Below are 144,179 nucleotides of genomic sequence, written 5' to 3'. Positions count from 1 at the left end.
AAAGAGCTGCAAAACCTGGACCCATACAAATCAGCTGGGCTTGACAATCTAGACCCTCTATTTCTGAAACTATCCGCCGCCATTGTCGCAACCCCTATTACCAGCCTGTTCAACCTGTCTTTCATATCGTCTGAGATCCCCAAGGATTGGAAAGCTGCCGCGGTTATCCCCCTCTTCAAAGGGGGAGACACCCTGGACCCAAACTGTTACAGACCTATATCCATCCTGCCCTGCCTATCTAAGGTCTTCGAAAGCCAAGTTAATAAACAGATCACTGACCATCTTGAATCGCATCGTACCTTCTCCGCTGTGCAATCCGGTTTCCGAGCCAGTCACGGGTGCACCTCAGCCACGCTCAAGGTTACTAAACGATATCATAACCGCCATTGATAAAAGACAGTACTGTGCAGCCGTCTTCATCGACCTGGCCAAGGCTTTCGACTCTGTCAATCACCATATTCTTATCGGCAGACTCAGTAGCCTCGGTTTTTCTGATGACTGCCTTGCCTGGTTCACCAACTACTTTGCAGACAGAGTTCAGTGTGTCAAATCGGAGGGCATGTTGTCCGGTCCTCTGGCAGTCTCTATGGGGGTACCACAGGGTTCAATTCTCGGGCCGACTCTTTTCTCTGTATATATCAATGATGTTGCTCTTGCTGTGGGTGATTCCCTGATCCACCTCTACGCAGATGACACCATTCTGTATACTTCTGGCCCTTCCTTGGACACTGTGCTATCTAACCTCCAAACGAGCTTCAATGCAATACAACACTCCTTCTGTGGCCTCCAACTGCTCTTAAACGCTAGTAAAACCAAATGCATGCTTTTCAACCGTTCGCTGCCTGCACCCGCCCGCCCGACTAGCATCACCACCCTGGACGGTTCCGACCTAGAATATGTGGACATCTATAAATACCTAGGTGTCTGGCTAGACTGTAAACTCTCCTTCCAGACTCATATTAAACATCTCCAATCCAAAATCAAATCTAGAATCGGCTTTCTATTTCACAACAAAGCCTCCTTCACTCACGCCGCCATACTCACCCTAGTAAAACTGACTATCCTACCGATCCTCGACTTCGGCGATGTCATCTACAAAATAGCTTCCAATACTCTACTCAGCAAACTAGATGCAGTTTATCATAGTGCATTCCGTTTTGTTACTAAAACACCTTATACCACCCACCACTGCGACCTGTATGCTCTAGTCGGCTGGCCCTCGCTACATATTCGTCGCCAGACCCACTGGCTCCAGGTCATCTATAAGTCCATGCTAGGTAAAGCTCCGCCTTATCTCAGTTCACTGGTCATGATATCAACACCCACCCGTAGCACGCGCTCCAGCAGGTATATCTCACTGATCATCCCAAAAGCCAACACCTCATTTGGCCGCCTTTCCTTCCAGTTCTCTGCTGCCTGTGACTGGAACGAATTGCAAAAATCGCTGAAGTTGGAGACTTTTATTTCCCTCACCAACTTTAAACATCTGCTATCTGAGCAGCTAACCGATCGCTGCAGCTGTACATAGTCCATCTGTAAACAGCCCACCCAATTTATCTACCACATCCCCTTACTGTTTTTATTTATTTACTTTTCTGCTCTTTTGCACACCAGTATCTCTTCTTGCTCATGATCATCTGATGATTTATCACTCCAGTGTTAATCTGCTAAATTGTAATTATTCGCTCCTCTGGCCTATTTATTGCCTACCTCATGCCTTTTGCACACAATGTATATAGACTCATTTTTATTTTATTTTATTGTTTACTCCATGTGTAACTCTGTGTTGTTGTCTGTTCACACTGCTATGCTTTATCTTGGCCAGGTCGCAGTTGTAAATAAGAACTTGTTCTCAACTAGCCTACCTGGTTAAATAAAGGTGAAAAAATAAATAAAAAATAAAACTTACGTTTATTTACTGAGGTAAATCCTTGACAAAAAAATACAATTATTTCACAAGTAAAGTTTGAAATAAACTCAATCCATCGCTGCCTGTGCCACTCCTTCCATCCATCCCTTCCTCCCTCCTTTTACTGAATCCATGGGCTCCTGTCTCCTGTCCTTACCTCTCGCTTAGTCTTCACACTATCTGTACCTGTTCCCTCTCTCTCTCCCTCTCCCTCTATCTCTTTCTCTATCTCTTTCTCCCTCTATCTCTTTCTCTATCTCTTTCTCCCTCCCTCTCTCTCTTTCTTTCTTTCTTTCTTTCTTTCTTTCTTTCTTTCTTTCTTTCTTTCTTTCTTTCTTTCTTTCTTTCTTTCTTTCTTTCTTTCTTTCTTTCTTTCTTTCCTTCCTTCCTTCCTTCCTTCCTTCCTTCCTTCCTTCCTTCCTTCCTTCCTTCCTTCCTTCCTTCCTTCCTCCCTCCCTCCCTCCCTGATCTGATCGTCCTTACCCGCAGAGCTGCGTATGTTGTTCCACCTCATCCCAATGTTCTGACCCAGACTCTGGCACAGAGTGATGGCCATAGGACCCACGTTCCCATACTGGAACACAAACACACACATCCACCCTGTATCAATGGCGTTCTCTTTGACTGAAGTTACACTCCGCACATTCCTCACTGAAGAAACGAAGAAGTCAAAGAAGAGTCATTCTTAAATGTAGTAGCTGTGTCAGTTCCTAAACCACGAGCCTGGACTATGAGCCCATTGTTGTGAGTCACAGTCCTTTGAAGCTGAGTAGGAAGCACACAGTTGTCTCTCTTACCTCGTTGATGCCCCCTCCTCTGGTGAGAGAGCACACCCCTCCGGTGTAGGCCGTCCCACTGCGACTGCTCTGGAACGTACGCCCCCTGGAGGAGATGGAGGAGAAAAGGGGTCAAACCTGGACTAAAGGACCAGGACATATTGTAGTATATATAAACCGGCTGCAACCAGTCAACAATACTGACCTCGTCCAAAATGGCACCCTATTCCTTTTATAGTGCACTCCGTTTCACCAGAGCCCTCTGGTCAAACGCAGTGCACTATTGAGGGACTAGTGTGGCATTTGGGACGCAAACACTGACTGCCCGAGGTTAGATACAGGAGCATATCAACTTCCTCTATTTTTTATTTCAGGGGGACATAGACAGGGGGCGCTCACGAGAAGAGGTGCACGGCGTCACTTTGCTCCTTAATACTGTCCTTCCTGTACTTCATGAAGTTCTGCAGCGTCGTCAACGGGTCGGTCACCACGGGAACCATGTTGGCCGACGACCAGGTCTCCATGGCAACCAGCACGATGCGTGTGTTCAGCTGTTCCCTGTAAATCTGCAGGCCAAACGTACACTGATGGTATACACAAATTTATATCTAGGAGCATGGGCATAATAATAAGTAAGATAAACTCAGCGAAAAAAGAAACGTCCCTTTTTCAGGACCCTGTCTTTCAAAGATAATTCGTAAAAATCCAAATACCTTCACAGATCTTCATTGTAAAGGGTTTAAACACTGTTCCCATGCTAGTTCAATGAACCATAAACAATTAATGAACATGCACCTGTGGAACGGTCGTTAAGACACTAACAGCTTACAAACGGTAGGCAATTAAGGTCACAGTTATGAAAACTTAGGACACTAAAGGGGCCTTTCTACTGACTCTGAAAAACACCAAAAGAAAGATGCACAGGGTCCCTGCTCATCTGCGTGACCGTGCCTTAGGCATGCTGCAAGGAGGCATGAGGACTGCAGATGTGGCCAGGGTAATAAATTGCAATGTCCGTACTGTGAGATGCCTAAGACAGCGCTACAGGGAGACAGGACGGACAGCTGATCGTCCTCGCAGTGGCAGACCACGTGTAACAACACCTGCACAGGATCGGTACATCCGAACAGCACACCTGTGGGACAGGTACAGGATGGCAACAACAACTGCCTGAGTTACACCAGGAACGCACAATCCCTCCATCAGTGCTCAGACTGTCCGCAATAGGCTGAGAGAGGCTGGACTGAGGGCTTGTAGACCTGTTGTAAGGCAGGTCATCACCAGACATCACCGGCAACAATGTCGCCTATGGGCACAAACCCACCGTCGCTGGACAAGACAGGACTGGCAAAAAGTGCTCTTCTCTGACGAGTCGCGGTTTTGTCTCACCAGGGGTGATGGTCGGATTCGCATTTATCGTCGAAGGAATGAGTGTTACACCGAGGCCTGTACTCTGGAGCGGGATCGATTTGGAGGTGGAGGGTCCGTCATGGTCTGAGGCGGTGTGTCACAGCATCATCGGACTGAGCTTGTTGTCATTGCAGGCAATCTCAACGCTGTGCGTTACAGGGAAGACATCCTCCTCCCTCATGTGGTACCCTTCCTGCAGGCTCATCCTGACATGACCCTCCAGCATGACAATGCCATCATCCATACTGCTTGTTCTGTGCGTGATTTCCTGCAAGACAGGTATGTCAGTGTTCTGCCATGGCCAGCGAAGAGCCTGGATCTCAATCCCATTGAGCACGTCTGGGACCTGTTGGATCGGAGGGTGAGGGCTAGGGCCATTCCCCTCAGAAATGTCTGGGAACTTGCAGGTGCCATGGTGGAAGTGTGGGGTAACATCTTACAGCAAGAACTGGCAAATCTGGTGCAGTCCATGAGGAGGAGATGCACTGCAGTATTTAATGCAGCTGGTGGCCACACCAGATACTGACTGTTACTTTTGATTTTGACCCCCCCCCTTTGTTCAGGGACACATTATTCCATTTCTGCTTGTCACATGTCTGTGGAACTTGTTCAGTTTATGTCTCAGTTGTTGAATCTTGAATCTTACACATTACATTTCCTGAAAATAAACGCAGTTGACGGTGAGATGACGTTTCTTTTTTTGCTGAGTTTATGTGAGATTGTTCTTATAGGCTACAACCTAGCCTGTGATTATTGATATGGCTTTAACTTCAACATAACAATAGCATCATAATTGACGATGGGTATCAGTACAAAAGTTAAGTATGAAGTGACAGAGTCTCTTACTGCATCAGCCATATTGACCACTGCTTTGGCAAAGTTCCTGGCCTGGGTAGTGGAGCGTCGCAGCTGCACAAACTGCAGACAGACAGCAAACGTTAGGTACAGTGTGTGCCCGTCACACACACACGCACGGACGCACACACATCAGTTCTTTCCAGAAAAGGCTAACTCACCATTTCGTAGTCGTTGACCACCATCAGCTCGATGTATTTGGTCTCTGACTGCACGGTGGGCCTGCGTGGCAGCTGTCTCTTAGAGCGCCTCAGCACCTCACTGACCCGGGGATCCTTCATCTGCTCATCACCATTACCTCTGGCTCTATCCCCCTCACTGTCGTCTGTGCAGTCTGGACACAATACAACACGGAGGACTGAGAAATGACATCAAAGAGCATGGATCGACCAATATCAGTGTGTCTTCTCATTGGTAAGTATGAACATGAATGATTGTATAAAGGAGAGAGGATGTAGGACGTTGCCAGTACCTAGACAGTCTGAGGATAGTCTGACATCAGGCATCCTACGCACTAGGTGGGCCCCCTCAGTCTGGAAAGGAGTCAATGAGACGCCAGGAGAAAACAATACCATTTTACTACGCTGCTCCACATTCCTCATCTGCATCCATGCTACTATGAATGAATGAATCAATAACATCAACACTACTACACAGGGCTACCTGTAGCCTTATCTCCCAACCACCACACACTCACCTGATTGGTCCCGTCGAAAAGAGGCTCAATCCCATAAGAGAACCTCCCATCAGAAAACATACCACTGAGAGAACGAGAGAGAACGAGAGAGAGAGAGAGAGACAGAGAGAGAGAGAGAGAGAGAGAGAGAGAGAGAGAGAGAGAGAGAGAGAGAGAGAGAGAGAGAGAGAGAGAGAGAGAGAGAGAGAGAGAGAGAGAGAGAGAGAGAGGGAACACATTCATTATATATCTGTAAGACTCCCATTGTATTGCAGTAATATTAGTACATGAAGATCAAAGATACCATATAGCTTATCAAAGCCATAGTGCCAGTAATGTACAGAGTCAGTGTGGTGAGGCAAGGCCATTGACAGACAGTTTATAGCTATGGGGAGAATCTCACCATAGGCCAAGACAGGTGGAGAGAGCTGCCCAGGACTCTGGTAAGCCCCTCAACCTCCCTTGGTAGTAGCAGTGCTCCCCTCCCTGTGGACACAAAGGCCATTGTTAATATACAGTCACATGCTCAAGTAAGTTGACTGTGTAGTGGTACATTGGTTTGCAGGTTTCCACACACTGACTGACGAGGACGGTGATGCTCATTTCACAGTCCCCTAAAAAAACAATATGGAGTCCCCAGGAGTTGTGCTTTAAACAGTTTCTACTTCTATTCTCTCTCTGTCTCTCTCTGTCTCTCTCTGTCTCTCTCTGTCTCTCTCTCTCTCTCTCTCTCTCTCTCTCTCTCTCCCTCTCCCTTATACTGCTAGCTGTATGTACTATACGCGACCTACTTGTCCTCAACCCTACTCTATTCCACTCCACTCTATTCCACTCTACTCTATTCCACTCTACTCTATTCCACTCTACTCTATTCCACTCCACTCTATTCCACTCCACTCTATTCCACTCCACTCTATTCCACTCTACTCTATTCCACTCTACTCTATTCCACTCTACTCTATTCCACTCCACTCTATTCCACTCCACTCTATTCCACTCCACTCTATTCCACTCCACTCTATTCCACTCTACTCTATTCCACTCTACTCTATTCCACTCTACTCTATTCCACTCTACTCTATTCCACTCTACTCTATTCCACTCCACTCTATTCCACTCCACTCTACTCTATTCCACTCCACTCTATTCCACTCTACTCTATTACACTCTACTCTATTACACTCTACTTTAGCTACCGCTCTGACAATGGAGGGGTCTTCTGTGCAGGGAGCTTATAAATAAATCCAACATTATGTTGCCCCACAGTGGGAACAGCTTGGAAGGAACAACATGGAGCCAGAATGCATTGGGCTGGCTAAGAATAAACCTGTATCACAACCGGACGTGATTGGGAGTCCCATAGGGCGGCGCACAATTGGCACAGCGTCGTCCGGGTTTGGCCGGTGTAGGCCGTCATTGTAAATAAGAATTTGTTCTTAACTGACTTGCCTTAGTTAAATAAAGGTGAAATAAAAATAAAATTTGAGCAGTGGATGTCAAAGTGTGGAAGAGGAGGACCACACACATGAGACCTCAACACAGATGAAGAAGAGGGCATCCAGCTACAACACTAATGCTCATTCTGAATAAAACATCTACCTTGCCTGCAACTATCTGAGCCCCATCCTTCATTGGTGTGAAAGAGCTGGCCTAGTGTAACACTTAAAATGTTTAAAACAATTACTTTTAAAACTGCAGAGCAAGTAAAACCATTGGCAGTAAAAACATCCCCTCGGTTGGAGAACTCCCCAAACACTTCTTACACATGGTTAGAAAGACAATGAGAACACAGTAACAATTAACAAGACAATTAGCAGTTGGGGTGTGTGCAACCAGTAATCAGGACACGCTGTGGAATGTTTGAATTGAATGGCAAATAAACAGAAATACAAAGACAAACATATTAGGCTACATGCTCTGACAGTTATACACTCAGTTTATTAGGTACACCCATCTAGTAATAGGTAACACCCTTTGCCCTCCAGAACAGCCTGAATTATTCGGGGCGTGGAAACATTGCTCAATTGGTATCAAGGGACCTAACGTGTGCCAGGAAAACATTCCCCACACCATTACACCACCGCCACCAGCCTGTACCGTTGACACCAGGGGCCCATGGACTCACACTGCTTACACCAAATCCTGACTCTGCCATCAGCATAACGCAACAGGAACTGGGATTCATCGGCCCAGGCAAAGTTTTTCCACTCCGCAATTGTCCATTGTTGGTAACTGGAGCCGCTTCTTGTTTTTAGCTGATAGGAGTGGAACCCGATGTGGTAGTCTGCTGCAATAGCCCATCCGTGAAAAGGACTGACAAGCTGTGCGTTCCAAGATGCCGTTCTGCACACCACTGTTGTACTCTGCTGTTATTTGCCTGTTTGTGACCCATCTGTTAGCTAACCATTCTCCTTCGACATCACATCAACGAGCTGATTTCGCCCACAGCACTGACGCTGACTGGATGGTTTCTGTTTGTCGCACCATTCTCGGTTAACCCTAGACACTGTCGTGCCTTAAAAGCCCAGGAGGCCGGACGTCTCTGAGATACTGGAACTGGCATGCCTGGCACCGGCGATCATACCACTCAAAGTAGCTTAGGTCTCTCATTTTGCCCATTCTAACATTCAATTGAACAGTAACTGAATGCCTTGATGCCTGTCTGCCTGCTTTATATAGCAAGGGCGGCCACGCGACTCACTGTCTGTAGGAGCGAACCATTTTCACGAACGGGGTGGCCACTGAGTATAAGTCTCAAGCCCAGGTGAAGGCCTCTCCTTCAATTAGTCTCTTCAATTAGTCTCCTTCAAAAGATTAGAAACACTTTCCCGTAATGGCTGATCTAAAGTAGTCATTGAGCCACTACTGAGTATGAGATTGGGATAGCAGGAATACAAAAACAACTCTAATAAAAGCAGAGATAGAGACACAACAACCACAGCTGGCATAGAGTCAAGCGCTCGGCCTGGTCTGGCTGGTCTGGGAGTGTGCGTATGTGGCTCCATCCCTGCAGGCGTACTGTACATCCTCCCACCCACACCACTGCTCTCTGAAGGAACCAACTGTCTGCAAACACACACACACACAGAAGGACTCTCTCTGATACCGTCACCCATCCTGCCGCTGTATTCACTGGCCTTTTACTCAAATATTTCCTCTTCCTACTTCTCCACTTTCTCTCTCTCTCTCTCTCTCTCTCTCTCTCTCTCTCTCTCTCTCTCTCTCTCTCTCTCTCTCTCTCTCTCTCTCTCTCTCTCTCTCTCTCTCTCTCTCTCTCTCTCTCTCTCTCTCTCTCTCTCTCTTTTATTCTCCTATCTGCCAAGAACTTAATGACACTGCAGAGCTGACTCGTTGCCATGGGAACAAGCTCCTGATTGGCTAGTGAGGGCAGAGGGAGAGTTGGGAATGAGAGTGGGTGGGGATGAGAGGGAGGCTCTTGCTGAGGCTGGGGGGCGAGGGGCAGTTAGTAACGTGTGTAGTACAATGAACCAAATAGAAAAAACACAACTTTTCCCCAATGGTTTTCTAGAGGCACGGAAATTCCTGTAGTAGTCTACTAGCCACTCAAAATCACACTGTAGCATTCATTCATTTTGGTGAGATGGTGGTGAATACTAATGTCATTTCAATCTGATAAGTGCCGCCAACAGGAAGGACGTATCTGATTTCAGTAAGACACTAAACAGATCTCTGTAGCCTACTGGACAATAGCATACAATGTCAATGTCTACAGTATGTCAACAGTATGTCAGCAGTATGTCAGCAGTATGTCAGCAGTATGTCTACAGTATGTCTACAGTACGTCTACAGTACGTCAGCAGTATGTCAACAGTATGTCAACAGTATGTCTACAGTATGTCTACAGTATGTCAACAGTATGTCAACAGTATGTCTACAGTATGTCAAAAGTATGTCAACCTTATGTCTACAGTACGTCTACAGTATGTCAGCAGTATGGCAGCAGTATGTCTACAGTATGTCAGCAGTATGTCTACAGTACGTCTACAGTACGTCAGCAGTACGTCTACAGTATGTCAGCAGTATGTCTACAGTATGTCAGCAGTATGTCTACAGTATGTCTACAGTACGTCTACAGTACGTCTACAGTACGTCAGCAGTACGTCAGCAGTTTGTCAGCAGTTTGTCAGCAGTATGTCTACAGTATGTCAGCAGTATGTCAGCAGTATGTCTACAGTATGTCTACAGTATGTCAGCAGTATGTCAGCAGTATGTCTACAGTACGTCTGCAGTACGTCAGCAGTACGTCAGCAGTACGTCTACAGTATGTCTACAGTACGTCTACAGTACGTCTACAGTATGTGAACAGTATGTCAGCAGTATGTCAGCAGTATGTCTACAGTATGTCTACAGTATGTCAGCAGTATGTCAGCAGTATGTCTACAGTATGTCTACAGTATGTCAGCAGTATGTCTACAGTATGTCAACAGTATGTCAGCAGTATGTCTACAGTATGTCAGCAGTATGTCTACAGTATGTCAGCAGTATGTCTACAGTAGGTCTACAGTATGTCAGCAGTATGTCTACAGTATGTCAGCAGTATGTCAGCAGTATGTCTACAGTATGTCAGCAGTATGTCTACAGTATGTCTGCAGTATGTCAGCAGTATGTCTACAGTATGTCTACAGTACGTCTACAGTATGTGAACAGTATGTCAGCAGTATGTCAGCAGTATGTCTACTGTATGTCAGCAGTATGTCAGCAGTATGTCAGCAGTATGTCTACAGTATGTCAGCAGTATGTCTACGGTATGTCTACAGTACGTCTACAGTACGTCAGCAGTATGTCAGCAGTTTGTCAGCAGTATGTCTACAGTATGTCAGCAGTATGTCTACAGTATGCAGAAAACACAGTAGCTTTTTCAGAGGCATGGTTAGAACTTCTATTATAACTAGGGCCATGTGTTTTGCGCAATCATGTGACATAGCAAGAATTTATCCTGTATTTTAAGCCTTACAGGGCCCTAATTATAACATACAAACACACACACACACACTCACACTACCATAGACTGCGAGGGTTTGCCGTCTTGGTGAAAGTGCCGCTCCACGTAGTCTGAGGACAGGAGGTTGCTGCGGAGAGAAAACACAGAGACACCTCTTTTATTATGACAGACATCTCTCTCATAAACCATACCCCAAGCCAAGCTCTACACTACGTCTAAGACAACGAGGCGCATCCGTTATGTTTACGATTTATCCTCGTTCTCTGCATATCTATTCTGCTTGGGAATAGATACGCAGTCTGTACGAATATGGTCCGTTCTTAACGTAATTCCATGTCAGCGTTCATGCATGAGGGCGTCGTGTAATGCATGGCTGTAACGTACAGCATATATGGATGTGATTTATGACGTGATCGTAGCTAGGCAGTAGCCGTAACAGAGTAGCGGTGGTCTGGCTGTTGTGTTGACTCCTTTACTGTGTTGTAGGGGAGTTACAGTACATTAATCACATTAATAATAAAGTTATGACAATCCAGGCCACTCTCTCTCTTTCTCTCTCTCTGTCCCTCCATCCCCCTCTTTCTCTCTTTCTGTCTCCCGTCTCTCTCTCTTCTCTCTCTGTCCCCCCCATCCCCCTCTTTCTCTCTTTCTGTCTCCCGTCTCTCTCTCTCTCTCTCTGTCCCCCCCATCCCCCTCTTTCTCTCTTTCTGTCTCCCGTCTCTCTCTTTCTCTCTCTCTGTCCCCCCATCCCCCTCTTTCTCTCTTTCTGTCTCCCGTCTCTCTCTCTTCTCTCTCTAGGGTGGTTAGCTGTATTGATGGAGCTCTCTGGGTCTCTGTGTCCCTAACGCTCCACTAAACATTTGATTATGTGTCATAAATGGAAGGAGAAAAGTGTATTTGCTAACGGTAGCGGTTATGGAAATGCCAATGTTGACGATTGTGGCGATTAAGAAAATACGGACTGATGGAAATGCGGTGTGGCGAATACGTCAATCAAGTAGATTTTTTCAAATTGTGCACAAATCAAATGTACTCACTGGTTTAACTCCAGGTCCAGGGTGAAGGTGTGTCCGAAGGTTTCCACCTGGAAACAACTCTGGGCCAAATGGACTGGCTTAAATAGGGAGAATGAGAGATGAGGATCGAAAGAGAGAGAGAGAGAGAGAGACATTACAGGAAGAACCACTTTAAAGTAAACCACTCTAATAGTGGTTCACCCATTTGGTGAGTCACAATGATAGCTATCATTCTGTAAGAAGTATAACAAACCAAAATATACACTGTACAAATGCATTTCTGCCAGCGCAATACTGCATATGTATCAAAAGCACTTTAGCAGCTAACATAGTCGGATTGATAAAGTGTCCATTGATTTGGCTGGACTGAATCCATTCCAACAGGCAGTACTGAAGCCATCCAGGAAGTGCATTTGTATTCAGCGATAGAGATGGACGGGAAGAGGGTTTACAGGAAAGGAGAAAGCTTTACATTTCCATCTACATTAAGCTGGTGTGAAGCCAATGTGTTCCTACTGTCGGCTGCCAAAAAATGGAGGGGTAAAGGAGAAGGCAATGAGGAGCTTTACTGGCTGCCAGAGATTTATCGCAGTCAAAACACAGTGTCGCCAAAAGCACAAACAGTGTCAGCATTCAATACCAGCCCACTGTAATTCTGTCTGCAGGATACAGGCTGCAGTGAATCATTGGACTTTCACTGAGACAAGACTCCCATTCGGAAATCATTCCCTCCAATGATTCCACACAACTCAACTTCAGCTGGACCAGGGAGAGGGTAGTTCTGCTTGGCTAAAGGAAGGACTAAAATGTGGTGTCATGGATATCAATCCAAGGAGTTCTGTAAAGTTTTCATGTGTGTGAAGTAATCAAGATGGTTTATTTTGGTCAATCAATAGGTCAGTAGATTAGTTTGAATCGATCATTACTTATCAGCCCTGAATCATAACATCCCTCAGGATATTTAGGTGGCAACCAGCAACAGCCCTGTCTGTAACACCAAGGCATCTTGATACTGTTCTATTCCCAAAGTCAGTCCTCCGGGAGCCTTGTGACAGTAGGTTCATTACTTAGTAACAACCAGTGATTGTAAATACATCTGAAATGTGCACATGCTATAGGAAACAGATGTATCTTCACTTCCAGTCCATTGATAAACAAAGCCATTTGAGGAAACAGTAGGTTGTACAACTTGGAATCAAAGTTGACCTATGGAATAGTTGATCAATTCATGAGTCAGAATGACAGCTAGGAATATTCCATCTAAACTTATTTAGAATCCTCTGTAAAAAAATATATAAGTGAAATATAACTACAAAAACAAGACAACTGAGGCAAAAAAAAATGATTACATGTAACCAACAGAACCCTCCTAATTAAGTAAAAATATCACCCTTTACCAATTATACCACTCTCAAAAACATCTCCAAAAACAACACCGGGCTTTTACACGATCTCCATCCAAATACCCATGAGCCTCTTTAAATATTTCAATCACATCACACGGTAGGTTAAACTCAGCAGCGTAATCAGAGCGAGATTTATCTCCAGACGAGGGTAATGATTCTCTCAACCAACTCAACTCAACACTCAACCCACCAGAAGGATATATTACAAAGCAGGATCAAGAGTTAGCCAGCTGGCTTTGATAAACAACCAGAAATAGCTATTGATTTTCTGATTCATTAAGAAAGCTTAACTTAGAAATGTGTTTTTGGTTGTTGAATCAATTCGACCATACTCATTTCAAGCTTATCCTTAAAACAAATTAAGTTATTTCCGAATATTCAGGTGAGTTATCTTGTTAACTCATTGATCTCTGGTGTCCCACTGATAGACGTAGACCTACAGAGAACCACACCCTCAATCCCACTTACAACTTCTTCTTCAGAGAAAGAGAGAGGGTGTATGAAAAATAAAAAAAGAAAGGGGTTGGATTGTGAGGTAGAGATAAAAGGGAAAAGAAGAGGGTGATTTTGTACCAGTGGAGATTTTAGCCCAAGTAGCACTTCTCACACAGGCCTGTTGAATCATTGATGGGGACATAAACTCAGCGAAAAAAGAAATGTCCCTTTTTCAGGACCCTGTCTTTCAAAGATAATTCGTAAAAATCCAAATAACTTCACAGATCTTCCTTGCAAAGGGTTTAAACACTGTTTACCATGCTTGTTCAATGACCCATAAACAATTAATGAACATGCACCTGTGGAGCGGTTGTTAAGACACTAACAGCTTACAGACGGTAGGCAATTAAGGTCACAGTTATGAAAACTTAGGACACTAAAGAGGCATTTCTACTGACTCTGAAAAACACCAAAAGAAAGATGCCCAGGGTCCCTGCTCATCTGCGTGAACTTGCCTTAGGCATGCTGCAAGGAGGCATGAGGACTGCAGATGTGGCCAGGACAATAAATTGCAATGTCTGTACTGTAAGACGCCTAAGACAGCGCTACAGGGAGACAGGATGGACAGCTGATCGTCCTCGCAGTGGCAGACCACGTGTAACAACACCTGCACAGGATCGATACATCCGAACATCACACCTGCGGGACAGGTACAGGATGGCAACAACAACTGCCCGAGTTACACCAGGAACGCACAATCCCTCCATCAGTGCTCAGACTGTCCGCAATAGGCTGAGAGAGGCTGGACTGAGGGCTTGTAGGCCTGTTGTAAGGCAAGTCCTCACCAGACATCACCGGCAACAACGTCGCCTATGGGCACAATCCCACCGTCGCTGGATTCCCTGACGAGTCGCGGTTTTGTCTCACCAGGGGTGATGGTCAGATTCGCGTTTATCGTCGAAGGAATGAGCGTTACAGGCAATCTCAATGCTGTGTGTTACAGGGAAGACATCCTCCTCCCTCATGTGGTACCCTTCCTGCAGGCTCATCCTGACATGACCCTCCAGCATGACAATGCCACCAGCCATACTGCTCGTTCTGTGCATGATTTCTTGCAAGACAGGAATGTCAGTGTTCTGCCATGGCCAGCGAAGAGCCCAGATCTCAATCCCATTGAGCACATCTGGGACCTGTTGGATCGGAGGGTGAGGGCAAGGGCCATTCCCCCCAGAAATGTCCGGGAACTTGCAGGTGTCTTGGTGGAAGAGTGGGGTGACATCTCACAGCAAGAACTGGCAAATCTGGCGCAGTCCATGAGGAGGAGATGGACTGCAGTACTTAATGCAGCTGGTGGCCACACCAGCTTTGCTCAGGGACACATTATTCAATTTCTGTTAGTCACATGTCTGTGGAACTTGTTCAGTTTATGTTGTTGAATCTTGTTATGTTCATACAAATATATACACATGTTAAGTTTGCTGAAAATAAACGCAGTTGACAGTGAGGACGTTTCTTTTTTTGCTGAGTTTACTTCAACACACCATTGAATAATAGAGGAATGGAGGAGAGAGGAGCTCTCCATGAGAGATCTGAATATTTCACCCCACAGAGCCTTTTATCAGGAGGCCAGGCAGATAAAATCACATTCACACAACAGGCTTCTGTTTCAGATCTCTTTCAGATACTCTTCTCTCCGATGGACTGTAATTATGAATCGTTGGCATAGGGTGGCATAGTGGGTGAGTACAGTTGGTCTGTCACGGCCGTCGAATGAAGTAGACCAAAGCGCAGCGTGGTGAGCGTACATATTCCTTTTTATTAGAAATGACGCCAACAAAAACAATAAACAATACAAAACAACCGTGAAGCTTAAGGCTATGTGCCACAAACAAAGTTAACTTCCCACAAAGAAAGGAGGGAAAAGGGATACCTAAGTATGGTTCCCAATCAGAGACAACGATAGACAGCTGTCCCTGATTGAGAACCATACCCGGTCAAAACATAGAAATACAAAATCATAGAAAAACAAAACATAGAATGTCCATCCCAAATCACACCCTGACCAAACCAAAATGAGACACAAAAAGGCTCTCTAAGGTCAGGGCGTGACATGGTCAGAAGGTTTTGGGTTCAAGTCCTAGATATTGTGCCCCCACATAGGGTGTAATGCCCATTGGTTACAGTTAAATATATATATACAAAATAAAAATATAAACGCACTATGGAACAATTTCAAAGATTTTACTGAGTTACAGTTCATATAAGGAAATCAGTCAATTGAAATAAATAAATTAGGCCCTAATCTATGGCTTTCACATGACTGGGAATACAGATATGTATCTGTTGGCCACAGATATATATAAAAAAAGGTAGAGGCGTGGATCAGAAAACCAGCCAGTATCTGGTGTGACCACCATTTGCCTCATGCAGTGGAAAACATCTCCTTCGCATAGAGTTGATCAGGCTATTGATTGTGGCCTGTGGAATGTAGTCCCACTCATCTTCAATGCCTGTGTGAAGTTGCTGGATATTGGCGGGAACTGGAACACGCTGTTGTACACGTTGATCCAGACTCCGGAGCATCCCGAACATGCTCAATGGGTGACATGTCTGGTGAGTATGTTGGCCATGAAAGAACTGGGACATTTTCAGCTTCCAGAAGCAGATGAATGTCACAACAATGGGCATCAGGATCTGGTCGCGGTATCTCTGTGCATTCCAATTGCCATCGGTAAAACGCAATTGTGTTTGTTGCCTGTACGTTACTTATACCTGCCCATACCATCACCTCACCACCACCATGGTGCATTATGTTCATAACGTTGATAACAGCAAACCACTCACTCACACAACGCAAATACTGCGGTTGTGAAGCCAGTTGAACGTACAACCAAATTCTCTAAAAGTGACATTGGAGGCGGCTTATGGTAGAGAAATTAACATTACATTCTCTGTCAACAGCTCTGGTGGACATTCCTGTAGTCAGCATGTGAACTGCACGCTCCCTCTAAACTTGAGACATCTGTGGCATTGTGTTGTTTGACAAAACTGCACATTTTAGAGTGGCCTTTTATTGTCCCCAGCACAAGGTGTAATGATCATGCTGTTTAATCAACTTCCTGATATGCCACACCTGTCAAGTGGATGGATTATCTTGGCAAAGGAGAAATGCTAACTAACAGGGATGTAAACAAATGTGTGCACAAAATTTGAGAGAAATAAACTATTTGTGCGTATGGAACATTTCTGGGTTCTTTTATTTCAGCTCATGGAACATGGGACCAACACACATGTTGCGTCTACATTTTTGTTCAGTGTTTATACAAGCTGAAGACACCTGGAGGTTCAGAGTAAGAACAGCACACCTGCCAGTCACAGCGTGGAAGTTAGGGCCTTATGGGACTGATGATAGACTTGTGCAGTTTGGGATGGATCTTATGATACACTTGAAAACAAGAGACAGGCCAAAACAGGCAAGACAGGGTTCGCACAAGTCATTTGGGTGGGGAGAAACCATTACAGTTTCAACAATGAACTGGGAGTTTAATACAAGAGAGGGAATGGAAGAGAAAGAACGAAAACGAATAAATAACATTCCAAGAAAAACAGGTTGCCACACCCACTTCTCCATTACAGACAGTGGTCTATACTTACCGAGGTACCTCCCGTGGTATTCTTCATGCGGGTATCCAAATAGCCGTGGGACATTTCTTCCTCCGACTCCATCTGCTGCACCAGCCGCTTTGGATAGGCGACTTCGGCCGCAATGTCGCTGCTGTCTCCCCGCTCATCTGGCGAGAACCAGTCCCACAAACTCGCATCCCGCACCAAAGTCGACCTGCCGCCGCCTGTAACGCAGGAGACCTGATAACTGCCAACTTTAAACCACACACGGATTATCACACAGAAAAACGATAATTATTGTTTTAATAATGACATTTGACATAAATAGGCTGATATGGCACCGCGTCAGGCGCTGGTTCTACAGTACGCGCGAGCCCTTGATGTAAAAGGCGACAGCGCTGCGGTGAAAATGTGTTGATGCAGCAAATCTACCGCATCCGTAGAACTGAAGGAGAGGGATCTTATTAAAAACACTACGTTCTTGGCACAGAGGGAACTATCTCCAGCTGCGCGCTACCCCCCACACACACTATTGTAGACTAGTCTACAGAGGAAGAAGTGATTGCAGATGCAAAAATTGGGGATAGCCTACATTGGGCAGGGGTAAACTTGGAAATGAAAAGGGTGCTTCCTCCCTCTCCCGTCATCCCTCTTACCTGACACGGCAAGCCTCTCGCCCACTGCAGCAAAGACCAAGCACCACACCGCCAGCATGATGTTCACATATTCCCCCGAATTAACATCGAGTGCGTTAAAATGTAACAGGCGCAGATAAAAAGAAAACCGACGCTCAAACGATTATGGCGAGAGAGAAAAAACACCGACTGAATCTGGTTGACAACTGACGCTCGTCCTCTCATCTCCCCATTCAACTCGTAGCATACAGTCTCACCGATATCAGGCAATTGAATTAAATAGCTTATCACTAAATGAAAAAACAAATAGGCCTAATAGCCTATTCCAGAGCCGATCAATATTGGAATTGTCAAATTAGCCTATATTATGTAGAATAGGTCAAATGGGGAGATTTGAGTGCACGTACGCATAAATCCTACATGATTGTGCGTGTGTAAGCTGTATGTATGCATGAGTGTATGCGAATCTGCGGTATGTGGAAATGGTAGATAGAAAATGAACAGAATTGCGTTGGGTCTGCGGTGATGAGGACACGTGGGACCATAGTACCCTCCCCTCATTCTATCTCCAAGCGTCCTTCCGTTGCCATGCAGTTCTCTATCTGCACAAGAGCGGATGCGACAACCTGGGTACCAAGGTGCCAATTGAGGTAAACATAGTAGGGTTTTGTGTGTTCATTCATTTTCTATTAGGACTCATGGATTGCTCGAGTCAACACGAGTAATTCATGAAGATCCTGAATAGATAGGTTCATCCATGGATGGATGAGGTGGGAAAAATGTTCTTCAGAGAAAACACAATAGCCTGCAGTGTCCTATAGAAATTGACTTTCATTGTCCAGGGGCCTACATATTGGTCAGTATTGTGGTGCAGCTAAACTCACTAACAGAATGTATTGTAGTGAACAAAATGGAGATCCACGTAGCAATTGAAAAGTGGTATCTAATAGCATGACATGGTGCAACCGTTGTACCCAGAGGTGTGTATGGTAAATATAGATGCCATTCTCCCTCCTTATCTCCAGCTGTCCATTACCATGAGGAGACACAGAAGCTGCAGGCACACATCGGGAAATGGGACAGTGAAGAGCGATGACAAGCTATTGTTGGAAGAAGTGGGCTTGACTAGCAGGCTGTGTTTGTGTGTGTGTGTGTGTGTGTGTGTGTGTGTGTGTGTGTGTGTGTGTGTGTGTGTGTGTGTGTGTGTTGGAGATGATAAGAAGTGTCCTGAGGTGACTCCATGTAAGCTGGATGTCTTAGATGATCATACAGATAGCTGAATGTGCAGACCGAGGGCTATTGTTGTGCACAAAATAATAATCATGCCTCAATGTGCCATTTCATTAAAGGAGAATTTAGCTTTTTACAACCAAATCAACATTTTTGATTTAAATGGAATCTTCTAGAAGGGTCCAGACTAGAGGTCTTCACTGGTCTGACTGAACCCGAATACCCGACTCGGGAACCGAGTGGGTCTGGGTTCAAAATTCTATCTTTTCCCTCGGGTCTGGGTCGGGTCCTGTTGGATTGTCATTGGGTCTTGGGTCTATGTAACTATAGCTGATAGACCCGAGTGGACCCGAATGGACCTGGCCACGGCTCTGTATAGCCTATAGCATATTTATTTTACGCTAATATGGTGGATTTATTGACATATTTATTAACATATAAATACAAATTTATTAACAAGAAGAGCAACTTGGCTGATTTTTGGGTCACTCGGTTCCAATCGGGTCTGGTCTAGACCTGGACCTGTTACGGTACAGGTCGAGTCTAGGTCTGGTTGTCGTCGTGTCTATTCGGGTTCAGGTCTGATTTTCTCCGGTCAACATCACCCTTTTTTTGTTAATGATCGGGTCTGTTTGGGTCCAGATCCAACTTTTTGGACCCAAGAAGGCCACTTTTTTGGTGATTTCACTTGTTTTTGAGACACTTACCCCAACCAGCAATTCACTTCCTCATCCTCATTGTGCAGTACAGGGGCTCTGAAAAACATGAACACATGCTCCAAAAATACCCAAATACGCCATTTTAAAAATGGAAACACTCTCAGTATAGCGATGTTGGTCCCTCAGATTTGTGGGCTAAATATGAGAACTCTATTGTGAATATCTCAGCCACCCAGGCCATGTGCCACCCAGACCATCCTTCTACTTCAGGAGCGCCCGTATAGCTGGAGTGCACTAAGGCCATGACTGAGATACACTTGCCAACTTTGCGTTCTGCCAAATGCTGCATTCATATTCATAACCAAGTGGGAAGTTGGTAATTTCCAGTTGTGAAGTAGTAAATACGAGTTGGATGCATTCATGTGCTTTCGAACTTGTTGAGAAACACTGATTAGATAATGGCAAACAAGCTGTGTCAACAATAAACTAAAATTACAGCTATCATGCTCACAAATTATAGTGTTCAAAAACCATAATTAATAGATTGCTTTTTATAAATCATGTTTTGTTGCATTTAATTCATAGGATAATTGTTACAACCTTAATCATATCATAATCAACTTTTACCAGTTGAATGTAGACACAAATATAAGAATATTTTATATTACACATTTAAGTAAACACTATATTAAAATATGCAAATGAGGTTAAATCTCATTAAATATATGCATATTTGCATATCGTGCAAATCCATTTTTATGGACACTGAGCCTAAATATTTTGATTTCATTTTGTTGAGACACTCCAGGACCGGACTTGTCCAGAGCAGATTGTGTATAAATAATTTTTTCAGATTTCTATCTGTAAAATACTAAAGACATAAAATGTCAAATGCATTTTTCCCAGTCGCATGTGGTAAATACCGTCTATGAATGAAGGTTATGAAGGCAGCATACGAACAGCCCCTAGCCGTGGCATATTTAAGCAAAAATACACAAGGAGGTGTGGTATATGGCCAATATACCATGGCTAAGGGCTGTTCTTATGCAGGTAGCCTAGTAGTTAGAGTGTTGGACTTGTAACCGAAAGGCTGCAAGATCAAATCCCCGAGCTGACAAGGTAAAAATCTGTCGTTCTGCCCCTGAACAAGGCAGTTAACCCACTGTTCCTAGGCTGTCATTGAAAATGAGAATTTGTTCTTAACTGACTTGCCTAGTTAAATAAAGGTTAAAAAAGCATGACACAATGTGGAGTGCCTGGATACAGGTGCCTTATTATTATTTTTTTAACGCCCTTTTTTTAACCCGGAAGCCAGCCGCACCAATGTATCGGAGGAAACACTGTTCAACTGACGACCAAAATCAGCCTGCAGGCGCCTGGCCTGCCACAAGGAGTCGCTAGAGTGCAATGGGACATGTAAAAATGTGTAACCTTTATTTAACTAGGTAAGTCAGTTAAGAACTAATTCTTATTTACAATGACAGCCTACACTGGCCAAACCCAGACAATTCTGCACCACTCTATGTAACTCCCAATCACAGCCAGTTTTGATACAGCCTGGATTTGAACCAGGGTGTTTGTAGTACTGAGATGCAGTGCCTTAGACTGCTGTCCCACTCGTGAGCCTCTCCGGCCAAACCCTCCCCTAACACGGACGACGCTGGCTCCTAAATCATGGGTGATGTGTTCTGTCTGGGAATCCTTGGGATTGTTAATAATAGTTTCGTATGATCAAGGAATTAATAAACTCTTGCAACAAAAAATGCTACATCCATATCTCTCTCAAATCTGATTGTAGTAAGATCTGCTACCCTCTGCTGTAAGAATACAGTAGTTGCATCACAGCGTGTTGAATACACGATGAACAGTAGGGATCTGTTGATTTCTAAAAAAATATATATATATAATACATGTTTGACCTAGGCTGCGTTTCGTATGTTTTTACGTTCTAGAATGTTCAATTGAACGGAAACGGTGCTGTACTGAACCACCAGTTGAAAAGCGGGTATGGGTTGGTTTATGGGTTGGGAACGCTGTCAGCATGGCCACTGGCCTTTAAAGACGTCACCCATTGCTTCAAGCCACTCCTTGCCAGTCCGCCACAATCAGTCAGCCTGGAACACGGCAATTCACTGCAAACGCTGACACCTGAATTGAGCAATTAATTCGGCACAGGTGCAACCTGGGTCAATTAACCTCAGTGCACTCTTAGAGGCTACAAGAGTAGTTGGCGTGGGGTACACTCTCCTCTTGACTGACAGTGTGCAACTGAATAGACGACTGTTTTCAGGAGGCAATGAACACGGTAGCCCACGAACAGGACTCTGGTCCTCGACAACAGGTTTTCAACTGCAACCATGCTGATTGTGGGGCGACGTTCAAACAGGAGTGGCGTTTGAAAGAGCACGAGACCGTGCACACAGGAGCGGTAAATATGATATGGGGACATGGCTGATAATGGAGTGATATTCGAATTTAGCTATGGTTCATGTGGACTTAACCCAATTCCCGGGCTAATTGAGTTCGTATAATTTTTTTTGCAGAAGTGCGTAGACTAATTAATTCTGCCATGTGTCGCGATAGTTCGAATGGGAAAGTAATTTCTGAAGTTTGAGCCTCATGATTGAAGTCAAAGATTACGATTGTGTAAACTATTATTTATAGCCCTCTTGGTTCTCGTTTTTCAGCAACCTTTTCAATGCGAAGTGGCTGATTGTGGCCGTCGTTTCTCACGGAAATCTCACCTGAGCCGCCACGCACTTTGCCACACCGGGGTGAAAAAATTCAGGTATGTTAATTTCAGTTTACGTTTCACTTCGTACCCATGGGTTAGGCTCTAGTTTGAGATTTAACCTATAGTAATTAATTTTTCACCCAACAGATGTACATTTGTGAGTTGCACAAATGCTTTCTTCAACGCGGACAAGTTGAAGAGACACGTCCATTATGCCCACGGAGAAAAGGACAAGTACTTTAAGGTTGTAGTCCACTAGATGGCGCCGAATAACCACGTTGCTATTTGGAGATTGCCCACTGTCAGCATCCTCTAGTCCCTTTTAAACGGACCCCCTTGGCCCTGGCATGTGTATGCAATGAAATGTGTTCTTGCAATTTTAAGAAACATTTCCCTTTATTTACCGTCATCTCAATGTGCTGAATGTTATATTGACTTGCTTAATTTCCCCCATGTGCAGTGCAATTTCCCAAATTGCTTATTGACATTCAAGAAACGGAGGGTGTATAAATTACATTTGAAGGAGCATGGAATATCTTCTAGTTTCAAGTAAGTCACGATCTTTAAGTGATCCTGTAGGCCTTACAGCCTTTGAAAATTGCACAAGGCCTAAGCTGATGAAGCATACTCTATTTAAAACACAAGTGTATGCATGTCTTAGTAGATTAAAGGTTAAATTATTCGGTCCCTGGTTTTCTCCTCAGATGTTCAAAGAGAGGATGTGGAGTCAGGTTTGACACACATGTCGCTCGCAAAGCCCATGAGAAGAAACATGCAGGTTTGTCCCTTTGCCTGTTTGTCTGTCTTCTATTGCTGTACTGTCTTGTGTCAATCAATTCAAAGAGTTCTCACATTTTGTATCACTATCAAACTTTATTGGTCACATGCGCCGAATACAACAGGTGTAGACCTTACAGTGAAATGCTTGCTTACGAGCCCCTAAACAACAATGCGGTTTCAAAAAAATATGTTTAAGAGATAAGTAACAAGTAATTAAAGAGCAGCAGTAAAAAAATGTGCCGGCAGAGTCGCTATGCAGGGACACCGGTTAGTTGAGGTAGTTATTAAAGTGAATATACATAGATGACAAGTGGGGGGGGGGGTGCAATGCAAATGGTCTGGGTAGCCATTTGATTAGCTGTTCAGGAGTCTTATGGCTTGGGGGTAAAAGCTGTTGAGTAGCCTCTTGGACCTAGCCTTGTTGCTCTGGTACTGCTTGCTGTGCTGTAGCAGAGAACAGTCTATGGCTGGGGTCTTTGACAATTTTTAGGGCCTTCCTCTGACACCGCCTGGTATAGAGGTACTGAATGGCAGGAAGCTTGGCCCCAGTGATGTACTGGGCCGTTCACACTTCCCTCTGTGGTGCCGCGCAGTTGCCATTCCAGGCAGGGATGCAACCAGTCAGGATGCTCTCAATGGTGCAGCTGTAGAACCTTTTGAGGACCCATGCCAAGTCTTTTCAGTCTCCTGAGGGGGAATAGGTTTTGTCGTGCCCTCTTCACAACTGTCTTGGTGTGCTTGGACCATGTTAGTTTGTTGGTGATGTGGACACCAAGGAACTTGAAGCGCTCAACTTGCTCCACTACAGCCCTGTCATTGAGAAAGGGGGCGTGCTCGGTCCTCTATTTCCTGTAGTCCACAATCTCCTTTGTCTTGATCACATTGAGGAAGATGATAGTAGCAGTTGTCATTTACTCTTAACCTAACACTGCCCATACATCTCTCCCCCTCTGCAGGGTACCGTTGCCCACAGCCTGAATGCAATCATTTTGAGCAAACCTGGGGTAAAATGCACAAGCACATGGCCAAACACCCAGGTAAGCACCCCACCAAACCCCCTCAACTAGCGCTGTTACTGAAGGACTACGAAAAGCACGAATTACTGTACCAGTCCAGGCCAACCTGCCTTTACTGTTTGGCTGTCATTGTTTTCACACTTGAATATTTTTCTGTTTTCTGCCACTTCTGTAAATGTCCTGCCTTCTACCCTGCTAGTTCTAGTGTGACAGTGTTTGGGAAACGGCTTAAGATGTGTTGGCTGACTAGTAATGCAATAAAGGGGAAGTTTATTTTATTGGTAACCTTCAGTGTCAAACATTCATACCCTTTACTCTGCCACCAGCTGCCTGCTCAAACCATCTGTTTTGACTAATGGACAACTTGTTGGGCAGGAATCCAGTAGTGACATTTGCCGCTCTCCTGTCCCTGCAGCCACATTCACCTGTAAGCTGTGCCAGAAGGTGTTTAAGCATGTGGACTCTCTGCGTCAACACAAGCGGACCCACGCCCTGCAGAAGCCTGTCCTGCTGTGCCCCAGCAGTGGCTGCAAGGCCTACTTCTCCACTACATTCAACCTGCAGCACCACATCCGGAAGGTCCACCTGCAGCTCCTCAAGTACCATTGCTATTTCCCCGACTGCCAAAGGACCTTTGCCATGCGGGTATGTACTGTAGCCCTTGTGGGTCTGTGTTCAGTCGGAGTAAGACTGGTGTTCTAGGGTCAGGTGCTGCTGTTCAATATGCTCTAAGGTGAAACTGATCCTCTATCAACATTCCTACTGAGACTTTCACTCTTCTGGCATAAGGACCCTAGTTATTACAATTCCTGTGCTCCCCTGGCTAAGTGTTCTGTTTAGCTGCCCAGGTAGGTGTTTGCAGTTAAATTATACAAATGTGTGAACTCTCCAGAGGGCATTGATTTAAGTCATTCAAGGCCCTAGGTATAGTAACTGTTTGCTGTTTCCATTGTCCTAGGCATATTATTTGTTTAGACGAGGGATGGGCAACTCCAGCCTCGCGGGGGTGTTGGTGTCCCACTTGCGTGTGTTAACAAACCACTCCAATAATCAACTAATCATTATCTTCAGTTTAGAATGCAATTAATTAATCAGCTGTTTGCTAGGATGGGGGGGGGGGGCACAGCTCCGGTCCCTGCCGGCTGGAGATGCCCATCCCTGATTTTAGACAGTCTAGTTTGCTGTTCTCTATTGAACACACGTCGCTTTCTGCCCTAAACTGCCTGCTCTTTCTGACGTCCATTTGTCGGCTGTCTTACTTAGAAAACGCATCCATAACTGTCTAGTCTTCTACAGTGACGACATGCAGTTGGGTTTCAATCGCTGCATGCAAAGCGGCCTCATTAATTAACTAAGTCGTCACTGAATGTCTTGTCGATTAACTACTAGTGGCTTATTTTCCATCGCCTCCCCGTGGACAGACTTGAATTTGAATCCCAAGATAAACATTTGTCCATGTAGTGGACGGAGATGTTTGCCATTGTGGCATTGGTACAGTATAAATGTTTAGAATAGATTGATGTTCATACTTTGCTGGGGTCATAATGTTTGTACTCCATCGTTGTCGTGACCAACATCTCTGTTCTATCTTCCAGGAGAGCCTTAACAGACACCTGGCTCACCACGACCCAGATGCCAACCCTGAGAAGGTAAGCATGGTTTTAGTCCATCTATCCCCTGTGGGTAAGATGATGTGGGCTTGAGCCATCAGTGGATCTACTGTTTGTGGAGTGTCTGGCCAGGTGACAATTGATCTGTATGTGTGCCCTGAACCATGTCTTTGAACCAGTTGAAAGTGGAGTCCCTTAGATGTCTGGTAGATTGACTGGAATCTATAGCACCTTTGGGCATAGTGGGGCTCGAGGGAGAGTTGGTGTTTACTCACACAATGTCGGTCTTGTCTCAATTTGTCCGGCTCTGAAGCCCCTACAGGAACTGAAGTCCTTATACACAGGTTTCCTGTCTACTGGGCAGTTAAAGTTAATGACCCTTCTGAACAGTTGTAGTGGTGAATTGTTCCACTGAACATTTTATACCTCCGAAATCCACTTTCCTGTCGCATCTTGTTTTTCTCTCTGTAGCAGAAGCGCAAGCGGCCCAAGAAGGACTGGCAGAGGCGTTTGGAAGGCCACCACCAGCTGCCCCTGGTGGAGGACGACCTGCGGCGCCTCTTCGCCTTGCGCATGAGGGTGTCCCGACGGGCCAAGGTGGAGGTTAACCTCTCAGGCCTCTTCAACGAGCGCAAGATCCCTCACTTTGTGGAATCGGAGGTCAACCTGTGTAACCTCTTCAGTATCAAGCTTCACTCCTCCCCTGCAGAGCGAGGCCCTGTGGAGGTCACCCAGTCAGAGGTCACTGTGGTCAAGGGTTAAAGGTCAAATCATAGGTTTAAGTTGAAAGTGCCATACTACCATATTGAAGTCAAGTTGTAAATACTAGTAAAGTACCATTGCTCTTTTAGTTGCGCTAAACTGTTTGATATTTTGAATGATTTAAAACATTTTTTTAATGTTGCATATAAAGCTATTGGTCTCATTGTTTTCCTGTATAAAAGCTCTTGAGTTTTGTTTGCGTCCTATGCCTGACCTGACCTGATATAAATAAATAATTTGAAGTTAAGTCATTGTTTGTCTAAATGTTCAGGGAAGATGGGACTGTGCCACCTAGTTTCTCCAACTAAATCAGTAATGACCTGTCAGGGTGATCAATCACCCTGCACCAGTCCTTCGTGTAAATACGACTTGGCTCTTGTCTCTTGAGCAGAGGGAGGTAATGACTCGGTTGCATTTTAATGAAGCCAAGGAATGCAACCGGAACCAGTGAAGCAAATTTTGGAACGGGAGCAGCCATTTTGTGTAATGTCAGTTAACAGACCTAGTGCCATCACGGTTGTGCGGGTTGACTTGCATCGAAGTGAACTTTTCCTTCCAACACCCATTAAACATGAACAAAAGATCTGACCTATGAGTAATGAGTCCCCCACCATTCTTCAAAGCGCAGGGCTCAGCTCGGGCAAAAGGTCCACGTCACTAGATGACTCTTCAAGCCAAACCCCCGGTACCGGGGGAGAGCTGAGAACTATGGCAGTATAAAATCATCAGCTTTACAATTGATGTGCCTTTTGAAAGACTGCAGAATAATTTAAGTCTGACCAGTGACGGATTGTATCAGACATTTCTTCCATCAGTCTCTGCCCCGATCTGCCACTTAAACTGAATTGCTGTGTAATATGGCTAGCTTTCTAGTGTTCGTTCCATCAGAACCCTGTATCACTTCGGCTGACTGCTAATGGCTAGTCTCTGCTGTATTGCTTCCAACAGAGCGCGCTCCGTGATTAAATCACAGTACATTTCCACCTGCACTTGTCCAATAAAGCTATACTGAACAAAATAAAAATGCAACAATTTCAAAGATCTTACTGGGTTACAGTTCAGATATGGAACTCTGTTAAATTAACTTAATTGGGCTCTAATCTATGGATTTCACAGAACCCCACCGCCACCATAGGCCACTCTGTTCACAACCTTGACATCAGCAAACCGCTCAACACACACGTAGCCATACACCATGCAATCTGCCCGGTACAGTTGAAACCGGGATTCATTCGTGGAGAGCACACTTCTCCAGTGGCCAACGAAAGTGAACATTTGCCTACTGATGTCGGTTACGACTCCGAACTGCAGTCACGTCAACACTGAGGACGATGAGCTTCCCTGAGACGGTTTCTGACAGTTTGTGCAGAAATTCTTCAGTTGAGCAAACCCAGTATCATCCGCTATCTGGATGATCCCGCAGGTGACAGCCGGATGTGGAGGTCCTGGGCTGGCATGGTTACGTGTGAGGCTGGTTGGATGTACTGCCAAATTCTCTGAAATGACATTGGAGGTGGTTTATAGCAGAGAAATGAACGTACAATTATTTGGCAACACCTCTGGTGGATTGCACGCTCTCTCGACCTCAGACATCTGTGGCATTGTTACAAAAGTACTTTTTAGACTGGCCTTTTATTGTCCCCAGCACAAGGTGGACTGTGTAATGATTCTGTTTAATCAGCTTATTGAAATGCCACACCTGTCAGGTGGATGGATTATCTTGGCGAAGTAGAAATGCTCACTAACAGGGATGTGCTTAAATTTGAGGGAAATAGGCTTTTTATGCATTTGGAAAATCTCTGCTATCTTTTATTTCAGCTCATGAAACATCGGACCACTTTACATGTTGCGTTTATATTTTTGTTCAGTGTAATTTTAGTCTTCCAATTTGTGCCTACTGAACAATTGATGGCTCTATTCAAACTGTATCACGGAAGCTTAGTTTTACAGCGTGATTGAAATTTAAAGGCAATGTTCCCACTTTAGGGGAGACTGCATTCACTGTAAACGCTGCATATGTCGGCTCAGTCTGAAATGACCTTATCATTTCTACCGCGGAATCTGTAACTCTTCAGCTTCACCTCAACAGTTTGAATCACTTTTTACCCTATCAACTCACCAGTTGTAGGAAGACTAACTTGTAATCATACACCTACAGTGTACACACAATCGTACACATTAGGTATCGTGTACTCTATACAAAATGAATGGTTTGTACGCAGATCCTCTTTTACACACTGGTGTACCATCATATTAAAAGGTGTCTAGTTGTCCAAGGCCAGTGTTGTGGCGTACCATTCTATTCCAAGGTGTCTAGTTGTCCAAGGCCTGTGTTGTGGCTGTAATATGGCTGGGTCCAGCCAGTTTGACATTTCAAAGCCTTTGCTAAGCCCACTTCCAGCCTGTCATTGGAGCTCTATTGGAGTCATTACTTTTGATGTGTTTTTCTGCTGCTGTCGTGCTGCTCATTCTCCAGGCTGCTCCTGCCGCCTCAGGCCACGGCAACTCTTAATCCTTCACATAAACCTGGCCTATATGTCTGCTGCTCTGCTGGCTAACGGCCCACACCATGGAGAGGGAACACACATTCTCTCTCTCTCTCTCGTGGTAATGTACAAGCGTTAATAATTACTTTGCTTTTGGTGCTTTGTGTGAAATGTGTTTTTACAACAGATTAGACCATAACAGAAAGTATTTGTTGCCCTCGTGTCCAAAGCGTAATTGAAATATAAATGATTCACAAGTGTTCAGGGTGACACAGGGTTAATTATAAATTGTGTGAGTGTTGTTTGAGGGCTTTCGAAACAATGTGTTGCTTTGATGATTTCTGATTTATTTTAATGGCACATCAGGGGGTCTCTAAGAATTTACAGTTGAAATTCAGCAGACTAGCTGTTTGGAAGACGGGCCCTGGCTGACTCCATGGTAATAAAATGTTTAAAATTAAGCATATATGCACAGACCACTTTCCTTTACTCTTTCTTTCCCCAGATTCATAAACATTTAATTTCCCAGAACAGTTATTCTAATAAATATTTTTTTACATAGAATGCTGAATATATTTAAGCAATAAGGCCCAAGGGGGTGTGGTATAATGTAGGGCCAAAATACCACGTCTAAGGGCTGTTCATAGGCGCGACGCAAAACGGAGTGCCTGGACACAGCCCTTAGCTGTGGTATATTGGCCATACATCACAAACACCCGAGGTGCCTCATTGCTATTATAAACTTGTTACCAACGTAATTAGAGCTGTAAAAATAAATGTTTTGTCATACCCGTGGTATACAGTCTGATATACCATGGCTGTCAGCCAATCAGCATTCAGGGCTCAAACCAGCCAGTTTATAAATATATATACATTTGAAGTCGGAAGTTTACATACACTTAGGTTGGAGTCATTAAAACTAGTTTTTCAACCACTCCACAAATTTGTTGTTAACAAATTATAGTTTTGTCAAGTCAGTTAGGACATCTACTTTTTGCATGACACAAGTAATTTATCCAACAATTGTTTACAGACAGATTATTTCACTTATAATTAACTGTATCACAATTCCAGTAGGTCAGAAGTTTACATACACTAAGTTGACTGTGCCATTAAACAGCTTGGAAAATTCCAGAAAATGATGTCATGGCGTTAGAAGCTTCTGATAGGCTAATTGACATAATTTGAGTCAATTGGAGGTGTACCTGTGGATATACTTCAAGGCCTACCTTCAAACTCAGTGCCTCTTTGCTTGACATCATGGGAAAATCCAAATAACTCAGCCAAGACCTCAGAAAAAAAATTGTAGACCTCCACAAGTCTGGTTCATCCTTGGGAGCAATTTCCAAACACCTGAAGGTACCACGTTCATCTGTACAAACAATAGTATGCAAGTATAAACACCATGGGACCACGCAGCCGTCATACCGCTCAGGAAGGAGACGCGTTCTGTCTCCTAGAGATGATCGTACTTTGGTGCGAAAGTGTAAATCATTTCCAGAACAACAGCAAAGGACCTTGTGAAGATGCTGGAGGAAACAGGTACAAAAGTATCTATGTCCACAGCAAAACAAGTCCTATATCGACATAACCTGAAAGGCCGCTCAGCAAGGAAGAAGCCACTGCTCCAAAACCGCCATAAAAAAGCCAGACTACGGTTTGCAACTGCACATGGGGACAAAGATCATACTTTTTGGAGAAATGTCCTCTGGTCTGATGAAACAAAAATAGAACTGTTTGGCCATAATGACCATTGTTATGTTTGGAGGAAAAAGGGGGACGCTTGCAAGCCGAAGAACACCATCCCAACCGTGAATCACGGGGGTGGCAGCATCATGTTGTGGGGGTGCTTTGCTGCAGGAGGGACTGGTGCACTTCACAAAATAGATGGCATCATGAGGGAGGAAAATTATGTGGATATATTGAAGCAACATCTCAAGACATCAGATAGGAAGTTAAAGCTTGGTCGCAAATGGGTCTTCCAAATGGACAATGACCCCAAGCATACTTCCAAAGTTGTGGCAAAATGGCTTAAGGACAACAAAGTCAAGGTATTGTAGTGGCCATCACAAAGCCTTGACCTCAATCCTATAGAAAATTTGTGGGCAGAACTGAAAAAGCATGTGCAAGCAAGGAGGCCTACAAACCTGCCTCAGTTACACCAGCTCTGTCAGGAGGAATGGGCCAAAATTCACCCAACTTATTGTGGGAAGCTTGTGGAAGGCTACCTGAAATATTTGACCCAAGTTAAACAGTTTAAAGGCAATGCTACCAAATACTAATTGAGTGTATGTAAACTTCAGACTTCAACTGTATATAGTACCAGTCAAAAGTTTGGATACACATTTACATTTAAGTCATTTAGCAGACGCTCTTATCCAGAGCGACTTCTTCAAGGGTTTTTCTTTATTTTTACTATAAGTTCTTGACATTTTCCGCATTGACTGACCTTCATGTCTTAAAGTAATGATGGACTGTCATTTCTTTTTGCTTATTTGAGCTGTTCTTGGCAAAATAAGGACTTGGTCTTTTACCAAATAGGGCTATCATCTGTATACCACCCTACCTTGTCAAAACACAACTGATTGGCTCAAACACATTAAGAAGGAAATAAATTCCACAAATGAACTTTTAACAAGGCACAGCTGTTAATTGAAATGCATTCCAGGCATTCCACCTCATGAAGCCGGTTGAGAGAATGCCAAGAGTGTGCAAAGCTGTCATCAAGGCAAAGGGTGGCTACTTTGAAGAATCTCAAATGTAAAATAAATTTTGATTTGTTTAACACTTTTCTTGGTTACTACATGATTCCATACGTCTCACCGTCAACAGTGAAGAGGCAACTCCGGGATGCTGGCCTTCTAGGCAGAGTTTCAAAGAAAAACGCTATATCTCAGACTGGACAATAAAAATAAAAGATTAAGATTGGCCAAAGAACACAGACACTGGACAGAGGAACTCTTCCTAGAAGGCCAGCATCCCGGAGTTGCCTCTTCACTGTTGACGTTGAGACTGGTGTTTTGCGGGAACTATTTAATTAAGCTGCCAGTTGAGGACTTGTGAGGCATCTGTTTCTCAAACTAGACACTCTAATGTACTTGTCCTCTTGCTCAGTTGTGCACCAGGGCCTCCCACTCCTCTTTTTATTCTGGTTAGAGCCAGTTTGCGCTGTTCTGTGAAGGGAGTAGTACACAGCGTTGTACGAGATCTTCAGTTTCTTGGCAATTTCTCGCATGGAATAGCCTTCATTTCTCAGAACAAGAATAGACTGACGAGTTTCAGAAGAAAGTTCTTGTTTCTGGCCATTTTAAGCCTGTAATCGAACCCACAAATGCTGACGCTCCAGATACTCAACTAGTCTAAAGAAGGCCAGTTTTATTGCTTCTTTAATCAGGACAACAGTTTTCAGCTGTGCTAACATAATTGCAAAAGGGTTTTCTAATGATCAATTAGCCTTTTAAAATGATAAACTTGGATTACTTAACACAACGTGGCATTGGAACACAGGAGTGATGGTTGCTGATAATGGGCCTCTGTACGCCTATGTAGATATTCCATAAAAAATCTGCCATTTCCAGCTTCAATAGTCATTTACAACATTAACAATATCTACACTGTATTTCTGATCAATTTGATGTTATTTTAATGGACAATAAAAACAAGGACATTTCTAAGTGACCCCAAACTTTTGAACGGTATTGTACTGAACAAAAATATAAACTCAACATGTAAAGTGTTGGTCCCATGTTTCATGAGCTGAAATACATTTTCCATACTCACGGAAATATTATTTCTCTAAATCTTTTTGCACAAATTTGTTTACAGCCCTGTTAGTGAGCATTTCTCCTTTGCAAAGATAAGCCACCCACTTGATAGGTGTGGCATACCAAGAAGCTGATTAAGCATGATCATTACACAGGTGCACCTTGTGCTGGGGGCAGTAAAAGCCCACTCTAAAATGTGCAGTTTTGTCACACAACACAATGCCACAGATGTATCAAGTTTTGAGGGAGCATGCAATTGGCATGCTGACTGCAGGAATGTCCACTTGAGCTGTAGCCAGATAATTTAATGTTCCTTTCTCTACCATAAACCTCCTCCAACATCATTTTAGAGAATTTGGCTGTGTATCCAACCGACCTCACAACCACAGACCACGTATAATCACGCCAGCCCAGGACCTCCACATCCGGCTCCTTCACCTGTGGGATTGTCTGAGACCAGCCACCCGTACAGCTGATGAAACTGTGGGTTTGCACAACCTTATATTTTTTTCACAAACTGTTAGAAACCATCTCAGGGAAGTTCATCTGCATACTCATCGTCCTCACCAGGGTCTTGACCTGACTACAGTTCAGCATCGTAACCAACTTCAGTGTGCAAATGTTCACCTTTAATGGCCTCTGGCACACTAGAGAAGTGTGCTCTTCACGGATGAATCCCGGTTTCAACAGTACCGGGCAGATGGCGTTGTGTGGGCAAGCGATTTGCTGATGTCAACGTTGTGAACAGAGTGCCCCATGGTGGCGGTGAGGTTCTGGTATGGGCAAGCAAAAGCTAAGGACAGCAAACACAATTTTATCAATGGCAATTAGAATGCACAGAGATATTGTGACAAGATCCTGAGGCCCATTGTCGTGCCATTCATCCACTACCATCACCTCTTGTTTCAGCATGATATTACACGGCCCCATGTCGCAAGGATCTGTACACAAATCCTGGAAGCTGACATTTTCCCAGTTCTTCCATGGTCTGCATACTCACCAGACATGTCACCCATTGAACATGTTTGGGATGCTCTGGATTGTCATGTACGACAGCGTGCTCCAATTCCCGCCAATATCCAGCAATTTTTCACAGCCATTGAAGAGGAGTGGGACAACATTCCACAAGCCACATTCAACAGCTGCAAGAGGCAAATGGTAGTCACACCAGATACTGACTGGTTTTCTGACCCACGTCCCTACCTTTAAAAAAAAAGTATCTGTGACAAACAGATGTATATCTGTATTCCCAGTCATGTGAATCCATAGATCCTTTGGCCACCTTTCCTTCCAGTTCTCTGCTGCCAATGATTGGAACGAACTGCAAAAATCACTGAAGCTTGAGACTCATATCTCCCTCACTAACTTTAAGCACCAGCTGTCAGAGCAGCTCACAGATCACTGCACATGTACATAGCTCCTCTGTAAATAGCCCATCCAACTACCTCATCCCCATATTGTATTTATTTATTTATTTTGCTCCTTTGCACCCCAGTATCTCTAATTACACATTAATCTTCTGCACATCTATCACTCCAGTGTTTAATTGCTATATTGTAATTACTTCGCCACTATGGCCTATTTATTTTCTTACCTCCCTTATCTTACCTCATTTGCACACACTGTATATAGACTTTTTCTACTGTATTATTGACTGTATGTTTGTTTATTCCATCTGTAACTCTGTGTTGTTGTATGTGTCGAACTGCTTTGCTTTATCTTGGCCAGTTCGCAGTTGTAAATGAGAACTTGTTCTCAACTGGTCTACCTGGTTAAATAAAATAAAATAAAAAATAAAATAAAAATAGATTATGGCCTAATAATTTTTTTTTAATTGACTGATTTCCTTATATGAACTGTAACTCAGTAAAATCTTTGAAACTGTTGTTGTTGCGTGTATATTTTTGTTCGGTGTATTTTTGTTCAGTATATTTTAAACAGTAAGCTTTTCTCTGTTGCCCCAGGCTGTGGCACATGCTGTTTCCACTAGCGTCATCGTATTGGCACAGCAGCATCATCTCCCACGAGAATTAGACTAGCCAAGCTTTGTTTCAAGCGCAGGACACGGCTGTCTGGTTTGAGCTGCACGTTTGGTTTTGTAGCGCTGACAAGAGCAACAGCACAGATCAGAATCACACACGCTGTTAGTCGCAGCCAGCCCTTCTCCCATCAGACCAGGCTAAAATGCCACACTAATTATTCCAGCCAGTCATGACCTTTGAAATAACATGCTGGACTTCACTACTTCCCTATTTACCTCACACAGTGCAGTGGAGGCACAGAGCTTTATACTCTGCTCTGGATCCATCTCAGCATCGTAGAATAGAATGGTGGGGTCAAATTCATTTGAGATTTTTGGGATTGTCTCCCTGCCAATTGCAGTTTTGCCAATTATATGGATTGAAATGAATTGCATTGAATAGCTACGTGTTGGAGTGGAGATTAGAGCAATTTGTCCAGGTGGCCTCACACATGGGAATGCGTAAGCAGTGCTGTTTCTGTATGAGATGTAGAGAGAGATACAGACAGACACAGTAGATGGAAGGAGCTGAATCCTGATTTGTGGTCAACTCAATATACTGAATGAATTGCTGCTCGCTTGTCATCATGGTTCCATCCCTCACTCACACTCGCTTCTTTGTAGAGATGTCCAGCAGGCAGGACAGCTGTCGTTGCACTAGATGAGTAGCTGGCTTGGCTTACGGAATGGCTGCGTGAGTGTGCTGAAGTAGTAGTCGGTTTAATATCCTGGTTGGATGTAAGGATCCCTGAGTGAATAGATTGTACGTTGACTAGTTGGTGAATTGATTGATTGGGTTTTCTGGTACCACTAGGACTGACCTGAGAGCTGTAACAGAGGTGAGGAGGAGAGCGTGGGTTAGTGGGTAGCCTATAGTCAAATCCTCAATCCTCTTTGCTCAACTACACCAAACAGGTCATCTACATTATGTAACAAGACTCTACTGAACCAGCTATCCACTGCAGTGGTGGAGCAGCACTATGATATGAAGGTTTAAATAACTTTGTCCCACATCCTTCTGTCTCAGTTGGAGGTTGATTAAGGAGAAAAAGGACAATCAGAGGAGGGTAGTGGCTACGGTAGAGCCGAGCGTAAATTTGGAGAACCCTGTGAAACGGACAGGGACTTAAAGTGAAGTAGGTTAGCCGTCAGTCCTCCTCACCCTGATATAGCCCTACTACCTCCAGAATAGATGACCCACAACTGTGAGAGACCTCTTCTCCCCCTCCCTTTCTCCCTCCATCCCTGGCCTAGTTTGAGAATATAGCAGCTGTAGCTGTCGTGAGTAATAACATGGCTTCGATTACCCCCCCCCCCCCCCCAAAAAAAATGTATCCTACTTAGTTCCCCCTGCATTACGATGTTGTCGTTTTCTGATCCTATATACCATAATGGAAATATCGATTGTCTGGGAATGAAGATGCATTCCTGGAAATGTACAGCATAAATTTATATTATTATTTATATTATTACTTCAAACACGCCACACACGCACGCACGCACGCACGCACGCACGCACGCACACGCACACGCACACGCACACACACACACACACACACACACACACACACACACACACACACACACACACACACACACACACACACACACACACACACACACACTGTTTGTTTGCTGTTGCATTTGTGCTGTTGCCAGTGTCTTCTGTCTGTGTTGTCTTACAATGTTTTTTCATTTTTATTATCCCAGCCCCCATCCCCGCAGGAGGCCTTTTGCCATGCCGTCATTGTAAATAGCAATTTGTTCTTAATTGACTTGCCTGGTTAAAGAGGCAATCAGCAGTAGAAACAATAACAAAGCGGCCTCCCCACCCCTGTTTTTGCTAAAAAAGCTGAGGGAATGTAACCACTCTCAAATTCGTAGACAGAACTATGTATGAAAAGACTGACCATCCATGATATCACAATTATAGCTTTAACCATGTTTTGAGGCTATATAGTGTTTGTTTACAAACATTGGAGTGAAACAAACTTATATTTTGGGTTTTGATGGAGTAACGACATTTGAACTAAGCTCCTGAGGCACTTCTAAGTTCTATTCTTCAAGAATCAATGGGTCCATTGAATTCATATGTCCAACAATGTATGAAGCAACTGCAGATTGCTCCCTGAAATAAAGTGGTGAATTTTCAGGAATTACTTGTAACGATCCATATGTTCAATCCATAAGTTTAAGATGGAGAAGTTCATACTTCTGTCACATGCCATGACGCTCAGTTAGGAATTTAGGAAGCCAAACAGTTCAGAATAGTCCCTCAAATCAACAAGCTATAAAAGACAGTGACGCAAACCAATGGAGAGGCAGAGTAGCAGACGCTTCATGTTGGTATTCAGAGTCAATATAAACCCTACTTCCTTCCTGTATGTGAAATTGGCTTAGATGATTGGATATCTAGGCAGGGGGGCTGGGTTCCTAGGTAACAGGAGCCAGCATCACAGCAGGGGTCAGGAAACTGAAACCCACCAAGAAGGGGGCAGAGGTGCAGGATGAGGTTTTACTGGGGAACAGCCAATCACTTCCCTTGGACGGGTAAATAGTGAATTTGGGAAAAAATCATGTCCCAATGGAATTTTGTCGATGAAGTTGTTTTTGTCTTGTCTGTGCTGACTCACCACTCACTTCCATTTTCCTACATCACTTTTCTGTTTTGGTGCGTTTGTTTTTCTGTGGTTGTCTAGTGGCTCTGGATCCTGGATGGTGCTCACATTGTTCAGCTGTATTCCTGTTATAACAAACAAACAAACTCTCCTTGGCTCTCTGTCTCTGTCTACACTATATTTCTCTCTGTGTCTTACTCTCCCTGTCTACTCATTTACCTCCACCAAGATCATAGCAAGGACAGTAACTTGTCAATCTCTTCTCTTCTTCCCTCTCCTTCTCTCACATCATATCACATCTTACACTTCACTGTCACAGCCTTGTCTCTGCCCCTCTCTCTTTGTTATGTTGTCAATATTTCTCTACTTGCACTTTTGCTTTCTCTGTTTGTGTCTCCTCTTCCATTCCTCCTGTGCCAGAGTTTATCCTCACAGTTCCCCCTCAGTCTGCATCCAGTTTACTCATTCTCCTTCCTGCCCCCAACTTTTCATCCCCCTCTGATTGAAGTACTGTCAAATACTTCATGAATATATGAAAAGGGCACCATACGTCTTAGTTCCTCCCTCTTTCTCTCTCTCTCTGCTTCTCTCTCTGCTTCTCTCTCTGCTTCTCTCTCTGCCTCTATCTCTCTCTCTCTCTCTCTCTCTGCCCCCCTCTCTCTTTCTCTCTGACTCTCTGTCTGCCTCTATCTCACTCTCTCTGCCCCTCTCTCTCTCTCTGCCCCTCTCTCTCTCGCTCTCTGACCCTCTCTCTGCCCCTTTCTCTCTCTCTGCCCCCCTCTCTCTCGCTCTCTGACTCTCTCTCTCTCTGGCTCTCAATAATATTTTTTATTTCTATTTCATTTCAATTTAAGGGGATTTATTGGCATAGGAAACATATGTTGACATTGCCAAAGCAAGTGAAATAGATAATAAACAAAAGTGAAATAAACAATAAAAAATGAACTCTCTCTCTCCAGCTTAAAACAAATATATTATATTTCTATTCATCTTGTGAGATGGCTCAACGAGCGGAGGGAGACTATGAGGATGATATATATATATATATATATATATATATATATATATATTTGATTGTCTGGTTAATTGTGTGGTGTTGCCACTTCAGTTCACAGCACGGGTCAGATATCACAGGTAGCAATGCAATCCCTGATTAAATTGTGAGTGAATAGCAATGAGTTTTAACGTCTCCAAACTCCATGCATTGACAAGGGATTGACGGCGTAGGTTGAGGGGAACCATATTATGCATTCTCTGTGGCCCGGGATTTGCATAATATAGTCATGAATGTGAAAGTAGATTTTATGAAAGGACACAGTGACATTATTGATCTCGTCAGTGTATTGGGTTAATTTATGTCTGATTAGACTTGAGTTACTCTGCCATGGATGACTGTTACCTGTGCTGCAACTGGCATCTTTGTTGTGATTAAAAAGTGGGAGCAATTTTGGTTTGATTACATTTAGTTGGTTTGATTACATTTAGTTGGTTTGATTACATTAACTTTGGTCGTGATCCAGTGAATGAATTCAAAATAATATTTTTGCTACTCAATCAACATCCCCCTCCTTATTCTCTCTGTTGTTCTGAATAGGAAACAAAAAAAGGACACATTTCAGTCTGTTGCAGTCAGTTCTGCAGAGGATACAATCAATGAATTACTCATTCATCCTCCTCTAACAAATGCTCTCTGTCTCAGCTTCCTCCTTTCCTATGCTTTATCTGCTGGGGTGTCTGTGGTAGTGCTATCTGCTGGGGTGTCTGTGGTAGTGCTATCTGCTGGGGTGTCTGTGGTAGTGCTATCTGCTGGGGTGTCTGTGGTAGTTCTGTCTGCTGGGGTGTCTGTGGTAGTGCTGTCTGCTGGGGTGTCTGTGGTAGTGCTACCTGCTGGTGTATTTGTGGTAGTGCTGTCTGCTGGGGTGTCTGTGGTAGTGCTATCTGCTGGGGTGTCTGTGGTAGTGCTATCTGCTGGGGTGTCTGTGGTAGTGCTATCTGCTGGGGTGTCTGTGGTAGTGCTATCTGCTGGGGTGTCTGTGGTAGTGCTATCTGCTGGGGTGTCTGTGGTAGTGCTATCTGCTGGGGTGTCTGTGGTAGTGCTATCTGCTGGGGTGTCTGTGGTAGTGCTATCTGCTGGGGTGTCTGTGGTAGTGCTATCTGCTGGGGTGTCTGTGGTACTGCTATCTGCTGGGGTGTCTGTGGTAGTTCTGTCTGCTGGGGTGTCTGTGGTAGTGCTATCTGCTGGGGTGTCTGTGGTAGTGCTATCTGCTGGGGTGTCTGTGGTAGTGCTGTCTGCTGGGGTGTCTGTGGTAGTGCTACCTGCTGGTGTATGTGTGGTAGTGCTGTCTGCTGGGGTGTCTGTGGTAGTGCTATCTGCTGGTGTGTCTGTGGTAGTGCTGTCTGCGGGGTGTCTGTGGTACTGCTATCTGCTGGGGTGTCTGTGGTAGTTCTGTCTGCTGGGGTGTCTGTGGTAGTGCTATCTGCTGGGGTGTCTGTGGTAGTGCTATCTGCTGGGGTGTCTGTGGTAGTGCTGTCTGCTGGGGTGTCTGTGGTAGTGCTACCTGCTGGTGTATGTGTGGTAGTGCTGTCTGCTGGGGTGTCTGTGGTAGTGCTATCTGCTGTTGTGTCTGTGGTAGTGCTGTCTGCGGGGTGTCTGTGGTACTGCTGTCTGCTGGGGTGTCTGTGGTAGTGCTATCTGCTGGGTTGTCTGTGGTAGTGCTATCTGCTGGGGTGTCTGTGGTAGTGCTATCTGCTGGGGTGTCTGTGGTACTGCTATCTGCTGGGTTGTCTGTGGTAGTTCTATCTGCTGGGGTGTCTGTGGTAGTGCTATCTGCTGGGTTGTCTGTGGTAGTGCTGTCTGCGGGGTGCCTGTGGTAGTGCTACCTGCTGGTGTATTTGTGGTAGTGCTGTCTGCTGGGGTGTCTGTGGTAGTGCTATCTGCTGGGGTGTCTGTGGTAGTGCTATCTGCTGGGGTGTCTGTGGTAGTGCTATCTGCTGGGGTGTCTGTGGTAGTGCTATCTGCTGGGGTGTCTGTGGTAGTGCTATCTGCTGGGGTGTCTGTGGTAGTGCTATCTGCTGGGGTGTCTGTGGTAGTGCTATCTGCTGGGGTGTCTGTGGTAGTGCTATCTGCTGGGGTGTCTGTGGTAGTGCTATCTGCTGGGGTGTCTGTGGTACTGCTATCTGCTGGGGTGTCTGTGGTAGTTCTGTCTGCTGGGGTGTCTGTGGTAGTGCTATCTGCTGGGGTGTCTGTGGTAGTGCTATCTGCTGGGGTGTCTGTGGTAGTGCTGTCTGCTGGGGTGTCTGTGGTAGTGCTACCTGCTGGTGTATGTGTGGTAGTGCTGTCTGCTGGGGTGTCTGTGGTAGTGCTATCTGCTGGTGTGTCTGTGGTAGTGCTGTCTGCGGGGTGTCTGTGGTACTGCTATCTGCTGGGGTGTCTGTGGTAGTTCTGTCTGCTGGGGTGTCTGTGGTAGTGCTATCTGCTGGGGTGTCTGTGGTAGTGCTATCTGCTGGGGTGTCTGTGGTAGTGCTGTCTGCTGGGGTGTCTGTGGTAGTGCTACCTGCTGGTGTATGTGTGGTAGTGCTGTCTGCTGGGGTGTCTGTGGTAGTGCTATCTGCTGTTGTGTCTGTGGTAGTGCTGTCTGCGGGGTGTCTGTGGTACTGCTGTCTGCTGGGGTGTCTGTGGTAGTGCTATCTGCTGGGTTGTCTGTGGTAGTGCTATCTGCTGGGGTGTCTGTGGTAGTGCTATCTGCTGGGGTGTCTGTGGTACTGCTATCTGCTGGGTTGTCTGTGGTAGTTCTATCTGCTGGGGTGTCTGTGGTAGTGCTATCTGCTGGGTTGTCTGTGGTAGTGCTGTCTGCGGGGTGCCTGTGGTACTGCTATCTGCTGGGGTGTCTGTGGTACTGCTGTCTGCTGGGGTGTCTGTGGTAGTGCTATCTGCTGGGGTGTCTGTGGTAGTGCTATCTGCTGGGGTGTCTGTGGTACCGCTATCTGCTAGGGTGTCTGTGGTAGTGCTATCTGCTGGGGTGTCTGTAGTAGTGCCTTCTGCTGGGGTGTCTGTGGTAGTGCTATCTGCTGGGGTGTCTGTGGTAGTGCTGTCTGCTGGGGTGTCTGTGGTAGTGCTGTCTGCGGGGTGTCTGTGGTAGTGCTATCTGCTGGGGTGTCTATGGTAGTGCTGTCTGCGGGGTGTCTGTGGTAGTGCTGTCTGCTGGGGTGTCTGTGGTAGTTCTATCTGCTGGGGTGTCTGTGGTAGTGCTGTCTGTGGGGTGTCTGTGGTACTGCTATCTGCTGGGGTGTCTGTGGTAGTGCTGTCTGCTGGGGTGTCTGTGGTAGTGCTATATGCTGGGTTGTCTGTGGTAGTGCTGTCTGCAGGGTGTCTGTGGTAGTGCTATCTGCTGGGGTGTCTGTGGTAGTGCTATCTGCTGGGGTGTCTGTGGTAGTGCTATCTGCTGGGGTGTCTGTGGTAGTGCTATCTGCTGGGTTGTCTGTGGTAGTGCTGTCTGCAGGGTGTCTGTGGTAGTGCTACCTGCTGGGGTGTCTGTGGTAGTGCTATCTGCTGGGGTGTCTGTGGTAGTGCTATCTGCTGGGGTGTCTGTGGTACTGCTATCTGCTGGGTTGTCTGTGGTAGTTCTATCTGCTGGGGTGTCTGTGGTAGTGCTATCTGCTGGGGTGTCTGTGGTAGCGCTATCTGCTGGGGTGTCTGTGGTAGCGCTATCTGCTGGGGTGTCTGTGTTAATGCTTTCTGCTGGGGTGTCTGTGGTAGTGCTATCTGCTGGGGTGTCTGTGGTAGCGCTATCTGCTGGGGTGTCTGTGGTAGCGCTATCTGCTGGGGTGTCTGTGTTAATGCTTTCTGCTGGGGTCTGTGATAATGCTTTCTGCTGGGGTGTAGGTGGTAACTGGAGACATGTCTCGTTATCTCCCAGTGGCGAGTGTGTAGAGGGGAACCCTAGAGGTGTGTGTTTGACATGACCACCAAGGAGAGAGAAAGGAGAGGAGACAGGTATACAGGAGGCTGGTAAACTGGATCTGAAAATAACATTGTGAGAAATGTAGTAAGGATGACAAAAATGCCAGATAGCAAACCAGCTCACATTACAGCCAGTCTGTCTGCATGTCCTCCTCTGAGAAAGATTGCTGTATTTATGTTTGCAGTTGCATTAAATCTCTCTGGTGTTCTGTCACTATGTCAGTGAGGTGGTCAGGAGAAATAAAAAAATGAGGAGAGGAGAGAGACAAATGTAGTGTTTGTTGAGGTGTATCATTAATCTGAAACGAGGTGAGGAGGAGAGAGCGATGGAGATGGATAGAAATGGTCTTTGTAAACAGAAGGAAAGAAGAGTGTAACTAATGGATAGAAGGAGAGGGTGAGAGGCAGAGAGATAGTCTGGAGAATTCGAAGAGTAGACTGATAAATTATTAGTGGAGGACCGAGAGGGACTTTGTGAGAGAAAGGTCATTTACAGCGAGACAGAAAAGGGCTTGATGTGTATTGTTCACTCAGACAGTTACGCAGTATAGCAGTATAGCAGTATAACAGTATAACAGTATAACAGTATAGCAGTATAGCAGTAAAGCAGTATAACAGTATAGCGGTATAGCGGTATAACGGTATAGCGGTATAACGGTATAGCAGTATAACAGTATAACAGTATAGCAGTATAACAGTATAACAGTATAGCAGTATAACAGTATAGCAGTATAGCAGTATAACAGTATAGCAGTATAACGGTATACCGGTATACCGGTATAGCGGTATAGCGGTATAACGGTATAGCGGTATAACGGTATAACGGTATAGCGGTATAGCGGTATAACGGTATAGCGGTATAACGGTATAGCGGTATAGCGGTATAACGGTATAACGGTATAGCGGTATAGCGGTATAGCGGTATAGCGGTATAACGGTATAACGGTATAGCGGTATAGCGGTATAAAGGTATAGCAGTATAGCAGTATAGCAGTATAGCAGTATAGCAGTATAACAGTATAACAGTATAGCAGTATAGCAGTATAGCAGTATAACGGTATAGCAGTATAGCAGTATAACAGTATAACAGTATAGCAGTATAACAGTATAACAGTATAGCAGTATAACAGTATAGCAGTATAACAGTATAGCAGTATAGCAGTATAGCAGTATAACAGTATAACAGTATAGCAGTATAGCAGTATAACAGTATAGCAGTATAGCAGTATAGCAGTATAACAGTATAGCAGTATAGCAGTATAACAGTATAGCAGTATAGCAGTATAACAGTATAGCAGTATAACAGTATAACAGTATAGCAGTATAGCAGTATAGCAGTATAACAGTATAACAGTATAGCAGTATAACAGTATAACAGTATAGCAGTATAGCAGTATAGCAGTATAACAGTATAGCAGTATAACAGTATAACAGTATAACAGTATAACAGTATAGCAGTATAACAGTATAACAGTATAGCAGTATAGCAGTATAACAGTATAACAGTATAACAGTATAACAGTATAACAGTATAGCAGTATAACAGTATAGCAGTATAGCAGTATAACAGTATAGCAGTATAACAGTATAACAGTATAACAGTATAACAGTATAACAGTATAGCAGTATAGCAGTATAACAGTATAACAGTATAGCAGTATAGCAGTATAACAGTATAGCAGTATAATAGATTTCAAAGTGTTTTTGACACCCTGAGTTGACTCCTCCTGCTTTGTATCGTTCCGTTTCTCTAAACGTCAAATTTTGAAATTGCTCCAAATGTAGAAGGTTAAGGGTTAAGGTTTTGGATTGGGTTAAAACATTACGTTTAAGCACTCATTCCAAATGGTTAAGGTAAGGGTTTGGGTTAAGGTTTGGGATCGGGTTAAAACAAGCATTTTTTAAAACAAGTGTCCACCACTGGGATTCAACGCACAACAAATGTGATCCAGAGTCATAGGATTACACCGTCCGCCACCGATATCCACAACTGCCATAGCAAAACCCAAGCCTACCTGATGGTAATAGTGCTCACTGTTGCCCCTAGTGGCCGGGTTTTGAAGGCATTTCCTGACGTCCTCAGGACATTTAAAAAAAGATTTTTTAAATTGAACCTTTATTTAACTAGGCAAGTCGGTTAAGAACAAATTCTTATTTACAATGACGGCCTACATGGATAGACGTCCAATTTCGAAGTCACTCTTGAGTGATCTGCGTGGTACGCTACAGCCTCATGAGGAGGCTGAGGCTGAAGCTCATGTTTCATTAATACAGCGCAGCACGCAGGGAGAGAGGAGGCCGGGTCACCTCAGCTTAATTCGAGGGTAATATTGACACACCTAAAAAATACTGCCCCTGTACACCACCACTACTGATCCTGAACCAGTCTGTATCAGACCTACATGTCACGCCCTGACCTTAGATATCTCTGTTTTTCTATATATTTTGGTTAGGTCAGGGTGTGACTAGGGTGGGTACGCTAGTTTTGTATGTCTAGGGGTTTTGTATGTCTAGGGTTTTTGTAGGTGTCTAGGGTTTTTGTATGTCTAGGGGTGTTGTATGTCTAGGGGTTTTGTATGTCTATGTTGGCCTGATATGGTTCCCAATCAGAGACAGCTGTTTATCATTGTCTCTGATTGGGGATCATATTTAGGTAGCCATTTCCTCGTTTGTGTTGTGGGATCTTGTCTACATTGAGTTGCCTGAGTGCACACCTGTAGCTTCACGTTTCGTTTGGTTGTTTTGTTAGGTGAGTTTCAGTTGATTAAAATGATGTGGAACTCTACTCACGCTGCGCCTTGGTCTCCTCTTTACGACGATCGTGACACTACAACACCTAACACTGTCCCTGGGTACCACCATTACTGATCATGGACCAGTCTGTATCAGACCTACACAGTGGCGACCCGTCATATAAATATACTGTATATATTTTGGGGGGGCTTGCCTGTTTTGCATGTTATTTTAGTATTAATACGTGTCACATATCAGTTTGCAAACAATGTAAGAAAAATATATATATCATTGACTTAATAAAGCCGCATACTCACATGGTCTCTTGTTTGTTTTATTGAGTAAGCTCCAAAATGCAGGTGTTTCAGCCTAGCTCAGTGCTTTCTGTGTTGGTGGGGTGAGACAGCAAAAAATAGGAGCATTGCGCCATGATTGGCTCAGTGTTCTGTCACTCATGGGGACACTATGTCGTCACGAAGTTTATGTCCTTAGTAAGGGTAGACATCCAACATTTCATTCCTTTGGGTCCTTCCATAGAGTTATATCACAAGTGCCCTTCCAAGAAGGCTCAAGGTCATTGGCCACAGATAAAATTACATCAAATCACCTAATACACTACCGTTCAAATGTTTGGGGTCACTTAGAAATGTCCTTGTTATAAAAAGAAAAGCAACATTTTTGTCCATTAAAATAACATCAAATTGATCAGAAATACAGTGTAGACATTGTTAATGTTGTAACTAACTATTGAAGCTGGAAACACTCCTGCGTTCCAATGGCACGTTGTGTTAGTTAATCCAAGGCTAATTGATCATTAGAAAACCCTTTTGCAATTATGTTAGCACAGCTGAAAACTGTTGTCCTGATTAAAGAAGCAATAAAACTGGCCTTCTTTAGACTAGTTGAGTATCTGGAGCATCAGCATTTGTGGGTTCGATTACAGGCTCAAAATGGCCAGGAACAAAGACCTTTCTTCTGAAACTCGTCAGTCTATTCTTGTTCTGAGAAATGAAGGCTATTCCATGCGAAATTGCCAAGAAACTGAAGATCTCTTACAACGCTGTGTACTACTCCCTTTACAGACCAGCGCAAACTGGCTCTAACCAGAATAAAAAGAGGAGTGGGAGGCCCTGGTGCACAACTAAGCAAGAGGACAAGTACATTAGAGTGTCTAGTTTGAGAAACAGACGCCTCACAAGTCCTCAAATGGCAGCTTAATTAAATAGTACCCACAAAACACCAGTCTCAACGTCAACAGTGAGGAGGTGACTCCGGGATGCTGGCCATCTAGGCAAAGTTGCAGAGAAAAAGCCATATCTCAGACTGGCCAATAAAAATAAAAGATTAAGATGGGCGAAAGAACACAGACACTGGACAGAGAAAGATTGTAAAAAAAAGTGTTATGGACAGACAAATCTAAGATTGAGGTGTTCAGATCACAAAGAAGAACATTCGTGTGACGCAGAAAAAAAACAAGATCCTGGAGTAGTGCTTGACGCCATCTGTCAAGCATGGTGGAGGCAATGTGACCGTCTGGGGGTGCTTTGGTGGTGGTAAAGTGGGGGATTTGTACAGGGTAAAAGGGATCTTGAAGAAGGAAGGCTATCACTCCATTTTGTAACGCCATGCCATACCCTGTGGACGGCGCTTAATTGGAGCCAATTTACTCCTACAACAGGACAATGACCCAAAGCACAGCTCCAAACTATGCAAGAACTATTTAGGGAAGAAGCAGTCAGCTGGTATTCTGTCTATAACGGAGTGGCCAGCACAGTCACTAGATCTCAACCCTATTGAGCTGTTGTGAGAGCAGCTTGACCGTACAGTAGTTAAGAAGTGCCCATCAAGCCAATCCAACTTGTGGGAGGTGCTTCAGGAAGCATGGGGTGAAATCTCTTCAGATTACCTCAACAAATTGACAACTAGAATGCCAAAGGTCTGCAAGGCTGTAATCGCTGCAAATGGAGGATTCTTTGACAAAAGCAAAGTTTGAAGGACACAATTATTAGTTCAATTAAAAATCATTATTTATAACCTTGTCAACGTCTTGACTATATTTCCTGTTCATTTTGCAACTCATTTCATGTATGTTTTCATGGAAAACAAGGACATTTCTAAGTGACCGAAAGAACATGGACTGATCGCGTCAACATCTTACTTTCAAAGTCTTAGCTAGCGATCATTATCGTGAATCAAGTCCACAATCTACTGGAAATCTTTTTTAATCCTTGTCATATGAAGAGAAATTAAAGATAAAACGTATCGGTGCTCATCGCCCATTGGACATAAAGATTACACAACAAGTTGGAAATTGCAAATTCAACAATGAGTCGTTTGAAAGGAATCGGTGGCTAACTGCATGCAGTGCAAAGCAACCAGTAGCCTGCTATTCAATGGAGTGGCTGTGTGTTTTTTTTCAGAATTCCCACCATAATTCCAGAGAACGCCAGACTTTGATGACAAAACCGCCGCACCACCTTCATGATTAAGTGAGCACATCACAAGCCAAGGTGAGTCCAAAAGTTTATTGTATGCTGCCACATAAATGATGTAATATGCCAGGGAGATATGTATACCGTACCTAAGAAAGTAATACTAAGTGTATGTTGTGTAGTAAGCTGTTAGTAGCCCATGTGCCTCACCCTAATAGTTTTGTCTATTTTCACCTCTTAATTTCACCTAACGTTACTGTTCTGACTCAGTGGTGCTGCATATGTAGCCTATAACCTGTTTTTGAGAAATGTCATAATCTAATATTGTAAGAGGTTTCATTGTCTGCTTATATGCCCCCTTTATTTATCCTACGGTTCTGACTTGGTGTACAGGGAAAATACTGTAAGAGCAGCCCATCTTCTGCATTCTGTCACTGTACATTTCAAAAGTGCTGAACACATAGTTATATTGACTACGTCCGTCGTCGCTCGCTCATTAATGTCTTAATCGAAATTACGGAAGGCCTCTTATCCGCTCGTCGTTCCCTTATGCCATAGTTTGTACATCTCAATAGTCAGTAGAAACCACATTTGTTTAAGTAAGTCAGCGACATCAGCTATGTTATTTAAAAGGCAGTAAATGAGGCAGAATGAACTGTGTCGCTGCCAGACAAGGCTCCGCTGATAACCAGGTGTAGCAGTGGTGAGGATTCACTTCATGGTGCTGAAAAGAAAGCTCTGCTGTTGGGACATGTAGGCACTAACAGTTTGTGGCAACCGCTTGTCACCGTTATAATGCAATTCATGTAATGTTTAGTGCTGTGTTGTGTAGTGTCTTTGCTGGCATCCAGCAAAAAATGTTTTGGGGAGTTTGCCCCACCAAGATTGAAATACTAATATCACCACTGGACCTACAACACCCAACACTGTCCCTGGACACCGACACTACTGATCCTGGACCAGTCTGTATTAGACCTACAACACCCAACACTGTCCCTGGACACTGGCACTACTGATCCTGGACCAGTCTGTATTAGACCTACAACACCCAACACTGTCCCTGCACACCGGCACTACTGATCCTGGACCAGGGACCTTAAGGAACTAGGGTTAGGGTTATGGCTATGGTTAGGGTCGAGCCGGGATGTGGACAATAAAACAACTCACTGAGCTGATCTGTATCCTTACACTGAAAACAATTGCCATAGATTACACGTAATTCTTGTCTGTCGTTATTTGATTGTCAGTGGATCAATTCAGTAGGTAGGTTGATGTGGAACTGAACAAAGGTCGTGACAGACCAAAAAGACAGCCACCAAACTGAAACCACAACACACCGAGCCCAGTCACATCCAGTCAGGATGTCTGATATAACCTGTGACTTGTGTCCATCCAAGGTATGACTTCTCCCCTGGCTACTGGCCTCAGTGTGACTCCTGCTGTTCACAGCTACAGTGGGAGTCAAAGTCAAAGGGACAGTCTGCCGTGAGACATTCGTGTTTCTGTCTGTCTGTCACACAATACTACCACCACCACATACTCTAACATAACTTTGCTAGACTGCAAAATATATCTACTGTCTACAGAGTATAGGGGGTCTGTGTGGCTGGTACAGAAATAAACAAAATAAGGTATGTACTATAATCTGATCTGTTTGTTATACAGTTTCAGTGTTGCTGTGTAGCTGAGCTGTGCTGTGCCTCTTCCTGTGCGACACTGAAATTGGTCCCTCCGGTGTGTGCTTGGAAGTCCGGTGTCACGGTCATTTCATTCCCTTTGTCCCCTGCGGCTTGTCTCTCCTCCATGAAGTTAATATATCCTGGTGATATTTGTCTTTGATCAGAAATAGATGCGCGACAGGATCAGAGGAGAGGGGAATCAGAGCCACGATCAAAAGATACAACTATACACTTCTTCCACTGACTGAGATGAGATCGGATTACTTTGACAGATTCACTTATTGGAGAATTAAATTATGGTTGTGTGTGTGTGTGTGTGTGTGTGTGTGTGTGTGTGTGTGTGTGTGTGTGTGTGTGTGTGTGTGTGTGTGTGTGTATGTGTGTGTGTGTGTGTGTGTGTGTGTGTGTGTGTGTGTGTGTGTGTGTGTGTACGTGTGTGTGAGAGAGAGAGAGCAAAAGAGAGATAGAGAGAGATATAGGATTGTGAGAAATACACATACTGCATTGCATGTGTTACTGTGTGGGTGAAATATGGGGATAGCCTAATGGTATGTTGTACAGGAAGAACTCTTTATGCGCCTGTCAGCAGGTGTCAGCCATACAGGCCTGTGCGTGTAGGTGTGTATGTGTGTGTGTGTGTGTATGCCAGTATTTATGTGTGTACGTGTGTTTGTGTTTGTGTGTGTGTTTTTATGCCCGGGTATGCCTGTGTGTGTAACCTCCGATTACCTGCTATATTTAGAATAGAAACTAATTTAACCAGCATTTAATTGCTGCGTGTGCTTTGAATCTCTGACAAGTTGTTGTTTGCAATGATTGTGCTTCCTCCTTTTCAGAGAATGGAAACAGAGAAAATTACATCAAGGACTATTAGCAGCACCATGCAGGACTGTAGTTGGTCATTTCCCATTTTAAATTACCCATGAGCACCAACATGTGAAGTCCATAGGAGCATATCAAATCTGGTGTCAAATGAAAGATAAGAGTTTATATTTTTGAGAAATTAAGGCATATATACATTAAACCCCCTAAGGTCGAATACATCTAATTAGCATAATACAAAAATCCCCATGTTTTTCTTCTCCGTTGGACACGTCTCAATCCTCGCACTCCGCACCTGCGGTGAAAGGTGACAGAGCTAGAGCGGTGTTGGTCAGACCATGAGGCATCCCGAAAATCGGTCTTCTCATAAAGCGTCTGAATGGTGGCCTACAAACAATTATGACCCCTCTGTGCAAAGGTGAGACTGACGAACATGTGCATGTCGGTTGGTTTGCTCTAGGACCCCCACAGGCCTAACAAGACATGTCTGAAGTTCCCCCGGTACCAGTTGAAAAAAATCTATGGAAGTACATATGGAGACTGTTCAATGCCAAAAATATGGGATTAAATACATGTAAAACATTTTTTTTTAAATTTCTCCTGATCTTTCTTATACACCACATGACCAAAAGTATGTGGACACCTGCCCATTGAACAACATCTCATTCCAAAAGCATTATCATTAATATGGAGTTGGTCCTCCCTTTGCTGCTATAAAAGGCTTTCCATTAGATGTTGGAACATTGCTGCGGGGACTTGCTTCCATTCAGCCACAAGAGCATTAGTGAGGTCGGGCACTGATGTTGGGGGATTAGGCTTGGCTCGCAGTCGGTGTTCCAATTCATCCCAAAGAGGTTTGATGGGGTTGAGGTCAGGGCTCTGTGCAGGCCAGTCAAGTTCTTCCACACCGATCTCGACAAACCATTTCTGTATAGACCTCGCTTTATGCACGGAGACATTGCCATGCTGAAACAGGAAAGGGCCTTCCCTAAACTGTTGCCACAAAGTTGGAAGCGCAGAATCGTCTAGAACGTGATTGTATGCTGTATCATTAAGATTTCCCTTCACTGGAACTAAGGGGCGTAGCCCGAACCATTGGAAAACAGCCGCAGATAATTATTCCTTCTCCACCAAACTTTATAGTTGGCACTATGCATTAAAGCAGGTAGCATTCTCCTGGTGTCCGCCAAACCCAGATTCGTCCGTCGGACTGCCACATGGAGAAGCGTGATTAATCTCATCCGGAGTTCGCGTTTCCACTGCTCCAGAGTCCAATGGCGGCAAGCTTTACACCATTCCAGCCGACGCTTGGCGTTGCGCATGGTGATCTTAGGCTTGTGTGCGGCTGATCGGCCATGGAAACCCATTTCATGAAGCTCCTGATGAACACTTCTTGTGCTGACGTTGCTTCCAGAGGGAGTTTGGAACTCGGTAGAGAGTGTTGCAACCGAAGGACAGACGATTCAGCACTCAGCGGTCCTATTCTGTGAGCTTGTGTGGCCTACTACTTCAGGGCTGAGCTGTTGTTGCCTCTAGGGCAGCTCTAGCAAAGCAGAAATGTGAGGAACTGACCTGTTGGAAAGATGGCATCCTATGACGGTGCCACTTTGAAAGTCACTGAGCTCTTCAGTAAGGCCATTCTACTGCCAGTTGTTGTCTATGGAGATTGCATGGCTGTCTGCTCAATTTTATACAGCTGTCAGCAACGGGTGTGGCTGAAATAGCCGAATCCACTAATTTGAAGGGGTGTCCACATACTTTTTTATATACTGTATAGTGTATCTCTCAGCTATAGAAGAGATACTTCAGAACAAACTTTCTTTTGATATTTTTGGGGACTGTTGTTCCATGTAGTGAATCTGTTATCAAATGCGTATGTATGGGTTAATAGCAGTAAGGTCATTTAAAAAAACATATATATATATTTTGGGGGGGATACTTCAAGGGGTCTTAAAATTCCAAATCAAATAGCAAAATGATCCTTGGTATGTATGACCTTCTTAAAACAATTCCATATAGCTTAGTAGAACCCTCCCCCGGCTTAGACAGGGCATAGACTCTGATGGGTTAAAAGGTTTTAGAAATACCTCAAAACACAATAATGTTGAAGTAAAGACCCCTGCCAACTAATACCAACACATATTTCATTTTGATACACATTTTCAAATTTTTCTCCCTCATTAAATCAAAAATCAAATCAAATCAAATCAAATCAAATGTATTAGTCACATACACATGGTTAGCAGATGTTAATGCGAGTGTAGCGAAATGCTTGTGCTTCTAGTTCCGACAATGCAGTAATAACAACAAGTAATCTAACCTAACAATTCCGCAACTACTACCTTATACACACAAGTGTAAAGGGATAAAGAATATGTACATAAAGATATATGAATGAGTGATGGTACAGACGGCATAGGCAAGGTGCAGTAGATGGTATAGAGTACGGTATATACCTATGAGATGAGTACTGTAGGGTATGTAAACATAAAGTGGCATAGTTTAAAGTGGCTAGTGGTCCATGTATTACATAAGATGGCAAGATGCAGTAGATGATATAGAGTACAGTATATACATATACATAAGAGATGTGTAATGTAGGGTATGTAAACATTATATTAGGTGGCATTGTTTAAAGTGGCTGGTGGTACATTTTTACATAATTTCCATCAATTCCCATTTTTAAGGTGGCTGGAGCTGAGTCAGTTTGTTGGCAGCGGCCGCTAAATGTTAGTGGTGGCTGTTTAACAGTCTGATGGCCTTGAGATAGAAGCTGTTTTTCAGTCTCTCGGTCCCTGCTTGGATGCACCTGTACTGACCTCGCCTTCTGGATGATAGCGGGGTGAACAGGTAGTGGCTTGGGTGGTTGTTGTCCTTGATGATCTTTATGGCCTTCCTGTGACATCGGGTGGTGTAGGTGTCCTGGAGGGCAGGTAGTTTGCCCCGGGTGATGCGTTCTGCCGACCTCACTACCCTCTGGAGAGCCTTACGGTTGTGTGCGGAGCAGTTGCCGTACCAGGCGGTGATACAGCCCGACAGGATGCTCTCGATTGTGCATCTGTAGAAGTTTGTGAGTGCTTTTGGTGACAAGCCGAATTAGGAGGAAGGATAATGAAAGTTCATAGAAGGAACAAGTAACGGTAGACCTATCAATTAGTAATAGTGTTTTTACTGATATCAATTTTGTTTATGAACTATTAAGTGATTAAAACTAGAAATTGCATTACCAAATCAGTAAAAAAAAAAATCTGTTATGGAATTTCTGCAGTTGAATTGGCTACAATGGGAAATCATAGTAGTCACAATCCACAGTTGGGTTCACAAGTTTGGACAGCACAGTACAGCACAGTAGAGTACAGTAGAGTAAAGGAAAGTTGAGTATAGTTCAGTACAGTACCCAACTATCACAATTCCATTACTGTGGAATTGCCCAGTTGTATTGTATTGTATTGTACAGTTGTATTGTATTGTATTGTATTGAAATGTATCAATTTCACCACGACCGAGAGAGAGAGAGAGAGAGAGAGAGAGAGAGAGATGGGGCACTGCTTTTTTGTTTCTAATCACTCACTATAATGAACGAGAGATAAGGAGAGAGGAAATGTTCTATACTGTGTAAGCACAAGATAATAACGATGACACAACACTCCTGAAGTCCCAGAGAGATGGACATTTACATTTACATTTAAGTCATTTAGCAGACGCTCTTATCCAGAGCGACTTACAAATTGGTGCATTCACCTTATGATATCCAGTGGAACAACCACTTTACAATAGTGCATCTAACTCTTTTAAGGGGGGGGGGTTAGAAGGATTACTTTATCCTATCCTAGGTATTCCTTAAAGAGGTGGGGTTTCAGGTGTCTCCGGAAGGTGGTGATTGACTCCGCTGACCTGGCGTCGTGAGGGAGTTTGTTCCACCATTGGGGTGCCAGAGCAGCGAACAGTTTTGACTGGGCTGAGCGGGAACTGTACTTCCTCAGAGGTAGGGAGGCGAGCAGGCCAGAGGTGGATGAACGCAGTGCCCTTGTTTGGGTGTAGGGCCTGATCAGAGCCTGAAGGTACGGAGGTGCCGTTCCCCTCACAGCTCCGTAGGCAAGCACCATGGTCTTGTAGCGGATGCGAGCTTCAACTGGAAGCCAGTGGAGAGAGCGGAGGAGCGGGGTGACGTGAGAGAACTTGGGAAAGTTGAACACCAGACGGGCTGCGGCGTTCTGGATGAGTTGTAGGGGTTTAATGGCACAGGCAGGGAGCCCAGCCAACAGCGAGTTGCAGTAATCCAGACGGGAGATGACAAGTGCCTGGATTAGGACCTGCGCCGCTTCCTGCGTGAGGCAGGGTCGTACTCTGCGAATGTTGTAGAGCATGAACCTACAGGAACGGGTCACCGCCTTGATGTTAGTTGAGAACGACAGGGTGTTGTCCAGGATCACGCCAAGGTTCTTAGCACTCTGGGAGGAGGACACAATGGAGTTGTCAACCGTGATGGCGAGATCATGGAACGGGCAGTCCTTCCCCGGGAGGAAGAGCAGCTCCGTCTTGCCGAGGTTCAGCTTGAGGTGGTGATCCGTCATCCACACTGATATGTCTGCCAGACATGCAGAGATGCGATTCACCACCTGGTTATCAGAGGGGGGAAAGGAGAAGATTAATTGTGTGTCGTCTGCATAGCAATGATAGGAGAGACCATGTGAGGATATGACAGAGCCAAGTGACTTGGTGTATAGCGAGAATAGGAGAGGGCCTAGAACAGAGCCCTGGGGGACACCAGTGGTGAGAGCACGTGGTGCGGAGACAGATTCTCGCCACGCCACCTGGTAGGAGCGACCTGTCAGGTAGGACGCAATCCAAGCGTGGGCCGCGCCGGAGATGCCCAGCTCGGAGAGGGTGGAGAGGAGGATCTGATGGTTCACAGTATCAAAGGCAGCCGATAGGTCTAGAAGGATGAGAGCAGAGGAGAGAGAGTTAGCTTTAGCAGTGCGGAGCGCCTCCGTGACACAGAGAAGAGCAGTCTCAGTTGAATGACTAGTCTTGAAACCTGACTGATTTGGATCAAGAAGGTCATTCTGAGAGAGATAGCAGGAGAGCTGGCCAAGGACGGCACGTTCAAGAGTTTTGGAGAGAAAAGAAAGAAGGGATACTGGTCTGTAGTTGTTGACATCGGAGGGATCGAGTGTAGGTTTTTTCAGAAGGGGTGCAACTCTCGCTCTCTTGAAGACGGAAGGGACGTAGCCAGCGGTCAAGGATGAGTTGATGAGCGAGGTGAGGTAAGGGAGAAGGTCTCCGGAAATGGTCTGGAGAAGAGAGGAGGGGATAGCCAGCTGTATATGGACACTTTGACTTTAACCTTGTGGGTCTAATGAGTGTGTTGTGTGTCCGTGTACATGTGTTTGCAGTGATGTGTCTCCATATCAGTGTCTCTCTGCTGCCTGCGACTGGAACGAATTGCAAAAATCTCTGAAGTTGGAGACTTTTATCTCCCTCAACAACTTTAAAAATCTGCTATCCGAGCAGCTAACCGATCGCTGCAGCTGTACATAGTCCATCTGTAAACTACCCACCCAATTTACCTACCTCACCCCCCATACTGCTTTTATTTATTTACTTTTCTGCTCTTTTGCACACCAGTATCTCTTCTTGCACATGATCATCTGATGATTTATCACTCCAGTGTTAATCTGCTAAATTGTAATTATTCGATTTATTGCCTACCTCATGCCTTTTGCACACATTGTATATAGATTCTCTTTTTTTCTACCATGTTATTGACTTGTTTATTGTTTACTCCATGTGTAACTCTGTGTTGTCTGTTCACACTGCTATGCTTTATCTTGGCCAGGTCGCAGTTGCAAATGAGAACTTGTTCTCAACTAGCCTACCTGGTTAAATAAAGGTGAAATAAAAATAAATAAAAAAATATGTGTGAGTGTGTATTGGAGAAAGTCGTGTCAGTTAATAACCTTCTCCTCCCTTTTAGCGTTCTCCTCTCACTCCTCTCATTCCTTATCTTGTCCTCTGGCGTTTGATCTGCTCTCCCTCCTCCTCTGTTCCATTGTCACGGCCCCCTGTCTTTGGGGATGAAACGCTTCTTCTCGTGAATGCTAAGCCCTGTGATCAAGTCTGTGTCCTCCAGTCCTCCACAAGCACACACACACACACACACACACACACACACACACACACACACACACACAACACACACACACACACACACACACACACACACACACACACACACACACACACACACACACACACACACACACACACACACACACACACACACACACACACACACACACACACACACACACACACACACACACACACACACACACACACATACAGGCTGAGAGAATAGGAGAAAACGGGAATGTACAAAAAGGTGAAAAGAGAGTGTAAAAGACAAACAACATGCCACACCACACCAGATGATGCGCCATCCGCCAATTTGTCCAGGCTCTCCAGCATCTAGGACAGGACAGAACAGACACAAGCACACAAACAAGCTATTCGTCTGTCCAGCCATCCACTGCTTTCAAGTCAGTGCCAAACGGTTGTCAGACAGTGATGGTAATAACTGCATGAGGCATTTTGAATAGCGATTTCAGACATTTTTTTCAGGGGCCACAAACAATGTGTGCCACCCTGAGGACCAGTCTGTATGTGTGGGGCTGGCCAGTACTGACACCACCGTGCAATGTATCAGACACAACCAGATTCATAAAGCCCAATAATTGCCACTCGCTGTCTGTTTAGTACCTTTAGAGTCAGGAGATGAGCCATTATTAATGAATCATTTCATATTCAGTGCCCTCTCCTCTCCTTTCCTCTCCTCTCACACCCTCCTCTCCTCTTGCTCCCCCTACTAATCCCCCTCTTCTCATCACCTAATGTGTCGGGGTGAATATAGATGAAGGCTTAACGGAGAACTCCTTTCAATAACTCCGATCACAAGTCCCATCAAGAGAAGGACCATATTAACTATGAACAAGAGAGAGTGAGTCAGTGGTTCCCAGTCAGCAGTGATGAATTAGAGGAAGAGAGGGGGAAGAGAGAGAGAGAGAGGAAGGGAGAAAGAAGGAGGCTGATGTGAAGGAGAGAAACAGACATTGAGAGAGAAGAGAGAGAGACAGAGTGAGGGATGATATGAGTCAGAGTGTGTGTGAGTGTCTGTTTGTACGAGACCAGGGGCGCAACTTTCACTGGGGAAAGAGGGGGACACATTCCGAAATTGCTTTTGCCCCCCCAGTTTTATAATTGGAATGTGATACAAAATGAGTCAATTGTGTGCTTTAGGACCATGCGGACGTCGCCTCCAAGTGGTCAGGTAGGCTGTTTGGAGTGTTTATCCGACTGGATATAAAATATATACATATGTCCCCCCCACTTCTAAAACCAGAGTTGCGCCCCTGTACGAGACAGTGTGGGAGGGATTGAATAACATCAGTGTCAGAGACAGGCAGACAGAGAGACGGAAAACAGAGGAGAGAGGTGGAATTGTTTAACTACAAGTTTCTATCCAGTCGCCCCCCACAGCAGAGTAACACAGTTAATCAGTTGGAGGAGGACACAGAGGGCCTTGACTCACAACAGATGGGCAGCAGGAGTCACAGTGAAGTGCTTATAGAAGCTGGTGAGTCAATGATGATGAATTACTACCATAGTGGTGGCTCTTCTGGGTCAGGACAGAAACTTACACTGAGTGTATTACAGGAACACTCCACCCCAAAACCATTTTTTGGTATTTGTTTCATTAGTCAATTGTTGACATAGTCCCAAAATGTTTTGCTTGTCAGCAATCAAGTTTTCAAAACATGCAACTTTCAAAATCCAGAAATCAACCCCATATAATGCATTTTGGGGATGATTTCTGTATTTATAATCTTTTTTTGTATTTTAACCCCTTTTTCTCCCCAATTTCGTGATATCCAATTGCGATCCCATTAGAATCTTGTCTCATCTCTGCAACTCCTCAACGGGCTCGGGAGAGGCGAAGGTCAAGTCATGCGTTCTGCGAAACATGATCCTCCAAACCAAGCTTCATAACACCCGCTGGCTTAACCCAGAAGCGCCAATGTGTCGGAGGAAACAACGTTCAAAGCCAGCCCGCCATAAGGAGTCGCTAAAGTGTGATGAGTCAAGTAAAGCCCTCTGCTAACCCGGACAACACTGGGCCAATTGTGCACCGCCCTATGGGACTCCCGGTCACGGCCGGTTGTGACACAGTCTGGGATCAAACCTGGGTCTGTAGTGACACCTCAAGCACTGCGATGCAGTGCCTTAGACCACTGCGCCACCCGGGCTGCCGAGTTCTGTATTTTGAAAGTTACATATCTTCAAAACTTGATTGCTGACAAGCCAAACAGTTTGGACTAATGAAACAAATACCAAAATATCAGTTTTGGGTGTAATTTCCCTTTAAGAACAACTGCTCTTTCCATGACATACACTGACCAGGTGAATCCAGGTGAAAGCTATGGTCTCTCCCTCCCCTCCCGGAGGACCTGAACCCTGGGACCATGCTTCAGGACTACCTGGCCTGATGACTCCCTGCTGTCCCCAGTCCACCTGGTTGTACTGCTCCAGTTTCAACTGTTCTGCCTACGGCTATGGAACCCTGACCTGTTCACCGGACGTGCTACCTTGTCCCGGACCTACGCTTTTCGACTCTCTCTACCGCACCTGCTTTCTCGAACTCTGAATGATCGGCTATGAAAAGCCAACTGACATTTACTCCTGAGGTGCTGACCTGTTGCACCCACTACAACCACTGTGATTATTATTATTTGACCCTGCTGGTCATCTATGAACATTTGAACATCTTGGCCATGTTCTGTTATAATCACCACCCGGCACTGCCAGAAGAGAACTGGCTACCCCTCAGAGCCTGGTTCTTCTCAAGGTTTCTTCCTAGGTTCCTGCCTTTCTAGGGAGTTTTTCCTAACCACCGTGCTTCTATATCTGCATTGCTTGCTGTTTGGGGTTTTAGGCTGGGTTTCTGTATAGCACTTTTTTTAAATGTATTTTTTATTACATTTACCTATATTTAACTAGGCAAGTCAGTTAAGAACAAATTCTTATTTACAATGACGGCCTACTTTGTGACATCGGCTGATGTAAAAAGGGCTTTATAAATACAGTTCATTGATTGATTATTAATGTCACTTGTTAAATCCACTTCAATCAGTGTAGATGAATGGGAGGAGACAGGTTAAAGAAGGATTTTTAAGCATTGAGACATGGATTGTGTATGTGTGCCATTCAGAGGGTGAATGGGCAAGACAAAAGATTTAAGTGCCTTTGAACGGAGTATGGTAGTGGGTTTGTCACGCTCAACAGTTTCCCCTGTGTATCAAGAACGATCCACCACCCAAAGGACATCCAGCCAACTTGACACAACTGTGGGAAGCATCGGAGTCAACATGGGCCAGCATCCCACTGGAAGGCTCGACAGGCTGTTCTGAGGCAAAAAAAACTCAACTCAATTCTTAATGTTTTGTACACTCAGTACAGGGCAGCGAACTTTCTTCAGCTAGCCTTCCATGCAGCCTTCTATCTAGCTTGGTAGGGTTCCCAGGCTAGCTTTGCCCTATCCCGCTCACAGAAATCCGAAGATAAATTGGTACAGCGCACAGCCTGTTTATTACCCTCGGGAGATGTGTCCTGCATACATGCCATTCATTCATTTTGGTTTGTAAGTTATGAACGAACATGAAACCATCAGGACTCCCAAAAACCAGGGGATGTTTGACAGTCAGTGACATAATATGGAGCTTGTGACTCATTTATTTTCACTCGTTCACACTTTATTTAGATTGTCTGGAATCTCATACTATCAACAAACTATCTGTTGATAAGCAACTGCTTGCTAAGGTTACGGTTAGAATAAAGGTTAGGGTAAGGGTTAAGGTTAGGGTTAGGATAAGGGCGAAGGTTAGGGTTAGTTGAAATGTTACTGATAATCTGTAGAGCATCTACAGATGGACTATCCAAATAAAGTGTTACCTTTCACTCTGAAATGGAGCTTCCTCTGGCACCTCTCTCCCTCAGTCTATTTCCACTCTCCCCCCCCCCCCCCCACTCTCTTCCTCTCTCTATATCTATCTTTACCTCCACTTCTCTCTCTCTGGCTTGTCAGATCTCTGCCTTTCAGCAGCCTCGTTGTAAACTAGGAAACGACATCACAACCCCTTACGATTTGTGTTCCTTGCATAAGCATCAAAATATTTAGTCCCTATATTTGCGTTTGTGACTGTGTGTGTGTGGGTGGGTGCCATTAAGTACTGTTTCACTCAGCATGCCCCCGTCTACTACAGGCAGACAAGAGGACACCAAAATACCCTGCTGCTGTAACACACCTCTGCCAGCGAGGGTGCCCACACACACGCATGCACGCACGCACGCACGCACCCTCTCTAATGTAACAGTGTGGAGGCTGAGAGAATAGGAGAAAACACACACACACACTAAGGCACACACACTAGAGAAAAGCCGGATTGCAGTCACTGGTAGTTATAGAAGTAATTTCCACCAAAAAATGTCAGACTTGATTTTCCCTTGTGAAAAACATATATCAAAACATTTAACAATGTCCATTTATTATAATTCACATAATAAATCACACTTCCTGTTGCTGCGGGATTATTTTCCTGCTGTAGTGAACTGGCTCAAATTAAGATTCTACATCCGTCGAGCGGAAGTGAGTGAGAACGATGGAGAGAGAGCAAAGAGGACATGACGCTGGTATTTAAGAGTAAAGTGGCTAGACGAGGGAGAATGAGAGCAGAGACAGTTACTCACACAACACCAGAGTTTCATTCAGGGTTAAAGATGATTTTTTTATTGAGGCATGTGTTCTTCCAGTGATATTAACTAAGGCTATATCCCGCACACACACTAAAACATACACTTACTGTGCAGAGCCTTGTTTCCCAGAGCCTTCCTCTTGACAGATCATCGTTAGAACGTTCTAAACGATGTGTCTTTAGTAGCCGAGGTGTTTTCCCAGAGCCTTCGTTAGTAACGTGGCTCTTAAAAACCTTTGCAGACACCTCGTGCCCAAAGTGCCCTTCTGCGTCACTTTATTCACAGATCTCTGCTAAACACAGCCTAAACATCTTGATTCTATCTGTCTGACTGGGACTGCTGATAACTTCAAAACGAAGTTGACTACAAATACAAAGTTAAAACAAACTATTTGTTACAAACAAGTCAAGGATACAATTATGTTTCAAATAAGAACTGAGACGACTGCTTTAAAAGACACATAGGCTACATGTCCTATTTATTTAATCATATTGAAATGCATTTCATGTCCAATCAACTCCTATTTAGTCCTATTTAGCTACTAGGCTACTATCTGGAATTTTTTGCCTCAATGTGTTTCATGATGTGTGACAACACTTGCGCAATGATGGGCCCACTCTGTGATTTAGTGCATTTTTATTGGGCATAGTAAGCCAACTCAATAGCCTATTTGCAGCCACACTGCAGGTGGTAATATCTCATAGGAAGTGATCCGTCGTCAGGATTGTGGGATAATTCTAATTCTAATGTTAAAGTCAGATTTGAATGGAGAAAGCTGATTGGAGAGTGCTGCAACCAGTATCGACACATGGTCTGATGACGCGAACGTTACGCCTCTCTACATGCTTGTTTGGGAAACACTTTGAAAGGGTGACTGCACTTCCTAATTTGGCCTTGTTCTGGATTTGGTTCATTCGCAAATGCTAGCGGCCATGACTGAATTCAAACGTGAGTTGGTTTTGGGGTGTGGTTTAATGTGGGTGTCTTGTGTGTTCGCAGGTGGGAATATTTAGCCAAATTATTTAGCCAATTATCTTCAGCTAATCGGGGCAAAGCTGGTTTGACTTTGGATAGCCTATCTCTGGGGATAGTTAGAGATATCAATAAATTACACAATGTAAATTGGACAATATTTTCATGTTGCATATTCTTTTGTTGTCTCAGTAGCTCTTTCATGCAGTCAAATGACCTAGTGGCCTCATGAGTGGAATGTTAGGCTTACTCTGTAAGCAAGAGACTGTTAACTTGTCGTCTGTTAATTAAAAACATTTAAAAAATTTAAAAAGGAAGATGACAACTGAAGTAAAAAGAAAATGTCATGCTTTTTCAATTGTTATGACTTGACTGTTAATAATGGCACTTTCTATTGAAAAGGATGATGTTACGGAGTCTAGTTGATAGGTATTCGACTAGCCGGACTGTTCCCCGGACTCCACGCGTAGGGATTTGTACAATGCAGAACAAGGCTATTGAACTTGACATTGGAGTCTGTCTTTATTCCTTTATCCAACATATCATACTGAAACAGCAGTATCTCTTTAAAAAGTTGGTTCGTAAATAACGACGCATCTGGTAAAATCGTCGTAATGCTTAAGTAACATCGCAACTGGGAAACAAGGCCAGGGGCCTGTACACAGAAATGCTACATGAAGAGTGAATCAAACAGGGTCCACAAAGGGTGACAGACTCTAAGTTTACAGAAATGTACATCTTATGTGAAAATTCGGTAGAGAATAAGCTAACAAACAATTAACCCAGCTATACACCCTGTGACTATACTGTGGTCTTGTTAGCTCCTGGTCTGGGACTGTGAGGACCAGAGAAGTCCTTGCTATACATAGGAACACATGGACCCAATGGATGGAAAAAACAATATTCATCACAGTCTGTGAAACTTCATCCATCCACACACACAGAGGATATAGATCCAAATATGGTCATACTATCATGCACAACGTGAGGAACAAAACATGAAATAATGGGTGCGTTCGTAAATTCGCTCTGCCTATCTACACTGATTTCAGAGCACTCTCGTCTGAGTGTGCCAGAGCATAACTGATGAATTTACGAACACGCAACACCCGTTGAATATGGCCGGCGTCAGTAAACGTCCCGCAAAGAAAGCGTAATTAAATTGTTGCCGGCAGCACAGTTACAGTCACCAACGCTCTGGATAACATGAAAACAGCCTAACCAGCTCTGCTAGGGCGAGCAAAATGGTCAGAGTGAGGTGTTCTCTCATTTGTGTCTGGAAGTAGCTAGCAAGTTAGCCAACGTTAGCCAGTTAGCTTGGGTGCTTGACTGTCGTTGTGTGGTCAAACCTCCTCGTCGGCCGGAGCGTCCAGCGTGAGCTCTGAATGCTCCGAGAGCGAAACTCTCTGACTTCACCAACGGACAATCTGAATTTACGAACGACCCAGAGCGCACTCCGGCACTCCAGATTGAATTTACGAACGCACCCAATATGTTCATCATCGTACTTCTTTTACACTTCAGATGACTTACTGTATATACTGTATTCTTATACTACAGGAAGCGGGAGGGGACATGTTATCGGTCGTTAATGCCAACAGTGTAACAGCTACGTGCTGCAACTCAGCAAGTAGATAGATATCAGTCTAAATCAATAAATAGTCAGTACATTATGGAAACATTGAAATCCAACCCATTATCCTATCATTAAACATGCTTACATCTACATGTACAATACAGTAGTCCAGCTACCCTTCCCACTAGCAGCAAAAATGCCCAATAGTGTCAGAGACAGGGAAAGCGAGTGGGGAATGGAGAGAGAGAGAGACTGACATTTGATCAATGTTGAATTGGTCAGCCATAGACAAAGAAACCTGCATACAGACACATTGATTCATGATGGTACAACACCTGGGTCAACCCCTTTAGTCTACATCCCTCCATATCCCTCGCTCCCTGTCCCTCAGACCAGCGGGACCATGTCCAGGTTGTCACACTTACAAGGTCTGTTCATCTTGTGGTTTTCCAGCCGACTGGGCTCTTGGCTGTTGTTTGTTTACCAGCGGTGAACCAAACAGACGAGCCGAAAGACACGAAAACACTTCCCAAGTCTTCCACGGCTCCTCAGTGCCCGTCTGCTAAATTGGCCAGAAAATTGAAACAAATTTAGAGCAGTAAAAAAAAAAAGTGTTGTTGCTCCATTTGTTTCTTTTTTTAACAATGTCTCTATTCATAGATGCTTTCTACGGTCTACGCTATTCAAACACTACTGAGAGAGAGAACAAAAAACATTGAAGTATTTATGAAAGTATTCACCGCCCCAATCTAATTTCATCTCTTGTATTCTTCATAAATAGGACACAGAGAAACACATTTTCTGAAGTGTGCGATTGATTGACCTGTACAATAGATTGACGGGGCTTACACCCATGACCTTCTGGAACCTGCCAAGTGCGAGGTCAAATGTCAGTGAGTCAGGATCTGAGAGAGTGTGCGTCGAAATGGACCTAGTTTGTCCTGTCCTCTGCTGGCTGTCTGGTCTGACCAGGGTGTACTCTGCCCAGTGTCACCCACCCACCTGCCCGTACATCCGTCCTTGCGGAGCAGTTAAGTTCTGTGCCAGTCTAAATTAAGCTGAAGTCAAATCCCAGCCAAGGGACCAATGTGATAGCTGAGAAAGATGGAAGAGGGAAGGAGAGATAGTGAGACAGAGAGAAGTGGACCAAAGGAAAGGGTGAGAGAAAACGCAAGCACCTACACCTACAACCATCGCCAGTATCTTGAACATCTCACTGACACCGACATTGAAACAAGTACATCCTTCAGCATGCAACTATCTCCTTCACGGTCACCTCCTTAAATGAATTACTGTGATCATAGTAGGCGTCCATCTGTGATGATGCCATCAGGAGTGTGACGCTTGTTCTCGTTCGTCAGAGAAAGAACAAATGTTTTCTTCCATGCAGTGTCCAGGAACATTACCCCCACACACAACACAAGTACATCCTCCTGATTAAGGTCACGTACACTAATACTAGGTTCTGTTTGCTCCTAGCAGAACTCCTGATTAATAAAGTAACATACACTAATACTAGGTTCTGTTTGCTCCTAGCAGAACTCCTGATTAATAAAGTAACATACACTAATACTAGGTTCTGTTTGCTCCTAGCAGAACTCCTGATTAATAAAGTAACATACACTAATACTAGGTTCTGTTTGCTCCTAGCAGAACTCCTGCTTAATAAGGTAACATACACTAATACTAGGTTCTGTTTGCTCCTAGCAGAACTCCTGATTAATAAAGTAACATACACTAATACTAGGTTCTGTTTGCTCCTAGCAGAACTCCTGCTTAATAAGGTAACATACACTAATACTAGGTTCTGTTTGCTCCTAGCAGAACTTCTGATTAATAAGGTAACGTACACTAATACTAGGTTCTGTTTGCTCCTAGCAGAACTCGGCTAGGTGTGCGCGCACGACTGTGCTCTCATACTCCCTTAAAGACCTTCATTTGAAAACACTACAGTTGACCAATTAGACGAAAGGGCGTAGACGTCGGCTACCGAACTTCAACTTGCCCCAATAAAAAAATGTTGTGAGCGAACAGACAAAAAAACCTGTCGGACACCAAAACGGCACACATTTGAGTCATTATATATGCGCGAAACGGCACGCCACGTTTGGACTGTATAGTGTGAGACGGCCTTAATCCTGCATTCTTCAGCCTCTTGATATCCAGCCATCGAGGACAGTGAAAAAGAACTGGTCAAATCACACACAGAGAGACCAGACTCATCAGACAGAAAATAGTCTCAAAGTTCCTTCCTTCCTGAGGGAAGTTACTGGAGTCCACAGCAGCCAGTCCTTCAGTCCTCAAACTCTTACCCCTGTGGTGTGGACTACAGACAAACCCAGTTCACTAATAGACAAAGGTACGTTACAGCAGGAAAACATGGGGCATTGGGGGCTTAGATAGTCCTCCACAACACCTAGGCCAAACCACTGTGGAAGGGAAGCCAACCCTTTCAAGTCTGGGTTGTCAGCTACATTGGGGTGGAGGAGACAAGGTCAGCAAGGACAAGGCTGGGGCATCCTCCACATCACCTGGAATTCACAAGCTGAACTGTCACCGCTCCCCACTCAGTTTAGTAGGGTGGTGGGCCTCACGATGGTGGTGTTGGAGGACCCCCGGACTGGCTGGTCCTCCTCAGGCCTTAAAGGGGTGTGTGGGGAGGTTACAGGGTGCTGGTACGAGAGAGAGAGAGACGGGGGGCTGGTGTTGAGACAGAGGTTAGATCTCCTCAATGGATTTAGCAGGGACCAGTCCTCTCTTCTTTCCACTGCTCAGCTTCAGGAAACCCTCACTGTCCTCACTCTTCCCCACACAGATCTGACAGAGAGGGAGAGAGAGAGGGGGGGGAGAGAGAGAGAGAGAGAGAAGGGTGTTTAGGAAGGTTCAAATAGAAAGGCAGTGGAAGCAGACAAGAAATAGATCGTTTTGGCACAACTACAGGGCAAAGGAAGAAAGACGAGACAAAATGAGTGTCTCACCTGATCCTCCTTCACTGGCATGTGGCCCATCCCTCGGCTGGCAGGGACAGGCTGGGTGACCCTCCACACCCTCTCCCCTGGGCGCACCCTCTGAACGAAGTTAGCAGGGAAGAAGCCCACCTTGTCTCCACTCTTTCCCTGTCACACAGATGACACGTAGAGTAAATATGACATACATTCAAATAAATACTCATTACCGAGTCAATGAAAAGCTCTTTCAGGTCGCAACACTAGTTAAATTCATTATGTTTCCCTCTTGAAGTGATTTTCTGAGGAAATTATGTTTCTATTTCTGACTGCCTGGATGTTTAGGAGAGGCCAACAATATGGCAGGTGATTTAGTTCATACTCACAAACTAACGCACACACACACACACACACACACACACACACACACACACACACACACACACACACACACACACACACACACACACACACACACACACACACACACACACACACACACACACACACACACACACACACACACACACACACACATTTACAGTGGTGTAGATTATTCATTACCCACCTTCCACCACTCTTCATTAGAATCATCAGTGACCAGCACCCGATCACCAGGCCTGAGAGAGAGAACGAAAGACAGAGAGGAGGATAAGGGAAGGGGGGTGGGGGGGAAGGAGGGAAGAGGGGAGAGGAAAAGCAGGGAGGGAGAGTACATGAAAGACAGCATTGAAAAAAAGTGAAGAGAACCATACAGGGAGAGTGTGTCCATGATTTCAAACAAACGTGACCACAGAGTATAGGGACTATAGACTGAGTGAGTACTGCACTCGGTGGTGTATCTTTGCACACAGCATGCTACCCTCCCATGACTCAGAGGTGGCGGCTGGTATCCTAGCGGTTAAGCGCGTCGGCCCATACATCGATAGGTCGTTGGTTCGATTCCCCGAGCCGACTAGGTGAAAAATCTGTTGATGTACCCTTGATCAAGGCACTTAACCCTAATTGCTGTGGATAAGAGCGTCTGCTAAATGACTAAAATGTAGGTAAGGAACAGTTGACTTTGATTCCTACACACAATAATGACGTTGAGAAGAGCAACAATCATTGGATGCGTAACTGATGTAATAGCACCAATCAGTGGCAAGCACGGTGTCTGACAAACAGGGACTCTGTCTTTCTCACTCACAGACGCACGCACGCACGTACCTGTGCCTACACGCACGTACATGTGCAAACACATGCACACAATTTACACATACACAATAGCTCACAACTCACAGACCCCCCCCCCCCCCCCAACAGAAAAAACAGACGCAGACATGCATGTACAACATAGATCTGGCACAACGACCGTACAAGTGCGTAACAGACAGTTATGGATGAAGGCCGACATGAAAATAAAATAACCGCTTAAAGAAAAAACATTGTTATGATGATTTATTTTCTTGTGGAGCGAACAGCTGACTGACGACGGGGCGGCCGGGCAGTGATGCGGTTGAGTCCATATCTGCGGTGACACGGACTCTTAACAACCCAATGAGACTTTGTTTCTCCTTGCTGAAACAAGCAAGGTGTTGTAGCAAACGAGTCTTCAGTTGCCGAGGCTGTTTGATACTGTGACAGAATAACTTCCATGGTAACATAGAATGTTCATTCAAATGATGTTGACTGATGTGGCTCATGCAATATAATGTCTTTTTTGTAATGTCAGTTGAGTTGAATCAACAAAGCACAGCACATATTGATGGGTACACTTCCTGCTTTTACATCCTGCTTTTACTTCCACCCATTATGCCATCATTGACTTGAATGGGGACGCCCATTCTATGAATTATATTTCTATGGCAGCACATGTAGTCAGGAGCGGAGCAGAGGAAAGGAAAGGCTTGAACAGTTATTACAGTGACCGCGGTCATTTGGCCGGCCAATTACCATCATCCAAAATTCCAGGACCGTCACAGCCCTATGCACGCGCTTAAAAACACATAAACATGAATCAGACTTATGTACACAGACTATCCAGTATCCACTGTCCTATATACAGAGCTGGTGTACTGTACTGTCCTATATACACAGAGCTACTGTACTGTCCCCATTACACAAATTCTCTCTATGGAGTCCCTTGGGTGTCTGCTCTGCTCTCCCTGCTGCCCTATTTGATCGTCCTGGCCTGTCACACACACACACACACACACACACACACACACACACACACACACACACACACACACACACACACACACACACACACACACACACACACACACACACACACACACACACACACACACCCCCGTGAGACACCAGGTGGCTGTGAGCCATCCCCATGGCGATGCACCTCTTTATTACCTGTTCCCACAGCTCTATTCTCTCCCATCCTGACCTTTATACTCTTCTATCTTTCCTTCCTCCTCCTCTTCCTCTCACTCCCGTCTACTCTCTCTCTGTTCTGCTGGCATTGTTTGCTTCTCTTTTGTCTCCCCCTTCGCCCGCCCCCCTGTTTTTTCCTCTCCCTCTGTGTCTGTGTCTGTTTCAAGCTGTTCTCTCCATCTAGTCCCTCCATATTTCTCCTCATCCTTTCATCTCTAATTCATTTTCGGTGTCTTTATCATTCAGCCCCCCCCCCCCCAAAAGCGGACTGTGTGTATGTGTGGGCGGCAATTGTCGTTGTGTTTGATAATTAAGGGTTCCTTCACATTGTGCCTTCTACAGATGTCAGTAAAATACCGGGACGGACACACATATAGGCACACAACAAACCCACACAAACAGGCCCAATTCAATCACTCACTCCAGTCCGAGGTCGTTGTGCTCCTGAGGCAAGAACTTGTAGAGCGCTACATACGTGTGGATCGAGTGAACCTCAATACGCTTGGGAACCTGGATGGACACAGACAGGGAGAAGGAATACAGACGGAAAACGTTTTCGTTAAATATAGTGTCTCTGAACACAAGGTCATCTAGCAGGAGAAGGACTGTGTGTGTGTGTGTGTGTACCTTCACGCTGGTTTCCTCTACAGGCTCCTGGAGCTGCTCGCTGCCCCCATCCTCTGGTTCAGCCTTCTCGTTTTCACACTGAGGCAGATCTGACAGACAAGGAGATGGGTCACTCAGCCTGAACGATCAGGTCAGACAGCAAGCAAGGGTGTACATACTCAAGATACACACACACACACACACACACACACACACACACACACACACACACACACACACACACACACACACACACACACACACACACACACACTCGTGTTCTTACCCCCTGTCTCCTGTGGCATCTCCTCCTCCATGCTGTACTGCCTCTGCTCCCCCTCCTCTCCTCCTTCCCCTCCTTCACCCTGAGAAACAGAGAAAATAAATGGAAAAAGAGGGATTTAAGACAACAAATCATAGAGGAAAAGATGGAACAGAGTGAGAGAGGACAAACTCGGGACACATCGAGACACTCAATGTGTTTCTGTAGTTTTCTATGTCATAAACTTTTCCTGCCAACCAGTAATCCCAGCAATTCTCCCTCACTTAAACTGGCATTCTTAGCGACAGTATATCTCTACGACTCAGACCTGGTAAAATAAGGGTTCATTTTGTATTTCTTTTTTTAACAGCCTTCCTGTTGTACAGAAACACAACAGGACAAGAGAAACAGGCTCACATGCAGATGATGGAACATGTGAAGATTCAATACAGGGTCACACGAAGGTGAAGACACCATCTATGGAGTCACTAATTAACAACTAATTAACAGGCTGCGTGTCCCCATGGTACAGGTGGCGACGTCATACCTGGCTGTGCGTGGGCGACTCGGACACGCTACCAAAACTGGAGCGGCTCATCTGTGCCAGGGACGTCCCGTAGCGCAGGGCTGCGTAAATAGGATCCACCCCACGCCCCCGGCCTGCCCCTGAAAACACACACGGATATTTAAACCTTTACAGGGACACACAGACACGCACACGTGCAAGAAGACACACACACATGCGCGCACCCACACACACACAACCTTGTCGAAGCAGCATCACAGATTGGGATCATGTATAACTGCCATCATAACTACCATTAAGGGAGGCCCAGCCCAGCGCTCTAGATATAGCTGTAGTGACACAGTCCCAGACAGACGGTGACCTGCTGAACATCTGACAGAGGGCACCAGTGAAGTCCAAGCCTCTGTACAAGTTTGCACATTGTGTTTTCAGGAAGTACATTGTTGTTTCAGTGTTGTGTGAGATGAAAGTCAAGCATTAGTGGTAGAAGCTGTATTGAGTTGATGTGCTCTCAGAGTTTCAGTCAGAGTGAGAATCAGTTGGGACTGGTTCTCTATTCCAGGTAGAGCTCCATCAATTTAAACCAGTCATTTCCCTGCTCAACAGTCACTGTAATGGCAGCGAGATGGGCTGTTCTGTATTACCTGATGTGTGTAATAACAGGCGATAATCCCAGCCTGCCCTGGCTCAGACCCAAGGTGAGTCCCAAACAGCACCCTATTCCCTTTATAGTGCACTACTTTTGACAGGGCCAAGGGGATAGGGTCCCATTTTGGAACACAAGCCCAGAGGTCAAAGCGACAGACCTGGGGTTATGGTGGTGGGAGGGAGGGGGCAGGTTAACGGAACACTGATGGATGGAAGGAGGAAGGAAACAGGGAAGAAGGAAAGGACAGCAGGTGGAATGAGAGCTGACCCTTGTTCACAAGGATCTATTCTATAGGTTGAAAGACATGAATCACGTCCACTTCCTCGCATGGCTGGGATACGACACACACATGCAGATGGACACGTGGAGAATACACACATGTCTTCATGCACGACACCCCACACATGGCTGCAGATACACAAATACACACACACACACACACACACACACACACACACACACACACACACACACACACACACACACACACACACACACACACACACACACACACACACACACACACACACACACACACACACACACACACACACACACACACTTTCTTTACTGGGCATGTTCACCTTGGGTGGGCTGCACCTCCTTGACGACAGCCAGCTGTTCGTTGACCAGCATGGGAGAGCTGAAGTTACGCTTGAAGGCCGCGACCCCAGACTAACACACACAGAGGAGGGAGAATAATATGGATTTTCTGTTTACATTCAGTTTTATAGCCTGTAGTTCTGGGTTTTTTATTCAGCTCATTTATAGAATTACATTACAGTAACTGAAGTAGAGAGAGAGGACGAGACAGGGTGGACTTAGCAGCAACCGTTTGACCAACAGTTGCCAAAAGTCAATACATGAGTATCTTGCGAGAAGTAAGATTGCTAACGTCACTGTGTTTTCTCTGGCTTAATTGTAAATCAATTAAACCTGCTGCCGGGGTCTCGACACGCGCAACCATGCGCGCGCACACGCACACACACATAATGAAACGCTCACACAAGCACATAGCCTACCTACACTTTCACAACTGCACACAGAACACACAAACAATTTCACACTGAATTAGGCACGGGGACTGTTTCAATGGAGATATTGATTTCCATGTGCGCCGACATTGAGATGAGCTATCAGCACTGTTATAATACAGGGATGAGTGGTGTTCCTTTGTTCCTTCCAAAGATATTCTGGCTCATCGTAGATAATCCTATCACTCTCTTCCCGCCTCCTTCCATTCCCTCCTTCCATTCCCTCCCCCTCTCCCTCTCCCTCCCTCCCTCCCTCCCTCCCTCCCTCCCTCCCTCCCTCCCTCCCTCTCTCTCTGTACAGTATTTTTTCCTACATCCAACAGCTCCTGAGTTTCTCGGGGAATCTCAAACGACGTTGTTCAGGGACCTGACTTCCCCTGCATGCCAATGGCATCTATCTGGCGCCCTTGAAGGGATCCAGAGATCGTGTGTGGTTTGAAACAGACAGGGAATATTTAGACAGAGTTCCGACAGGGGAGCTTCTGCCTTCTACCAGAGGGACCACTCTGACCACTGGTTAACGGGCCGGTTTCAACAGCATCAGCAGTATCTATGCACGCACAGCTGTACACAAATGCATACGCACGCTCACCCACCCACAAAACACTGCTGCATACTCACTGCCCATTCCATATGTGTGCCCATATGGTTAGCACTTTTTCACTGCATACATGGACAGGACCTTGAGAAGCACTTATTCAGCCTTGGGGCCAGTACTGCAGGGGTTGCAGGGGGAGTGTGTGTGTGTCCAGATCTGTAGATCAGGGCAGGGGACATACCTTTCCATTGCAGGGCTGCTGGGACAATTCTGAGGTGCACCACAGGTGAGCCCCCATCTTACAGGTTTTACACCGAAGACCCTGTTTAGAGTTACCTACAGACAGACAGACAGAGAGAGAGACAGACAGAGAGGAGAGAGAGAGAGAGAGGAGAGGGGTTAAGAGAGAAAGGAGAGAGAGAGGAGGGGTTAAGAGAGAGAGGAGAGAGAGAGAGAGAGGGGGAGAGAGGAGAGGGGTTAAGAGAGAGAGGAGAGAGAGAGGAGGGGTTAAGAGAGAGAGGAGAGAGAGAGAGAGAGGGGGAGAGAGGAGAGGGGTTAAGAGAGAGAGGAGAGAGAGAGAGAGGGGGAGAGAGAGGAGGGGTTAAGAGAGAGGGGGGGGTGAGAGAGAGAGAGCAAAAAGAGAGAAAGGGGGAGTTGAGGGAGAGAGAGACAGAATGTAGTAATAAATACGGTTGGCATGTGATCAGAGCAGGTTCCTGTTTGATGTAAATCTCATCTCAGTCATCCTGAGAGGGTTGATCAAGCACTGCCCTACTTCTATTGTGCTGGCACTGCCTGCTGAACTAAGCAAGACATGGAGAGACTGACAACCAGCTGGAGGCATTTGGGTTCAATTTGGTTTTTAGTCACACCAATTCTCATCAAGCATTGTCTTAGGAACAAGCCTAGTTAGAGTGGAGAAATGTTCTTTGTCCGTTTTCTTGACATAATTAGTTTTGTTTTTCTTTGATATGCTGGAGAGTGACAAGATAATCCCTATGTCATTCAGCTGCATTGTTTTGACTCATCCAAACAATTTATTTCAAGGTTTACTTATTCACCGTGCCAAAAATATTGTTAAGAAGGATTTAGTCTAGAGCCCTATGATTACCAATCCATGACAAAGACGTGGAAACACAAACCAAAAAATACATGAACTGAACTGAATCTTCTATTTGCTCAAGCTCAGTTCTGTTCTGTTACAAACTGGGAGAGGGAGGAGAGACTGGGAGATAGATGAGAGAGGAGAGACTAGGAGAGAGAGAGGAGAGACTGGGAGAGAGATGAGAGAGGAGAGACTAGGAGAGAGAGAGGAGAGACTGGGAGAGAGATGAGAGAGGAGAGACTAGGAGAGAGAGAGGAGAGACTGGGAGAGGGAGAGAGAGAAGAGACCGGGAGAGAGAGAGAGAAGAGAATGGGAGAGAGAGAGAGAAGAGACCGGGAGAGAGAGAGAGAAGAGACCGGGAGAGAGAGAGAGAGGAGAGACTGGGAGAGAGATGAGAGAGAAGAGACCGGGAGAGAGAGAGAGGAGAGACTGGGAGAGAGATGAGAGAGAAGAGACCGGGAGAGAGAGAGAGAAGAGAATGGGAGAGAGAGAGAGAAGAGAATGGGAGAGAGAGAGAGAAGAGACCGGGAGAGAGAGAGAGAAGAGACCGGGAGAGAGAGAGAGGAGAGACCGGGAGAGAGAGAGAGAAGAGACTGGGAGAGAGATGAGAGAGAAGAGACTAGAGGAGAGAGAGAGAGAAGAGACCGGGAGAGAGAGAGAGAAGAGACCGGGAGAGAGAGAGAGAAGAGACCGGGAGAGAGAGAGAGAAGAGACCGGGAGAGAGAGAGAGAAGAGACTGGGAGAGAGAGAAGAGACTGGGAGAGAGAGAGAAGAGACCGGGAGAGAGAGAGAAGAGACCGGGAGAGAGAGAGAGAAGAGACCGGGAGAGAGAGAGAGAAGAGACCGGGAGAGAGATAAGAGACTGGGAGAGAGAGAGAGAAGAGACTGGGAGAGAGAGAGAGAGAGAGAAGAGACTGGGAGAGAGAGAGAAGAGACTGGGAGAGAGAGAGAAGAGACCGGGAGAGAGAGAGAGAAGAGACTGGGAGAGAGAGAGAGAAGAGACCGGGAGAGAGAGAGAGAAGAGACCGGGAGAGAGAGAGAGAGAGAAGAGACCGGGAGAGAGAGAGAGAAGAGACTGGGAGAGAGAGAAGAGACTGGGAGAGAGAGAGAAGAGACCGGGAGAGAGAGAGAAGAGACCGGGAGAGAGAGAGAGAAGAGACCGGGAGAGAGAGAGAGAGAAGAGACTGGGAGAGAGAGAGAGAAGAGACCGGGAGAGAGAGAGAGAAGAGACCGGGAGAGAGAGAAGAGACTGGGAGAGAGAGAGAGAAGAGACTGGGAGAGAGAGAGAGAGAGAGAAGAGACTGGGAGAGAGAGAGAAGAGACTGGGAGAGAGAGAGAAGAGACCGGGAGAGAGAGAGAGAAGAGACTGGGAGAGAGAGAGAGAAGAGGCCGGGAGAGAGAGAAGAGACTGGGAGAGAAAGAGAGAAGAGACTGGGAGAGAGAGAGAGAAGAGACTGGGAGAGAGAGAGAGAGAGAAGAGACTGGGAGAGAGAGAGAGAGAGAAGAGACCGGCAGAGAGAGAGAGAAGAGACTGGGAGAGAGAGAGAGAAGAGACTGGGAGAGAGAGAGAGAAGAGACTGGGAGATAGAGAGAGAAGAGACTGGGAGAGAGAGAGATAAGAGACTGGGAGAGAGAGAGATAAGAGACTGGGAGAGAGAGAGAGAAGAGACTGGGAGAGAGAGAGAGAAGAGACTGGGAGAGAGAGAGAGAAGAGACTGGGAGAGAGAGAGAGAAGAGACTGGCAGAGAGAGAGAGAAGAGACTGGGAGAGAGAGAGAGAAGAGACTGGGAGAGAGAGAGAGAAGAGACCGGGAGAGAGAGAGAGAAGAGACTGGGAGAGAGAGAGAGAAGAGACTGGGAGAGAGAGAGAGAAGAGACTGGGAGAGAGAGAGAGAAGAGACCGGGAGCGATGAGGCGGTCTACAGGACAGCTGGATCAGCTGGTGCGGTGAAGAGAAAAACGACGATGTAAGCAAAACACAAGCAAAAACAAAGAGTAAGACATCTTCTGCAATCAATCATGGCGACAGGAAGTAGATTTAGCAAAGAGGAAAAGAGTATGAGAATGTTAAGGGACCTCTACACACGCAGCAGCACATCAAATCAAGGGCACGTGAACACACTTAACTAGACTTGCCCTCAGCTTCTCAATCCAATCATACCGTATGCTTTATGTCCGAAAACCAAGAACACACACACGAGCGGAGTGTAATACCTTTTCTGTGGCACCTCTGCTATTCTCCTGCATACATTCCAATTATAGTCCACCTCATGTTTGCTTCACTGTTATCAATATTACATTGTTATTGCTATTGAATAGGAATTAAATGATGTGAGTAATTTCAACAAATTATTCCAGTCATTAGGTACCTAGTCAGGTGCTGCCTTTGAAATCTGTTCACTTAATAGTCAAGTGGATTCTAGTATAATGGATAGCGGCAGGGACCTAATAAAGTAATAACACTGACCAGCTAGAAATACAAGATCAAGCAACCAGGATAAATATGCTGAATGAAGCAACTAATCCTACATAGACACTGAGGCCTAAGCAGGCTGGTAGTGTCGAGAGGCCTGGGGGTAAAGTAGGCACCTTACCCACGATCAGGTGCTTGCAGAGCTGGCAGTGGGTGGGCTTGCGGAACACGTGCTCCTGGAAGCAGTGGGTCACCTGCGTCAGGTGGGGTGGGGGCGGGGCCTTGGAAGACAGCGAAGGGGAGGGGCTTAGAGACGGGGAGTGGGAGCAGAGGGAGGGGTTGGGGCTGAGTGACGGAGAGAGGGAGGGTGAGCGTTCACTGGCGAGGGGAGAGCCAGGGGGCGGGGAGGGGGTCGGCGGGTCGGTGATGAAGTCTGGGGGGAGACGAGCGTCACTGCAGGACCTCTGGAAGAAGTTCTCTACACTCTTACTGCGCATCAGGGTCTTAAAGGAGAGGGAGCGCTTCAGACGCTGGAGCTGCAGGGAGGGAGAGAGGAGAGCATCAGGGGAACATTCACAACAGGTATCAACACGTCAGGGATTGAACAGGCACAATAACAGGTGTACGTACCAGTTGTTCCCCGAGAGGATGAACAAGTCATTTTCCATTGCCAAGTCGTTTCCATAGAACATGTAGTTCCATAAACAAGCGATGTTGACTCGCCATTTCATGAAAAACCAACAGCACAAAAGGACATTAGCACTCACATGGAAAATAATCCTTTGTGAAATCCCATTTAGTTGGGTTTCATTTAAGGTTGCTGGCCGTAACCCACTGGGCACGGACGTCAATTCAGTCATTTCAAAGTCATTTTGTTGAATTGACGTGGAAACAACGTTGACTCAACCAGTGTGTGCCCAGTGGGAAGGATTTACGTTGAGGTTTGGATGTGTGTAAATAACATTTCCCTGGTTCAGCGGGAGAAAGGCTGATGAAAAGGACCGAGACAGTTTACCCAGCAGACTTATCACCAGCTATCAGCAGCCAATCTCCTGGCTCCTTATCTGATTTAGTACCTTTATCAAATCAAATCAAACGTTATTTGTCACATGCGCCGAATACAACAAGTGTAGACTTTACCGTGAAATGCTTACTTACAAGCCCTTAACCAACCGTGTAGTTCAAGAAGAGTTAAGAAAATATTTACCAAGTAGACTAAAACAATAAGAATAACAATCACGAGGCTATATACAGGGGGCACCGGTGCCGAGTCAGTGTGCGGGGGTACAGGTTAGTTGAGGGCCTATTGATGATGTCATCACACCAGCCTACCTCTGGCTCATTGTCAGTGCAAGTGTTGGGCTTAAATGGTAAACATACACACATATCACACACACCTACTGTATACATGCACACACACACACACACACACACACACACACACACACACACACACACACACACACACACACACACACACACACACACACACACACACACACACACACACACACACACACACACACACACACACACACACACACACACATACTGGGGTCAAGCTACCAGGCGGTGTCAGAAGAAGGCCCTAAAAATTGTCAAAGGCTCCAGCCACCCAAGTCATAGACTGTTCTCTGCTACCACACGGCAAGCGGTACCGGAGCGCCAAGTCTAGGTCCAAGAAGCTTCTAAACAGCTTCTACCCCCAAGCCATAAGACTCCTGAACAGCTTATCAAATCTTTTACTCTGCTGCTACTCTCTGTTATTATCTATGCATAGCCACTTTAATAACTCTACATATATGTACATATTACCTCAATTACCTCAACTAACCGGTGCCCCCGCACATTGACTCTGTACCAGTACCCCCTGTATATAGCCCCGCTATTGTTATTTCACTGCTGCTCTTTAATTATTTGTTACTTTTACTTTTTGTGGGGGGTATTTTCTTAAACCTGCATTGTTGGTTAAGGGCTTGTAAGTACGCATTTCACTGTAAGGTGCATCTGACAAATAACATTTGATTTGACACACACACACACACATAGGATTATACACACAGCATCCTTACCCCACGTATTGTACATGACGTTGACTATCATTCACTCCTTATCACCTCTATTGACCCAGCTGTTCCTGCATGACTGATTAACGAACACATGTCAAAGCCATCACTCCTGTATCCTGTCTCTCTGTCTCTCCAACTTGCATTGATTACCTAAATAAATACATGTCCCTCAACTGACTGATGATCTCCTCAGGCGCAGGTTGACGTTTACTGTTATGAATCTTGCCCTGGAGGCAGAACTGAACATTTTCTGCTAGATGGGCCAGCTGCAAAGTCAAAATTGGCTATTATCTTAAAACTTCTTCTTAATAGGGGGGCGCTGTTTTCACTTTGGAAAAAATCGTGCCCAAATTAAACGGCCTCGTACTCTGTTCTAGATCATACAATATGCATATTATTATTACTATTGGATAGAAAACACTCTGAAGTTTCTAAAACTGTTTGAATTATATCTGTGAGTAAAACAGAACTCATTTGGCAGCAAACTTCCATACAGGAAGTGAAAATTCTGAAAATGAGGCTGAGTGTCAGGGCCTGCCTATTCAACTGGCTTTTATTTATCGATCTGTATGCACTTCATACGCCTTCCACTAGATGTCAACAGGCAGTAGAAGGTTGATGTGAGGCCGAATAAGAGCTTTTGGAGTGGCAGGTCCGGTCTTTTGTCAGTTTTCGACGGCGAGCAGGGGAACCTCACATTGTCTTCTGAAAAGCGTTCGGTATACACTACGAATTGCTCCGGCTCTCATTTTATTGGATACATATGAGAAGAACATCATAAAGTAGGATTTTCAACCGAGTTTGACCAGTTTATTCGACATTTATTGGGAATTTTGGAATTTTTCTTTCCAAGCGCCAAGAGTTGATGGGCATGTTCGCGCCACAATGCTAGCCAAAGTTGCTAATTCGACAGAAGAAATGGACATTCTAAAACCAAACAACGATTTATTCTAGACCTAGGACTCCTTGCACAACATTCTGATGGAAGATCAACAAAAGTAGGAGAATATTTATGTTATTTCGTATTTTTGTGGTAAATGTTGGCTCCAACAAGGCGGAGAATATGTGAGCGCTGTCTCACAATACTGCATGCTGTATGTTGTACTAAAGTTATTTTTAAAAATCTAACACAGCGGTTGCATTAAGAACCAGTGTATCTTTCATTTGCTGTACAACATGTATTTTTTAGTAAAGTTTATGATGAGTTCTTTGGTTAGATTAGATGACTGTCCAAAATATCTCCGTACAATTTGGTGAATTGTTGCTACGTATTCACAATGTATAACCACGATTTGCAGCTCTAAATATGCACATTTTCGAACAAAACATAAATGTATTGTATAACATGATGTTATAAGACTGTCATCTGATGAAGTTGTCCAAAGGTTAGTGATTAATTTTATCTATTTTCCTGGGTTTTGTGAAAGCTATTTTGGCGGTGAATAAATGGCGTTGTGTGTTTGGCTATTGTGGTGAGCTAATAGAAATATATATTGTGTTTTCGCTGTAAAACACTTTAAAAAATCGGAAATATTGGCTGGATTCACAATATGTTTATCTTTCATTTGCTGTACACCATGTATTTTTCATAAATGTTTTATGATGAGTATTTATGTATTTCACGTTGCTCTCTGTAATTATTCTGGCTGCTTTGGTGCTATTTGTGATGGTGGCTGCAATGTAAAACTACGATTTATACCTCAAATATGCACATTTCCGAACAAAACAGAAATGTATTGTATAACATTATGTTATAAGACTGTCATCTGATGAAGTTGTTCAAGGTTAGTGATTCATTTTATCTCTATTTCTGGGTTTTGTGAAAGCTACCTATGCGGTGGAAACATGGTGAAAACATGGCGTTGTGTGTTTGGCTATTGTGGTTAGCTAATAGAAATACATATTGTGTTTTCACTGTAAAACATTTAAAAAATCGGAAAATGTTGGCTGGATTCACAAGATGTTTATCTTTCATTTGCTGTATTGGACTTGTGATTTCATGAAATTATATTATATGATATCCCTGTCGCGTTAGGCTAGGCTATGCTAGTCAGCTCTTTTGATGAGGATGCTCCCGGATCCGGGATGGGTATCACTGAAAGGTTAAATGTATGAAAACAAAAATGTGTAAAAAAATAAAAAAATAAATGTAATTTAAGGTTAGGGTAAGGAATTAAGATTAGCAGTGTGGTTAAGTTTAGGGTTAGGTTTAAAAACAGATTTTATGACTTTGGCTGTGCTAGCTAGTGACCACTGCAGAACTGCTTCCAGGGCAAGATTTATGACAATAAAAGCCAACCTGCTCCTCAGGCCAGAGATATTGATGATCATACATCATGTGGAGGTAGGTGTTATGGATGGTGCTGTGGTGAAGTATCAGTCACAGAGACACCATAGAGGTGACAGGAGGAAGAGGAGCTAGCAGAGAGAGGAGGGCGTTGTCCTCTCCTCTGTCTGAAACTAAAAGAACGGACCAGGGTAGGCAGACACACCGTTGATCCACCACAGACACAGCTCCCTGCACTGTGCGTGCGAATGCACATACGCACACACACACACACCGACACCGGCACACACACACGTACACACTCTCTCTCTCTGTCCGTCTGTCTGCTGCTAGCGGAGGCTTACGCCTCTGTTTCTCAGGGAATAGGAGATGAAGACAGTTTGTCCAAGAGAGCGTGTGAGTCAGAAAGAGAGATAGCTACCCAGTGTCCCTGTGTACGTGTTAATGAGCATAGAAGTGTTGTGTGCGTGCACGCGGGTGCTTGTCTGTGTCGAGTGTGTGTTTCTCCCCGTGTCAAATCATTTGATTACAGCTGCTCATCTGAGCCTATGACGATTGGGAATTGAAGTAGAGAGGCGGTTTGGGTTTGACACACCTGTCAGCGCAGCGCTCCCTACGTAGTAACCATAAGGTGCGGTGCAGCGCGTCAGGCGTTTGTCCAGAGCATGTTAAGTCAGAGGAAAGACGCCTTAGCGTCGTAGTAACAGAACCTAGATTCTATTTCTATGGTCGGTCGTAGCCTTCCCGCCCGCGCCGTGCTAGAACACGTCTCAATTAGAGCGCATCTAATCAAGCCTCTGTGCTGTTCTTCCCAAATAGCACTCTACTCCCTTTCTAGCGCATATGGGCCGTGGTCAAAAGCAGTTCACTATAGATAGAATAGGGTGCCATTTGGGACGCAGGCAGAGAGAAACCCTCGTTAAACTCTATTTTAGTTGAGACGGCCGCAGCTTACTATCTGAAGTAACGCCAACAATAACCTACAGTACTGCCAGTTGGCTTCATGCATAGTAATCCACAAGGCTCCAATTCATAATGACTGTTTGCTGTCATTTACATGTGTATTAAGTCCTTTTCATACAATACCTTAGGTGACCTGGCAACTGTACAAAATATGTGTGAACTCGTCGCTTAACTGCCATATTCAATGCCTATATCCCCTGCAACTTCACGATAATACCTCCAGAAAGCTGAGGGATCGTTTAGCTAACACCAGCCTCTCTACGCCCTGTGTAGTAACGTGGGTCCTGCGTCAGCCAGGCTACGAGAAGGGCTGCCTCAGAGGAAACGCCTTCTCTATCTCGCTGTCTTTTCATTTCTCTCTCTTTCTCTCTCTCTCTCTCTCCGTCTCTCCCATTCCCTCCCTCTCCCTTTTTCTAACTGTTTCCCCCCTCTCTCTCTGCCATATATCATGGGCATCCAACCCACCACCTCAAGAAGAATCCCTCTCCAATGTCTGTTTGTCTAACTGTTCAACTCCCAGGTCAAAGCTGTGCTGAGCACCAAACGCTATTGCAGCCCTGGGAGAGACAAAGGGTTGTTTATGGACAGCTCTCGAAATGAAAAACAAGGGAACAAACAGAACACACAAACACACACAGAAACAGGACACTATCACTCTCTCTCTCTCTCACACACACACACACACACACACACACACACACACACACACACACACACACACACACACACACACACACACACACACACACACACACACACACACACACACACACACACACACACACACACACACACACACACATACACACACACAGAAACATCTCTTGGGTTTTTCTCTGTCTGGAGATGTAAGAGAAACGATTGGCAGACGATACAGTATAAATAACCTGCTGGGAAACTTCCCTAAGTCGAAATGAATAATGCCGGAAGAGACACCGTCCACACGCCACCCACACACACGCGCAAGCATGCATGCACACCGCACATACACACATACACATTTTCTCTTTCTTCTTGTTGCAGTTCACTTGTTAATCGGATGCAAGCAGCACAGGGGGAGGGGGCATTGGGGAATGTTGCGCTGCTTGTCTGTTAGAACATTATTCCAGTGAAGCAAAGGTCTCTGTGAGAAGTTTGATCCAAAGCTGCAGTGACTTATGCTTTGTGGTCTTTGAGTTGTTGTTGAATTTATCCCCCTTCAACATTTCTCCTCTCCTCAGAACCAGCCCTTCCTTGCCTCTCTGACTCATGGGTGTGTTACGTAAAGATATGACACTCACTCACTCATCCCCATTGCCCCGGCTGGTGCATAGGGCAAAGAAGATGTGACACAGCTCATTTCTACTCCAGTATTGGTTTTCTGTGTACCCAGTTATCTATTTTAACTTGTTTTAACTGTCTGCTATTGGTTGCTAAGGAAGTATTGTATCGGAGAGGCACATTTCAGCGCAAGCAAACAATCAAGTATAATCTTATTTTACCATCACCCAGCAATCCTCTCCCTGACCGGACCAGATTATTGTTCAGACTGCAGGTTGACTGCAGCAGGTTGGGAGGGAGGGAGGATGGTTGGTCAAGAGATAGATAGATAGATACAAGTAACTACCAAAATAAAGGAAACACCAACATAAATCGTGTTAATAGGGCATTGGTCCACCATGAGCCAGAACAGCTTCAATGCACCTTGGTATAGATTCTACAAGTGTCTGGAACTCTATTGGAGGGATGTGACACAATTCTTCCACGAGAAATTCCATCAGTTGGAATTTTGTTGATGGTGGTGGGAAACACTGTCTCAGGCGCCGCTCCAGAACCTCCCATAAGTGTTCAATTGGGTTGAGATGTGGTGACTGAGACGGCCATGGCATATGGTTTACATCGTTTTCATGCTCATTAAACCATTCAGAGACCACAATAAACCATTCAGTGACGCTAAGCATGATGGGATGTTAATTGCTTAATTAACTGAGGAACCACACCAATGTGGAATCACCTACTTTTAATTAACCTTGTATCCTTCATTTACTAAAGTGTTTCCATTATTTTGGCAGTTACTTGTAGATGATAGATAGATAGATGATAGATAGATATAGATAGATGATAGATAGATATAGATAGATGATAGATAGGACTATTCTTTACTGCTATGTTCGGTCCGTGTTATATTGAGTACTCTACTCTATCCTGCCAGAGGGAGAGGGAATTGGAGAGAAAATGTGAACAGAGGACTCATTTAAAATGCTGACAAGAGACCTAACATTACTCTAATGAAGATACAAATATCTGCAGAGTCTGTGTGGATATAAGAAGTGCTGGGGATGCAGATGCTGTGTTGGTGCTGCTGCTGATGTAGATAGAAACAAGAGGTGGCCAGAGAGGAAGAGTGGGGAAAGACACAAATGATCACGCCATGCAACAGTGTTTCTAAGGTCCAATTAAATGTAAGAGAATCCTATTGTGAGAGGATTCAAGTAGCCAATCAGGTACTAAGGGTAATATAAACACTTTTGTTCTTTATTATATATGCAAGAAAAACAGAAGAGACATGAAACTGTTGAATGTCTGTAGATTTCACTGCTAGACTAAAGCTGCTCATTATGCATGGCAACGGCAGAGTCCCACTTTGAATGAGAGATGCACGAGCAGTCTCTCTCTAGCTCTCTCTGCACGCACACAGTCGTACACACACACACACAGACACAGTCGTACACACACACACACACACACACAGACACACTCGTACACACACACACACAGACACACAAGTACACACGTGAACCCATCTGATCCAACAATGGGCACACACAGAGCACACTCACAAATACGCTTTCTCTCTCTCTCTCTCTTTCTCTTTCTCTCTCTCTCTCTCTCTGTATTTATTCCAGACGTACTGTGCTAGGCTGTGTGAAACCAAGCCCCATATAAAAGGATAGCTGCTCTACCTGATGGCACCCCCACCCCCGTCCCCCTCATCTCTTCACCCCCTCATATCAGCAGTACCCCCCCCCCCCCCCCCCCCACCATCACCATGACAGCTCATCACCCGCCCGTTGCACTCTCCCGGTCACTGTCCACACGCTAGACCCCGAGACACGGCCTGTCAATCACAGAGTGGGAGGGAGACAGAGAAAGAGAGAAGGGGGAGAGACAGAGAGAGAGAAGGGGGGAGAGAGAGAGAGAGAGACAGAGAAGGGGGGGAGAGAGAGAGAGAGAGAGATAGAAGGGGGAGAGAGAGATAGAAGGGGGAGAGAGAGAGAGAGAGAGAGAGAGAGAGAGAGAGAGAGAGAGAGAGAGAGAGAGAGAGAGAGAGACCCAATTGCAGAAGCACATGCTACCAGCGGCATATCTGGAGCTCTTCCAGTGAACACATAATCACATGATATATGGATGTTTCCTTATCCTCGCACTGCTCCCTCCCTGCAGTGCGCCACAGTCCTACAGCAGTGCATCCCTGCAAGGTGTCACATCAATAAACAACCAAGCAGTGAAGGTGTTACACCAATTAAAGTCCCCCCCCCCCCCCCATCACTCTGTGGTCTCTGTCTCTCACTAGAGCCCTGCCCAAAGGGAGGTAGAGGAGTATTAGAAGTGTCAGAGGGAACGACAGACACCATGTTATAGCACACCCCAAAGCAAAATCGCCAAAACTAACTGAGGAAGAGCCTATTGAATGTGAAAGTTTGGTGTTGTTGCCTGTCTTACTGAAGGAGTCATTACAGTTCACATACAGTCTCCCTGAAGTCTCCTGTATCCTGTAGCCTTGATCAAAGCCACCGCAGTGGTTTTCCAGGGAGAGAGAATGGTGGTAAGTCAATCAATCAATCAAATGTATTTATAAAGCCCTTTTTTACATCAGCTGATGTCACAAAGTGCTATACAGAAACAGCCTAAAACCCCAAACAGCAAGCAATGCAGATGTAGAAGCACGGTGGCTAGGAAAAACTCCCTAGAAAGGCAAGAATCTAGGAAGAAACCTAGAGAAGAACCAGGCTCTGAGGGGTAGCCAGTCCTCTTCTGGCTGTGCCGGGTGGAGATTAGAAACCTAGAGAGGAACCAGGCTCTGAGGGGTGGCCAGTCCTCTAATGGCTGTGCTAGGTAGAGAGGAACCAGGCTCTGAGGGGTGGCCAGTCCTCTAATGGCTGTGCTAGGTAGAGAGGAACCAGGCTCTGAGGGGTGGCCAGTCCTCTAATGGCTGTGCTAGGTAGAGAGGAACCAGGCTCTGAGGGGTGGCCAGTCCTCTAATGGCTGTGCTAGGTAGAGAGGAACCAGGCTCTGAGGGGTGGCCAGTCCACTTCTGGCTGTGCTAGGTAGAGAGGAACCAGGCTCTGAGGGGTGGCCAGTCCTCTAATGGCTGTGCCGGGTGGAGATTAGAAACCTAGAGAGGAACCAGGCTCTGAGGGGTGGCCAGTCCTCTAATGGCTGTGCTAGGTAGAGAGGAACCAGGCTCTGAGGGGTGGCCAGTCCTCTAATGGCTGTGCTAGGTAGAGAGGAACCAGGCTCTGAGGGGTGGCCAGTCCTCTAATGGCTGTGCTAGGTAGAGAGGAACCAGGCTCTGAGGGGTGGCCAGTCCTCTTCTGGCTGTGCTAGGTAGAGAGGAACCAGGCTCTGAGGGGTGGCCAGTCCTCTTCTGGCTGTGCCGGGTGGAGACTAGAAGAGTGCATGTCCATTAAGGCCAGATCGTTCTTCAAGATGTTGATAGTGATGACAGTCTGCAGCTACTAGAAGGGTGCTATTTTCCTGGCTGCTGTCCACTCCCCCAGAATCTAATCTGCTCCTCGACACACACACACACAAACACACATGCACGCACACACACCTCAGCCCGTCTGGCCAAGGCACGCCGCTGTGAGCCAGCCCAGCGGCAACACTCTAAAGTCCTCTCCTTCTCCCTCTTTGGCTCTCTGCCTTTCTCTCAATTTCTGACATCCTCCATCTAAGTTGGGACTAGTGGGAACACGCTGCAGGCGGCTTCGGGGAGCGTCTGTTATCTGATGGGAGTCATTCTTCTCTATCTCCCTCTCGTCAGAATGGCCTTGTGCTTGTCTGATATCTGGTCATGTCAAATAACTCAGGAGGCCTTCTTTTTTGGGGTGGCTCTGATTGTGTGTGTGAAAGAGAAATAGGTGGATAGAAAGATAAGATAGAAGGATAGACGGGGAGATGGGATGTGTGCAGCGTGTGTGTGTGTGTGTGTGTGTGTGTGTGTGTGTGTGTGTGTGTGTGTGTGTGTGTGTGTGTGTGTGCGTGCGTGCGTGCATGTGCGAAAGATTGACAGCAAGAACCCCAAATCCTGAGACCATCAGCCCCTGTCTGTAGGGTCCATACCCCTCTCCCTGATCCGATTATTTGGAAAGAATGGCTTTGACATTTACCACAGTGCTCAACTAATGGATTCTTAATAGACTACAACCGAGAAAGTGTCTTTGGGCACAAAGCTATTATATTTCAAGCATTTAAACGGGAGCTCCATAGGCAATTAACCTACTATTTTAACACTGCAGGAGCCTCAATCAGAACCGTGGGGTTTAAGGTGAACTAGATAAATCATTGTGGCACTGACCCTTGATGCCTTTATACTACAACCTAAGCTCCCAGTAACGAAGGGAGTAGCTGACATTGAGGAATGAAGCTGGATGGTCAAATCCCTGATGAGTCGGGTGGTTTTTGAATGGTGGGCTGATATTTTGGGTGCTGGTGGGAGTGAGTACGTGTAAATAGCATAACCAATCACTCCCAGGCACAGACAGACGGACGGACGGACGGACGGACAGACAGACAGACAGAGGTCCCTCTCTGCGTGTCTGATGAGGAACATGCTCACTGAGCACAAAACAAAGGCAGGAGACAGGAGAGAAATCACTCTACGTGGGTAAATGTGTTTTCTTCCTAGTAGTGATGATATGATAGGAACATGTTCTGATTACAATGTCAGAGTGATGTAGTAAGTTGTATGCTATGAAAATAAATAAAGAGTTGCAGACTGTATATACAAGCTCCCAGTCATTTATTGGATAAACCGCCAATGTTTTGGCATCACTGTGCCTTCTTCAGGGTGATGTAGTAAACCATAGACATCTGGAATACAATAGAAATGTGAAGCATGCATGCATGAGACCATCAGCCCCTGACCATCAGCCATCAGCCCTCTCTCGCATGCATGCATGAATGAATGAATGCATGCGAGAGAGAGAGAGAGTTGGTGTGTGTGTGTGTGTGTGTGTGTGTGTGTGTGTGTGTGTGTGTGTGTGTGTGTGTGTGTGTGTGTGTGTGTGTGTGTGTGGTCAGACTGGGGTTTCGGCAGCCTCCTGCAGTTGTGGAAGATACTGGTCGTCCTGGGTTTCCCTCCTTGCCACTGGAATTTCACCTTCCTACAGTGAAGTAGTGCTGTTGGGGATTGTGCACCCTCGGCGGCACCTTAAAGAACTTCCTTTGCGCAGGTAACCACTTCTGACCTCGGTGAAGCCATCAACCGGAAACCGGACTAAAGTCTGGCGGCCTTGGGGTGGCTGGTGACGGGGGCAGGAGTGAATGCGGGGGCAGGAGTGAATGCACCGGGAGCGCTTAATCAGACACCTGCACTCCAATGGCATAAGGCTATTATGGTCGCCAGCAGCTGGGACTTGAGTGGCAACTGCTCTCGGCAGACCCCTGTGTGACTGAGCAGCCCTATTTAGGAGCCATACTGCTCACCCCAGCTGGGGAGAGGCCTAGAAAAGGTGGCCTAAAAATTGCCCACTCACTCCATCCTGGATAGGCTACCGCACCTATTTCAGCTCCACTCAGCGGTCAAAAAATGCTGAAGAAAATAATTCCCCTGAAACTGGCGACATGGAACATCAGAACTCTTTTGGACACTGACGATAATAGCGATAGACCCCATCGGAAGAACAGCTTTGATTGCTGCAGAACTAAAGTGTGACAACATTGACAAAGCTGCCCTGTGTGAGACCAGGTTCCTGGATGAAGGTTCCCTGAAAGAGGAGTGAGAAGGCTACACCTTCTGGAAAGGTTACCCTCCGGGCGGACAACATCAGCACGGTGTGGGACATTACAATCAAGAACAGCCTTCTACCCAGCCTCACCGAAACACCCGTTGGCATAAGTGAAAGACCCATGCCTCTTCGTATCCCCCTAGCCAATGTCACGCTCGTGTGGAGGAGAGACGGACCAAAACGCAGCATGTGGAAAATAAGCCATCTTCTTTTATTTTACTACGAAGATGAACATGAAACGAAACACTATTACAAACTATACAAAAACAACAAACGACCGTGAAGCTATAAACGTAGTGCACACACACAGGCTACAAACGTTCAACATAGACAATTCCCCACAAACAGCTAAAGCCTATGGTTGCCTTAAATATGGCTCCCAATCAGAGACAACAATAACCAGCTGTCTCTAATTGAGACCCAATTCAGGCAACCATAGACTTTCCTAGATACCTACACTCAACCATAGACACAGCTAGACTACTATACTAAACATAAACCCAACTACTCTAATAAACCCCCTAAACCTTACAACCACCCTAGACACTACAAAAACCACATACATCCCCCATGTCACACCCTGACCTAACCAAAATAATTAAGAAAACAAAGAATACTAAAGCCAGGGCGTGACATAACCCCCCCCTTAAGGTGCGAACTCCGGGCGCACCAGCACAAAGTCTAGGGGAGGGTCTGGGTGGGCTTCCGTCCACGGCGGCGGCTCCGGCACTGGTCGTGGTCCCCACCCCACCATAGTCACTACCCGCTTTCGTAGCCTCCTCCAAATGGCCACCCTCCACATTAACCCCACTGGATTAAGGGGCAGCACCGGACTAAGGGGCAGCACCGGACTAAGGGGCAGAACCGGACTAAGGGGCAGCACCGGACTAAGGGGCAGCACCGGACTAAGGGGCAGCACCAGGATAAGGGGCAGCACCAGGATAAGGGGCAGCACCAGGATAAGGGGCAGCACCAGGATAAGGGGCAGCACCAGGATAAGGGGCAGCACCAGGATAAGGGGCAGCACCAGGATAAGGGGCAGCACCAGGATAAGGGGCAGCGCCAGGATAAGGGGCAGCGCCAGGATAAGGGGCAGCACCAGGATAAGGGGCAGTTCCGGACTGAGGGACGGCAGCTCCGGACTGAGGGACGGATCCTGGCTGGATGACGGCTCTGGCGGATCCTGGCTGGACGGCTCTGGTGGATCCTGGTTGGACGGCTCATGGCTGTCTGACGGATCTGGCTGCTCATGGCTGGCTGACGGATCTGGCTGCTCATGGCTGGCTGACGGCTCTGGACGCTCATGGCTGGCTGACGGCTCTGGCTGGTCATGGCTCGCTGACGGCTCTGGCTGGTCATGGCTCGCTGACGGCTCTGGCTGGTCATGGCTCGCTGACGGCTCTGGCTGGTCATGGCTCGCTGACGGCTCTGGCTGGTCATGGCTCGCTGACGGCTCTGGCTGGTCATGGCTCGCTGACGGCTCTGGCTGGTCATGGCTGGCGGACGGCTCTGGCTGATCCGGTCTGGCGGAAGGCTCTGGCTGATCCGGTCTGGCGGAAGGCTCTGGCTGATCCGGTCTGGCGGAAGGCTCTGGCTGATCCGGTCTGGCGGAAGGCTCTGGCTGATCCGGTCTGGCGGAAGGCTCTGGCTGATCCGGTCTGGCGGAAGGCTCTGGCTGATCCGGTCTGGCGGAAGGCTCTGGCTGATCCGGTCTGGCGGAAGGCTCTAGCGGCTCCTGTCTGGCGGAAGGCTCTAGCGGCTCCTGTCTGGCGGACGGCTCTGTAGGCTCATGGCAGACTGGCGGCTTTGCAGGCTCATGGCAGACGGGCGGCTATGATGGCTCAATACAGACGGGCAGTTCATGCGGCTCTTGGCAGACGGACAGTTCAGACGGCGTTGGGCAGACGGGCAGTTCAGACGGCGTTGGGCAGACGGGCAGTTCAGGCGCCGCTTGGCAGACGGGCAGTTCAGGCGCTGCTTGGCAGACGGGCAGTTCAGGCGCCGCTTGGCAGACGGGCAGTTCAGGCGCCGTTGGGCAGACGGCAGACTCTGGCCGGCTGAGACGCACTGTAGGCCTGGTGCGTGGTGCCGGAACTGGAGGTACCGGGCTAAGGACACGCACCTTCAGGCTAGTGCGGGGAACAACAACAGGGCACACTGAGTTCTCAAGGCGCACTATAGGACTGGTGCGTGGTACCAGAACTGGTGGTACCGGGCTGAAGGCACGCACCTCAGGACGAGTGCGGGGAGAAGGATCAGTGCGTACAGGGCTCTGGAGACGCACAGGAGGCTTGGTGCGTGGTGCCGGGACTGGAGGCACTGGGCTGGAGACACGCACCACAGGGAGAGTGCGTGGAGGAGGAACAGGGCTCTGGAGACGCACTGGAAGCCTGGTGCGTGGTGTCAGCACTGGTGGTACTGGGCTGGGAACACACACCACAGGGCTAGTGCGAGGAGCAGTAACAGGACGCACAGGACTCTGGAGACGCACAGGAGGCTTTGTGCGTGCTGTAGGCACTGTCTTAACCAGACGGCTAGCACGCACCTCGGGACGAGTATGGAGAGCTGTTCCCGGTGACATTAAATCACCAACACGTTCATTCGGACGGATGCCGTGCCTCATGCACCAAACCAATACATCCCTCATAACTCTCTCCTCCAATTTCTCCATTAACTCCTTTACTGTCTCTGCGTCACTCTCCTCCAAATCCGCCCTCACCGGCTCCTTACGGTAAGCAGGAGGAGTTGGCTCACGTCTCCCGACTGACTCAACTAAACTACCCGAGAGCCCCCCCCCAATAATTTTTTGGGTTTGACTTACGGGCTTCCAGCCTTGTTTCCTTGCTGCCTCCTCATATCTTCGCCTCTCTGCTTTCGCTGCCTCCAGCTCAGCTTTGGGGCGGTTATATTCTCCTGGTACTTCGCGGTCCAGAATTTCCTCCCAATTCCCCGAGTCCTGGTTTCGCTGTTGAGCTCTCCCCCGCCGCTTGGTCCTAGGTTGGTGGGTGATTCTGTTGTTGTTGCACACGCTGCTTGATCCGATGTTGGTGGGGAATTCTGTCACGCTCGTGTGGAGGAGAGACAGACCAAAACGCAGCATGTGGAAAATAAGCCATCTTCTTTTATTTTACTACGAAGATGAACATGAAACGAAACACTATTACAAACTATACAAAACCAACAAACGACCGTGAAGCTATAAACGTAGTGCACACACACAGGCTACAAACGTTCAACATAGACAATTCCCCACAAACAGCTAAAGCCTATGGTTGCCTTAAATATGGCTCCCAATCAGAGACAACAATAACCAGCTGTCTCTAATTGAGACCCAATTCAGGCAACCATAGACTTTCCTAGATACCTACACTCAACCATAGACACAGCTAGACTACTATACTAAACATAAACCCAACTACTCTAATAAACCCCCTAAACCTTACAACCACCCTAGACACTACAAAAACCACATACATCCCCCATGTCACACCCTGACCTAACCAAAATAATTAAGAAAACAAAGAATACTAAAGCCAGGGCGTGACAGCCAAGATGCGTTATGCTACTCTTCTCAGTCAAATCAAATCAAATCTTATTAGTCACATGCCCCGAATGCAACAGGTGTAGTAGACCTTACAGTGAAATGGTTACTTACGAGCCAACAATGCAGTTTCAAAAAAATATGGATAATAATAAGAGATAAAAGTAACGTAATTAAAGAGCAGCAGTAAAATAACAATAGCGAGACTATATACAGGGGGGTACCGGTACAGAGTCATTGTGCGGGGGCACTGGTTAGTTGAGGTAGTATCAACATGTAGGTAGAGTTATTAAATTGACTATGCATAGATGACAACAGAGAGTAGCAGTGGTGTAAAGAGGTGGAGGTGGGGGGGGGCAAGGCAAATAGTCTGGGTAGCCATTTGACTAGATGTTCAGGAGTCTTATGGCTTGGGGGTAGAAGCAGTTGAGAAGCCTCTTGGACCTAGACTTGGCGCTCTGGTACCGCTTGCCGTGCAGTAGCAGAGAGAACAGTCTATGACTAGGGTGGCTGAAGTCTTTGACAATTTTTAGGGCCTTCCTCTGACACCCCCTGGTATAGAGGTCCTGGATGACAGGAAGCTTGGCCCCAGTTATGTACTGGGCCGAGCAGTTGAGCAGTTGCCATACCAGGCAGTGATGCAACCAGTCAGGATGCTCTCGATGGTGCAGCTGCAGAACCTTTTGAGGATCTGAGGACCCATGCCAAATCTTTTCAGTCTCCTGAGGGGGAATAGGTTTTGTCGTGCCCGCTTCACGACTGTCTTGGTGTGCTACGACCATGTTTGTTGGTGATGTTGTCACCAAGGAACTTGAAGCTCTCAACCTGCTCCACTGCAGCCCCGTCGTTGAGAATGGGGGTGTGCTCGGTCCTCTTTTATTTAATTTTTTTCATTTTAGCAAAATATGTTTATGGTTAGGAACATTTGTGCAACAATTGTGCTTTTTTCGCGAATGCGCCTTTAGGCGATTACCGATTGTTATGAAAACTTGAAATCGGCCCTAATTAATGCCGATTAATCGGTCGACCTCTACTCTCAACAGCCCCACATCTGCTACCCTTCACAAGGAATGGCGTGCATTGCGCAAGAAAATGCAAACAACCTTGCATGCGCTGCAGAACGAATGGTTGACTAATAAGGCACAGGATATCCAAATTTATGCTGACAAAAACGACATGCACAATTTCTACAACTAAAGCTATCTATGGCCCAAGAAGTCGCTCCATAACCCCCATGAAAACAGCTGATTGTCTGACTCTCTTGAAGGACCAAAACCAGATCCTATGAGGTGGGTTGACCACTTTGAAGCACTACTCAATCAGCATTCTCCTACAGACCACTCCATCCTGGAAGAACTGCCTGTCCGTCCACCCATTCAAGACCTCAACCATTCACCAACCTTCCAAGTGGTGTTATCAGTTATCCGTTCCCTCAAGAACAACAAGACTCCTGGCGCTGAGAGCATCCCGGCAGAGCTACTTAAGAAGGGAGGTTACTTCTGTACCAGAACACTCCACCAGTACATTCCTGAGGTTTGGGACCTGGAGAACGTCCCCCAACAGTGGCGGGATGCAAACATTGTCACCATCTATAAGAACAAGGGTGACAAGTCCATCTGCGGCAACAGCCGGGGGATATCCCTTCTGGCTGTTGCCGGCAAGGTCCTGGCCAAGGTGATGCTCCACAGGCTGGTGAACAACATCACAGAGGAACTGCTGCCAGAGTCACAATGCGGCTTCAGAAAGAACAGGAGTATGGTCCACATGATATTCACGACACGGCAACGCCAGGAGAAGTGCTGTGAACAACATCAGGACCTTTTCATGGCCTTCGTCAACCTCTCCAAGGCCTTCAACACTGTAAGAAGGGAACTACTATGGGGAATTCTACTCAAATTTGGCTGTCCAGACAAATTTGTCGACATCCTTTGCCAGTTCCATGATGGGATGATAGCTCGGGTAGCCATAGGAGTGCAGGAGTCAGTGCCCTCTGTAGTAAGCATCGGTGAGAGGCAGGGGTGCGTGCTGGCACCGGTACTCTTTAACATCTTCCTCCTATGTGTCACCCAGCTTCTCCACAAGGAGCTTGAGGACAACAGCAGTGTTGTGGTGGATTTCAGGCTGGAAGAAAACAGTCCCCAAAGAATTGTGTGTGTGCGTTTGTGTCTGTTTAAAAAGGCACTTCAAGAAAAAACACTTTAAACCCTGACACTCTTTACCGTGTATTCTATAGTCTACTACTTCAAGGTCATTTTTTAAATGTACCTTTCAAAATAGTGTCTCACAGTCAGGTAGCATTCTATGTAATCACAAACCTCATTTGAACAACTGAGGCTGAGCGTAGGGAAGCTACATCAATGGGTGTTGTGTGCTTTTATCTAACGCCGCATGCAAAAACCTTCATACCAGTCGGCATAGCAGGACAAGAATGCAAGAAAGAGAAGCAAGAAAGAGAGTGACGGCAAAAGCAAGCAAGCACAATTGCATGCGTTGCTATGGTGATTTCAGTAAACAAAGAGTGCAAATCAACATCGGGTGGAAAACAACGCTATGGCAAAAGTTGAAATAGTTTAACTCTGGCGGCGGCAAGACCCGTCTACAGTGGCGTCCGACTGCATTCACCGCCAGCCTCAAGGCATTTACCATCGTTCTCTCTTTGAAAACAATGACATCCAGTTTGCCGTCTATCTCCTGCTATCTAAACCCAGCATTAACCTCAACCTCAGCAAATACAAAAGTCAATGACACATGATAGACAATGATAGAAACATGCACAGCAAGGCAGTCAAATGACCAGAACATCAAGGGACAACATGTAATAGCTTGTTTCTATCATTTTTGACCCCATGGGCCTTGAATTCTGGACAGTAAATGAGTTTGCGTCAATTGAGAAGTTGCTTGGCACACTGTAATCTCTTCTATTAAACTAAATAATTGTGAGTGGAGTAATGCTGTGAGTGTCTGCAGTGTTCAAATAATTTACATTCAAAACTAAACAAACTTTCCTAATGGGCCTGATGGCAAGATAACCTGGACAGGACATTTATTCTAAAACATTCTGGAACCTGCGTGTCCCTTTGTAAAGTCTTCTTCATTTTGAGCATGTGTGCGTAAGCATAGACACACACACATGCACGCACGCACGCACACACACACACACACAGTAAGCGAGAGAAAGAGAACGTTCCAATCATCTTGCCCCCTTTACGTCACCTGACGTGAGTTATTTTAGTTCCCCATAGTGACGCAATTTACTGATGACGCGGTTTGAAATGCACCTGGCTGAAATCTACTGTGTTCAAGACAGTTGGGTTTATTACGATTCAAATTATGAAAAAAACTCTATATGTTATAATAAATAATATAAAAACTGCAATACTGTAATAAAGCAGTAATTAACTATAATTTCCCCCCTGATATTAAGTCAACAGTAACTCCATCTCAGCATCGTAAAACAAAAGAAAGATATCAATGTGATGGTGAAAGCAACAAGCACTTTTGACTTTCTTAAACCATGTCATACAGGCTACTGGTATGTGGTTGTGTCATGGCTTTCTGGCCAAATATTACACGTGTTATTAACACAAATCAAACATATTCACCATGTGAAAACACCTGGAACAACCATTCAAACACCTTCATATTACAAAATATCCACTATCTAGTCAGAAGAACGGACTGCGTAAAACCTTCACACCACTGTGGACTGAGGTTCAAATTTCTCCCGCTGGTTATCTTGCAAGGATAGTTGTTGTTTCACCGAGGTCCGAGACAGTTGTCAGCCAGTGAGACATGTGATTGTAGTATACTACTTGCCTTTGACACCGGTGTGATGGACATGTTGCTTGGCGAGCGTTGGAGCTGCGTCTCGGTCTCCATCTCGCTGTTCTCCGTCATCATCAGTCTCTTCACGGGATGAAATGAGACAGTCTGCTGTATGTGGTCCGGGTTCCAGAATAACCGGACTGTTACTGCTGAATTCATTCAAATGTGAGTTAGTCAAAAGTACTGCCCAGTGTAGCGGTTGAAATTGGCTAAATAAAGTGTGACATCTCACCACGTTTTAACGATTCACGCGCGCGGGGAATAGGCAGGCTGTTGAGGATCATGCGGCACGAGATGCACAGGGTTACGTCCAATTAATACACATCACAGGTCGAAAGGCATTTTAGGTCAGGGCTGCAGAAAGGGTGCAGTCTGTGGCGGTATTCGAAAGATTGGACCTTAGTTACGCATCAGCAAATAACGCTCCTATCCTGCCCTGCGAGGCAGGTAACCTACCAACTGCTATTCTCCCTGATAGTACTATAGTAGTCAACTAAACTCTGATCCAAATACCTCATGTTGGAACAAGCAGGTGCGACTCTACTAAAGAAGAACAAATATTAATAATGTGTTCGAATCTGAGGGCTTATAGTCCATTAGATTTCCAAAAACAAGTAGTTGAGATGTTCCAGGAAGGTTTCTCGCACAAGCCAGAACTCCTGTAGTAGTATGGCAATAGCATTTTCCTTTCGTCGAACCTTTAACTGGACGTGTGCTGCCAACATAAATTCGACTAAACTTCAAACCCAGTCACGCCTCCATGTGCGTCCGTGGCGCATGATTGGCGCACTCTTTACAACTATGTCAATATTCATTTACTCAAATTTCAGGATTGGTGGTTGTCAGAATTTCATAAAGGGGGGCGGTATCTTGGTGTGACAGTAGGTTATGATGGAAAATACTGGGCTTCAAACAAAGCTCCCATAAACGTATTGGGGACAGGGAAAATCTCTGTGTAAATTAACGCCATGGTCACAGAACATTTGTATTGTCGACATTTCTATTGATGGGCTATCATAAAGTGTTTACTCGTATGCCTAAGACGATATGGTTCAAATAAAGATACCTTTCGCATAACGATTACATTAGAGATTGTTATTTTAGAATAAATGGTCAGTGTAGCGGTGAATTTTTTTTTCTTCCAAAAACTTTTGAAAAAAGCTACTTTTGTTTCCACCGTCACCACCATGTCTTGTTTCTAGGTGTTAGTCATCAATATAGGTAGCCAGACTATATGTGCCCTTCTGTATGCGTCATCGAGCACAAGTCAAACAAGATCAGACTCTCTCTCTCTCTCTCTCTCTCTCTGTGTGTATGTGCAATGGACAGCTCACGAATCAGCATGATGAATCACTTCCAAATAATAGACTGTACCTTATCACACCTTAGAGCACGCACCACAGGGTACATGTAGATGTCATACCTGTCTATTATGAAATGATTGGTTAGGGGGCCAGGTTTTCCACACTGATGTGATGACATCTTGCCTGAAGTGCAATAGATTATGCGAAAACCGTTTCAATCACTGCACGTTGACTAGTGCACTTGTCTTGGAATGAACACAGAGAATGAAGCAGTCTCACCAGGTAGCCTACTGATAATACGGTCTGTTTATACTGGGGCTAAATATGAACAACACTGATCTGACTGACCCAGAGGAGGGATACAAAGTCTGGGAATATAATCCGAGAAGAGCTTCAATTTATATTAATAGTTTTCAAGTGGTTTCCCCCGGAAAGACGACCCTTGTGGGACAGGTTGGCCCATTTTCCACTGTCTGTCTGAAAGTATCTACATGAACATATCTAAAAGAGAGGTAGGAAGTAGGAGGATAGTTAGAGAAAGGGAATAAAGAGAGTGAGGGCGAGGGAATGAGTGAGATAAAGAGAGACACCAGAGCATCTTCGAGTAATGATCTTCTCTGTTCTCTTCCTCATCCTGGTTTCTGTCCTCTCCTTTCTTTAACCACCATGCTCCGCTCCAAGGTTACCTGTGCTTATAAAACGAACCCCTACGTGCTATCTTTGTTACAGCAGCTTCCATTCAGCAGATACAGTAAGTGTTGGACAGCCCATCTCGCCTTCATTTTCTCCCTGTCCTATAAAACACAGCGGGCACAGTCACAGACCCTATCTGCTTTATAAAGGTGAGCTCCTAATCTCCTATACAGATGTACCTCTGATGCCTAAACAGCAGGCAGTGGCCATTCATCATGTGTCATGTGATACTGACAGGGAGATGGTTATAAGGGGGGCTACAGATGGTGGCTGTGGTTACAAACAATTTCCTTAGTCTTCGAACCCATCACATTCATCTGTTGTTTTCCATTGATTGGTCATTTGTTCAACTGTGGACTCACTGACAGGGATAATCAGGGACAAACTCTTCTACTTTCACATAGGTGAAAGGGGAAGAGTGATGGAGAGCCTGTGTGTGTGTGTGTGTGTGTGTGTGTGTGTGTGTGTGTGTGTGTGTGTGTGTGTGTGTGTGTGTGTGTGTACGTGTAAACACAGCGCTGGTAGCAGTCTGCCACAACATCAGAGAGAGCTACACTTCTGCATATGATTACAGTATTTCTATGTATGTATGTATGCATTCCATTATTCCACCTAAGCCCTTCATCAAAGTTTGGGCTAAGCTGTCAGAAGCCATTTAATGGAGGAGAGAGGGAGAGAGAGAAGAGAGAGAGGGAGCAAGAGAGGAGGAAAGGAAGCCAAGGAGAGTGACATTATTATTGTGTTACCCCAGCCTCAGTAATCATATTCAAATGAATTATTCCTAGTTTTCTCCAGCGCGTCAGCAGCAAGTGCCAGCTGCATGGCAGATTGTGCAGACGCAGAGAGCAATGGAACATGCTACCCAATATAACACTGGGGCTGCAGTTTGATCTCCTGCATGTGTGTTTAGGGGAGGCATGTGTGTGCGCATCGTTTGTCGACTGCCACATGCGTCATATCTAAGCATATGCCACATTAGTCTCTAAAGAGTGTGTCTAATGTCATTATGCTGAATGGCACCCAGTGTGACCAATTACCCGAGTGTGAGTCTTGACTACAAACTTAGCCATAGGACACAGCATTCTTATTAGCCCATTGCTTTGTGTGGAGTAAAATACACCGTCAATGAACATTCATACGATTGTCAATCTGCCTGCTCTGCTGTGCACTCGCAGACTAATACCCCAGGTGTCTGTAAGCCAGCGAAAAATAAGGTCCCCCCAATGACAAGATAGGAGGCGAAAACAAGCCACTCCATGCCAGAGGGAAGGAGGAGGAGGAACACAATATCTCCAGCAGCAGGGGGACAAATGGAGCCAAAATGGCTCCCATGTGGCACTATGAGCCCAACAACATCAGAAGCTAAGTCGCTGGTCGTCATGGCACTGTAGGATGGGTAGAAGTGTGGTTACTCCCAATGGGGCAGATAGAATGATCCTGTTCATTCATCTGTGATTTTGTCAATGACATCAGATACCCACACACCATTAGTATGGAGACTTGGGTTACATACATGTTTGAATTAAGTTTTGCTACAAAGTGGATCAATTAAGTAAAAGAGCATTTAACTACTCGTAACATAGTTCCAGTCTGCTTCTTACAACCCTGCACAGTCCTCAGGGTTGGGTTTCTCAGACTTTTTTTGGAAAGTAGCTTATTGCTGCCCTCTAGTGTTATGCTAAGGTTAGGACAACATGCATTACATACAGTAACAGGAAAACATGTAGGACTATTATAATATAGTGGAGACTACCTGACCAGGAAAAACTCTGGTCCCTATATATAGTCTATAACTGGGGCCAAGAGCTTTGCCTAGTCAGGCCAGGAAAAATTTCAGAGCAAAATTAATTAACACTTCAAGATACTGCAATTACAGAAATAACAGGCAAATCTTAATAATATATAGTTATATATTTATTCATACATACATATTTATTTATAATCAGTTAATTGTAAAAAATAAAAAATAAACAAAAAAAAGACAAAAAAAGATTTACATCAATTTATATGAACTACAGTCATTGTGTAAAAAAAAAAAAAAAGTAAAGTAATCCCCAGGTGTCAAACTACCAAGGACACACTTCAGATCCACCATCTTGTTCACGCAGCCAGCTGTCCTCCCCTACCCCCTCCAACACACAGTCTAGTCATAGGGACTGAGTGGACCGATCCAGAATTCAGTAATCTGTCATATTTCATGTAAACTGCTGTAAAAAAAAGTGGAATGAAGCAGTATAATTGTTTTGCATGTGTTTCGTCTTGACATTCTTCAGGGTAGTTTGTGTAGTTTATGAGAACCCGGTATGGACATGTTCTCGTGTGTTTGTATACTGAATAAATTCTAAAGGTACCGCTTGAGTCTGAATTTGCCTGTTGTCTGTGCTGTCAATAGTGTGTATGTGTAGGCTTGCATGTCTACTCTGCATACCTTCGCTCTCAACTGAGTTATGATTCAGAGAGGACCATGGCAGTGCAAATGGTCAGTGCGTACCGTGTGTGTCTCAGTGTGTCTGTGTATGACTAAGCGAGTAGAAGTGGTGCCTGTGACTCAGCAACTATGTGTGAAGAGGGCAAACAGGTGTTATGGATCCAGGCTTCACCATGACTTTCCTTCCAGTAACTCCAGACCGTACAGAGCAGTGGAAGCACAGTTGCACCTAGCCAGAGGGTGAGTAGTACGAGAGTACATTATGCATCTCTGCCATCTTGGCTGCTGGATGTTCTCTAATCCCCCATAAACCCACATTCAACAAAACAGATCAGACTAGATTAATCTCAGTTTGCATTATCCCCCTCCCACTTCTACCCCTGGCTGACAAATCACAAAATAGAAAATAATCATAATTAAATGTTTTGCCTGTTGGTTTGTTTGAATCTTAGAAGGAAATATGCATTTTTAGAGAACATTAAAACATTTATATTGGGCGTACCAACTCTGTTTTGTTTCTACAGTCGGCTGGGCTGCATCATGGTGTTAGGGGATCCCCAAAGCAAGGCATAACAAGTAAAGGGAAAGCACATCAGGAGAGGAATCTGTTCCTGCTACATCAGCACACAACCTAGGCCCTAACCCCCCCACGTTCCCAGACAACGCATTCATGGAAACACATTCAATACGTTGTATAACATCCATTATACATACAATGGACACCGGCTCATCCTCACCGACTCATCATTAACTTATTTTACAAATTGCACTGTGTCCAACCCTTCCCCCTGTACAAAGGCTACACTCTGGACATTAGGTAACAAGAACTCGTATTAGAACACAAACCGCATAAGACCAAAACCAAGGACTGCAAGAGGGCTCAAACTTAACTTGGGAAAACACTGAACTCATGTCTGAATGCAAAACAAAAACAGCCCCAACCCAAAACACACCAAACAGAAAAGAGAGTGGGGAGGGGTGAGAACGAGATGTTAGAAGTCACCAACTTGAACAGAAAAAGGCAAAAAAAAAAGACTAAACTCCAAAAAGAAAAACAGAACAGAGAGAATCGAAGAGGAGAGACAGAAAACAGAGAAGGTTAAAGTGTGGGAGAGGAGGAAGGATCCAGATGAAAGGCTTTGATACTCATGAACAGGGGTCAAAGTCTTTTCATAAGGTGGTAGTAGTGGCGTTTTGGGACACATACCCCTGCACTACAACATCTGTCAGCAGGCCAGTGTTGTGCGCTCAAGCTCACTCCAGGTCAAGATTCTAAACAACTTCCTTGTTCCTATCCAATCCCAGCGGCCCCTCCTCCTCTCATGTCACTGGTTCCAGGCAGAAAGAGGGGGCGTTGCGCTGGTGGCAGGGTCAACTCCAATGGCACCCTCTCCCCTGCAAGGCCTCATGGGAGTTGAAGGGCATCACTGTCACTGACCAGATCCCGGTGCCCGCTAGCAACACTGGGCATCTCTCTCCCTACCCATGTGTGGTTCGCCAGCTCGCATTCCTCAAGAATGTTCATCACCAAGGGAAAAAAAGACTAAAAGCAACAAAATAAAAATACAGATATTTTTCTTTCCGTCCTTTTTCTTTCCGTCCTCCTGGTCTGTCTGGCGTTACAAACTCGCAGTGACGTCAATCTTTTTTATTTTATGCGTTTGTGTCTCTATTCTATATTTTGTTGTTGTTAAGACTAGCTTGCAGGGGCCTGGTTTGTCTCCAAAAATGGTTCACTGTCCAAACTACTCCCCATAGCCCCGGAACATTCTCTCTCACACACACACACACACTAAAACACTCCTGTGTGTGTATAGTACGTGTTAGGCTTAACATAGTTCATAGTGCGAGACCCATTGATGTAAATCTCTCCTTCACACCATGGTCTGTGGTGTGGTTTAGCTGGCTGCGGGGCTGGATTTCCACAGTACTTACATATATTACATTTAAAAAACTAGAATTGTTACATGCAACATTTGGCATCTTCTCAAGTCCCCACGTGTAAGTTTCAATTGGTGTCCTTTTTAGAAAAATATTCACCTTTCTCTTCTTTTTTTGTACAATGAAGCTTCTGATTGTAACAGAGAAAGGGGAAGGGGGAAAGGGTATTGAGCTGTGTGTGTGCATGTTCAAGTGTGTGTAGTCATGTGGCAGTAAACTATTAGGTGAGTCATAGAGACTCTGTCATCATTTTGCTGTATAAACTCAGCATATCTCCTGGCAGGCCTGCACTAAGCTGTAGCTACTTTGAGTCTAGATAAGAACTACTACCCACTGTATCTACACTATGTTTTTGTGTGTGTGTGTGTGTGTGGTGGTGGGGGGGGGGGGCAGTTTAATGGCTGTAGAAGACACCAGGAAGACACCCTTTTCCACTAGCACTTAAAATTAGGGCCAAATTAGAGCTGGTTCGAATGGAATTCCCAAATTCGAGCCAGCCCAGCCCAGTTTCACAACTGGTCAGGCTGGTAACGCAGTTAAAAATAATGTAAAAACTTAAAATCACTGCTGGATGCTGCCAACGTTTAGTTAGCTCATCTGGGTGTGTGCGCTGATAGCTAGCACATGGACAAGCAGTACTGCAGTAGTCAGACATGACACGAATTACCACCACAGCTGGATCCATACATTTTTGCACTACACAAACCTTTATGACAACGGTCAGCCCTAAAATGCTAGCTACCAGTATTAGCTAGCATTTCAGAGTTAAAACAAGCTACTGTAGCTAGCTAATGTGAGCTAGCAGGAGTTGTAGCTGGCCAGGTCGTAGTTACATCATATTAAACCGGTTGTCTGGTTTGCTTGGTTAGCTAGCTAGCCAATTGCGACGCTAACCGTTTAGCTAGTTAGCAAGCTAAATACATTGCTCTGAGTATGGCTAGAGTATGGGTTAAAGTTAGTTAAAGCATTGTGAGGGTGAATTTAAATTCGTCAACATTTTGCCAGTTAGCAACATTAGCGAAGCCAGCTGCAGTCACATATTGGCTACCTAGCAACATGACATCATTTATTATATTTGGAGGCAGCGGAAACGCAATTTCAGCTAGCCCACCAAGGCCAGCCCAACCTGGCTTGACTTCAAAGTGCCAATGGAAACCGGTCTTTAGTAATAAAAAAAATGAAAAAATAGAAACTGGCCTAGCTATAGGTTTGGAGTGGGCAGTCTGGAACCAGAGGCTAACAAAGAGCTACTCACATTGAAGTGCAGTTATGTCTAGAGGTAGCTTGTCAGTCATTGAAAGATTCCCGAGGGCATTCCTACCAAACCAATATCCTCATAGTAGCTCTAGCCATGTTTCTGGTTATCCTCCCAACACTCAGACACACATTGGATGTGAGTTTCTGATCCAAACCTATCTTCCTGATCCTTCAGTAAAAGGTCATACTAGTCCATAGGGAACCTTGTATCCAGTGAGCCCTAGCTTCATGTAGTCCATACAGTGTATCAGGAGCCTAATCTGTAAACAGCAGTGGTTCTATTATGTAATCCTCCCTGTAATGCTGGGTGGTCTTTAGAACATGGGCCTGGGGACAGCAGGGAATGTACTGACGCTCATCTGTGGTGATGTGTGTGTGTGGGTGTGTTTATTTGTGTGTTTGACAAAGGCTGTTGTGAGTGGGTTTGGGAACTTCGTTGGGAAGGTTCTTCCCAGACCCTGTGGTGGTTGGGCTCTCTCCCTCTCTCTGCGGCTCCAATCGGGGGGGACACACCAGCATGTATACCCGGAGGCCGGATCGGACCAGGCCGAGCCAGGTTGGGTGGAGGGGCAGATGTTGGGCTGGGGGGGGGGGGGGGGGGGCAATCTTCACATCATAGCAGGATACAGCAACGACAGAATCTCTGGCGACTACCCCCGACCGAGGGGGGTGGGGTGACGGGGGCGAAATACGCGTGCACTTTGATGTTAGGTAGATGGGTCTGGAGAGGAGGAGAGAAAGAGATAAAAAGACAAGTGTTGGTGTAAGGGTCTATACAACCGCATCTAAGAAATGTTCATTCATCTCCTGTAATCTATGCGAGTCTGGGTGTCTGTGCACAACGCATAAGCAGCAATGTACGCTGTAGCACCAGTGCCTACCCTTAGTCTCTTAATGCCTGCGCGGGTGATCTGCTGGCAGTCGTAGAGCTCGATGCGGTCCAGGCTGTGGCAGGTCTTCAGGTGCTCCAGCGAGGCGTCTGTGATCAGGGGGCAGTTGTCCAGCTCGATCACCTCCAGCCGGTCGTGGGCACAAGGCCCGCTGCCCAGATGTCTGATGCCATCGTCAGTAATCAGCTCACAGTGAGACAGGCTCTGAGAGAGAGAGACCACAACAAGGGAACAGTTTAGAACAGCAATACTACTGCCACCCGACACACTGGGTATCTTTTGTTATTAACACCATGAGACTGTGGATTATCTAAGAAACAAGTTCTTCTGAAATGTATTTCATAGAATTTCAAGACGCTCCTTAGATTGAACAAAGCATGTTTGAGACAAGCTCCTAGGATAGAAGCCATTAGCTAGTGCTCACCAGAACTTGCAGACGAGGGCAGTGGATGGACAACTGGATAAGTGTGCCGTCCGTGATCTGGGGAGAGACATAAACAAACGTATCCTTCTGGTGGATGGTGCTATAGTGTATGTTGGTGTGTGTGGGAATGTGCGTGTTGCGCAGGCTAGCTCACCTGCACACACTCTTCCAGGTCCATCTTTTCCAGCTCATGACAATTCTGCCAGAAAAAATAAATTAACAGTAAGACAACACATATACACTATCGTTCAAAGGTTTGCTGGCCTTCTAGGTAGAGTTACAAAGAAAAAGCCATATCTCAGACTGGCCAATAAAGAGAAAAGATTAAGATGGGCAAAAGAACACAGACACAAGGCCAGCATCCCGGAGTTGCCTCTTCACTGTTGACGTTGAGACTGGTGATTTGCGGGTACTATTTAATGAAGCTGCCAGTTGAGGACTTGTGAGGCATCTTGTTTCTCAAACTAGACACTAATGTACTTGTCCTCTTGCTCAGTTGTGCACTGGGGCCTCCCACTCTTTCTATTCTGCTTAGAGCCAGTTTGCGCTGTTCTGTGAAGGGAGTAGTACACAGCGTTGTACGAGATCTTCAGTTTTTTGGCAAATTCTCACATGGAATAGCCTTCATTTCTCAGAATAAGAATAGACTGACGAGTTTCAGAAGTAAGTTATTTCTTTCTGGCCATTTTGAGCCTGTAATCGAACCCACAAATGCTGACGCTCCAGATACTCAACTAGTCTAAAGAAGGCCAGTTTTATTGCTTCTTTAATCAGAACAACAGTTTCCAGCTGTGCTAACATGATTGCAAAAGGGTTTTCTAATGATCAATTAGTCTTTTAAAATGATCAACTTGGATTAGCTAACACAGCGTGCCATTGGAACACAGGAGTGATGGTTGCTGATAATGGGCCTCTGTACGCCTATGTAGATATTCCATAAAAAAATCTGCAGTTTCCAGCTACAATAGTCATTTACAACATTAACAATGTCTACACTGTATTTCTGATCAATTTGATGTTATTTTAAAATGGACAAAAAAAAAGAAGCTTTTCTTTTAAAAAACAAGGACATTTCTAGGTGACCTTTTGAACGGTAGTGTATGTCAGAGGCGTGTGTGACCTGCGTCAGTTTCCACACTCACCCTTGCTAGTGTAGTGAAGCCCACATCTGTGAGCTGAGAGCAGCGAGCCACCTCTAATATTCTGAAAGGAGACAGGACATACTGTTATGGTCGGGGGAACTGCTATGTATTGACATGTCTGAGGAAATACAAGATGGGTTGACTTGGGCACTAACCAGAAAGGAGTGCGGGGTGTATTTGAGTCGTTAATGTATGAAGGGTTGTATGAAGTTTCTGGTGGTATTTGGAGTGAACAGGGGTTAGAAGCAGGGATGGGTGGGGGTAGCGTGCATGTGGGTTGGATGAGGTGGGCTTGGTGGGGGGGGACACACCTGAGACCAGTGTGGAGGGGTTGGAGCAAGGTTCGGGGTGAGGAGGTAGAATAGGAGCAGAGGGAGTACCAACCTGAGGCGCGGGCAGTTCAGTCCCAAGGCGTGGAGGATGGCGTCTGTGATGTTGGCACAACCTGAGACACACAGCGACTGCAGATGGTGACAGCCCCGGCATATAGTAATGAGACCTTCGTCTGTGATCTGCTGCTCAGAGGGAAACAGGCACGGGTAACTAGCAGATCTTCCACGGCATCAAACAGCTATAAAACCATTATCAAAATTAACATAATATTACCATAACTGATGCCGTAGGCTATGAATATCCACCTCAGAACGGTGAATGAGAAGCATATCTTGTTTTGTGATATATTTTCATCTCTTTTCACTCTATAGTTCTGATCTTACAAGATTGCAGAAAGTTGCAAGGGGGAGCCACACAGAGAAAGCACAGGTGTAAAAAGAGAGGGAGGACAAAAAAGAGGTGAGTCTGGCAAAAGATGAGGGAGCTGCTGAAAGATGGGAGACATTGAGAAGGACAAGGAAGGAATGAGGGAGGGAGGGGGAGAGGCATTTGGGGTGTAGACATAACAGGAAGGGAATTTGGAGACAGATAAAGAGGATGCCAGAGAAACAAATGTGTTGTCTGGGTGGATTTCACACGCTATTCGTTATGTAGGTTAGATGGCAGGGCAGGCCTCCGTCCACACCAGTCCCTCTACTGCAGGGCAGGATGCAGACTGACTGAGCAGCCTTGTACACAAAAAAGTCCACAAAAAAAACAGCAGAGAGGCAGGACATGACTCATTTACCTTCCATATGGATGGCCACAACAGCTATTAGAGATTCATAATTTCTCAATGACAAACCTATTCAGGAGTTACAAGCCCCCAACTCACCACAACAAAGCATTCAGCCCCAAACATGATGGGTGCTGAAATATCAAGTAAGACACTCGCTTTATTTTGGAGCTGTGACCAGCAGGTTGTGCTGTTATGTGACCTAAACACTGAAAGAGGCGCTTGCTTACCGAACACGTCTGTAAGTTGAGAGTGACCAGCTCTGGACAGTGTGCACCAATGTGCTTCAGTGCTTCATCCTCCAACTAGTTAATAGGTGGAGACGGAAAGAAGCAGAGAGAGAGAGAGAGGCAGAGAGAGAGAGAGAGAGAGGCAGAGAGACAGAGAGAGGCAGAGAGAGACAGAGAGAGAGAGAGAGAGAGAGAGAGTCATTTGAAATCCCATTAGCAGTGCACCAAGGTAACCCCACCAATGAGGTAGCTAGCTAACCCCCTTCTGCAACTAAATGTCCTACCTGCTGTTTGGATCTACCATCCCCATCACACTCCGTGCAATACAAACATTAGCCCTGGTCTCATATCTAGACTAGATAAGCCCCTCTCCCCTCAGTCAGCCCTTCAGTCTACCTATATCTTAACGCCTCATCCTCCTAGCTACAATACTAACCGTATGCGATCCGTTTGTTCATTTCACCTCCAAGGGTGTCTGAATACCTCTCACATATCCAGTCTCTTCTTCTGTCAATGCACCTTTCTTAGACCGAGGTAGCGACCTTGTGCTTTTTAAATGGTCCCATCTCTAGCTGACCCCTTTGTTGCCTTGCCCTGGCCCTACCTGTGTGCAGCCCTTGAGGAAAAGGCCTTTGAGTCCGGGACAGCATCGTACCAAGGCCTGGATGCCATCCTTAGTCACCTGGTCACACCACGAGATGTTAAGCTGCTCTAGCTGAGGACAGCCCTCACTGCAGGGGAAGAAATGGGTCAGACCCCGACACAGATATTAGATAAAAAGCCAGCAAAACAATATTGCCCCATATTTATGCACATCCCCTGAATAACGGAATTACCTGTTCACCCTACGCTTGTACAACAGATGCAACCATCTGCTGAGTAGACTCCCCGGTGTGTGTGTGTGTGTGAGAGAGTGAGTATTGTCGGAGTCCTGGAAAAACCTTGTATCTCAAAAAAAGTCCCAGGATATTTGGAATGGCTTATATTAGTCCTAGAGTCAACAAACTGTCATGAAGAGGGATGACTACAATCAAATCACCAAAAGGTGAGTGACAAGGTTTTTCCAGGAATGCTGACAGTATGAGTGTGTGTGCACGAGAGAGGGAGAAAGAGAGACCCCTCACCTGAGTGCTTTGAGTGACAGGTTGGTGATTGAGGTACAGGAGGCGAGGTCCAAGTGCTTGAGCTTGGGACAAAACTTACTGAGGCTGTTACATGTGCTGCATGGGAGAGAAAGAGACACGAGCCTTACATATATAATAATGTAACACTTGAGTACATTAGCAAAACATCATTATACTAGACAAACATAATAAAGGCATAAATGTCTGCAAATACCTGTCAGTAATCTTGGTGCAGCCATTCAAACTAAGCAGCTCGATATTCCTGCAGTTCTGGGAGAAGGTTCTGTTGAAAAACAAACAGGAACAGACATATTTGCACTGGAGTGTGTGTACTTGCCCTCCAGCTCCCACAATCAATCTCCTCCCCTCACCCTCCTCAGTGCCAAGAGTGCCCAGTCTAGGCCAGATTCCCAGTCAGTCCTCACCTCAGAGCGCTGTCCCCCACCCCCAGACAGCCCCTCAGACTCAACTTCCTCAGGAATCCCCCACATCGTTTCGAGATGTTCTCCACCACTCGCCCCTGCAACACACGGACACAAGCAAACACCTCTCATAAAACATAGATTCATCCCCAGATCATCTTCACTTTCACATACATGCAAAAATACATGTAGCAGGAGCATAGGGTAGGAGTCTGCCTATTTAGGCAAAACTCAACCATCTTTGTAAACACTGACTGCTTAACTTGAACCAATTTCACAGAGCCTGTTGAGTGTCTGTCTTAATATTGCACTCACGTCTGGCAGACATGATTATACTTGACCTGGCGTTCAGGCCATTCATCGTTGACTATGGCAATGTACTAAACTTGTCACGTGTGAATACATCAGTCATACCCTTCAAATGCCTTTAAATGGTCATCTGTGGTCATCCATACAGTGACAAGGTCAATAGATTGACATACAGTACATGGCATTGATTGTGGTGAATGCACAACATCAATAGTAGTCAATTCAAACTTTCCTTTAGTAGACAACCAACTGCTAAGGTCCTGAATTCAATCTTAGATAATCACGGTATGTGGGTTTAATGTCAATGTTGTTTGTGTTTATAAGGTCAAAGCCATGCATGTCCACTTTGTTTCCATATAAAGATGGCAAGACAGACAAAACAAAACAAAATCAATGGCAGGTGAGGATGAATTGGAGAGGAGAGAGAAGAGGTGAGGAAAAATAAGGTTTATGCGAGACTTCCTGACCTCGATATCTCTCTGAAAGTCGAAAAGGTCAATCCTCTGCCAATTACTGCCGTCCAGAGCGAGCACATTCCACGACTGAGGGAGAGAGGGGCACATGGTCAACTTCACTCGTTTCACTATTCTGTCCAACACACAATTACACATACACTGAACCAAATACACACTTCAGAAACACAAACTCACCCGTGAGACCTGGGCACAGCGACAGAGTGTCACCACATCCAGAAAGGAGAAGATTCTGGAACACAGACAGGGATGGTTCAGAACCCCTGGTACCCAGAATCAGAACCAGAGCCCTCTATGTATACAAGGCTCTACCCAGAATCCCTGTTCGACCCTATAATTACATATAGAACTCTGCTATGTATGCCACTTTATGTTTGATGAGCATGACACTTATGATTGTGTTATTGTGTGGGTGAATTTATGTTAACTCTACTATGGTTATAGTGTTTGAAGGCTAGATAAATGTTTACTTTTGCAGAGCGAGATTGTGTGGTGGGGCATTAACACACACAAAACGTTCAAAACACCTCTTTCCATGACAGACTGACCATGTGAATCCAGGTGAAAGCTATGATCCCTCATTTGTCACTCGTTAAAGCCACTTCAAATCAGTGTAGATGAAGGGGAGGAGACAGGTTAAAAGAAGGATTTGAGACAACTGAGAATGTGTGCCATTCAGAGGGTGTATGGGCAAGACAAAAAAGGTAGGTGCCTTTGAACAGAGTATGGCAGTAGGTGCCAGGAGCACCGGTTTGTGTCGAGAACTGTAATGCTGCTGGGTTTTCACGCTCAACAGTTTCCTGTGTGTATCAACAATGGTCCACCACCCAAAGGGCATCCAGCCAACTTGACAACGGTGGACTGGAGTCATACATGGGCCAGCATCGCTGTGGAACGCTTTCGACACCTTGTACAGTCGTGGCCAAAAGTTTTGAGAATGACACAAATATAAATTTTCCCAGTCTGCTGCCTCAGTTTGTATGATGGCAATTTGCATATACTCCAGAATGTTATGAAAAGTGATCAGATGAATTGCAATTAATTGCAAAGTCCCTCTTTGCCATGCAAATGAACTGAATCCCCAAAAAACATTTCCACTGCATTTCAGCCCTGCCACAAAAGGACCAGCTGACATCATGTCAGTGATTCTCTCGTTAACACAGGTGTGAGTGTTGACGAGGACAAGGCTGGAGATCACCCTGTCATGCTGATTGAGTTCGAATGACAGACTGGAAGCTTCAAAAGGAGGGTGGTGCTTGGAATCATTGTTCTTCCTCTGTCAATCATGGTTACCTGCAAGGAAACATGTGCAGTCATCGTTGCTTTGCACAAAAAGGGCTTCACAGGCAAGGATATTGCTGCCAGTAAGATTGCACTTAAAATCAACCATTTATCGCATCATCAAGAACTTCAAGGAGAGTGGTTCAATTGTTGTGAAGAAAGCTTCAGCAAGCCCAAGAAAGTCCAGCAAGCGCCAGGGCCGTCTCCTAAAGTTGATTCAGCTGCGGGATCGGGGCACCACCAGTACAGAGCTTGCTCAGGAATGGCAGCAGGCAGGTGTGAGTGCATCTGCACGCACAGTGAGACGAAGACTTTTGGAGGATGGCCTGGTGTCAAGAAGAGCAGCAAAGAAGCCACTTCTCTCCAGGAAAAACATCAGGGATAGACTGATATTCTGCAAAAGGTACAGGGATTGGACTGCTGAGGACTGGGGTAAAGTCATTTTCTCGGATGAATCCCTTTTCCGATTGTTTTGGGCATCTGGAAACAAGCTTGTCTGGAGAAGACAAGGTGAGCGCTACCATCAGTCCTGAGACCGTTCATGTGTGGGGTTGCTTCTCAGCCAAGGGAGTGGGCTCATTCGCAACTTTGCCTAAGAACACAGCCATGAATAAAGAATAGTACCAACACATCCTCCGAAAGCAACTTCTCCCAACCATCCAGGAACAGTTTGGTGACGAACAAGGCCTTTTCCAGCATGATGGAGCACCTTGTCATAAGGCAAAAGTGATAACTAAGTGGCTCGGGGAACAAAACATCGATATTTTGGGTCCATGGCCAGGAAACTCCCCAGACCTTAATCCCATTGAGAACTTGTGGTCAATCCTCAAGAGGCGGGTGGACAAACAAAAACCCACAAATTCAGACAAATTCCAAGCATTGATTATGCAAGAATGGGCTGCAATCAGGCAGGATGTTGCCCAGAAGTTAATTGACAGCATGCCAGGGCAGATTGCAGAGGTCTTGAAAAATAAGGGTCAACACTGCAAATTTGAACTCTTTGCATCAACTTCATGTAATTGTCAAAAAAAGCCTTTGACAATTATGAAATGCTTGTAATTATACTTCAGTATTTCATAGTAACATCTGACAAAAATATCTAAAGACAGCAGACTTTGTGAAAATTAATATTTGTGTCATTCTCAAAACTTTTGGCCACGACTGTAGAGTCCATGCCCCGACGAATTGAGGTTGTTCTGAGGGCGAAAAGGGGGGTGCAACTAAATATTAAGAAGGTGTTCCTAATGTTTGGTATACTCAGTGTGTGTGTACAATACCAGTCAAAAGTTTGGACACACCTACTCATTCAAGGTTTCTTCTTTATTTTTTACTATTTTCTACATTGTAGAACAATAGTGAAGACATAAACTATGAAATAACACATATGGAATCATGTAGTAAGCAACAGATTTTTATTTTAGATTCTTCAAAGTAGCCACCCTTTGCCCTGATGACAGTTTTGCACACTCTTGGCATTCTCTCAACCAGCTTCACCTGGAATGCTTTTCCAACAGTCTTGAAGGAGTTCCCACATATGCTGAGCACTTGTTGGCTGCTTTTCCTTCATTCTGCGGTCCAACGCATCCCAAACCATCTCGAATTGGGTTGAGGCCAGGTCAACTGATGCAGCACTACATCACTCTCCTTCTTGGTCAAATAGCCTTTACACAGCCTGGAGATATAGTGGGTCATTGTCCTGTTGAGAAATAAATGATAGTCCCACTAAGCGCAAACCAGGCGGGCTGGCGTATCGCTGCAGAATGCTGTGGTAGCCATGCTGGTTAAGTGTGCCTTGAATTGTAAATAAATCACTGGCAGTGTCACCAGCAAAGCACCCACACAACTCCTCCTCCATGCTTCACGGTGGGAACCATACACGCAGAGATCATCCGTTCACCTACTCTGTGTCTCACAAAGACACAGCGGTTGGAACCAAAAATTTGGACTCATCAGACCAAAGAACAGATTTCCACCAGTCTAATGTCCTTTGCTTGTGTTTCTTGGCCCAAGGAAGGCTCTTATTATTATTGGTGTCCTTTAGTAGTGGTTTCTTTGCAGCAATTCAACCATGAAGGCCTGATTCATGCAGTCTCCTCTGAACAGTTGATGTTGAGATTTGTCTGTTATTTGAACTCTGTAAAGCATTTATTTGGGCTGCAATTTCTAAGGCTGGTAACTCTAATGAACTTATCCTCTGCAGCAGAGGTAACTCCGGGTCTTCCTTTCCTGTGGCGGTCCTAATGAGAGCCAGTATCGTCATAGCGCTTGATGGTTTTTGCGACTGCACATGAAGAAACTTTCAAAGTTCTTGAAATGTTCCACTTTGACTGACCTTCATGTCTTAAAGTAATGATGGACTGTCATTTCTCTTTGCTTATTTGAGCTGTTCTTGCCATAAAATGGACTTGATCTTTTACCAAATAGGGCTATCTTCTGTATACCACCCCTACCTTGTCACAACACAACTGATTGGCTCAAACGCATTAAGGAAAGAAATTCCACAAATTAACAAGGCACACCTGTTAATTGAAATGCATTCCAGGTGACTACCTCATGAAGCTGGTTGAGAGAATGCCAAGAGTGTGCAAAGCTGTCGTCAAGGCAAAGGGTGGCTACTTTAAAGAATCTCAAAAATATGTTGATTTGTTTTTTTATTTTACCTTTATTTAACCAGGTAGCCTAGTTGAGAACAAGTTCTCATTTACAACTGCGACCTGGCCAAGATAAAGCAAAGCAGTGTGACACAGACAACAACACAGAGTTACACATGGAATAAACAATAAACAAGCCAATAACACAATAAACAAAAACAAGCTTTAACAGTTTTTTTGTTACTACATGATTGCATATGTGTTATTTCATAGTTTTGATGTCTTCGCTATTATTCTACTCTGTAGAAAATAGTAAAATAAAGAAAACCCTGGGAATGAGTAGGTGTGTCAACTTTTGACTGGTACTGCATGTACAGTTGAAGTTGGAAGTTAACATACACCTTAGCCAAATACATTTAAACTCAGTTTTTTTCACAATTGCTGACATTGTAAAAATTCCCTGTTTTAGGTCAGTTAGGTTCACCACTTTATTTTAAGAATGTGAAATGTCAGAATAATAGTAGCGAGAATGATTTATTTCAGCTTTTATTTCTATCATCACATTCCCAGTGGGTCAGAAGTTTACATACACTCAATTAGTATTTGGTAGAATTGCCTTTAAATTGTTTAACTTGGGTCAAACGTTTCAGGTAGCTTCCCACAATAAGTTGGGTGAATTTTGGCCTATTCCTCCTGACAGAGCTGGTGTAACTGAGTCAGGTTTGTAGGCCTCCTTGCTCACATACGCTTTGTCAGTTCTGCCCACAACTTTTCTATAGGTTTGAGGTCAGGGCTTTGTGATGGCCACTCCAATACCTTGACTTTGTTGTCCTTAAGCCATTTTGCCACAACTTTGGAAGTATGCTTGGGGTCACTGTCCATTTGGAAGACCCATTTGCGACCAAGCTTTAACTTCCTGACTGATGTCTTGAGATTTTGCTTCAATATATTCACATAATTTTCCTCCCTCATGATGACTTCTATTTTGTGAAGTGCACCAGTCCCTTCTGCAGCAAAGCACCCCCACAAAATGATGCTGCCCCCCCCCCCCCCCCGTGCTTCACATTTGGGATGGTGTTCTTTGGCTTGCAAGCATCCCCCTTTTTCCTCCAAACATAACGATGGTCATTATGGCCAAACAGTTCTATTTTTGTTTCATCAGACCAGAGGACATATCTCCAAAACAAAAAGTATGATCTTTGTCCCCATGTGCAGTTGCAAACTGTAGTCTGGCTTTTTTTTTTCTTTGGAGCAGTGGCTTCTTCCTTGCTGAGCGGCCTTTCAGGTTATGTCGATATAGGACTCGTTTTACTGTGGATATAGATACTTTTGTACCCGTTTCCTCTAGCATCTTCACATGGTCCTTTGCTGTTGTTCTGGGATTGATTTGCACTTTTCGCACAAAAGTACATTCATCTCTAGGAGACAGAACGTGTCTCCTTCCTGAGCGGTATGACGGCTGCGTGGTCCCATGGTGTTTATACTTGCGTACTATTGTTTGTACAGATGAATGTGGTACCTTCAGGCATTTGGAAATTGCTCCCAAGGATGAACCAGACTTGTGGAAGTCTACAATTTATTTTCTGAGGTCTTGGCTGATTTCTTTTGATTTTCCCATGAAGTCAAGCAAAGAGGCATTGAGTTTGAAGGTAGGCCTTGAAATACATCTACAGGTACACCTCCAATTGACTCAGATGATGTCAATTAGCTTATCAGAAGCTTATAAAAAGCCATGACATAATTTTCTGGAATTTTACAAGCTGTTTAAAAGGCACAGTCAACTTCTGACCCACTGGAATTGTGATACAGTGAAATAATGTCTGTAAACAATTGTTGAAAAAATTACTTGTGTCATGCACAAAGTAGATGTCCTAACCAAGTTGCCAAAACTATAGTTTGTTAACAAGAAATTTGTGGAGTGATTGAAAAACAAGTTTTAATGACTCCAACCTAAGTGTATGTAAACTTCCGACTTCAACTGTATGTATGTATGTAGTGTACCAGTGCCTTCTGAAGGTATTCATACCCCTTGACTTTTTCCACATTGTGTTACAGCCAGAACTCAACATTTATTAAATTCTCATTTACATAAGTATTCACACCCCTGAGTCAATATTTGTTGAAGCACCTTTTACAGCATTTGCAGCTGTGAAACTTCAGGTCTTGCCATAGATTTTCGAGTAGATTTAAGTCAAACTGTGTTTTTGGTAAGCAACTCCTGTGTAGATTTGGCATTGTGTTTAAAGTTATTGTCCTGCAGAAAGGTGAATTCATCTAGGATTTTGCCTGTGCTTAGCTCCATTCCATTATTTTTTTTATCCTGAAAAACTCCCCAGACCTTAACGATTACAAGCATACCCATAACATGATGCAGCCACCACTATGCTTGAAAATATGTAGTGGTACTCCGTAACGTATTGGCCCCAAAAATAACACAGTATTCCGGACAAAAAGTTAATTGCTTTGCCACATTTTTTGCATTATTACTTTAGTGTTGCAAACAGGATGCATGATTATTGTTTTCAAATATTTGAATTCTGTACAGGCTTCCTTCTTTTCACTATCAATTAGGTTAGTATTGTGGAGTAACTACAACGCTGTTGATCCATCCTCAGTTCTCCCATCACAGCCATTAAACTCTGTAACTGTTTTAAAGTCACCACCGGCCTCATGGTGAAATTCCTGAGCAGTTTCCTTCCTCTCTGGCAACTGAGTTAGGAAGGTCACCTGTATCTTTGTAATGACTGGGTGAATTGATACAGCATCCAATGTGTAATTAATAACCTATCTACCGATAGGTAGCCTTCTTTGCGAGGCATTGGAAAACCTCTCTGGTCTTTGTGGTTGAATCTGTGTTTGAAATTCACTGCTCGACTGAGGGACCTTACAGATAATGGTATGTGTGGGGTACAGAGATGAGGTAGTCATTCAAAAACTATTATTGCACACAGAGTCCAGTCCATGCAATGTACGCCACTCGTGAAGACATTTTTTACTCCTGAACTTATTTAGGCTTGCCATAACAAAGGGGTTGAATACTTAGAGAGTCAAGACATTTCAGCTTTTCATTTTTATTAAATTTGTAAACATTTCCATAAACAATTCCACTTTGACATTATTGGGTATTGTGTGTAGGCCAGTGAACTAAAAAATCGAAATGTTACCCATTTTTAAATTCAGGTTGTAACACAAAATGTGGAAGAAGTCAAGGTGTGAATAGTGCCTTGCCATCTATGCCCTTCGAGAATAGGTATGTATGTGTGATGGATTCATATGTAACACTTTGCACTCTGCAGCCCAGTGTGATATAGGGTGAGTATATGAGTATGTTGCAATTGGCCTCGGCAGGCCTGCCCCTAACCCAAAAGCCCTAGTAAATCAGAGCTCAGTCTGTGGCCCCCGCACCTTCAGCAGACCCCCAACCGTCAGCACCTCTATCCCAGACCGTTCTGCTGGTGAGACCCAGTCTTGAGTTATGGCCTCCATTTTCTGTTTGCTTAAGGGCTTTTACTTTTTTTGTTTTGCTTAATTGATTTGAATGTTTTATAGCCCAGACCATCTGTTTTTAATTAGTTTTAGCATTGGGGGAGGGGAAATTGGGGCAAGTGGGATGGGGCGCATGAGGGAGAGTGGCAGATGGCAGTTGGTCGGTGATGTTGACCAAACCACTAGAGCCCCAGTATAGTGACCCTTCGTTTCTAAGGTGGCTCATGGCTAAGTGTCACGATGTAACCTCTCAAATTGTCAGTGGCTGTGTTGTGTGGAGCAGGTGGATCAGAGTGTACACGGCTGTGTTTTGGGCAGGTTAAGATGTTTCATGGCGCTGAGCATGTGGCATGCCATATTCTGTGTGTGCATACGGCCCAGTCATTGGAAAGCCATCGCTCACCGCAGCAACAGCTCCTTGGGCAGCTTCTTATTGATGACGGCCTCGTCGCTGTTTGAGAACATCTGCGAGGAAGAGATGAAGAAGAGCGTGTTAACTTCCTCTGGCTCCGTCGCTCACAGCAGGACTGGCCTAGACTTCCTCTATTCTCTCTGCCCCACCCCAATGAAAGCTCCAGCATATAACCAATGATAAATGATCACTGTCTCATCAGTAGATAGGTTCAATGTCAAAGCTTGATGGGAGAAAGGGGGTGATACAGTGAGTGCGGTGGAGATTGAGAGGAAGGGAGACATTTTCTGTCTCCTAATCAAACCCGGTGTGAAATGTCTCTTGCTTCCTTCCTGTCTGTCTGATCATCTCACTGTTTTCTTGCTTCCTATGTTTATGTTGTAATGTCTGAACAGTGACTACAGCAGAGGTGTTTAACACACCCACAAACAGAGAATTAGGATCCATGAGATATTCAGTCCCTCGATACACTGAAATATGATGTCATGGAAAATAGTTTCCTACTCTAGTTTGCAGAGTTCCCATATTTAGGAGCAAACTTAAATTTGTCCAAGTTACTGGGTAAGTCACTTGCATTCATCTTTGATTCCTGGGGCCACCCATACAACATTGGTTGTATGACTAAGGCTGCATTTACACAAGCAGCCCAATTCTGATATTTTTTTCTCTCACTCATGTCTTTCGACCAATCAGACAAGCTCTGAAAAAGATACGTGAAGAGATCTGATGTGATTGGTCAAAAACACCAATTAGTGGAACACATATCTTAGTTGGCCTGTCTGTGTAAGTGCAGCCTAAGTCACTTTGGATAACTTTGGTCTGCTAAATGGCATATATTATTTTTTAAATGATTAATGGAGGAGTATTGTAGTCAGAATAGGACCTGTCAAATGCAGTAATGCTGAACCATACTGGTGTTCCATGTAATGACAAAGATATCAAGCATAAACAGGAATATACTTCATCCATTGTAGAGACTTGAGCAACTTTGTGACAAAGTCAACATGAGTCTGCTGTTAGTCTGACCTCCAATATATGTATATTTTGAATGTGAATCTATGATTTTTTTTCTGTTAACTTATAATACAAATTCAGGGGACACACTGAGTCAATAGTACATTAAGCCTGTCCTATGATCCCTGTTTACTTTCACACTGAGGGAGCAGGAAAGGACAGGCATTTCGCTTTTGGGGCAAATTCACTCTGACAGCTTGCCTTTCAGAGAACTACTCAACAGGTCAAATAATCCACGGCCATTTCCAAAATAACCAGATGATGCGCATGGTCTGGGGCGTATAGGCTACATTGTTTTTCCTTTGTGGTGTAACATTATATGATTGTTTGCTGGGCCACAGTAGTTATTGGTCATTTCCATGTAAAAAGGACCCATGAGCACAAACATGTGAAGTCCATAGGAGCATATCAAATCTGGTGTCAAATGAAACCCAAGACTATATTTTTGAGAAATTAAGGCATACACACATTTAAAAAAAAATCCATCCTAAACATTTCAGAATAAGTAAAGACTTTGATTTCGGGCCAAACAGATGGAAAAGGGGTCTTAGAAAACATCTACCAGAAAAAAGTATTTAAAAAAAAAAAGGTATTAGAAATACATAAAAACACAACAATGCTTAAGTAAATAAAGACCCCTGCCAACTAATAAACATGTTATATTTTGTATAACTTTTTTTTGCCTTGTGTAAGTTTAAGAAACATTGCCTTGTGCCTTGAAATTCCTGTACCAAAAACCCACATATCTTTAAGTAACAAGTAAAGGTAGACCTATCAATAAGTTACTGTTTTTACAGATATCCATTTTGTTAATTCATTATTAAGTGATTAAATCCCCCCCCCTAATTGGTAAGTGATTTTCTGCAATTGAATTGGCTACAATGGTAAACTATACTCTACCGAACTCTACTGTTCTGTCCTTCACTGAGCTCTATTGTGCTGTACTGTACTTTGAATGTTCAAGCTTGTGAAACAGAGGTCTATGATTGGTTTTGATTTGGTCAACTCCAACCAAATTTGGTCTTGTTTGGGGGCAGAGCTCATTAAAATAATAGCCAGTGTGTAGAATAATAATCCCCAAATATGTAGAGGAGGATATGACATATTTATACCTTTGTGTACCTATTTAGGATACATCACTATGAAGAGAATGACATTCATATCCATAATTATGCATTTCTGTGTAGTACAGATCAGGGACCCATGAAGAAATTCTGTTACCGCAATTCCGTTACCGGGTGTAAATCCACTTCACTTGCTGTAATTTAATAATCAAAAGAGATTTTTCAAAGACAATGTGTCATGTCATAGCTGACATTGCATTCTGTCTGCAGACATTGTTGAATCTTAATTTGGAGCAGATGTTTAGAGTTTCTGGAAAACGTTGACACAGGGAGATTTTACAAAATTCTGTTACCAAACTTTGCATCTGCACAGTTCTTCCAGTAAATGTGTTATTGTGAAATGTTCAGTGTAAATTGCTTTCAACAGGATTCCTTGTGCATAGGCTTGTTAAACTTTGAAATCAATGGTTTTTGTTAAGTGAAGAATCTGAGTCAGCGCAATTCCGTTACCGTGGAACTGCCCTTATGGTTTATGTTATGTCACGCATTATTACAAAGTACCTTTTCTTGAATGGTGAGAAATACTCTTCCATGTGACATATCCTATTGTACAGTGCATTCAGAAAGCATTCAGACCCCTTGACTTTCTCCACATTTTGTTACATTACAGCCTTATTCTAAAAATTGATTAAATTGTTTCCCCCCTCAATCTCCACACAATAGCCCATGACAAAGCAAAAAACTTTTCAGATCGTTTACTCAGTACTTGAAGAACCTTTGGCAGCGATTACAGCCTTGATTCTTCTTGGGTATGACGCAACAAGCTTGGCACACCTGTATTTGGGGAGTTTCTCCCATTCTTCTCTGCAGATCCTCTCAAGCTCTGTCAAGTTGGATGGGGAGCGTCGCTGCACAGCTATTTTCAGGTCTCTCCAGAGATGTTCGATCGGGTAAAAGTGTGGGTTCTGACTGGGCCACTCAAGAACATTCAGATACTTGTCCCGAAGCCACTCCTGCGTTGTGTTGGCTGTGTGCTTAAGGTAGTTGTCCTGTTGGAAGGTGAACCTTTGCCCCAGTCTAAGGTCCTGAGGGCTCTGGAGCAGGTTTTCATCAAGGATCTCTCTGTACTTTGCGCCGTTCATCTTTCCCTCAATCCTGATTAGTCTCAGTCCCTGCCTCTGAAAAACATCCCCACAGTATGATGCTGCCACCACCTTGCTTCACCATAGGGATGGTACCAGGTTTCCTCCAGATGTGACGCTTGGCATTCAGTCCAAAGAGTTCAATCTTGGTTTCATCAGACCAGATAATCTTGTTCCTCATGGTCAGAGTCCTTTAGGTCCCTTTTGGCAAACTCAAAGCGGGCTGTCATGTGCCTTTTACTGAGGAGTGCTTCCATCTGTCCACTCTACCATAAAGGTCTGATTGGTGGAGTGCTGCAGAGATGGTTGTCCTTCTGGAAGGTTCTCCCATCTCCACAGACTAACTCTGGAGCTCTGTCAGAGTGACCATCGGGTTCTTGGTCACCTCCCTGACCAATGCCTTTCTCCCCGGATTGCTCAGTTTGGGCGGGCGGCCAGCTCTAGGAAGAATCTTGGTGGTTCCACACTTCTTTCATTTAAGAATGGAGGCCACCGTGTTCTTGGAGACCTTCAATGCTCCCGAAAAGTTTTGGTACCCTTCCCCAGATCTGTGCCTCGACACAATCCTGTCTCGGCGCTCTACGAACAATTCCTTCTATCTCATGGCTTGCTTTTTGCTCTGACATGCACTGTCAACTATGGGACCTTATATAGACAGGTGTGTGCCTTTCCAAATCATGTCCAATCAATTGAATTTACCACAGGTGGACTCCAATCAAGTTGTAGAAACATCAAGGATGATCAATGGAAACAGGATGCTCCTGAGCTAAATTTCGAGTCTCATAGCAAAGGGCCTGAATACTTGTGTAAATAAGGTTTCTGTTTTTGCTTATTTATAAATTTGCTAAAATTTCTGAAAACCTATTTTCCCTTTGTCATTATTGGGTATTGTGTGTAGGTTGATGAGGATATTTTTTTTTTCTTCATCCATTTTAGAATAAGGCTGTAACGTAACAAAATGTGGGAAAAGTCAAGAGGTCTGAACACTTTCCGAATGCACTGTATATCAAATGGTTTGAAATAAGGCTAAATCATGATTGAATCTCCAATCATACTCATACTATTTAGGAAGTTTTTAAATAACTTGGATCCTTTCGCATCATGATTGGTTAAAAGTTAAATGTACAAATTGTTCACTTTTCTCTACCATTTGAATATGAAATCTAGATATTAATTGCTTTCTATTAGTTAAATAACTGACAGTGTGGTCTAAGAAACGTTGAAATAGAATGTTCAGAATACAAGACACAATTCAAAGCCAATGGGTTAAAATTCTCTTAACATTTGTCTCTGGTCTATGAAAAACAGTTTGAAATGCTCAAGACTTAAGGGATGTGTGTTGCCTTGCCTTGGTTACAGTACATGAACTGAGCTCACTGACTGATTCACACTAAGAATTGCTGAAGACAACACACCTCATCCCTTTGGAAACTAACTACGCACAACACAAAATTGTTTATCTCTAACTGTAGCGTTTCAATGTACAAACACTAGGCCTCTTGACAATATGCAATATGTTGATCCATAAAAATAAAAAACAGGGGCGTGACTAAGAATAGGCCTGCCTATAAATGCAACACAATTTCAATTCTACTCTCCAAACCGTTAAAGTCCATTGTTATTGGCTAATAAACTACAGCTCGTGTATCTGGCGCAGATGTCAGCTTGTCAGGCCAGACGGTACGGCCTGAATCTTCTGAGTCGTCAGCTGTTGCACTTTAAAAATAAATAAAACCACAAATCCCACGCCGCCTAAATGAGGATTAAACAACACAGAGTGCTCAGGGTAGACAGGCCAATGTCACGGTGTGAACACACACGAACGGCATTTGTTAATGAGACTGTATTTATCCAAAGCCATATTTCACATTTGGTGCATTCTTTACCGCTGCGTATAAAGGGACGAAAACTTTGCCACAACGTTGAATAACGATCGCTTGCATAAAAAACATGGGGCTTCTGTCAACGTAAACATCTATAGGGAAATCATAGCCTGTATGATTTGAAAAAACAGATATATATTGTTGTATTTGCTGTTGATATTCAGAGTGTGGTGGTGGACTAGCCGAGTCGTGGCCGAGCGAATGGCCCATCTGCGGGTTGATTCTGCTACAGCGGCCATGAGTCTACACAACAGAACCCTAGCTGATCAAAGACAACATTCCAATTCTCCAACTCTGTGAAATAACTCAGTCACACAGTAGGATGAAGTAGGCCCGAATATTATCACATTTTATGTTTATAAAACGATGGGAAATGTAGGGCTTCGTATCAGTGTGAAGCCTAAAAGTCTGTATTTGTGCCATTGTCTTTGTTTTGACGGCACAAAGAGAAAGCTCGGATAGGCTCCACAATTTTAAAATCAGCCTTGAAACCTGTGAATGCTTTATAAAACAAATTGTGAAACTATAATCCAATTTAATAATTGTACATTCTGGTAGGCTACTGAAGAAATCAAGCTGTTGTCGTTACTTGAAAACAACATGTTTGCCCTAATCCAAACATTGACTGCGGAAGCTGCATCGGTGCGCAACCATGGACGCAGTTTAACAAACACCATAACACCACTCAAAAATAATTGTCATCTATCAATCTCCTATATTATAAACTCACCTCAAACCGGCTCCGCGAAACACCATTAGCCTCCTTCCCCATCTCGGACGGTGGTTTACCCGACTCGATCAGGGGGATAAGTAATTCGGTGTTAAAATTACAGTAACGTGTAGATATCGGCGCTCGTCTTGCAAACCCCAGTCCAAAGCTACCATGCTACCGTTGTTTCGGCAGCTGCGACGGCGGATTTCATCGTTTTTTCGGTTAGTAACACAATTGCAATAGCCTACCTCTCGACAACTGCCCCAGCCAACAACCCGAACTCTTATATCTCCGCTCACTAGTTTGCCCTCCCCTCCACCGTTCCCCCTTTATATGTGAACACTGCTTTTAGCATTAGCCTTCTTTATTATGGACACAAATAATTACATTTAGTAATAACCCTGGACGAAGTATAGCCTACATGCATTTTTCATCAGGGCAATATTCTGCCATTATTTAGAATTCTATAGAATTAGGCCTAGCCTATTTCTCCCTTTAGCCTAAGCCCTGCCTACATCATTGGGCTATGGGATATCAAAAACATTAACCTTAAATAACTGTGATATAAAGGAGGACACTATGCAATAGCAGTTTATTGGTAGTCCTACTGTATATGCTATTGTGCTGTCCAGTTGTCATTGGAGCCATGTGAGGCCTAGTTTTGGACAGGAGCATAACCTACCTGCGATTTGTTTTGTACAGTTTTTTGTGTGTTGTCTTTCATGCAGGATAAAGGGCATAATGATGTTGCATAAATAAAGATTACATACATAATATCATCGCCTTGTGCATAGACCTACTTTGTGTGTATAAACATAAATTGTCATAATAATGTAGGCATATCTTTATTAAAAAATAATGCACTGTGGTGTCCATTATTTCCCATTATAAAACGTGTATATATATATAACTTCAATAGCCACTGACAAAACAATGGACAACATTCTGAAACTGCCAATCTGATGAACGAATTGATACATTGTAACTTTGTTGTTGCTGTTTGGGGAAAGAGCACTTCCGCTTTGGACTGCTTCCAGCTCGCAAGAAACCAATCAAGGCACATATACGTGACTTGTCATCCGATGTCATTATAGCGGGAAAAGGTGCATGTAAACAGGGAGTAGAAATCCATGCTGAGCCATTGCACTTTAAATCAAGTTGCAGTTCTTTCTGGATTGCTATTGTCGACTCACACAGTATAAAGATAACATGATTACACATAATGTCTTTATAACGGAGGAAAAATACTTTGGCTATAATTTCCAACGTCGCATGCACATAGGTTCAGCTGCTAACGTCATATATCCGGGACATGTGCCGCGTTCAAACCAACTGGGAACTCGGAAATCTCCGACTTCCGACTAGTGCTTTCAAAACAACTGGGAACTCCGAAAAAAACTAGGTCTGACTGGGAAAAATCGATTTGATCAATCATCCAACTCGGGCCTCTTTCTAGAGCTCTGACTTTCCAACCTGAAGAAAACAAACGTCATTATTTGCCTTCATATTTTCCGAGTTCCAAGTGGTTTTGAACACAGCAATGGGCAAGCGTAGTTGGTCGAGAAATGGCAGGCTGGTCTCATAGACTAGGCATAACATAGTAAACTAAAATCCGTTTAAAAACTAAAATCCGGTAAAAACGAAAGGAGGTTGGTTGGTTGGTTGGTCGGGGTGGATATGACAAGAACATCTAGCAACCCAAAGGTTGTGTGTTCAAATCTCATCACGGACAACTTTATAACTACTTACTACTTTTTAGCTACTTTGCAACTACTTAGCATGTTAAGCTAATGCAAAAGTATAGAACCCAAAGATTGTGTGTTCAAATCTCATCACAGACAACTTTAGCTACTACTTACTACTTTTTAGCTACTTAGCATGTTAGCTAATGCAAAGGTCTAAAACCCAAAGGTTGTGTGTTCGAATCTCATCACGCACAACTTTAGCATTTTAGCTAATTAGCAACCTTGCAACTACATACTACATTTGGGGTGGCAGGTAGCCTAGTGGTTAGAGCGTTGGGCCAGTAACCGAAAGGTTGCTATATCAAATCCCTGAGCTGACAAGGTAAACATCTGTTCTTGAACAAAGCAGTTAACCCACTGTTCCTAGGCTGTCATTGTAGATAAGAATTTGTTCTTAACTGACTTGTCTAGTTAAATAACGGATAAATATATATTTAACTACTCTGAAACTACTTAGCATGTTAGCTAACCCTTCCCCTAAACCTTGAACCTAAATCCTAACCTTAATGTTAACCCCTAGCCTAGCTAACGTAGCCACCTAGCTAACATTTACGTTAGCCACAACAAATTGGAATTAGTAACATATCATACCTATTGCAAATTCGTAACATATCATAGAAATGGATGATGGACATCTGCAAATTAATACATACCATACTAAATGTAACATATCATACTAATTTGAGTGTCCCGGACTTTGTTGACTATGTTACGTCTGCCATTGAGTCCAGGTTGTAAATGGAGGTATCGGTTAGATAATTTACTATATGTTTCAACATACAATTATGGATACTTTTTCATAACACAAGTCTCTGATGGTGGAGACCGGTCTACATTACATTAGAGACTGGTCTACATGTTACATTAGTGTTGAAAGAAATAAGTTAGTATTTATTTAACATTGGCGTTACTACTAGAAACTGTCTAATGTTGAGCACTGCACTGATTTATTATGGAGCAAAATTAAATAATTATTGAATGTGGTGATTCCTCATGGAAGCAACAGTTGGTCTCTGGTTACCATTTCTGTGTTTGTTGGGGTGACACCACTGAGTGCTGTGTTTTTTTTAGGTGACACCACTGAGTGATAAAAAAGTAATTTGTTTTAAGTCGGTTAGTGTCAGTTTGCTATGTTTTGCGACAGCGGGGTCTCAGTATCTGTACTTACACATCATAGCTAGCTGTTTCTCGTTGGACGGCTGCACAGGGCTATGGCCACTTTCTGTACAATTTCTCAATAAAATTAAGACACATTACTCTACCCGTATCGTTTTTGTGTTCGGTATTTTGTTGTTAACTTCTGAAGTTGTTTAAATTATTTACAAGCTAGCTAATGTATTTGGAAAACAATAATGTTGACTTTCATGGAAAGAAAGTTATATTTAATAGGCCCTCTACAGGTGAAAAATTGCGTCTCGACAAGGGCGATTGGTTGTGCAGCTCCCTGGATAGCGCTTTGTGATAGGCTGTTGCTGCGCTACCATGAAGAATGACAGCCGTCGAGACTTCCGGTTCCAGTCATAGGGCGATAACGATAAGAGCGCAGTTGCAGAATTTATAACAGGAGCCACAATGGCGGTTGTCGTCTCTTGACAGGGCTGTGGATGTTATTAAATCCACTATCATCGCCCTAAAGATAGGCCTGGTTGATTCCCAGAGCCATTAAAAATAAACTGGAACATCTACTGCACATGAAAATACTATAATTTCTGATCAATATCAAATTAACAAGAGATAAAAATTATATTAAAAGGGACCATGTAAACAGTACCAACCGGGTCAAGTTTTCATTTTGTTCGAGAAACAACATCGGCTGTTAATGACGGCTAACTGTTTGTTTATTGAACTCCAAAACCGTAAATCTAAGGAACAATAACACCTAAACTAAGCTTGGCACCGGAAAAGGGACTCTAAAAGAAAAGGGACTTATTTTTTTCTTTCGTTTTTTACCAAACAGCATGCTAGCTACACAGAGCTAGCTAGCCAAATAGAAACGGAGAAGAGCGCACAATGCTCCGATTTATTGTTTGGGCCTTTTCAGCCAGTTAATCAAACTAGCTAAATGCACAGGCCTTCATTTTAGTGGCGCTTTTTGGCACTAGCAACCTTTATTTTTCTGATTTGACAAACCATGCGGCCGAACGACGTGGATAATGCGTGAGGACTAAACCTGGGCAGACTATTTTCCATTTGTCGGCTTGCTTAGAACACTGGATCTCATTTTACCGGATTTCGGAGTACTACTCTCCCGTTAATGTATTATCTCGGCTACAGAGGCCCACGCTCGGGAGAGGTTCCGCCGCTGACGTGAGGAATGCCTGGGTCGGATAGACACCATGGGACCAAGAGGAAGTCGGAATCCAACAGTAGCAGTGCCCTGCCACCCCAAACAACGAGCGGCAACAGCGGGCTACACAAGCCCCTGGTCCTGCATCATACCTCTGCGGGCAACATGACGAGCAAGGACGGTAACCTCCAGTCAAAGTCGTCAGTGCCATCTTCTTCCAAGCGCAAACGGCATAAATCAGCCAAACATGGACGTGAGTCCGAGGTGGCTCAGGGCCCTGGTTTTTCTGCGCTCGCCTCCACAGCGCCTCCTTCCGTTAGCGCCGTGAAGCCGCTGGTAGAATATGACGACATAAGTTCCGATTCAGATACTTTTTCGGACCCGCCTGCTGAGAGAGGGTCTGGGGATCGGTTAGAACCTGTCCCAGATTATAGTAAAGGGGATGGGGGCGGGGCTGTTGGTAGAGATGGTCGGGAACACAAGCACCGACACTCTCGCAAAAAGTCGAAGGATCCCAACAAAGTTAGAGACTCTGGGGAAGGGGGTCAGAGTACCAAGAAAAAAAGCAGCAAAGACCGTGAGAGAGGGAGCTCTGGGAAAGTCAAGGAGAAGGTGGCCTCCCTGTCCTTTGTAGCATCCCAGTCCTCCGGGTCACGACGTCAGGGTCAGCTGGAGGCTGACTTGGGGCCAAAGCGTGGAGAGTTGCCCCATTCCTCCCAGGCCCAAACTGTGGCCAGTGTGGGAAGCACCACATCCTCCTCCTCGTCATCTCGCAGCAAGGAGGGTGGCCGCTCCGGGAAGTCTCGCAAGGATAAGCCACAGAAGAGAGAGGGTCGGGGGGATGCAACTGCCAGCCAGAGCACCTCTGCCTCTCAGAAGGTCCGGACAGAGAGGAGCCAACGCAAGTCCTCAAAGAGCCACAAGTCCAGCCCTAAGGGCAAGGGACAGCCTTCCTCGAGCAGGGGGAGCCCTCGCCGGAAGGTAACAGCCCCTACACAGTCCCCCAGCCCCCCAAGGAGAGGGGGTAATGGAAGCCCCATGGTCGGTGGTTACAGCCAGGAGGTGGACAGCTACCACCACCAGAGACGCAGGCCGGCCCCACAGAGCCCCAGCCCCTACAGGGAGATGTCCAGGCGGAGCAGGCAGAGGTCAGACAGCCCCTACGCCAGCAGACAGAGGTCTTCCAGCTATGAGCGAGACGACAGCCCCTACTCAAGGAGACGCTCCATCAGTCCCTATGGTAACCGCAGGTCCTCCAGCGCTAGCCCTGTGTCCCGGTGAGTATTCTAGCCTGGCCCAGCCACCTTCCATTCAGTTTGCCTCATATACACATTCACATTTATGCTAGTTGCGTAATTCGTACCAAATCGCACTCTATTCCCTTTATACAGCACTACTTTTGACCAGGCCCCATGAGACTCTGGTCAAAAGTAGTGGACTACAAGGGGAATATGGTGTCATTTGAGACACACCCTAATACTAACATGTAGCTATGGACTACTACTAGTCCCCCAATCTCAGTCGGTTATTCACTCACTGTATGCATGGCATGCACCTCCACACATAGAGGCATATTCACCAGTGCTGTCTAACACACACATTGATTCTCACAAATGCCCAAGGTGCCTTTTTACAGAGGCCCAGTAAGGCCGCGAACGTGATACTGAACTGGTGTTGTTACTGTTGATGTTCTCATTGGTCATACTGGAACAGGGCCACTCTGACTGTTTCTACTGTTTGCTTTCTGCCCCCTTTTGTCTGTGTGCTAAGGAGGTGCTTGTACTGTGTGTTTGATAAAGCTGCAATATGTATTTTTTTGGGGCGACCTGACCAAATTCACATAGAAATGTGAGTTATAGATATGCCATTCTCATTGAAAGTAAGTTTAAGAAGCAGTAGATATGTTCTATGTGCGCTATTTCTATGCTTCCTGTTAAGCTTCGTTTTTGCGTCTTTTACGTTCGGTTTTGTACACCAGCTTCAAACAGCTGAAAATACAATATTTTGGGTTATAGACAATATTTCACAGCGAGTTTAGTTGGTACAATGATGCATTGCTTGTTTAGTCACAAACTGAAATTAGGCGAACTATTAAAATTTTAGCAAACAGGAAATGGCGTAGAGATTTCTGCATATTGCACCTTTTAAAGCGTAAGTGGTCGAGAGCGCTTTAGACAGCTGAGGATTGAGCCATGGGTAACAGACAGTACCTGCAGCTTCCTCTCCTGTGCTCCTAGCATCAGGGTGTTGGAATGGGAATGGCTAGGCCAGGTTGCAATGTCCTGTATGGGCTATTTAAAACTATGGTCAGGGAAGAGACATTGATTCTATGTTCAGATGTGTCTGTGTGACATGCAGGGCTGTTTCTGCCAGGGAGTTGTTGCCTCTTGCCATGTGGTGTAGAGGGGGAAGGGAAACCTATGGAAGTCAGGAGAGGCATCACATTGGGTTCAGACAGACACAGGCAAGGCCTGTGTGCTCCAGTCTAGGGAAACCCTATGAGGAGCTGTGGTGGTCTTTGGAGCAGGAGAGGGCATAAATTGGGGGATAGACTACACTAGCCAGACAGCGGGGTGATGGTAGCGGGTTAGAGAGCCGTGGGTTAGGCTGTTGACATTCAGCCATTTTGATTTTCTGTTGCATCAGAGAGTGGACCTTGAGCTTCTGTTGATGGGAGGGGGCATAGCTGTACGATAAAACTAGGCACTCCGTAGTGATCGTTAAAAGGTTCTCTGCTGTCAGTAGACTCTGTTGAAAGATGCTGCTGGTGAATCATGTTGGTGTAGTCTTTTTATTTTATTTAACCTTTATTTAACTAGGCAAGTCAGTTAAGAACAAATTCTTATTTACAATGACGGCCTACCCCGGCCAAACCTAACCCGGACGACGCTGGGCCAATTGTGCACCGCACTACGGAACTCCCAATCACGGCCGGTTGTGATACAGCCTGGAATCGAACCAGGGTCTGTAGTGACGCCTCTAGCACTGAGATGCAGTACCTTAGACTGCTGCGTCACTCGGGCGCCAGTCGAGCATGTAGCTAACTGTAGGCTATTTGTTTAGTCTAGCTAATTACCTACAATGTCCCAGTTATTAACTTATAATAATCACATTTTAGATTTAGTTTGTAGACTTTTATAAGTCTTCATGCTCAGGGATATGTTCACTTGCTACTAGTTAATTTGTTTTCCTAACCTTCAAACAAATGATTGAATCTGAATGTTGTCTCCGCAGTTAAAGGGATACTTAATTATTTTCGTCAGTGCCATCTTCCAAGCGCCCTTTATGAGGCCGTCATTGTAAATAAGAATTTGTTCTTAACTGATTTGCCTAGTAAAATCAAAAATACAAATCTACTTCCCAAGAGTCAGATGAACTTGTGGATACCATTTTTATGTCTGCATGCAGTTTGAAGGAAGTTGCCAACTAGCGCTAGCAGAATTGCTAACTAGTTAGCATGGTCTCGCAAAACTACCTCGAACTTCCTTCATACTGGACACACAGATAAAAATGGTATTGATGAGTTTATCTCACTCTGCCAAAATCCCGAACTATCCCTTTAAGTATGTTCAGAATCTTCATACTTTTCATCTTACGTCTCCCACATGTGAATAAGGGTTACTTTGATGGTTATCAAAGTATGTATGGTGATGAGGTGTTTGAATTTATGTCCCTATTTGGCCTAATGCCAGAGGACTGTTGAGGTTAACTCACAAGACAGTAGACTTCTGGAGGATGTTTGTACACACATTGGCTACTTTAAGTTCAGACTAAAGCAAAGGTTGTCCCCCTGACTGACCTAATTGAATGTTTGTATGCTGACTAAGGAAATGGGAAGTGTAGCGTATATGGAAGGAGACCGCACACTGACCGCATTTACACATAAAATGAGATATCTTAGCAAATAGCACTACCTCCCTGAACTTGCCTCTAACTGAGTTTGAATCAGGGTCCTGCCTCGCCAACACACGTGACCCCCAGTTGACCACTTACAAACCAGTTGTTATAGAAAAGGATCCAATTCGATAGCACAATTGGTGAAATGCCAAGCTAGCTGTGGAGTGAGCTTGCCGCATGGTCTTATCTCATTATAGAAACATAACACACGTTTGGTAGTTATCATTTGCAATGATGTGCCATTTGTTGGCCTCCCTTCTAGTTCCTCTTTCTTGGTGCTCACTCCCAACTTAGAGCGAGAACTTGCAGCCAACAAGGAATTATTGTTTTCCTAACATCTTCCCTCCTCTCTCTCCAGGCGCTCAGTTCGCTCCCGGAGTCGCTCGCCGCCTTTCTCCTCTTCCCGTCGCTCCTCCTCTCGCTCTCGCAACAAGAAGCATTCGTCCTCTGCCGGGGGGGGCGGGTCTCACAGCAGCCGGCCCACCAGCCGCTCCCCACCCTCCTCCCGCCTGCCACTCAACTCCAGCCTGGGGGCGGAGCTTAGCCGGAGGAAGAAGGAGCGCCAGGCTGCGGTGGCTGCAGCTCGCCCCCCCTCCCCTCCACCTTCGTCACGCAAGACCAAAGGGGCCACCTCACGCCCCCCTAAAGCTGAGCCTGAGAGAGTACCTGAGAGAGAGACTGTCCAAGCCGCGGACCTCCAGCCTCCACCCAGTGCACCCCAGCCCCAGGACACTCTTGTTGGGGAAGAACACGGCTCTGCATCTCCACCCTTCTCATCTCCTGCACCCCCTCTGCCCCCCGGTCAGACGACCCCACTACCTCCACCTCCTCTGCCCTCCACCCCTGTCATCCAACTTCAGCCACCTACACCCCAGGGCCAGACTGAGGCCAGCCTCGCACCCTCCACAGCCCTCTCCTCCTCCTCATTGTCGTCCCCCCAGTCCAAATCTCCTGCCCCCATGCCCACTCGCAGCCCTGCCCGCCCGACACCCATCCACAAGACCTCCACTCTGCCCCCCCTGCCTTTACCACCCATGCTAGTGGGAGACTGCCAGGACAGGTAAGCCATGAAATGCGCATACACACACACAACTCTCCTCTCCCCCAGTCCTGTTGCTTGGCAAACGTGTAGTCATCAACAGAACAGTCATTATGCCTATACTGTAGGCTCAGGTTTCACCCAACAGTCAGTCTCTCTGAAACACACACCTGCCTGAGGTACAGTACTAGAATTCTGAACAGATTACCTGAATGCTCTGTGGTCGAAGCTTTAGCTGCCATTAGACCGTTACTATGTCAAGTAGTCAAAACAGGCCTACGTGGGACTTCAAAATAATTGCTAACTCCTTGCAGCCTTGTCAAATTCAGTGCTTCCTCTACAGTGGACTGCACTGGCCAAAATGGCTGCCACGGTGAAACTGTAGTTCATGGGCCCCACATCCCTTTGTCATGGTAGTTGGGGATACATTTGTGCTACAGACATGTAAGGAAAAGAACATCCAAACTCACCAGAAAAACGATGATGCGGAGGAGTAATGAAATGTTATTTTTCTCTCCTTCCTTCTCTACCTTCAATTTCTCTCTCTCTTTTTCTCTCTCTCTCTCCCTCCATCAGTCCGAAGAAGTCCACTCCTCCTCAGAGGTCTTCCAGGAAGGAGAAAGAGGTGCGGAATCGGCCGTCTCTGACCGACCTCCCGCTGCCCCCCACGCTGGCCGGAGGAGACCCCTCTCCCCCTCAGTCCCCCGTCTACAGAGCTCCACCTCCACCCCAGTCCGCTCTCAAGAAGAGACCAAAGTGAGTTCCTGTCTGCTCAACCTAACCTACCCATCTCCTCCTTATCAATCACCCCAAACCACCTCTCTACACTCCTCTTTTCCACAGCCCTCCTCTCCCACCGCAGCCTATTTCCTTTCAATAGAAAGAAAAAAATAAGCATAAGATAGTACAAAGTTATCATCAAGGGCTTATTCCGTGAGGTAAAACGTTTCCTAATAGCAAGTCTCCTCGGCTCTCCTGTCTAGGTTTTGCTGTCCACGCTATGGCGAACGCAAACAGACACAGAGCGACTGGGGCAAACGCTGCGTGGACAAGTTTGACATCATCGGCATTATCGGGGAGGGCACCTACGGCCAGGTGTACAAGGCCAAGGACAAAGACACCGGTGAGAGCCCCGTGTGCTGCCCTTTCACTGGCATACCTGTGTTTCGTTGTTCTTGAGAGCGGCTCAAAGGATCACCACGCCTGCAGTGTGTGTGTATGCCACGGGGTGTTGTGACTGATCTCGCCTCCCCGTGTCCCCTTTGCGCCAGCCTCTCTATGTGTTTCTTTCAGAGGGATTTGAAATTAAGCAGAAGACACATTTCCGTTGGGTGTACATTGGACTAATGTGTTTTATTTAGCTCGTTTTATTCATCTTTTGATCAGGACAATCAACAGAGTTGGTACCATAAAACTCACGTTTTCCTCCACCCCCTACATTGGACCGTGACGTAATCTGTAATGTTCATGTTGTTCCACCTGCCCTCCAGGCGAGCTGGTGGCTCTGAAGAAGGTGCGTCTGGACAATGAGAAGGAGGGCTTCCCCATCACGGCCATCCGAGAGATCAAGATCCTCCGCCAGCTCAACCACCGCAGCGTGGTCAACATGAAGGAGATCGTCACAGACAAACAGGACGCACTGGACTTCAAGAAGGACAAAGGTGTGTTAAAGGGGACTGTGTTTTTTTTTGTTGCTTGGTGTATGTCTGTGCCTGTATGCGCATCCTCCTTACCCCTGCCTGTCCCGTCAGGTGCCTTCTACCTGGTGTTTGAGTACATGGATCATGACCTGATGGGTCTGCTGGAGTCGGGGCTGTGTCAGTTCTCCCAGGAACACGTGAGGAGCTTCATGAGACAGCTGATGGAGGGGCTGGACTACTGCCACAAGAAGAACTTCCTGCACAGAGACATCAAGTGCTCCAACATACTGCTCAACAACAGGTACTAGTGTAACATGGTAATATCACGGTACCAAAACGTCATGATACTTATGATACCAACATTTTAACATACCGTGGTACCGTTTCCTATGATACTACTGAGTCTTTCAGCCCTACCGATCTAAAGAACCTGCTGCCTGTTATAAAATGTTTATAAAGTCAGTTTTGTTTATTAAGTCAGTTGAATTGAAGCACCAGCCACTAGTCTCTTGTATGCAGAGGTCCAATAATGTCCACTTCCCTTTCATGCACGTATCACGTATGGCGGCTATAATCAGCCAGCCGCATCCCCTACCAGCCCTCACTCACCTGCTTCTCTCAGCATCCCCTACCAGCCCTCACTCACCTGCTTCTCTCAGCATCCACTACCAGCCCTCACTCACCTGCTTCTCTCAGCATCCACTACCAGCCCTCACTCACCTGCTTCTCTCAGCATCCCCTACCAGCCCTCACTCACCTGCTTCTCTCAGCATCCCCTACCAGCCCTCACTCACCTGCTTCTCTCAGCATCCCCTACCAGCCCTCACTCACCTGCTTCTCTCAGCATCCCCTACCAGCCCTCACTCACCTGCTTCTCTCAGCATCCCCTACCAGCCCTCACTCACCTGCTTCTCTCAGCATCCCCTACCAGCCCTCACTCACCTGCATCTCTCAGCATCCCCTACCAGCCCTCACTCACCTGCATCTCTCAGCATCCCCTACCAGCCCTCACTCACCTGCATCTCTCAGCATCCCCTACCAGCCCTCACTCACCTGCTTCTCTCAGCATCCCCTACCTGCTTATCTTTCCTCCCCTCTTCATGCTCATCTATTCCTCCATTATCTTTTCAAAATATAATTTATCTGTGATGGCGAGCGGGGATGCAGACCCCGATGTCTCCTGTTAGATTTGTACGTGTGTTACGCTGGAGCAGCGGGCAGTTCAAGCAATGTTGATACATTGTATAATTTCATCGCCTGTCCTAACCAGGAACACAGGCCAGTCAGAGTAGACTTTGCGAGTTCACTGTCATACAGCCCCTGAGTGTCGGAGATGGAGCACCGCTTCACGACAGGCATGCTTGCAGCTTTGCAGCAAAGAATACGGCTTGTCTCTAGCCTAAACTGCAACAACAACAAAACATCTGAGCGATATTACCAGAGATACCTTTTTGTCTTTCTAGCGGGATTCGTGCGCATTTGATATAATTTCACAAATCATGTCGCGGGTAGTTTTTTTAAATGAATCCAACGTCGCTAACTTTGTTCAGTCGTGTTACCTAGCTAGCTAACAATCTGGTAACTTGACAGTAGCTTTGGGCTAATTTGATTGGCACAGGAAAAACGGAAAAGCGTCTGCTACTCATGAGATGTGCTTCAAAGCTAGATTCATTTAGATAGGCTTAATGTAAGCTTAAACTATATCCAATGTCTATTTCTTTCTGGGGCTCCTTCTGTTTGGTGCCTAACGTTCTCAAAGTTGGGAGCAGTGTGTGTGTGTTTGTGAGACAGGGAAACTGTGTCTGTGTTAACTGAAGAGTGAATGTGTCGTGCAGCGTTTTCCCCCTTACTGCTACAATGCCATGCAGACCATTTTGCGTGTCTATTCCTTCCTCCCATTCCTCCAGCCAAATCTCAGGTAGGCCTTTGCAAATATGAGCAAATTCTATGCAGTTAAATGCAATGTGTTGTATTGAGTAGAAGTGTGAATTTCAGTGACAGGTTTTTGCGTAGCACGTGCGCAGAACATTTAGGAAACAGGAACAAGCGTCCGGGAGACGGGGCGAACACGATGCTAGGCCTCTGACCCCCCCCTCGTATCGTATCATTAGTAAAATGTTGGTATCGTGACAACACTAATAGGTTCAGAAGGAGGAAGGAACCGTTTTTCTCCACCCCTGGTCCATGGGCCGGTCCGTGAGATGTTTGCTGGCTGGTCGCTGAGATGGGTCACTGTCCATTTTAAATGATACAGTTCCACAGTGCTAGTTTTAAAGGTAGACTCAACGAGATGACGAGCAGCACCGCAGATAGGGAGATGAGCGTGGCGCAAGACTTTCCTGTCACACAGAGTATCTCCGCGCTTCACGCTGCTACAACGTGGTATCTACGGGACCAAAACAGCGGCCGAGTCCAGCCTCGCACTTCAACGCTCTTAGTTGTCGTGGAAATTGACAGTTCCCCAAGGAGGGAAAAGCATAGCTTTGCCGGTCCCTGGTATAAACAATGGACACACTTAACCTAGAATGTTATGGTAATGGCAACGGTAGCAGTTTGTGTGGGTTTTAGTAGTGAGCACAAGGGAGTTGTTTGAAAGGTTTGTTGTAGCTATAGTAGGATTGGGTTTTTCCTTTTGATTGGTCCTGTTTTCAATGTGCAACGTTCTACCATGGGAATTCAAATGCCCTTTCCTCTGCCTCGCTGTTTTGATTGAATTATTCACTTCTGTAGTTGGGGTTGTGTAAGTTAACAGCTGTAGAAATGTAATAAGTTGTGTTGTTATTGAGTTTGAGTTCTCTGTCTCTAACTTCTTTATCTCTCTCCTTGTGCAGTGGTCAGATCAAACTGGCTGACTTTGGTTTGGCCCGCCTCTACAACTCAGAGGAAAGGTGAGACTTGGATTTCTCAAGTTGTTTCGGAGCAACGATGACATCATCATAAAGTCAGAGGTCTTTCCTGCCCCGGGTTCAAACCTTTTTAAACTGTGACCCTCACACTGGCCTTTTCTCATTTGGGGAAAAAGCCCGTCCTCCACCTTCTCTCCTCTGTCCGACGACCTCTGCGACACGGAAACCGATAAGTGGTCAAGGAAATTTCAATTTGTTAGTAGGTGACCGGAACAGTGTCCTTCCCTCTTTGACAGCCACCTTTCATGAGGATAGTCATGTGTATCCTACCAGAGTCCTTCACGGAAGTTTTGATATCTGCCACACCCCCTTTGAATCCGCTTTTGTTTTGTTGGGGGAGAAAAGCATGCACACAAACAATATGCTACTTCATTTAGTTTTTATCACTTTACACATTTATTTTGGGATCCACCAATGTATACCTAATTTGCCTCATGATCTGTGAGTGGAGGAGTCTCATTTCATACAAGCACATTTTCATCCACGTTCCCTCACCTCTCCTCGATTGCCTTTGACCTTCTTCAAAAGAAAGCGAGAAAAGACGGAGGAGAGAGGACGCTGGAGTTGAGCAAATCCAATTGAGAAAAGGCCTCGGTTGCCATGGTAGTCTGAATGAAAACACCTATCTATTCCAATGAGTCCCCACTTGGTGGTGCTGTGTCCTGTATAAAGAGGTTCTGCCTCCGTCGGCCCATTGTTGAGCGATGAATTGTGGGTGTTTGGTCACCGGAGGGCAGAGTAGCGGTACTGGTATTGTATCTGCGTGTTATATCTGAATGTTCCCTTCCCTGCTTTCTCCAGTCGACCCTACACTAATAAAGTAATCACGCTATGGTACCGCCCCCCTGAGCTCCTCCTGGGAGAGGAGAGGTACTCTCCAGCCATCGACGTCTGGAGCTGCGGGTTAGTACACACACACAGCTCAGCACGACTCACCCACACACTGCTATGTATCTGGACACATTTCATTCACACACATTCTCCAATCAAACATGCTCTACGTAGGAAAACAGATTGCACTTACCTTATTTGTCCACATGGTGTCACTATAAAACTGCTATATCATTTTGACTGAAGTAGTCGGAGCTCTAAACCCTAAGGACTGGCAGAGAATTATCACTCTTAACAAATCCTAACTCAAGATTTGTAAGTCCTTTTTTTTTATTTTTATGCGAGTTATCAACATTGTCCATTGAATGTTTGTGCACAGGTGTATTCTGGGAGAACTGTTCACCAAGAAGCCCATCTTCCAGGCCAATCAGGAGCTGCTGCAGTTAGAGTTGATCAGGTATGCTGCTGTTGCCCCCTGCTGCCTGGAAGACTGCATCGCCACATTAAAATCCTGTCTGAGACATGGCAACCTATTTCTTATATAGCAGTAATACTCAACAGGTGGACCGCAGTCCAGACCAAGAATTGGGTCAATACGGGCCGCGGGTCCTGACTTTCTTTTGTTTTTGGAACTCAGTCGGGCTTTCAACCTACTGCGGTTGAGTGCGATTTCTAAATTTGGAAGTGCATGGGCAGGTTCCGTCTTATGTCATTCACTGACAGATCTTAAAGAGCTTTTTTGTAACTTTTTTGTAGCTTTTTGTCATAAATGTCCAGTTGATGTTAGCTAGAGAGGTAAGTTGTCCAGCTACCTAAATCTTGTAGTTATCATGGCCAAATGATGTGCCCAGGGGCCTCGACCCACATTGGTCCCCCATTTTAGATTTGATTGAGTCATATGAACACACATAAGAAATGGCAAAATGTGTAGAATTGCAGGAAATTAGCTTATTAAAATGATGTTCTCTTCGCCCAACAAGAGGCGTGTGAACCATTTCGGGTCGTATGGGTTTTGAGGTTGGGGTTTGTTACTGCGCTGATAAATGACTGCCCATCTGGACATTACATTTACATTTACATTTAAGTCATTTAGCAGACGCTCTTATCCAGAGCGACTTACAAATTGGAAAGTTCATACATATTCATCCTGGTCCCCCCGTGGGGAATGAACCCACAACCCTGGCGTTGCAAGCGCCATGCTCTACCAACTGAGCCACACGGGACCGTGGACCTTTGCCGCTTAGGAAATTTGTGGGACTGGACCTTATCAAATAGTAGTTGAATACCCCTGCTATATAGCGGACTACTTTTGACCAGAGCTCTAAGGGCCTTGGTCAAAAGCATTGCACTATATAGGGAATAGAGTGCCATCTGGGATACAGTCCATGTTTACCACAGCTCTAACGTTTACCACAGCTCTAACGCTCTCCCTCTCTGTCTCAGTCGTCTGTGTGGGAGCCCGTGTCCCGCTGCCTGGCCTGACGTCATCAAGCTGCCCTACTTCAACACCATGAAGCCCAAGAAACAGTACCGCCGACGGCTACGCGAGGAGTTTGCCTTGTACGCAACATGACATGCACACCATGGGATCTTCTTGTCCTTTCATCAGTCTGATAGTTGTGGCAGTACATCGGTTGTTGATGCTATTTGTTTGACTCGCACGCTCTCATCTCTCTCTCTGTCAGTCTGCCTGCTCAGGCCCTGGACCTGCTGGACCGCATGCTGACCCTTGACCCTGCGCGGCGCTGCACGGCCGAACAGGCCCTCAATAGTGACTTCCTGTGTAACGTGGAGCCCAGCAAGATGTCCCCGCCCAAGTGAGGACCTCGTCTTTGTCCTGTCCTTTCCTGGGCCCATTACAGCTCGAGAACAACCTCAAACCATCCACCACCATACTCCCAAACCCTTATTGCTTTCTTTCCCATACACTTACCTTTTGCCTTTCTTTCTGTCTCTCTCCCTCATACTTTCATCACCCTGTTTTTGCCTCTTTATCATACTCTCTCTCTCTATCCAGTCTCCCTCACTGGCAGGACTGCCACGAGCTGTGGAGCAAGAAACGGCGGCGCCAGCGTCAGAGCGGGCTGCCCGAGGATGTGCCTGTGCCCAAAGTGCCCCGTAAGGACCCCTCGGGGGCTTCCAGTGGAGAGAACAGCCGGCCCCAAGCCAGCCCAGCTGGAGCCCCGCCCCCTCCGCCGGGAAGACCACCGTCCTCAGCCATCTCAGCCAATGAGCTAGCAGGTCAGGCAGACACAGTAGTCACAGTTCGCTACTATAGAAGAGCATACCCTTATCCAAATGTCTCCTTGGTTAGGTAGTGGCTGCACAGGTAGACAAGGGTTGTTGTAAGTCTATAATGTGAACGCATGTTGTCTCCATACTCTCTCAGCAGGCTGCTGTCTACAGTATGTGTGACCGTTGTCTCTCTCTCATCAGGCCTGGGTGCTGCGGCGGAGCAGCTGAACCAGACAGAGCTGGCTGTACTGTTGAACCTGCTGCAGAGACAGACAGACCTCAGCCTGCCTCAGATGGCCCAGCTCCTCAACGTCTCTTCCAACCCAGAGAGCCAGCAGCAGCTAGAGACCCTTAGCCAGTCCCTGTCTGCCCTGACCGAGGCCTCCCACCACCGGGGGGCCTCAGAGGACCAGGGTCTGGCTAGGTCCCAGCCCCCCGAACCTCCCCCAGAGCCTCAGGAGCCCTCCCCGCACCGCAGCGAGCCGCCCCTCAGCCAGGATGACCAGACCAACCTCCTGGCCCTCCTATTAGGCCAGCTCATCAAGCCGCAGGCCGAGGGGGCTGTTCAAGGTGACGAGAGCAATGGTGTCCAATCAGAGGAGGCGGTGACTCGCGGTTCGTCAGCCTCCACTGCTGACCGCAAGGGCAAGTCTGGGTTCAGTCTCTAGGGGGCGGGGCAAAGAGCACTGGGTCAGGGGATCTCACAGGAGACTGGTGGATGATCTCGTCATGGTGCGGATCTTGTCATCAATTATTTTTCTGCTTACCATAAAGCAGTTGTAAATTACTTTATAAACGAGCTGATGAGATGAAAGATCTTAACTAAATGGCAAATCAAAAGAAAGATTCCACGGTTACTTTAAATATTTTTTGAGGAAGTTTTATGTTGTCTAGACCCACCACCTCTCCCCCCTCCTCTCACCAACAGTTTCACTCCCCACCCACCTTTTGTCTGTCTCACCCGTCTCCCACTTCAAAGGCTACTTTCACCCACTCAGTCACACATAGGTGGAAACATACCATACATGAAGTTGGCAAGTCCTCAAGATGTCTGACCAGAGAGTGGCTTCGGACGGCCCAGGTCACATGGACTGGGCTTTGGGCACAAGGACTTTTCTCATTGGTGTGAATGTAAACTAAGAGAAGGTTTGTAGTTTTACAGCGTTAGAAAGACAATGGTTCACACTGCACTCTTTCCCTGCACCCTTTCAGTCCTGCCTCTCTTTATCACACTGTTTTCTTTTCCCACTTCTTCTTTCTCTCTCATTTCTCCATTTGTTAAAGCAGGTTTCTTGGATTGTTCTTCCATAAAAAATATATTGATTCAAAACCAGTCTGTAATGTCCACATTTTTATGAAGTCTAATAAATTATCAAGCAAAAATAAATGTTTTGAACCTTAGACTTCACCTGCATGTCTTTTCATTTAACTTTTATTTAAATCACACATTTAAATGTTTATTTTTGTATGTTTTCTTTGAGATTAGACCTCGGAATCATCCAACGCTTGTAAAGCGTTCTCCTCTGTAGTCTGCATCTGCAGTCGCCCTACTGTTGGCACTTAAAAGCAACAACCCCGTTGCCTAGGAAACAATTGTAGCAGCAGTGTTTCCCGGTAGCCATGACAGCAGACTGAGAAGACATTTCTCTCTGTCTCAGCTTTATGGCCTGCATGGAGCTTTATGCACCTCTCCCTGTAGTGTCATCCCAAACCCAAACTTCAGGTTTTACCCCTCCCTATCCATAATAACCCATGCTCATATTGTTGTTGAAATGTAACTGAGTGTCTGTCAGGGTTGTACAAACCCTAAGGTGAGCATCCCCCTCTACTATGTAAAGTGCTTTGGGTGTCTCAAAAAGCGCTATATAAGTCCAATCAATTATTATTGTTATGAACACCCCCCCCCCCCCCATGTCCTGCGTCTTTCTTTTGTTGTTCAGATACGTGTGTGAATAAATGTTACGTTGATTATTTAGGTTACCGTGCGGTCTTCTGATATTCCATCATCTCTCAACATTACAACTTGTCTGTCAACATTTAAAAAATGGTTACCTACTTAAGGATTTTATAACATACCAGTCACCATGAACCAAGAGGGGAGGAATAACGTAGACTGCACACTTCCAGACTAGTTTAGAGAATGAACATGTATCATAATCACAATTGTGGTATTTAGTAGCAGTATCAACCCATGACAGCTACACGTTTTACTCATCCAATTCTACAGTAGCCTATTGAAAACATTTATCCAACTGAAACCACGTTGTTGACTGGATGGTGAGGATCCAGCGGTAGGAATGGTACATGATCTCCCTCTGCTGGCCACGGTGGGAGCTACAGCTGTACGTTGTCTAGACCCCACTCACAAACACTTGCCTGGGACATGTCACTAAAGGGAATTGAATAAAAATGTGTCTGTAGTGTAGATGGCACAAATGTCCAGATGAAATCTCACTGTAACTGCGTGTGCTTTTGTGTTTCTTGTAAATATCTGATTGACTGTCTTGTTTTCTCTGACTCCCCCCTCAGACTGTGCAGTCACCAAGCGGAAGCAGCAGATCGGAACAAATCAGGTCCCTCCATCCTCCGAGCGACGTCCCCCCTCTCCGCCTGGCCCTCCACCCTCAGCCCTCCTCTCTCCTGGCCAGCAGCAGCCCAGCTCTGAGCCCGGGCCCGGTCAGGACATCAGCCCAGCGGTGGCAGCCGCCCTGCTGCAGCTCATCTCCCAACAGGACCCAGAGGCTGGGGCCCCCCAGCGCAGCAGGGACCACTCCCCCGCCGTGGGCACCCCTGTCCGGGGACAGCCACCCCCTGCCTGGATGACTGACTCCCCTAAACCATCCCCTGCCAGAGAGCCTCCTACTGGCATGGAACCTACTGCCTCTGCTATCCCAGCACAGTTCCCCAAGGACCAGGACCTCCGCTTTGCCCACAGGACCGCTCGCTGATCCTGGGTAGGCCAGTTTAGAGACCTGGGGTACAGTGGGCCGACCTACAGGGACAGGAGCCAGGGACACCTACTGTACTGATAATGATGATACTATAGACCAGAAGAGCAGCTCACCTGAGCAGGTTGTGTATATTGGAAGATGTGAGGTAGATGGCTGTGAGATTGTTCGTCTGGAGAAAAGAGCAGGTCTTTGGGTCTGGATATTTGGAGGATGTTATTGTGAAGATGGACAGTGTTGGTTTGGCTAAAGGACAAACTAAGCCCCACTCTAGACAGACTGGGGTTGGGCCTTGGTGAGGGTTCTAGACCTGGGGGTGGGACAAAGTTCCACACCCTTCAATCACTAACACTGCCCCTCCTCATGGACCTCCTGACTTGCTGAAGAAGTTGGTTCCTAACGAGTTCCACACATGGAATGTGATCAGCTGTGATTTTCTTTTGTTTTATTTGCAACTCAAATGATTGTTATGTCTACCGCAGTGCCCTCTAAAGATGAGGCTATCAGTGGGTTTTGGAGTCTGGTGTCCTCACTCCTCTTCATCTGCGGTTGAATGGGTGGGGGTTGGTGTCTGCTACGTATGACACCGGTGGAACAAAGAACAAGTCTGAAATGTAGAGGTGGTTAACTGTGGGTACAGATGTAAAACACTGGGACTGAGAGTGAGTTAACTACTCAGTCAGTCTCATCATGCTAGCTGGCTCCTGACTTTTGACCTCGTGCCTCCTTTGTGACCTTAGCAACCCCTGAATGACCTTTGCCCACACGGAAGAGCTGAGTTGTTTCTTCTGTTCTGGAAGGCACATTAACACGAGAAGGCATGGCTCCAAAATAATTAGCATACCTTGTGTGTCCTTGGCCAAAGGTACTGCGAAATAAGGTATTTGGGTCTCAGTCCTATCTCCCCTTGTTGTTTCTCTCGCTCAATCTATGTATGTCAGCCTCAGTTAGCTTTCCCATGTAGAAATGAAAATGTTCATTCTCGACCGCTCTCTCTCTAGTAACAGGTACGTGTGCCTCTAACCCTCATACTCCCTCTGCTACACACTGACAGAAAACACAAACTGACACTGTGTCATTAACTGCTCTACTATGCTCACCAGTCTTTCATTGACCCTCTGTTCACAGCTAGCAAGCCGGTCACCCAACCCCATAGTGACTGGACACCTATAGACCTACACACACACACCTCTCCAAAGCTTTCCCTGATGATCTCTGATAGCCTTGTGTTATCTCTTGCCTCCCTGCCTAACTCTGTGCGGCAAATACGTTTTGTGTGATTATTTTCTACTTTAAAGACAAAGTTACATGTTAAAACGATGGTCCATGGTTGTGTTTCCTTTGTTATGTTTTGGGAAGGTAGAGATTGGGAAGAGATCTGGCTTTGGGTTTCATGTGACCATGTGACTGTAAAAGATGATATTTTGTAATATGTGTTTTCTCGGTTCAATTTATTAAAGGAAATCATGCGACCAGAAAGTTTTAAAGTGATGTGCTTTATTCTCTTATCATGTACACAGAGTATACCAAACACTAGGAACACTTTCCTAATATTGAATTGTAGCCCTTTTGCCCTCAGAACACCATGGACTCTACAAGGTGTCGAAAGCATTCGACAGGGATGCTGGCCCATGTTGAATCCAATGCTTCCCACAGTTGTCAAGTTGGGTGGATGTCCTTTGGGTGGTATACCATTCTTGATACATATGGGAGACTGTTGAGTGTGAAACCCAGCAGCATTGCAGTTCTTGTCACAAACCAGTGTGCCTGGCACTTACTACCATACCCTGTTAAAGGCGCTTAAATCTTTTGTCTTGCCCATTCACC

The 144,179-nt window shown here is 45.3% G+C and overlaps 5 protein-coding genes and 1 non-coding gene across 10 annotated transcripts in view; 3 read left to right on the top strand and 3 right to left on the bottom strand.

Moving 5' to 3' along the window:
* The window catches only part of LOC139564916 (disintegrin and metalloproteinase domain-containing protein 11-like), a 31,433-nt gene extending 13,187 nt beyond the window's left edge, over window positions 1-18,246 (bottom strand). Inside the window, exons 1-12 of one of the 4 annotated variants that reach the window (XM_071384824.1) lie at window positions 17,727-18,246; window positions 17,101-17,294; window positions 11,627-11,703; window positions 10,650-10,716; window positions 6,030-6,112; window positions 5,648-5,711; window positions 5,423-5,483; window positions 5,112-5,284; window positions 4,942-5,013; window positions 3,085-3,251; window positions 2,707-2,791; window positions 2,393-2,483 (exon numbers count right to left, since the gene is read on the bottom strand). In XM_071384824.1, the coding sequence (XP_071240925.1) occupies window positions 2,393-2,483; window positions 2,707-2,791; window positions 3,085-3,251; window positions 4,942-5,013; window positions 5,112-5,284; window positions 5,423-5,483; window positions 5,648-5,711; window positions 6,030-6,112; window positions 10,650-10,716; window positions 11,627-11,703; window positions 17,101-17,294; window positions 17,727-17,784 (1,192 nt within the window). In that variant the 5' untranslated portion in view covers window positions 17,785-18,246. Of the gene's footprint in view, window positions 1-2,392; window positions 2,484-2,706; window positions 2,792-3,084; window positions 3,252-4,941; window positions 5,014-5,111; window positions 5,285-5,422; window positions 5,484-5,647; window positions 5,712-6,029; window positions 6,113-10,644; window positions 10,717-11,626; window positions 11,704-17,100; window positions 17,295-17,726 lie in introns of those variants that run through there. The other 3 variants (XM_071384825.1, XM_071384823.1, XM_071384826.1) reach the window with 3 other exon arrangements.
* Window positions 18,247-21,620: 3,374 nt separating this feature from the next.
* LOC139564915 (P43 5S RNA-binding protein-like) lies at window positions 21,621-26,743 on the top strand. 2 transcript variants are annotated; one of them, XM_071384822.1, is made up of 9 exons: window positions 21,621-22,022; window positions 22,282-22,382; window positions 22,476-22,572; window positions 22,789-22,877; window positions 23,033-23,106; window positions 24,065-24,145; window positions 24,540-24,769; window positions 25,720-25,773; window positions 26,209-26,743. In XM_071384822.1, exons 1-9 carry the CDS (start codon window positions 21,891-21,893, stop codon window positions 26,494-26,496), a joined length of 1,146 nt encoding a protein of 381 aa, XP_071240923.1. In that variant the 5' UTR covers window positions 21,621-21,890; the 3' UTR covers window positions 26,497-26,743. The 2 variants fall into 2 exon arrangements, with proteins under 2 accessions (XP_071240923.1, XP_071240922.1); XM_071384821.1 differs by having other exon boundaries at window positions 21,814-22,022; window positions 26,206-26,743.
* Window positions 26,744-61,606: 34,863 nt separating this feature from the next.
* On the bottom strand, window positions 61,607-96,248 carry LOC139565007 (SH3 and cysteine-rich domain-containing protein 2-like). The gene is made up of 12 exons (XM_071384994.1): window positions 95,727-96,248; window positions 95,486-95,643; window positions 75,999-76,353; window positions 72,542-72,636; window positions 71,313-71,403; window positions 70,101-70,219; window positions 69,578-69,656; window positions 69,313-69,401; window positions 69,107-69,195; window positions 66,881-66,932; window positions 66,346-66,483; window positions 61,607-66,184 (listed from the first exon to the last, which is right to left on the bottom strand). Exons 1-12 carry the CDS (start codon window positions 95,776-95,778, stop codon window positions 66,086-66,088), a joined length of 1,416 nt encoding a protein of 471 aa, XP_071241095.1. The 5' UTR covers window positions 95,779-96,248; the 3' UTR covers window positions 61,607-66,085.
* Window positions 96,249-99,383: 3,135 nt separating this feature from the next.
* On the bottom strand, window positions 99,384-123,239 carry LOC139564769 (F-box/LRR-repeat protein 20-like). Its single transcript, XM_071384561.1, has 15 exons — window positions 122,843-123,239; window positions 117,001-117,062; window positions 109,417-109,471; window positions 109,234-109,308; window positions 108,461-108,555; window positions 108,250-108,318; window positions 108,036-108,131; window positions 107,516-107,642; window positions 106,912-106,986; window positions 105,958-106,088; window positions 105,574-105,634; window positions 104,586-104,630; window positions 104,432-104,488; window positions 103,999-104,211; window positions 99,384-103,838 (listed from the first exon to the last, which is right to left on the bottom strand). The coding sequence occupies exons 1-15, from the start codon at window positions 122,882-122,884 to the stop codon at window positions 103,731-103,733; spliced, it is 1,311 nt and encodes a 436-aa protein (XP_071240662.1). The 5' UTR covers window positions 122,885-123,239; the 3' UTR covers window positions 99,384-103,730.
* Window positions 123,240-126,097: 2,858 nt separating this feature from the next.
* On the top strand, window positions 126,098-143,831 carry LOC139565416 (cyclin-dependent kinase 12-like). Its single transcript, XM_071385743.1, has 14 exons — window positions 126,098-128,133; window positions 131,112-131,813; window positions 132,369-132,548; window positions 132,776-132,915; window positions 133,283-133,453; window positions 133,544-133,733; window positions 136,264-136,320; window positions 137,140-137,241; window positions 137,549-137,626; window positions 138,613-138,729; window positions 138,855-138,986; window positions 139,187-139,410; window positions 139,606-140,049; window positions 141,934-143,831. The coding sequence occupies exons 1-14, from the start codon at window positions 126,884-126,886 to the stop codon at window positions 142,350-142,352; spliced, it is 4,206 nt and encodes a 1,401-aa protein (XP_071241844.1). The 5' UTR covers window positions 126,098-126,883; the 3' UTR covers window positions 142,353-143,831.
* LOC139565570 (small nucleolar RNA SNORA5) lies at window positions 132,102-132,238 on the top strand. The gene has a single exon (XR_011672936.1). It is a non-coding gene; the product is annotated as a small nucleolar RNA SNORA5 (small nucleolar RNA).
* Window positions 143,832-144,179: the final 348 nt, after the last annotated feature.

This window comes from Salvelinus alpinus, chromosome 36, assembly GCF_045679555.1.
Source record: "Salvelinus alpinus chromosome 36, SLU_Salpinus.1, whole genome shotgun sequence".
Lineage (NCBI taxonomy): Eukaryota > Metazoa > Chordata > Actinopteri > Salmoniformes > Salmonidae > Salvelinus > Salvelinus alpinus.
This window is presented reverse-complemented; position numbering and strand designations above follow the sequence as displayed.

Coding starts and splice junctions, on each gene's coding strand:
- LOC139564915 (XM_071384821.1), top strand. CDS start 21,891: ATGAACACGGTAGCCCACGAACAGGACTCTGGTCCTCGACAACAGGTT. Junction 22,573..22,788: donor AAAAGGACAAGTACTTTAAG/GTTGTAGTCCAC, acceptor CCCCATGTGCAG/TGCAATTTCCCAAATTGCTT. Junction 24,770..25,719: donor AAAGGACCTTTGCCATGCGG/GTATGTACTGTA, acceptor TCTATCTTCCAG/GAGAGCCTTAACAGACACCT.
- LOC139565007 (XM_071384994.1), bottom strand. CDS start 95,778: ATGATCCTCAACAGCCTGCCTATTCCCCGCGCGCGTGAATCGTTAAAA. Junction 71,404..72,541: donor AGCAGCCCTGCAATGGAAAG/GTATGTCCCCTG, acceptor TGTGTGTGTTAG/TCTGGGGTCGCGGCCTTCAA. Junction 69,657..70,100: donor AGTCGCCCACGCACAGCCAG/GTATGACGTCGC, acceptor TCTGTTTCTCAG/GGTGAAGGAGGGGAAGGAGG.
- LOC139564769 (XM_071384561.1), bottom strand. CDS start 122,884: ATGGGGAAGGAGGCTAATGGTGTTTCGCGGAGCCGGTTTGAG. Junction 108,132..108,249: donor TGCACCAAGATTACTGACAG/GTATTTGCAGAC, acceptor TCTCCCATGCAG/CACATGTAACAGCCTCAGTA. Junction 106,987..107,515: donor TCCTCAAGGGCTGCACACAG/GTAGGGCCAGGG, acceptor CCTATTAACTAG/TTGGAGGATGAAGCACTGAA.
- LOC139565416 (XM_071385743.1), top strand. CDS start 126,884: ATGCCTGGGTCGGATAGACACCATGGGACCAAGAGGAAGTCGGAATCC. Junction 132,916..133,282: donor GGCCAAGGACAAAGACACCG/GTGAGAGCCCCG, acceptor CCTGCCCTCCAG/GCGAGCTGGTGGCTCTGAAG. Junction 137,627..138,612: donor CTGCAGTTAGAGTTGATCAG/GTATGCTGCTGT, acceptor TCTCTGTCTCAG/TCGTCTGTGTGGGAGCCCGT.